The 144179-nt window shown below is 43.9% G+C and overlaps 2 protein-coding genes across 2 annotated transcripts; one reads left to right on the forward strand and one right to left on the reverse strand.

The window, feature by feature from the left end:
- The first annotated feature begins 5485 nt into the window (after positions 1-5485).
- On the forward strand, positions 5486-91921 carry Lonp2 (lon peptidase 2, peroxisomal). Its single transcript, XM_051169091.1, has 15 exons — positions 5486-5833; positions 14257-14491; positions 17272-17403; positions 19495-19617; positions 20944-21107; positions 22383-22477; positions 26417-26675; positions 36525-36666; positions 44936-45086; positions 46892-47018; positions 51576-51709; positions 84501-84643; positions 89184-89391; positions 89785-89975; positions 91513-91921. The coding sequence occupies exons 1-15, from the start codon at positions 5601-5603 to the stop codon at positions 91732-91734; spliced, it is 2559 nt and encodes an 852-aa protein (XP_051025048.1). The 5' UTR covers positions 5486-5600; the 3' UTR covers positions 91735-91921.
- Positions 91922-96119: 4198 nt separating this feature from the next.
- On the reverse strand, positions 96120-120274 carry Siah1 (siah E3 ubiquitin protein ligase 1). Its single transcript, XM_051169092.1, has 2 exons — positions 120201-120274; positions 96120-97839 (listed from the first exon to the last, which is right to left on the reverse strand). Exon 2 carries the CDS (start codon positions 97835-97837, stop codon positions 96989-96991), a length of 849 nt encoding a protein of 282 aa, XP_051025049.1. The 5' UTR covers positions 97838-97839; positions 120201-120274; the 3' UTR covers positions 96120-96988.
- Positions 120275-144179: the final 23905 nt, after the last annotated feature.

Raw genomic sequence — 144179 nt, forward strand, 5'->3', positions numbered from 1 at the left:
TGATTTTTACAGATGTGTACTACCAGTAGACAAATACGTGAATGGAATAGATGGTTTATGCATGGATGCAGGACGAGAGATGGACGAGATCAGATATGCATGCATAAGCTGTGGAAAGTGTATCATAAAGATGCATTATGAGTCATTTAATTGTAAAAGCCTACATATGTCATTGCCACAGTGTCATTATTCTCGCCACTGGGAATATGCCTGGCCTCAATTCTCAGGCCTTATTACTTAGAGTAATTTTCTTTAGCCACCCTCACCGCTTTGCTCCCAGGCTTCCATCTCTGGATCTTCTTTTGACACACCACAGGCCCACTCATAAAGCCATCTTCTCAGGCAGCCATGGTAGAAAAGCCTTCCATCCCAGAACTTGGTAGCACGATGCAGGAGGCTTGCCTAGGTTATAGGAACCTGGGATTTTCACCTAGGATTGGAGACAGCAATTTACATTTCCAGCCCTGGGATCCAGATACGGCTTGTGTCCTTCAGGCTGGGTTATGCTACAAATGAATAGACTACAAACTCACGAATTGTTTTTGAGAGAGTATTTTCTAATTTTCTTTATCCCACCTTACTTCCTTCAACAAGTCACAAAAACTCTGGTAGACTTCGCTTGGGGAGGACGAACTTTCCTGCTGGGGCATTAGGCTGTGTGTGCTCGCTGCATGAGGGTAGAATGTGGGCCCTTCGGGAATGGTGAGGGAAAGGGGTTTGGGGTATGAGAGAGAGTACTGCTCACTCTGTGCTTAAGATCCTAAGAGGGGGCCAGTTTTCCGGATACATGCCATGGCCTAGGTCATAAACACATTGAGGCAAAACCTGATATGACTCAATCCTCTGAAACTTTCAGGCTTCCTGCTGAGAGGTTTGTTCACACAGGGGTGGCAGGGGTGGCGGTGGAGGCAGAAAATCCCAGATTGCAAGTCATTCGCCCTGGCAAGTTGCTGTATCCCTGGAGCTTTGATAGATGCGTCTGTAACTAACCTAAAAATAAAAAAATAATGATTGGTCATTGTCCTAGGTTGTTTCTTTGTTGCTGATAAAACACTGACCAAAAGCAATTTTGAGGAGCCAGGGTTTATTTGGCTTCTGGCATGGCTGAGGAAAGCCAAGACAGGAGCTCAAGGAAGAAACTCGAAGGCAGGAACCAAAGCAGAGGCCCTGGTGGAACGTCGCTCACCGGCTTGCTCCTCCTGCCTTGCTCAGCTACCTTTCTTGTACAGTCCAGACCCAACTGCCCAGGGGTGGCACCACCTACAGTGTGCCAGGCCCTCCTACATGAATAAGCAATCAAGAAAATGCCCCGCAGACATGCCCAAAGCCAATGGGAGGGAGACAATGCTTCAACTGAGGGTGTGTCTTCCCAAGTGTGTCACGTTGACAACCAAGGCTAGCCATCACAGTCAGTGTGTACGGTCTAACTTCAGGGCTGCTTGAAATTTGGCCTTACATTAATGAGTAAGAGAAAAAGTGAACTGCCAAAGACATAGGTGGGTTGTATTTACACGTGTTTGTCAATAACTCTAGTAATTGTTGAATACTTTCTAATGCTGAAACTCCCCAACAACTATTCATACAGTTTTGGCTAGAGACAATACACTTGTGAATGTAGTTTACATTATTAACATTTCCTGCACTTCCTGTTTAAGGCCATAAGAACAAAATAACAGCCAAGCCTTTATGTGTATCCTTTACCAATTTCTGCTCTGTAGATATTCCCATGGTGGCTGATTTCAAGGAAGCCTTAAAATTCTACTAAATGTAAAACTGCGAACAGCAGCACCCCTCCACAGCATTGCTACCCTGTAGTGTGAGCCTCAAAATGCAAATAGTGTTTTACTAAACAGTTAGGAGATGATCGATGCTGAATATTACCTTTTCTCCTGTTTTGGTTTGTTTGTTTGTTTGTTTGTTTGGGGTTGTTGTTTGTTTTGTTTGTTTGTCAACTTGACACAAGCTATAGTTATCTGGGGAAATACCTTAATTAAGATAATGTCTCCATCAAATTGCTATAGGCAAGTCTGTAGGACATTTTCTTGATTAAAGATTGATATAGAGGGCCCAGCCCACTGGGTGCAGTGCCAGCCATGGGCAGAAGGCAAACTGATGCCCAGCGTGACGGCACACACCTTTAATCCCAAGCACTTGGGAGGCAGAGGCAAGCAGACGTCTGTGAGTTCAAAGGCAGCCTGGTTTACATAGCAAGCTCCAGGCCAACCAAAGCTACATCGGGAGACCTTGTTTAAAATAAAAGAAAGTAAGCCTTTAAGCAGAGTTCTTCCATGGCGTCTACTTCAGTTCTTACCTCTTACCTCTTACCATTGAGTTCCTGCCCTGGCTTCCCTCAATGGACTGTGACTCAGGATATGTAATCCAAGCAAACCTAACACTCAAGTGGCTTTGGTCGTGGTATTCATCACAGCAATAGAAACCCTAACTAAGATACCTCCATTTTGTTATAATTTGTTTAACTCTAAGTTTAATAAAATACATTTTAAAATAATATTTGTATTGTAAAACTAAACTGCCAAAATTCCTGTGTCTTGGTGATCAGTTTCCATGAGTCACTGTGAGCAGGCTCCAATGAGCACCCCATTGAATAAGGGTGGTGAATTGGCACAGCTACGATGGCTTAGCCAGGGAAAACACGAGCTGCGTGAGCCCTGCTGGCCTGAGCTTGTAGTCAGATGATGCGGTGTATCTGTAATCCCAGCACTCTTGCTTCGAGAGGAGAGGCAGAGACAGGAGGATCACCCGGAAGCTGCCGCTTAGCTAACTTGCTGTATGCATCGCAGTGCCAGACACGAGAGAGACGCCGTCTCAACTAAGTGGAAGGAAAGAACTGACTCCTAATAGTTACCTTCTGGCCTCTGCATGAGTGTGGTGGCATTCTTGCCAACATCGTGCACACACACACACACACACACAGAGTAATATTTTTTGAGTTTAAAATTCACTTTCATAATGGTGATTTTTTTCCCCCTAAGTGCTCCTAAGTGTTCTATGCACTGCTACTGCTGTACCTGTATGGCAGTTAGCTTTCCTGTGGTATAAATGGAAATAAGTCACTTGCCATGATGGTACATCCCAGTAATTGGGAGGCAGAGGCAGGATTACTGGGAATCCAAGGCCATCACAGCCTACACAGAAAGCCTGAAGCCAGCCAGGATTACAACCTACTTATGTCACTGAACCAATAAAGGCCCCAGAATGGTAAGTTTGAACGTATATCTTCCTTGCATTAATCAGCAAGTAACTGATCATGAGGAAAAACAGATTCTTAGAGACCAAGTAAATGAAGAGTCTCTTTTGCTTTTTAGCTGGTAGCACACACTCACACAAATGCATGCCATAACATATTTGAATGGAAATGTCATGATGAAACCTATGACTATGTGTGCTAATGTAAAAGGCTGAAAGCAGGAACAGTTTAGGGAATTAGATCTTGCCCCTGCTGTCCTCCTGGGCTCACCACACTATTAACTTTGCTTGTTCTTAGGCTCTTTCTTCCCATAAGTCCCAGCTGCTGCTAAAAAACAGAGACTGTCCATCTTGTTGCCTGCTGAATCCCCATCTATCAGTCTTTTTTATTTCTCCTCTGTTCTAGGAACTGGGAAGCAAACACACACACACACACACACACACACACACACACACACACACACACACACACACACACCTCTTCACATTAGTCCTAGCCTATGGCTGGAAAACTTTTCTCCCAGTTCCTTGCAGAGCCAGGCCACCCTCAGCCTTTGGGGTTGGGGTCAACACTACCTCACTGCTCAGAGAAACCGTTACAGGCCTCCCTGTCTCATGGTGGCCCCTCTTCTTACCTCTGCTCCTTCAAGAGACAAGTAGATTAGATCTGGGTTTTCATGTGAGAAATTTGTTTTACTCTAAAAACCACTTTTGTATGACAATTTACACATAGGCTCCTGCACAGCTTTCGGGGTTCAGTTCATCAGAGCCTGGACCTCTCTGCTCCCTGCAAGGCCAGCCTTCATCTGGGAGTGATCCTCTTTCATCCCGTCTGACTCAGTTACCCACAGAGACACTGTCTCAGAAGACCAAGGAAATAATAAAATAATTAATTTACTAAACATAAGGCCAGCGATTAGTTTGCCAGTGAAACACTTACAGGTTTGTTGCTTTTAGGATACGTGTGCATGGTAAAAAGCATTAAACAACTAGTTGTAAAATATGCCCCAAAGTTTTTAAGCTAGCCATAGAGTTTCCTCATTAAAATACCTAGCACATACAAAGCCTTTAGTCCAGTTTCCAGTATCATTTTTAAAGATACTGGGAGACTCAGAGAGCATAAGCCCTCATCCTCCAGATGAGACTCTTAATGAAAAGGTAAGCTCTTGAGGACCTGGGCCGTGCATATTTTATCTTTTTATCACTCACAGACTCTCTCTCAAGATATCTACACTATGCAGGCCCAGAGGAATATGTGTTACAACCAAGATCATCAACTCCCAGTTCACCCCCCCATAGACCTCAGTGACTCAGACCACAGCCAGTATCATTCAAACTGAGACCTTCTACAAAATAATGGAGTGCCCCTTTAAAAGTATCTGTCTAAAATACTAACAAAATAAAGCAGAGATGGAGATCTGGAGAGATGGCTCAGTGGTTAAGAGCACTGTCTGCTCTTCCAGAGCAACCACATGGTGGGTCACAACCATCTATACTGGGATCTGATGCCCTCTTCTGGCACGCAGGTGTACATGCAGATAGAGCACTCAGTCATAAAATAAGTAAAAAAATTTTAAAAAGCAGAGATGGAAGCAATATCACAGACTTAAGAGATCTAGGAGATAGGCAAAGTGAAAATTGAGACGATAGTAAAACCCACAAGGTTGGGGGAAGGTCTGTGGATTAGGTAATGTAATATTAACTTCCTGGTTTTGATAATGAACCCTGATTATATAATATAGTCGGGAAAACCGGGTGAAAGGTGTTTGGAGCTTGTTAAAAATCTAAAATCTACTCAATAAAAGGCTAAAAAAAAAGAAAGCCTAGTGTACACCGTTCAAACACGATCTTTCTCAATTTTCCTTGTGAGTTTAAATGTAGGAACTATAAATGCTGGCTGTGCTCCACGCTTTCTGCATTGACTCTGGCATCGCCGGTTCGCAGAGAAGGGCAGAAAGAAGTGGCAGAGATTGGGCCAGGGGGTCCACGACATTCCCGGGCTACCGGTAACTGAGATGTTCCGGTGTAGGGACCAGCCTGGGGGTGCGACCAGAAATTGAGGGGCCCAGGCCTGGGGGCGGGGTCAGAAGGCTCTACGTTTTGGCCTGGGGGTGGGGTATAGCGCAAGAACGGAAGCCTAGTCTCTCTGGCTTTAAGAGTTGTGGGCGGGCCCGGAAGCGGCAGCACAAGGGCCTGGGGGCGGGGCCGAAGTCATCGGGCCAGAGCCTAGAGCCAGGGGAAGGGAAGGGGGCGGAGCCGGAAGCGGCGGCATTCAGACCTGGGGGCGGGCCGTAGTTCGCTGTCTGTATTGCGCTTGGGTGGCCTCGGAGAAGGACGCGCAGAGCTCTCAGCTGGAGTCCTCCTGACAAGCTCCGGTGCTAACGGTTGTGGCCATGTCGTCCGTGAGCCCCATCCAGATCCCCAGCCGCCTTCCGCTGCTGTTGACCCATGAGGGGGTGTTGCTGCCCGGCTCCACTATGCGCACGAGTGTGGACACGGCCCGCAACTTGCAGCTGGTGCGGAGCCGCCTGCTCAAAGGCACGTCGTTGCAGAGCACCATCCTAGGAGTCATCCCCAACACGCCCGACCCGGCCAGCGACGCGCAGGACCTGCCACCACTGCACAGGTAGGCCGGGCACCCGAAGGCCTCTGTGAATTGTTGTGTCTCAGTCACCTCGGGTGAAAAGTGGGAGTGACGCTTTTAACCAATGACCGTTAGTGAGCCAGATAAGTCGCGGAGCAGGACCTGACACGGGTGGAAACTCTGGGCTGTTTATTACCACCTGCCTGTTGCTGTTGATAATCGGATTTGAATCCGTGTCCAACGCGGCCCTCTCCACCGCGCTGGGCCAGTACTGTTTACTTCGCAGGCCCCTCCCCCATGCCACCTTTCACCCTGTTCCTTTCTTTCCACCAACCATCTGTCATGTTCTCCAGTGGAAACATTGTAATCTAGAGGGTTTCTTCTTCTTCTTCTTCTTCTTCTTCTTCTTCTTCTTCTTCTTCTTCTTTTTCTTCTTCTTCTTCTTCTTCCTTCTTCATCTTCTTCTTCATCATCTTCTTCTCTTTCTTTCTTCTTCCTTTCTTTCTTTTTTCCTGTCCATGTCTAAACTGCGCCGTTAACTTTTGGGTGTTTTGCTTTACATGCTATGCTACCCATTTTCTCTATTCCAGTGAGACAGACAAACAGACACACACACACACACACACACACACACACACACACACACTTCTCGAAGGGTCTTTCTTTGCATTTTCCCTGGAGTCTCTTTCTGCAACCTTTCTAATCTCTTATCTCACCTGAGTAGCCCAGTGTCCTGGCCCTAGTTCTGTGACTTGGGTGGTAGGTTTCACCTGTGTCTGACTTTGAACCTGCAAGCATCTCTTAAGTGTGTTAGGAAGGTCAGTCTGTGTAGACTGCTTGCTTTGCACTGTGCTTGATGGATAGCTTGGGTAGCTGTGCTTCCAAGGACTGTACAGTGATTGTGGATAAAGGGCACTTGAAGTGTGGGTGGGCTAATATGAGCTCTAGCACTGGCGTGCCTGTGTGCCCGGAAAGGCTGGCAGTTCCAGGAAGCTTAAGGCAGTTGGTAACCCTAAATGTGCTCTAAATGTACAGGGCGCACCAAATTTTGAGAAAGCATGAAAGTGTTGATTAATGTCACATAGAGTAAAGGTTGGAATGCTAATATTTGGACCATTGGTGCAGGATATTTGATCCTATTGTGATCCCTGAAATTGTGGACTGTAAAATCCTGTATTTTGTTTGGCACGATTCGAGCCCTAACACACCTTTATTCAAGAGCTTTCTGTACACAGGAGTTAATAAAGTTAACCCTAGGTCAAGAGGCAGAGCAAGAACCCAGCTGACAGGGATTGAAGAGTAGAAGGGACTTTGAGTTGAAGGGTATTTAAGGCAGCGTGCAGAAGTAGAAGGGGTCTTTAGCTCTTGAGCTCTTCAGCTCCTTGGCCTTTGGCTTTTTGGGCTTTTAGCTAGCAAGCCTTTGGCCTTGGGTTTTTGGCCTTTTCCTCCTGGGCTGTCAGCTGAGCTAGTGAGCGTTTTTGGGCCTTTTTCCTTCTGAGACATCAGCTGAGCTAGGAAGGTCAGGTGAGGGCTTTCTCTGCCTCTCTGAGCTAGCAGGTTTTCACCCCAGCATAAAATGTTTGGCATTTTCATTTAAAACAACAGACCATTTCACCTAAAATCACCTGTGGCTACTAAAACCACAGGTATTTCTTGGACAGTACTAATCTATAGCATGTCTCAGCAGATGGTATCTTCACGCTCGTCTCCTAAGTTCTTGCTCTGTGTATTATACTGAAGGTCTTTATCCAGGCTGGAGAGCTTCCTTCCCCTCCTTATTTTCAAGTTAAGGGCTCCTGACTCTAAAGGGCTTTTGATAAAGCTTAAAATGCATTATTTTTACATAAGTGGGACTGACTACATTACTTTGACAATTTGTAGCTTCTCTTCATGTTTTCAAAGGAGACTGATAGCTCTTTAAAAAACAAAACAAACAGCAAAACATGAAACAAACCCACAACAACTCAATAGTAGCATCATGAAAAATTTTGATCCCTATTTAAACTGTTTTTGGCTTTTGCCTAAATAGGATTGGACACTAAAATTTCATTACTTTATTACAACAAATTCTATTTGGCACTAGTTACCTAACATATGACCTCATTCCTTAAACCTCTGCTTATTTCTCCCATGTTATTTTACATTGTGTTCAATCACTTAGTTGAGGCAGAAATTCTCTGAATAGATTTTGTGTGTTTATTTGTTTGTTTGTTTTATTTCTTCTTGGGGGAGTGCACTAGAGACTGGACCTGTGGTTCTCAGGCTTGTTTTGTAAGTACTCTACCGTTAAGCTGTATCCTCAGCCCTTTTTTGTTTATTTGTTTTTGTTTTTTTTTTATTAATTTATTCATATTACATCTAGATTGTTAGCCCTTCCCCTGTTTCTTCCCATTCTTCCCTCCCTCCCATTTCTCCCCTTCTCCCCTCCCCTATGTCTGTGACTGAGGGAGACCTCCTCCCCCTATATATGCTCTCAGAATATCAAGTCTCTTCTTGGTAACTTGCTATCCTTCCTCTGAGTGCCACCAGGTCTCCCCATCCGGGGGACATGGTCAGAAAAGGGGCACCAGAGTTCGTGTGAGAGTCAGATCTCACTCTCCACTCAACGGTGGAGAGTATCATGTCCGTTGGCTAGGTCTTGGTAGGGGTTCGAAGCTTACTGCCTATATTCTCCTTGGCTGGTGCCTTAGTTTGAGGAGGACCCCAGGATCCAGATCTGCCTGTCATAAAGTTCTTCTTGTAGGTTTCCAGGACCCTGTGGGTCCTACTATTTCCTCTTTCTTCCATGCTACTCTTGCCTAAAGTCTCAATCGGATATCCTCTCCTCTGACCCACTTTCTTGGTAAGTAAAGATTTTCATGGTACGTATCCCTTGGACTAGTGTTTTGATATAAGTGAGTATATACCGTTTGCCTCTTTTTGCTTCTGGGTGAACTCACTCATTATGATAATTTCTAGATTAATCCATTTGTCCACAAGTTTTGGGAATTCCTCGTTTTTAATAGCTGAGTAGTATTCCATCGTGTAAATATACCACAGTTTCTTAGTCCATTCTTCTACTGAGGGACACTTAGGCTGTTTCCATGTTCTGGCTATTATATATAGAGCAGCTATGAACATGGTTGAGCATATGTCCCTGTTATGTGGTAGGGCATTTTCTGGGTATATTCCAAGGAGTGGGATGCTCAGCCCTTTTTTTAACTTTTAATTTTGATACTGAGTCTCACTAAGTACTCCGTGCTGGCTTTGAACGCTTCTGTAGCTCAATCAAGTATTGAACTGGTCATCCTCCTGCCTCAGCCCTCCAAGTAATCAGGATTCTATGTCCGTGTTACTAGGTTTAGCTTGATTTATTTCTTATGTGTGCTGGATAATTTTATGGCACCTTGACACAAGTTACAGTCATCTGAGAGGAGGGAACCTCGATTGAGAAAATGCATCTATAAAGTCAGGATGTAGGCAAGCTCGAAATTTTTTCTACCTTTCAATTCTCTTAACTGGCAGATTAAACAAACGTGGTCAAGACCCTTAGATGTTGGGCTGCTAGTGTTATGTCAACTTGACACAAGATGGAGTCATTTGAAAGAAGAAAACATCTTCAGAAGATGCTCCATAAGATGTAGGACATTTCCTTAGTTACTGATAGATGGCGGAGGGCCCAACCCATTGTGGGTGGAGCCATCCCTGGGCTGGTGGCCCTATGTCCTATAAGAAAGCAGGTTGAGCACGCCATGGGGAACAAGCCAGTGAGCAGCATCTCTCTCTGCATCAGCTTCCTGTCCTGTTTGAGTTCTTGTCCTAACTGCTTTTGATGATGAACTGTTATAGGGAACGATAAGTGAAATAAACCTTTTCCTCCCCAAATTGTTTTGGTTGTGGTGTTTCATCACAGCAATAGTCACCCCAAATAAGATAGAAACTGGTACTGAGATAGTGAATTATTGCTGTTGACAGACCTGACCATTTTGGGTTTGGGAGAATTGTGAAGGGCTTTGTAATTTGGGGCTAAAAAGGCCATTCAGTGTTCAAAGCTTGGTGAGCTTTTTCTGTGACAACTTGGAAGATAAGAATTTTGGGAGCAGTGCAAACGATGGAGGCCTGGCTTGTGACGCTTCAGAGAAAAGCAAAGGCTCTGCTGGGCCTTCTGTGTGAAGAAGCTGTGGCATCTGCTCTGCTGGAGCTGAAGAATTGGCTGTAAGACCAGAACCACTAAGGTTAAATCTTTGCTTTGCTTGGACAATGGATGCTGGTCAGCTGGTGCTGAAAAATCAGCTGTGGTTGAGAAGAGACCAGCATCACTGAGGTGATAACATCTGGAAGGGAGGTGAGCAAGGTTTTACTTCTGAACTTAGTAGTGTAAGTGTCATCCAGGTGGTACTGGTTTTAAAGGCATAAAGGGCTCATAGAGAGCAACTGAAGCTTGGCACTGTGTGGCAAGGCTGGAGTCCTTGAAGAGAGCCCAGGAAAGGCTATTGGTAAAAGTGGAGCTAGCTGGACAAGAGACCCCACCATTTTGAAAAAGCCAGAACGATAGGATGACCACCAAGAACAGCAGCAGCCGTGGAGTGGAGCCAGTGGGAACACACAAGACCAGCTCTGTGTACTGCAGAGGGCAGTGCAAAAGAAGTGACCCAGGCTCCTTGGAGGAGCCCAGAAGATCATGACTGAATCCCAGATAACTGGACATTGTGTTATTTACACCTTTGAGGTTTGGTTTTACTTTGTTCAAATTGTGACTGCGCCTTGGTTCTTCTCTCTTGAAGTAAGAAAGCATTTAACTCATATTCGATTTTACAGGAGTCCCATTTGAGAGACTGGATTTTAAAATAAATTTTAGATCTTGAGCTGAATTTTAAAGTGTTTGAATTTGTAAAGACCGTGGGGCTTTTAACATTTGTAAAATGTTTTATATTGTGATTTTGAGGGTTACTAATTGCTTTCACATAAATAACTTCAAATAACAGTAGCTAAGTTCTCCTTGACTGAAACTAATCAATAATTCAATAATGTGGTAATCTTCATGTTAAGTGTTCATCTGGTGCCTTTCTTTTAGCTTAGCTGGCAGTGCTGTTGGTTTGTTTACATTTCTGGGGAATAGAATATAGGGTCTCAGCATGCTAAGCAAAGAACTCTACCACTGAGCCCCACCCTGGTCCTCATTTCAATTAGAAAGTTACTATAACAAGTCTTCACAGAGTTACAGCACTTAAGAACTCACTAGGCTATAGCTATACTAGAAATTGTGTTTTTACCTGAGAAGTCTATATATAGAAAGACTGTACTGTACTCCTCAGATTCTGAAGTCTTTTCTCTGTTATGGCTTTCAGATGCTCTGTGCTTTAATAGTATGAGCGCTGAGCTGTCTAGTGTCCGCCTGCTTCTGTACACAGCTCTGTCCTTCCCAGTCACCTCCTTTTCTGGATGCTAGTAATGCCCGGAGATGAATGGAGGGCTCCGCTCCTGCCTGATTGCCTTACAGTCTCCTGGTGCAGCCCCAGTAACCACGGACTAGCGCCCGTTTGCCGCCTTCTCCGTGCAGCACAGCCCTTCTTCGTGCATAGTATATGGGTGTTACTGGATAGGAGGCCTTTTTTTATTTTTAAAGGAATGTGAACTTGGCTTACATGCCACCTAACAACTGCCTGCATTTCTTAGCTTAACCATATTATTACTGGCTCCTGTGTGACTTGCTGTTTCATTAGTGAAAGGGGACAGTCATTTAACACCATTTGCACAGTGCCATTCATTTTTCAACCACACATTTTACAAAGTTTTGATTTGTGTGTGTTTGGGGGGCATGCACTCCATCTGTGGAGCACCTGTGGAGGACAAACAGCTTGGGAGAGTCATTTCTCACTTTCACCATATAGGTCCCTGGAATTTAACACATGTCTGCAGGCTCGGCAGATGGCACCATTACCCACTGAGTCATCTCACTGGCCCCTACCTAACATTGTTCCCAGTGGGCTGGACTTTCCCCCATCAATCACTAATTAAGAAAATGTACTGCAGACTTACCTATAGCCTGATCTTATGGAGACATTTTCTCCACCAAGGTTTCCACCTTTTAGATCATTCTAGCTTGTTTAAAGTTGTCATAAAACTAGCCAGGTCACTATGCTGATAACTATTCATTTTTGTAGTTCTTGATAGTGCAAATTCATGTCATCCATTGTAGTGAGATAAGAGTGAGAATTATCATAAGACCTAAGTTAAGAACTCCATTGCTAGCAAACATATTTGTAACTGTGGGTAGACACTTTGTTTCTCCAGTTTTGAATCTCAATTACTCAATTGTCACAGGAGATATTGGCACTTTCTTGTGGGTAAAAAGGGAAATATAGCAAAGTAATACTCAGAAGCTTTTTACAACTGCAAAGCACTCTACACCTAATCCTCATGGTGGTGGTGTGCTCTGAATAGGTAGTTTTAAATGTAGATTTCATAGAAAGGGGTTGAGGAGAGGAGTGGAGAGCCCTACATTTCCCAAGTTTGGGCAGAACTGAGCCAGTGTCGTTACAGAAAAAGTCTTGGAGAGTTGTGCATTCTGATATGAATAGAGGGCTTTTAATTAGAACAGAAGCAGCAATGACAGCAGAGGTCATTGTTTGGTAGACAGGGCCAACTTTAGACAGTTCCATCCTGCCCTCACCTGAGCAGACTGCCTTTCTTGACTGTTCCAATTAGATTTTCCTACCAATATAGAGAGGGTTTTTAGAACACCTGGATTGTGCAAAGTAATTCACCAAAGCCCCCATTCAGACCTTATGCGGGGTACCATTCTTTACTATTTTACAAACTCCGAGGTACATTGCCACTGGGAGCTTCAAAGCTTCTTTCACCTTTAACAGAATCAGAGTGCTGAGAAGATGCGTTTATTGCAGAGCTGCCACCTAAAGGGAAAAGCACCGCTCATCCAAAGGATTTGGACCTGAAGTTGTAAATTCAAAGTAGACCTTCCATATCATATAAGGCACATGTCCTAGTAGAAGGGCCAAGGGGTTTAGAAGGACGAGTTTCATAGATAGTGGTGTTCTTTTTGTTTTTGTTTTTGTTTTCTTTCCTTTTCTTTTCTTTTGGTTTTTCGAGACAGGGTTTCTCTGTGTAGCCTTGGCTGTCCTGGACTCGCTTTGTAGACCAAGCTGGCCTTGAACTCACAATGATCCACCTGCCTCTGCCTCCCGAGTGCTGGGATTAAAGGCGTGCACCCAGCTATAGTGTTCTTCTGCTGTGATTAAATACTCTGACAAAAGCAACTTCGGGAGGCCAGGCTTATTTTGGCTCACATTTTAGGTAAGAAAATCAGGGCAGCAGGAGCTTGAAGTAACTAGGCACATCACATCCAAATCCAGAAGCAGACAGCAAAGCATGTTGTGCTCAGCTCGTTCTCTCTAACATATATACAGCAGTGTCTTAGCCGAGGGAAGGGGCCAGTCACAGTGCTCAATTCACTGAATCAAGTTACTCTCTCACAGGCATGCCCAGAGTCCCATCAAGGTGGCATTTAGATTAGCCATCACAGTGACAAACAGTGTAAAGGCAATGTATGTATTGTAGTAGGAAATTAGATTCATTGGCTGTTTGTTTATTTGCTTTTCTATATAAAGCCTACAGATAAGGAGTGCAGTAGTTACTTTTCTATTGCTGTGTTCTAACACTGTGACCAAGGAAACTATTGAAGGGCTTATTTGGGATTGATTACAGTTTGAAAGGGATAAGAGTTCATCACCTCCATGGTGGGAAGCACAGCAGCAAGCACCAGGCATGGGGGTGGTAATACCTGAGTGCTCACAACTCACACCACAAGCAGGAACCAGCAGGAGCACACTGGGATGGCAGGAGGCTTCAAAACTTCCAAGCCTACCCCTTGTAATATGCTTCCTCCAGCAAAGCCATTCCTCCTAAGCCTCCCCGTACAGCGTCATCTCAAATGCCCAAGAATATGGGGGACATTGCATTCAAGCCACAGCCCATTCCCCAGCCCCCATAGTCTCATGGCCATATCACAAGGCAACATTCATTGAGTCTAACTTCAAAGTCCCTATAGTCTTCCACAGTCTCAAAGCACTGTTTTAAAGTCCAAAGTCTAAAATTTCTTCTGAGACTCAGGCAGTCTCTTAGCTGTAATGCCTTGTAAAATCAAAAAGCTAATTACACAATTCCAGCATACAATGGCAGAGGATACACACCATCCTTCCAATAGGGAGGAATAGGAGCATAATGAGGAAACCACTGGACTCAAACCAGCCAGGCAAACACCAAAATTTCTGGCTCCATATCCAGTGTCAAAGGGCTTAGATGCCTCGGTTCTTCCATCTTTGCTGCCTGCTGCACACTTCTGAACTCTCTTGGGCTGGTCCTACTCCCTCTATGTAGCCACCACACCTGGCTATGTCGGCACTTTTTGAAGGGAATGTGTGTTCTGCCATATTAAGCATAATCCTAATGTTTTGTGTGTTTTTCAGGATTGGAACAGCTGCCCTGGCAGTTCAGGTAGTGGGCAGTAATTGGCCCAAGCCACACTACACTCTGCTAATCACTGGCCTGTGCCGGTTCCAGATCGTGCAGGTCTTAAAAGAGAAGCCATATCCCGTGGCTGAAGTGGAACAGCTGGACCGACTTGAGGAATTTCCCAATACCTGCAAAACCAGGGAGGAGCTGGGGGAGCTGTCAGAACAATTCTACAGATACGCAGTGCAAGTGGGTGGCTTCCACTTTCCCTTAAACCTTTTCCCTGTTGCTTCTTTGCTGTCCTGAGATCAGATGACTCTGTTTGGTGGTGAAGCTGTAGGGCTGTAGAGCTGCGTATATTGAAATGATTTTGTGGTATTTTATAGTGTATTCCAGTTTGCTTTTGCCTAGGTTTATACTTAAATCATGCTGGACATATTGGCCAACTCTTTGTAAAGGTGTCCTAAAATATAATCCCAGTGTTTCTCAACCTGTCATTGTTAAACCTAAGTGTTTAGTGTTAAAGTGAAAAATAGTACAGAGTTGCCGCTAAAATACTAATCCAAATAGTAGAAGTGCTATTGTTTCATGTCCAGATCAAACTACACAGGCTAGTGACTGTAAGGGTGAAGCGATAGTGGACCATTTCAAGTGTGGTTGCACTGTTAGCTGGCTAGTATCGGGGAGGGACGCATGCTTTGGCTATGCATGAAGTATTACACTTCTTAATTCTAGGTGTCAGTTTTTTTCATCAAATGTAGATTAAAAAAACAATTTCCTCTTTCTACCTTGTTTTACTTAAAACCATAATAAGAATATAAATGTAGTCTTCTGCTTTTCTAATGGTGTAATCCACTACCCTGAGAGAATCTGTGAGGACGAGCTGGTGTCTAGGATCCTGATCTTGATTTCAGGCACCAATGGTAACCAAAGTGTGGAGCAGATGTGCACAGCCTGTGGCATTTGCATCTGATGGTCATTCTAAGTAATATGTGCTCCTGGTATGGTAAACAGATAGAAGTATGGGAATTTTGGGGTTATAACGTCAGGGCTGAAGGAAGAATGTACTAGAAGAACAAGCCTCCAGTATGTGAACTGGAACAGGCAGACTGAGGGTGTATCTTAATGTTAGAGCTGTCCTGGTATGTCCAAGGCTGGGAGTGGATTCTCTTGAGGAGGACACAGAAGGTAAAGGTCAGATTTCCTAGTAATGTGATGGCCCTTTACACCTGTTGTCTTAGGCCTGTCTTGCCGCAACTCTAGTTACTACATAGAAAGCAGAAGTTCTAGCTACACTGAATAAGGAAAAAAAAACCCACATTTGTTATTTCTTGTGACTTTTGCCTTTTGTTCTTCTTTCTTTTCTGAACTTTAGGCTCTGTATACTTTCCAACTGCTGTGTGCTGTCACTGTTCCTTCCCTGTGCCTGCTCACTCGGGTACCATCACTGCTTATCATCTTGTTTTGAAACTGTCTTACAGACCTGCTTCTCCTACAAACCTGAATCCTACCCTGTGTCGGCTCTCGTGCATGCGCAGCACGCTGTGTTTGCCAAATAGTTTCTAGTCTCAAGGCGGGGGGGATGGATTTAACTTTTGTTTCTGACACTGAATTCCTGGGAGCAAGAGTCTTTGAATTTTTTTTTTTTTTTTTTTAATGCCCTGTTTGTTTGTTTTGTGTATTTTTCCCACCTAACCATCTTTATATAGTTGTACTTTAATTCTGCTGAGTCTTGGAAATTAATGAGTAGTTCCCTAAATTACAGTGTTTTCAGAGCTATTTGATTAGTGCTGGCCTATGAAATCTGGCCTTATTTTAGTTGGTTACATGAAGATTTGGTATATCATTCATAAATTAGTTAGCATGAACAAGTTTTGCATATTAGCCACAAAACAGAACTCACATCACAAAGGCTTGTGTTTTGCTAAGGCTTCCTGACTAAAACTATAGGTGCAATGATCTGCCTTTTGGTGTCACTTAAGAACCAAAGTAGACTGGATTAATCTCAGGGTCTTCTTCCTTAGGCAGAGGCAGAAAAAGGAAATCCAGCAAATATTTCCATGACCTAGTATTTCTGCCCTCTCCCATTTCAAAGATCAGCACCAGACTGCAGCTACCCCTGTATTCAGAGGAGGTGAGAAAGAGCAGGCCTACTGTGTGCTCAAAAGAAAGGGGAATGACTCTCTGTCAGTTGTCCTAATAACTAGGAGGGTTGCTAGAAGCTTATCTTCACCTTAGTCTGTTGTGATATTCTAGCATGGAGTTTTTTGTTTCATGTGTGTGTCCCAACTAAATAAATATCAGAGTGCAGACCAATTAACCCAAAATCACACTAAAAATCAAAATTTCAACTCCTAATTGGCTGTTCTAGTAGCACCAACTGTGCTACCAATTTTCAGATCTAATATTACATTATAGTTATATGAAAGGGTGTTCTTTTGTTAAGAACAAGAGGCATGATGCCTGCAGCTTACATGTGGCATGTCTGGGAAGTACACAGAGAGAAAGCAGAAGTCACAAAATAGGAAGAGCTAGTAGATCCATACAGGAGTGCCAGGGTCACCATGTTCTTCTTGCAACTTTGTTATGGGTTTTAAAGTCTAGAACAAATTTACAAAGCCTTGTAAAAATTTTAGTATTGAATACTTAACTATCCATTTTTCCTTTTTACTTTGATAGACATTTAAAACTGTAATTACTTTTTCTTTGAGAGGTGCATATGTGTGGGGTCAGAGGACAACTTTGAGGAGTCATTTCTCTCCTTCTACCATGTGGGTCTCCTGAGGCTCAAGCTCAGGTCCCCACACCTGGGGGGTGGTGCCTGAACCTGCTGAGCCATCTCTCAAACCCTCTGGTACGCATTCGTCAAAGTCTTCGTTTCTTCTGTTTCCTGTAAACTGCCTACCATGTATGAATCGGTGATCTTTCAAAAGATGACACCCCAAAATTAGACCTGCATGAAAATCCGGTTGTGTTATTTCACAAATGCCACTGCTTGGTTTCATTAGACTATCTTTTTCCCCTTTTAGTTGGTGGAAATGTTGGATATGTCAGTCCCTGCAGTTGCTAAATTGAGACGTCTTCTGGATAGTCTCCCAAGGGAAGCTCTACCAGACATTCTAACTTCAATTATTCGAACAAGCAACAAAGAGAAGCTCCAGGTATGTGCCCTTCTGAAATGCCAGGGGTGGTTTCTTAGGTCTGGGTAGTGTTTCAACTTTCACCTTCTTAAACACATTCTAGAGACTCAAAGGAAGAAGCTAAAATGCTTTAACTTAAAAAAAACACTCGGCCAGGCATTATGCCTGTCATCCAGGCACTTGGGAGGTAAAGGCAGAAAGATCAGAACTTAGGTCATCCCTGGGTACATCTGGAGTTCAGAGACAGCTTTGGCCATGTGAGACCCTCGCTTGGAAAAGAGGAGGAAGACATGGGAGGTGGAAAGAGAGAATATGAGTTGACTTTGAAAGATGACTATTGTTACCAGGTATGGTAGCACATACCTGTAATCTCAGCACTCTGCCCAGCAGTTCAAGGCTAGTCTAGACTGTAAAGCCAGGCTGTGTCTCAAAGGCAGAACAAAGTTTATATTGTTGTTTGCACAATCAGTGTTTTTGGAGGGTGCAATCAGTAGTAGTAGTGGTCAGTTTGTGAAGACAAAGAAAGAATGATTTTTAAAGTAACTTTAATTTTTATTTAAATTTAATTTTTTTAATTTCACATATTTAGGGTGGGAGGGATGTCAGAGATTGCTGTTGGTGGCTTTCTCTATCACGTTATGCCTTCTTAAACAGGGTCTCTCATTGAACTTGGAGCTCCCTGATTGGCTAGACTGGCTAGCAATGAGCTCTGGGGCATCTGCTTGGCTCTTCCTCTACCCTACAAGTTATGGAGGTGAGCCAGCACACCCAGCTTTACATGGTTGCCGGGAACTCAAGCTCAGGCCCTCAACTGATAGGCACTGGTTGGGGGCAGATTCAAAAGGAAGAAGCAGGAGAAAGCAGGCCTGCTTTGGAGTCACCTGACTGCAGCCTTATGAGCGTGTTATCCTGAGGGAGTGCACTGTCATGCATAGCAAAATTTAACATTTGGGGCTAGAGAGATGGCTCAGTGGGTAAAATGCTTGCTTGCTATGCAAGCATGAGGACCCGAGTTCAGAATCTTGGCACCTGTGTCAAAGCCAGGCATGGAGGTAAGTGTGCATCCCTAGCTCCAACACTGCAGGAGAGCGAAGGATTCTGGGGGCTCACTGCTTGTGAGTCCCCAGCAGATCAGTGAGTTCCGGGCTCACTGAAAAATCCTAGCTCAAAAGATAAGTTGCAAAGAAGCAGAGGAAAACATCTGATATTGACAGCTTTGGCTTCCGTGTACGTTTGTGCATGTACACCACACACACACATACACACACACCAGTGTATACCATACATACATACACAGGCACATACACAAATTAATATTTTGAACCTAGAATTTGTTGAGATCATAATATATATAGGCTAATTCTCAGAAACTGTTGGCATCCATTATTGTTGGATCTCTCTCTTTTCAGTACGAGGATTGACCCCAGCGTCTCACATGGACTGGGCAAGCACTCTCTACCACTCTGTATGTCCAGCCCCGTTTTTCTACTTTGTGTTATGACACAGCTCATTAAGTTCCTTAGGCTGGCCTTGAACTTAATCTAATCTAGGTAGGCCTTGAACTTGAGATTCCTGTCCCTCGGTCTATCAAGTACTGGGATTACAGGCCTGTGCTACCAGGCACAGCTGTATTTGGCTTTTGATCGTGGGATAAAACATCATTTAAAAATAAAAGTCAATTACTTCTGTCCATGTCTTAAAAATTCTGCCCAGTTTCTTTTTGCTGATAATATAGTTGAGGAATTGTTGAGGTTCTTTTAGTTTGGAGGGTTATACACCGAAAATTGGCGAGATAGCTGCATCCTATGGCTCTCTACGGCCACCTGCCTTCCTGAACCAAGCATGTGAAATGCCTGGAAGGTAAGAGGTTCAGCCTGGGGCTAGAGGTGAGGCCCAAGACAACACAGTGCCTCAGAGCTGCTCCTTAGACAGCTCAGTGGCAACTGCCCAGGCACTGCCACACCGCCCTCATAGGGCCACACAGGGCCAGGGCCATGTGGATTATAGTTGTACCTTTCTTTTAATTTAAGGACTTAAATCATGGTACTGCCTGCTTGTGTTTAGAGTATATGCGTCTGAGAAAGGTGCTGTTAATTGGCTCCTGCTTCCTAGATCCTAGATGCGGTGAGCCTGGAGGACCGGTTCAAGATGACCATACCCCTGCTTGTCAGGCAGATTGAAGGCCTGAAATTACTTCAGAAAACCCGCAAACCTAAGCAAGATGATGACAAGCGGGTAAGTCTTTTTCTTTCCTTTCTTGGCAGCGTCTTGCTTTAGCTTCCAGGCTAGACTTGAATTCAAAGCTGTTTTCTTTCTCTAGCCTCAAGAGTACCAATGTCATCGGCATGTGCCACCACACCCAGCTTATTCTCTTATTACATTTTTCTCTCTCTCTGTAATATGAAATTTAGTTCTTTTGAGAAAAGAAAAACTTGGAAGCCAGGTGTGTGTGTATTTAGCTGCTAGGGAGATGGGAGTGTGACGAGTCTTGGAGTGTAGGAACCGGGAGCCAGCCTGGCCGCATAACAGAAGCCCAACTCCCAAAAACAAGCAAACAAAAAACTTAAGAAGGATTTGAAAATAAAGAAGACAAAGTTCATTGCTTCTGAGAAGATCTTGATGTGTCCAGGGTGGTTCTTTTAATTGCCTGGATTTTCTTTTAGCATATCAGCCTCGCCTCAGTTCTTAACAAACATTTCCAAAATGCTAGTGTATCAGGTCTCGTCTAGTAATAGTTGGAGTTAGTTCATGATACTAAAATGTTGAGAAGTCAAAGAACAGCACTTTTAAAATATAATAGCAACACTGTGGGAAACAAAAAACATTAGAGGTGTGGGAGTGTTTGAATTTGGCACAGAAAAGGGTTTGCAATGGAAAAAAAAAACAAATTTTAGCAAGAAGCCAGAAGTTCACTGAAGCATTGTAACTGGTAGGGGAGGGATGAGTTAACAGCACCTTGCTGAGACGCAGAACCGGACAAGAAGGTAAGTAAGCAAGGTGGCACTCAGCCAGGATGGGTCAGAGACAGATGAAGGTAGTGTGGAAGGAGACATTTGCATGCAGGAGCAGCGATGGCAGCTGCTGAGTGTAAGCAGCTATGCACGGGAGATAGTGCAGGTGCAGTAAAGTACGCAGGATACCTGTGGTTCCTAGTGTGTCTTGTAGTCACTTCCTGCCTGTTGTGTGTACTGACAACCATGTCCACTGTCTGCCCATCTGCTTCTTAACTTCTGTGGTGTGAATGTGTGCACCTGCCTCCCAGTAGTTCTGAACTGTATTTCCCAAAGATGCAGACTGTAGCCGCAAAAGTGTTTATGGAGCACCCATCCTGGCCTTACCTTAGCCTAAGACTTCTTTCCTCCCTGTGCTCTCCCTCATTTTCTCTCTTCCTCTCCCTTTTCCTCTCCCTCAACTGCTCCTTTTTTCTTTCCTTTCTTGTCTTTCTTGTTTTGTTTTATTTTTAATATTTTGGAGACTGGGCTTACTCTGTAGCCTAGGCTACCCTGTAGTTCTTAGCCCCCTGCCTCAGCTGAATGTGTTTGGCATATCCTTTCTTGTTAGGTTATAGCAATACGCCCCATCAGGAGGATTACACACATCCCAGGAACTCTAGAAGATGAGGAGGAGGAGGAAGATAATGATGACATTGTCATGCTGGAGAGAAAAATAAGAGCGTCTAGTATGCCGGAGCAGGCTCACAAAGTCTGTGTGAAGGAAATAAAAAGGTAAACATTCATTAGTGTTTTTATTTTCCTTCTTAATGTTAAAAAGTATTGCTCATGAAAATGTGATGATGCTACCTTGAGCCACCGACAAAAAGCTGCGTCATTGTTTATTCTCCCCTCTTTCTCCTTTATTTTGCTGGGTCAGTTCTTAGGCCACCTATGTATATTACTTCATTGCCAACTTTTGTCTTTCTTGACCTTCCTAATCCTTTTCTTTTTTTAAATTTTTTTTTTTTTTTTTTTTTTTACCTGCATGATTATTTCTAAGGATGTCAGAAGAGAGCATTGGATCTCCTGGGATTGGTGTTACAGATGGTTGTGAGCTATCATGTGGGTGCTAAAAGTCAAACCCTGGTCCTCTGGAAGACAGTCATTGCCCATAACTGCTGGGCTTCCTTCCAGCTCTACCCTCCCTAATGCTTGGCTTGCACCTGTGACTGGTACAATGCTCTCCCTCTCTCTCTTCATTGCTTTGCACAGCCTAAGTCTTGAAACATTCTTTCCCCAGCTTTTGGGGAAGGACTCGGTGTCGGTCAGGCAGGCCCTGGCCTTGAGCTCAGTCCTCCTGCTTTAGCTTCCTACGTGAACAGCCTGCAGGCTGTGTCACCATGCTCAGCTGCGAAATGTTCTTAACTCCTAAGCTGCCGCCGCTTTCACTAACCTTTCCCTCAATGACTGAGAGGTGGTGCATCTTTTGTACTTGCACTCTGCTGTCGTATCTCACTGCTGTAGCAGCCTTTTGATGTCTAAGGAACTGACCAAACTTCTTTGTTTAGTTACAGTGTCATACGCAGGCCAGGGTCTATGTTTATTGTTGTTCTAAGGGTTTAACCCAGGGCCTTGTGGCCAGTAAGCATGTCCTTTACTACTGACGTGTATCCCTGTTCCGTTGTGTCTGTTTCTCATTAGACTATAAATTCCAGAGGGAGGGCTGGAGCTCAGCAGTAGCATTTTTGCCTATCATATACAAGGCCCCAGTTCTGCAATGAATTAATCAGTTAACACTAGGAGATGAAGGATGTCAGTTTTTTCCGTGTACAAAGTAAAGGAAAACTTTAACAACCACATAGGATGTATGGTTGGACTGTACATTTAGGACGACCTCAGAGTTCATGAGAGCACCTGTTTGCTGTAGTGTGTATCTATGTAAACTTGCTGCTAGCTCTGTAAAAGCTTTGTTCAGGCTTGAAAAGTTAAGGAGACATGCTTGGTTTTTCAGTTATTGTGGAATTGCTGTGTTCTTGAACCTGTTGGCTACATATTCTTTCCCCACAGACTCAAAAAAATGCCTCAGTCAATGCCTGAATATGCTCTGACTAGAAATTATTTGGAACTTATGGTGGAGCTTCCTTGGAACAAAAGTACAACTGGTGAGCTCACAATGACACCTGCTTTTCAGTCTCACTGTCACTCAGAAATCTCATGCAGACTTTCATTTTGCACATTACATCAGGACATGGCGATATATGCCTATATTTCTATACTCAGGCGAGTTCTAGGTTCAAGGCCAGCCTGGGCTATACTGGGAAACTCCATCTCAAAAAACAACAACAATTTTTTTTCTTTAATTATTTTGAAACCATTTTTATTGAGATATAATGGCATAGAAAATGTTGCACACATTTTATAATTATGTCTTGATGAAGTTCAGAAGCCCCTCCATGATAATTTTATCACCATCATTTGTACCATAAATATACCATTCACTTCCCAAAATCAACTCCCATTCACTGTGTTCTTCCAATTGGAGAGAGAGAGAGAGAGAGAGAGAGAGTGGGGGGGGGGGACGGAGACATGGTTAAAAACATGTAACAAATGCTCTTAGCAACATTTTTTTATTTTTTTAATTTTATGTGTATGGGTGTTTTGCCTCTATGTATTTCTGTGCATCACATGTGCCCAAGGAGGCCAGCAGAGCTTTGTCACATTCCCTGAGACTAGAGTTACAGACAGTTGTGAAAAGCCTTGTGGGTTCTGGCTTTGAGCCTCAGTCATCTGGAAAAGCAACCAGTGCTCTTAACTTTGGAGTCATCTTTCCAGCTCTCTTCATAACAAATTTTGGGTTGGGTTGGGTTGGGTTGGGCTGGGTTGGTTTTTGAGACAGGACCTCACTATGTAGCTCTAGCTGTCCTGGAATTCATTATGTAGACCAGTATGGTCTCAAACTCACAGAAATTCATCTGCCTCTTCCTCTTAGCAAATTTTAAGAATACAGAACAATATTGTTAGCTAAAGATACTGTGTCATGAAGTAGATCTCCAGAACTCACACTTACCTAACTGAAAATTGTGACCTTTTCCCATCACCCTGCCAATACCCTTCTTCCCCAAATCCTGGCAACCATTGTACTCGGCTTCTGAGAGTTTTAAAGTCCGCATACTAAGTGAAAGCATTCAGCATGTGTGTTCCTGGCTGTTTTCTCTTAGTGTAATGCATGTTATGTGATGAGATAATAGTTACGTGAATAGACCACATTTTCTTCATCGCAGTGGACATTTGAACAGCTTGCGTTTCTTGGGTATTGTGAGTAATAAATCGCACACTGCATTTTACGTCCACATGTAGGTACTCTCCAAGGTCCTGACTTTACTCATGCGGGCATACACCTACAAGTGGGGACTGCTTAATCATATGGTAGCTTTATTTTTTAATGGTTGAGAAACCTCTGCACTGTTTTCAAATCTGGACATGCCATTCACATTTCTGTATCAGTGCATGAGGGCTCCATCTCTCCCATCTCTCACTAGCACCTGTTATAATTTGCTTTATTGTTTGAGACATAGTCTCATGTAGACCAGCTTGCCCTGGGACTCACTATATAGGTGAGGATCCTCCTGCCCTCCACCTTCTAATACTAGAATTACAGGCTTGTGCCACAGTGTGGCTATAATTTTGTGGTTGTTTTAAGTAGCCATCCTGACAGGAACAGAATGAGTTGTTTGCTTTGTTTTAGCAGGGTCAGAATGCATAGCTCAACCTGGCCTCAGATTTGGGACAGTGCTCCTTCCCCAGCGTCCTGCATCCTGGAATCACAGGCACGTGCTCCATGCCCAGTTTTTGATTCTACTTTTGATAATGTACTCTGATGTCATTTTCAACATTATCATTGCCATGCCGGGACCAGTGGCACACGCCTGTAATCCCAGTACCCAGGAGCCAGAGGCAGGTGGATCTCTGTGAGTTTGAGGCCAGCCTGGTCTATAAAGCAAGTTCAGGACAGCCGAGGGTACACAGAGAAACCCTGTCTCAAAAAACCAAAAACCAAACAATTCATTGCCAAGAACAGCTCTAGGGGTTCCCTCCATCTTCATGCGGTACCCAGTTTTCCCCACAGTACTTGTTTGAAGAGACTATCCTTTCCCTGGGGTGCAGTCTTGAAGGCCTCGTTGAAAGTTAGTTGGCCATATATGAATGGATTTATTACTGGGCTCTGTTCTATTCTTATGAATGTTCGTTTTTTATGTCAGAGCCATACTTTTTGATTATTGTGTAACCCGCTGAATCTGCCTAGTGCTGTCCCTGTGCACATAGGTGTGAACCATCCCTGAAGCATGGGCAACACACCAGTGGCCACAACCCCAAGGAAAAAAATCATACTCCCTCTCTCAGTAGCCTGTGCACCTTATCCTGGGCCAGCTCCAGCCTGTTGCCTGCTTCCACAGCTTTGCTCATGTGCTGTGGGGCTGCTGGCCTCTGGGTGCCTTACCCTGGGTCAGTTCTGGCTGCCTCCTAGCTTGGGCATCAGTTTCTACCCCAAAGTTTGCAAAATATTTTAAAGATTTATTTATTAATTATTATGTATATAGTACTTTGTCTGCATTCATACCTACAGGCCAAAAGAGGGCACCAGTCACATTATAGATGGTTTGTGGGCCACCATGTGGTTGCTGGGAATTGAACTCAGGATCTCTGGAAGAGCAGTCAGTGCTCTTAACCTCTGAGCCATCTCGCCAGCCCCCGCAGAATTTTTATCATGAAAAGAAAGTGACTTTTGTCCAGTGCTTTGCTGCATTTATTGAGATGATTGTATGGATTTGTCTTGATGTGTATGTGTTAAACTGTGTAGTCTCAGGAAAACATCCCACATGGTTGTGGCATATGAGTCTTTTAATGTGCTTTTGAGCGCAGCTCAGTATGGGAAATTGGTTAGGTGAATATGGATAATTAAGTAATAAACCGTAAAGTAGCCACAAGGTGTTGCTGAAATGTATATATGCTATTGAAAATTGCCTCGCAGATTAAATGGGGAAGAAAAGAAAAGCACTTTACAGAAGACCACATAAAGTCTCATTCTGAAAAATGTGTGCGTGCACTCACACTCACATCACCTGAAACAACACATCCAAACGTTAGGAGATGAGGTCGTAGGTAACTGCTTTCTTCTTTTATTAGTGTCTAGGTTTGGGGTGGGGCATGTATAATATTACTACTGATATTCTTAACATTTTCTGGGAGGAGCTGACGTCTGTGTGGAGTTTGTTCTCTCCTCTCACGTTGCTGTGGGTTCTGAGTTGTCAGGTTTGTGCAGCAAGCACTTTTATTCCCTGCGCCATCTTGCTTGCCCACCGCCCCCCTTTTTTCCACAGAAAAAAATTCCAGCACAATAAAATATATAGAAACTATATCCCCCAAAGAAATAATATGTATGTAGAAAATCATTGCAAACTACATGATTTAAGCATGAGTTTTAATGCATGAATGTCTCTGGAGACACTAAATCTTACATAGAATAATCAAACAAAATGGAAGTTTCTGTTGTAGCTGTGTTTTATTGCTGTGATAAACACCATCACTAAAAGCAATGTGGGAAGGAAAGGGCTTATTTCATTTTATAGCTGGTAGTCCTGGGAAGTCCAGGCAGGAGCCAGGAGGCAAGATCTGATGCTGAGGCCATGGAGGAGTGTTGATTGCTGGCTCACTCCTCATAGCTTGCTCAGCCTGCTTACTTATAGCACTGAGGACCACCAGCTGAGGGGTGGCACTATCCACAATGGATCAGGCCCTCACACATCAATCATCAGTCAAGAAACTGTAGCACAGACATGCCTATTATTCGATCTTATGAGAGCATTTTCTCAATTGCGGTCTCCTTCTCTTAGATGACTCTAGCCTGTGCAAAGTCGACACACAACAATAACAATAAACAAAACTACAGCCCCCTGGATAGCATAAGACATTTGAAGACTTAGAGGGATCCAAATCTGTTTCTTTTTTTTCTAAATGATATTTAGGTTCTTGCAAAGCTTGAAAAGGGTTCTCTTACTTAAAAATTCGACTGCTGAAATAGTTTCTATTGGATTGTTTGACAGACCGGCTGGACATTCGGGCAGCCCGGATTCTTCTGGACAATGACCATTATGCCATGGAAAAATTGAAGAGAAGGGTTCTGGAATACTTGGCTGTCAGACAGCTGAAGAACAACCTGAAGGGCCCAATTCTCTGTTTTGTTGGTCCTCCTGGAGTAGGCAAAACAAGTGTAGGGAGATCGGTGGCCAAGACTCTGGGTCGAGAGTTCCACAGGATTGCACTTGGGGGAGTGTGTGACCAGTCCGACATTCGAGGACACAGGTAATGGACTGCTTTCAGCCTCATTTGATTCTGCTTTGTGATTTAACTTTGACATTTGTATAGTAGACTAGTGTATCCTTCAGCTTAACAGTCCTGCTTGAGTAGAATTGTAACTTTGCGACTGGATATTATGTTGACGTTCACTTACTTTGAGTTAGTAACATTAGCTAAGTGATGATATAACTTTTTTAGCATTTAAAAGAATAATTGCAGCCAGGCGTGGTGGCCCATGCCTTTAATCCTAGCACTCCAGAGGCAGAGGCAGGCAGACCTCTGTGAGTTTGAGGCCAGCCTAGTCTACAAAGTGAGTCCAGGGTAGCCAGAGCTCTGTTACATGAAGAAACCCTGTCTCAAAAAGCAAGCAACAACAACAATAACAAAAGAAGAATAATTTCAGTGCTATGGGCAATATGAGGAGGTATGTAGTATTTGAGAGAAAATTTGTTCTCTCTGCAGTCTTTTTTTTATGAAAGCCAAGCTGCATTAAGGAAAAAGGCTAGCATAAGCATTATAACTTACCCTCTTGCTTTGGACTCACTTTCTGTTTAAAAAAAAAAAATAGACTATAAGAATGTTATAGTTGCTGGGCATGGAGGCACATGCCTGTAATCCCAGCACTTGGGAGGCCAAGGCAGGTGGGTCACTGTGAGTTCAAGACCAGCCTGGTCTACAAAGCGAGTCCAGGACAGCCAAGGCTACACAGAGAAACCTTGTCTTGGAAAACTAAAAAAAAAAAAAAAAAAAAAAAAGGAAGTTATATTTGATCAATCTACATTATTATGATCAGATTTATTTTTCCTCTCTATTATTTGGTTCTGTGGTTCTCTCTGGTGACCTGGTTGGAAACCTAGGTCTGTTTGGACAGAGACTCCCTGCCAGTTGCAAGCTGTAACAAGACACACTTAGAGTATATGCATGAGAAGTGTGGGGAGGCTGCTATGTACCTCAGTGGTATAGCCTCCCATGCAGAGACAGTAAAACGTGGAAACCCTGAACTGTTGGTGGAAGAATGTGATGCATTTTTAGCACCTTATTATCCCAGTGGCCTTTTTCACAGGTATCACTGACCTTAAGTAATGATAGGAAACTGTTTGAAAAACTGTCCTCCAGGAAGCGGTTCTGTTCTGGGTGTGGTGGCCGTGTCTGTAATCCTGCCATGTGGGCAGTGGAGCAGAAGGGTCAGGACAGTAAGACGAGCAACAGCTATTACCAAGTGCAAGACCAAGCTGGGCTACAGAGGACTGTTTTTAAAAAGAAAAATACAAAGAAAAGGGTATTCTCTTTTATTTGTTTATAAACGAAGAATATGCATAAAAGAAAAAGCATGCAAGGATTCTAAAAAGAATGAGGACACACTTCAGGCCAAAGGGGCTGACTTGGGTCATCCTTTCTGGCCATTTCAAAAGATCTTTTTGTGGCCTAGGCTGTTGTTCTCATGAGTGCCATTAGAGGCTGTGCTTCTCTTTCATAATGAAGTTGGCACCCTCATTTGCAGACCAGACACAAGGAATTTGGGCCTGAAGTCTGATTTTGACCACAAAAGCCATGAAGCTTGCTTTATCCAAGCGACTTGATTTGTACTCTGTATCATTTTGGATTATTTCCATTTTTAATTAATTTTGTTTACATGTGTTGTGTTTTGCCTGTATGTATGAGAATGTCTGAACCAGAATTACAGACGGTGCTGGGAACTGAACCTGGCTCAACCTAGCTCCTTTGGAAGAATAATCGGTGCTCTTAACCACGAGCCATCTCTCCAGCCCCTTGAACAAATTTTATTTTAACTTTTATGGATTATTTATTTTTTTTCTTATTGAAGCACAGTAGTGTGTAGGTGGTGGGTTTAGGTGCTGTTGGGAGTTTATGGTGCATGTACGTGATGGCTTGGGAGCTTGGCCTCTTCTTCCCCCGTTGGTGCTGGGAATGCTGTAATGCTGTCATGTGCAGTGCTCAGCACACAGGCATGCCAGGTCTTATCACTTCCTGCAGACACTGTTGGATTTAAGCACATCTCTGTTCCAGATTCTTACTTACACATAAAATCTGTCATTCTCTTTCAAGTAAGTATTCTCCAAAGCTTAGTGTTGTTACTATTTTAAATCTAAATTCCCAGGAAGACAGGTCTAGGTTTATAAGCATCAATATGACTTTTTCTTATAAACTTTAATCTGATTCAAAGCAATTTATTCTATTTGTGTTATTTATGTAGCAGAATTATTAAAAAAAAAAAAAATAGTTTCTTGCCTAGTAGTGAATATGCGCTACGATGGGTCTTGTTGTGTGTGTGTGTGTGTGTGTGTGTGTGTGTGTGTGTGTGTGTGTGTGTGTTGAAGATCCCTATAAATCAGCATGGCCTTGAAGATCCTTTTGCCTCTACCTCCCAAATGCTGGTGTTACAGACATGCAGAGTCCTGTCATTTCCTACCGACGTTGACATTGTTGAATTTAAGCACATCTCTCTTTTAAATCTTTACTTTCAAGTAAGATTTGTTACACATTTTCAACTGAATTGTGTATTATATGACTGTATTGAAAGGTGAATCTATGGAAAATTTAAATTTATGATCTCCATTGCCTAAGGTATTTGTAGCTGAGTTCATTAGAAATGGATGGTATAGGTAGAAAATATGATTGCTGTACTTTTCCCACAGCTCCACAGTGGGGATAAAAGGAAAAGTGGCTGCTTTGACTCGTCTCTCTCACTTAGTCACCATTTTCCCATGCATGGCACTCTGACCATTTGCTAGTTGTGCCTGTTTATAAAAAAAGGAAGGTTCTGGGAAGTCAGAGATTGGCTTTTAAAAACAAAGACTCTAATTTTAATAGTTGAAAAACAATAAGCTGGGCATGATGGCACACACCTTTAATCCCAGCACTCAGGAGGCAGAGGCAGGCGGATCACTGTGAGTTCGAGGCCAGCCTGGTCTACAAAGTGAGTTCAGAACAGCCAAGGCTACACAGAGAGACCCTGTCCTCCAGGATAAATTCCTCCTCCCTCTCTCTTGTTTCCTTCCCCTTCTCCCTCTTCCTCTGTCTTTGTCTCTTATTCCCTAATCTCTGTCCCTCTGTGGCAAATAAATCTCCTTTGTGCTGAGAACTTGACCTTGAGGTCCTGAGTCACTACATTTCCTTTCAATTGTCAAGAATCTTTTTCAGTTGCTCTCTACCTTATCCTTTTTTAAATTTTTTTTTAAAATGTTGATGTTTATGAGTCCCCTATCTGCATGTACACCTGCATGCCAGAAGAGGGCATTAGAGGGTATAAGTGGTTGTGACCCACCATGTGGTTGCTGGGAATTGAACTCATGACCTCTGGAAGAGCAGACAGTGCTCTTAACCGCTCACTGAGCCATCTCTCCAGTCCATATTCTTTGAGGCAGGATCTCTCCGTCAAACGTGGAGCATTGTGGCCAGTTCAGGTAGTTCTGTTAGCCAGCTTCTTTCAGTGATCTGCGTCTACTCTGAGGCTGGAATTGCAGCATTTATGTGGGAGCTAAGGATCTGAACTCTGGTCCTCTTGTTTGCCCGTCAAGTGCTGTAGCAGCCCAGCCATCTCACAACCCATAAGTCTGTTCCTTATTAGTTGTTTTGATTAAAAAATAACACTTATCCTTACACTATATCTCAAATCACTGTTTATATTGACTCTTTAAAATAATTTTGCTACCTGTATGTACAGATAATGTTGCAAGGTATCAATGGCTCAGTTTTAGAAGATGGGAAGAAAATCTTGTGACTTCTGTGTTGATAATTTTCATCTGTAACTAAAATAGAAAAATTATACCATCTATTTGTTTACAGGACAAAAATAGATGTATCAGTACATTCTTATTTATATTTTTTAACAGAAGTACAATAGATATACTCTGGTGTGCTCATATCTTCCTCACCACCTACCCTTACATACAGCTCTTCTAAAAGATTGATGTTCAGCCCCCTGGTGTTTAATACTGACTGTCAGCTTGACAAGATCTAGAACCATACAGGAGATAAACATATGAGTGTGGGCGCAGCAGAGTTTAGTTAGATCCAACCCAGATATGGGCATCATCATTTGGAAATGAATACAAAGGAGAAAGCAGACTAAGCATGGTAGCACATGACTTTAATCTCAGCACTCAGGAGGCAGAGGCAGGCAGATCACTTCGAGTTCGAGGCCAGCCTGGTCTACAGAATGAATTCCAGGACATCCAGAACTACATACTGAAACCCTGTCTTCATAAATACATAAATACAATAAAAAAGAGAAAGTAAATTGAGCGTTCGTGTCTCTTCCTGACTGCAGATGTACTGTGAACAGTCGCTTCACACTCCAGTTTCCCTGCCTTCCGTTATGGACTGTGTCTCCCTCAAACTGTAAGCTGAAATAAGTCCTTCCTCTCTTAAGTGGCTTCCATCAAGTACCCTGTCATGGCAATGAGAAGAGGAAGTAATGCAGGCCCAAGTTTAGGCTTCCCTGGTTAACATATCCAACCAGCTGTGAGGTTCTCGTCTTCTGTGAATCATATGGTATTTATTGTGCCCGTTTGTTTAGTGACTAGGTCTCTGGTATTTCTAACACATCTGAAAATACCGTAAATACAGATGGAGCAACTTTAATCTATAAATATGGAGTATTCTAAAATACCCAAAATAAACTGCACACCTAACTTCATGTACTAGGTCTCAATCAAAATATAGGTGCCTCTGTGGGATCAGGGGTAGCCTAGTGGGTAAGAGCACTGACTGCTCTTCAGGAGGACTTGAGTTTGGTTCCTGGAACCCACATGTTGGCTCACAACTGCCTGTAACTCCAGCTCTGGGGGCTCTGATGTTCCCTTCTGGTCTCCTAAGGCACTGCACATGTATATGGTACACAGACATACATTCGGGCAAACTACCCATACATATAAAATAATAAAATAATTTTAATGTAGGTACTTTTAAAATATTGTATACATTGCCTGTAAGCTATGTATGCAAGAGCTTTATGTGGAAGAGTATGAAACATGAGTGAAATGTGTGTGTTGTATGGGTCCCAGTCCCAAGACACTTGTTATACAAACATTCCAAAACCAGAAAAGTACTTGCATCCAAAACACTTCTTTTCTCAAGCATTTTGGATGTAACAATCAACCTGTGTATAAAAGCAAGCCTTGACAGAGCTTTAACAGCGGCTCTTACACTTCTTTGCATTGCCTCAGGGTTTTTGTTTATTTAGCACATGGTTTTGAACATGGTTTCTAAGTATTTTGTGAATTTACTTAAGGTTAAAACCTAATTATATTTTGGAATTCAGCCCTTTTCATAAGTCTAAATTGTCTTTCTAGAGATTTGAAAATGACTGCCAGAAGAGTAACAACCAAATTTGTTTAGACAGGATACATGTAAGTCACGTTATTCTTCCGAAGAACATTAAAATCTCTTTTAAGCTCTTATACTTTTTCAGATTTGAAGAATAGCTACCTATAAATGCACAGGGGTAGGTGGATTTCCCAAAATGAATGCTGTTCTTTTTCCTCAGCGTCCCCTTTTCTCGTTGAAACTTTTTCATAAGGAAACAAATGCCCACATGCTACTACCTCCACACCATTGGTAGAGAATGTGAAAAAAATTAATGAAAAATATTTAAAGATTTATTTTCTGAAGTTTGTGTGTGGTTTGTGCACGTGAGTGCGGTGCCCACAGAGGCCAGGAGAGAGCTTCCAATCTGGAGCTGGAGTTAGAGGAGGCTGGGAGCTGCCTAATGTTGGTGCTGGGAACCAAACTCAGGTCCTCTGGAAGAGCAGCAGTGAGCTTCTGTGAGCTGCCTAATGCTGATGCTGGGAACCAAACTCAGGTCCGCTGGAAGAGCAGCAGTGAGCTTCCTTAACCATCAGTCATCTGTCCAGTGTGTTGTGTATATACATTCAAACACATTAGAATGCTTTTAAAGAAGTCTTCAAATTTTAGTTTTAGCTAGTAACATAAAAAAAAAATTAGTTGTTAATGTAATGTTTCCACATAATCCTGAGGTTTTTTTTCCCACCTTATTTATTTTGGTGATAGGGTTGGATGCAGGGTCTTCCATATGCTAGGCAAACCGTCTGCTTTGAAGCTTGTCTCCAACCAGAGTTCCTGTTTTTAAATGAGCATGCTTACTTCAGTTCTCGGCAGTTGTGCTCTGAGGCTGAGCTAGTGTGGGAGTGATGTTCCACACAGGTGTTCACACCGTGCTAACATCCAGACGCTACATGCTAGGGACGTAGCAGAGAGGCGAGTGACATTGTGCCGCTGACACTTATTTCCTACCTCTGTGGGTTCTGTGGAGGATGCTTTAGTATTTTTAATTTATTGAGAGTGTTTATTAATTTATTCAGTATTTTAATTTATTGAGAAATGACTGTATCTTGTGGGGTTTGAGAGAGAATATTTTTATTTTCTATATGTCTGCATTCCCACTGTCCACGTCTATATTCCACAGGCTTCTTCAAAGCATACTCTGCGTCTTCAGTCTTTGAATTGCTTGTTCTTCCACAATGTTTCCTCTGACAAAATCCAGTCCCAAAGAGAAAAACATGTGCAAACAAATTGAGCGTATATAGATACTTAAGTGCTACATTTCTAGGGTAGTTTTAAAACATTAGACCTTTTTTCCCTCTAATAACTAATAGTATTTAATCTTTCTACCAAATAGCCCGGTATCTAGCCAGTTCATATTAGATCAGTGCATTTCTCTGCTCATGGAAAGAAATATACTTTCCAGTAATGTTCAAGGAACTACACAGTTGGCAAGCCTCCCGCCTTGTTTAGACTCTGTCAGTAAAGGTGGCAGATTTGGGTGTTGCGTAATGTGCAGATTCTCTGCTGTGTTGTGAAGTCACATAGACGTTTGCAGTGGCATATCAGTTCTATAGTGTCATTCAAAGACTCGTCACCTTAACAAGGGTGTCTGATCTGATGGTTGTTGGCGTACATTTTAAATTGTTTTATTTGGGTTTCCATGCCTCTACCTCCCTTCTCCCTAATCCGCTTCCAACATCCCAACACCAAGTAGGAGAGAAAGAAGGTTAGTGGGGAAGGGGCCGTGGGTCTCTTTAGCTATTTCCTGCTGGCTAGGGTTCTTGGGTTCCTTGGAAAAGTCCAATCTTTGTTTCAGGATCTCTCCAACTTCTCATCAAACTGCATCAACAGCAACCAGGAGCAGCAGGGAAGAGCACCAGCAGCCTTCTTTCTCAGAGCCCCCATCTCCCGCCCGCTCTGGCGTGTACTCCCTCTCCAGAGTCCTCAGAATTAAACTATCTGCAGCTGGCTAAGAGCACCTCTCAGAGCCCACACGGGGCAGAGTCTGCTGCTGTGGACAATCTGAATCAGCCCCATATTCCACACCTTTGATTAAAACAAAAACATGTTTACAGAACATAACTGAGTATGTATGTATGTATGTATTGGGGTGGGTTTTTTTGTTATTTGTTTGTTTGTTTGTTTGTTTGTTTCTTTGAGACAGGGTTTCTTTGTGTATCCTTGGTTGTCCTGGACTCTCTTTGTAAACCAGGCTGGCCTCGAACTCATAGAGATCCACCTACCTCTGCCTCCCGAGTGCTGGGATTACAGGCATGGGCCACCACACCTGGCATAACTGAGTTTTTAAAGACACCAAAACCAAAATGAGATGAGGTTTGCGTGTCCTCCACAGACACATATGGGAACACATATAGACCCAAGTGAGACTAATCTTTCCCTGAAGAGAGTTTTGGTAAATACACAGGCAAACAAAGTCAGGGAAAGGTATTTATTAATTAACATTTTACACTATAGTGAAATACCTGAGGCAAGCAAGCAGTCAAGAAAAGAAATTTACTTAGCTCACAGTTTTCAAAATTGACAGCCCCAGCAGCACTAGACAGGCTCTTCCAGGCCCTCTTTGACTGCATCACATCATAGCTGGATCAAGAGGTTACACTGATAATCAGGAGTCTGGCGCACGTGGGTAAAGCCAGGTGTGCTCCTGTATTAAAGAATTAACTCAGATTTTATTACAAATATCCTAATTCCTTTATTAGAAATATCATGCCCTCCCAGTAGACCATACTCCTGATATGGCTGCCTGGGGACCAAAGCTTTACCACAGGTGTCCTTAAAGGACACTCATGCCATATCTATCCACAACAGGGAGCATGACACAGTACAGAAAACCCCGCAGGCTTTATAGGGTCTTGATTGTGAGTGAAGCAAGAGAGGCCCGGCTGCTGTGATGATTCTTAATTCTGGACAGAGGGATTGGACCTTTTCTATGGGCTTAGGGAAAAAGTGAGATGTCACACTTTTCTGAACAATGTATTTTGATTTTTTTTTTTTTTAACCTCAATTCCTCTCAAATCCTCACCCCTGTACCCACCCAACTTTATTCCCCCTCTCAAAACAAAGAAAAACAAAACAAAACAAAAAAATCCCACCAAACCACAAAAATGAAAATTAACACAAACAAGGAAAAAAACAATGAGAGTAAGACAAAAAAATGCCCAGATAAAACATAATGAGACAAAAAGTCTCCAAAAATACTGTTGACTTTCTTTTGTACTGGCCCACTACTCCGGGCCATGGAGCCTCCCTCAGGTGTGGGTAGTATACTAAGGGATGCTCCATTAGACAAAACATGCTCTTTTGCCGCTGGGTCTTCTCTGTTTGGGGTGGGAGCCCCTGTCTACTGCCCCCTCTCAGCTGGCTTGAACCTCTTCAAGTCCTGTGCATGCTGCTACAGTCTCTGTGAGTTCATTTGTGCGTCAATCATGTTGTGTCTGGAAGACACTATCTCCTTGGAGTCATTCATTACCTCCGGCTCTTAGAATGATGATAATTGAGACAAGGTCCCATGAATCGCAGGCCAGCCTCACCTGCCATACAGCCAAGGATGGCCTTGAACTTCTGACCCACCTACCTGGCTTAGGTGATGCTAGGAGTCAGCCCCAGGGCCTTGTGTATTGCTACCCAAGTGCTCTTCATCCCCAGACCCCCATTCTGAAGCCTTGAATGTGCTGATTTCCTACAGTAAAAGGACATTATTGTATCCAGCTCCAGTGCCGTTCCCCTTCCCTAGATAAAAGCCATTGCTGTGATTTTCTAGGCCTTCTTGCTCTTTCAAAGGTCACTCTGTGTGTCGTGCCCTACTTTGTGCAGAGTAAAGGCCTGCTTTTGTGGCAGAGTTGAGGCCTGCTCTGTACGTCGGCTTTGTGGCTGTGTGGGCCGTGCTGTAACTGCTGCTGCTCTGCTTACTGTTGATGGTGTTCTTCAGGCAGACAGCCCTTGAAACCCATGTAGAAGCAGATTCTGCTGTCTGCCTGGTGGAGGCACCAAGGCTGGACTAAAGTCAGTAGAGGGCTGCGGAAAGCTTGCCAGCGCTCTCAGTGGTGTGGACATGCTTACCTCTGCTGTGACTACATAACAATTCTGATTCAGATGTGACAACACAGCCCCTAATAACGTCACCCAGTAATACCAGACTGAGTTATGCCATTTAGTGCCTGTGGGGCAGGAATATACCAGGGTAATGGAGTCTTGATATAAGTTTATCTCAGATCTACTTACTATAATTAGTACCAGATTATTGCCTTTAAAAACAAGAGATTTGGATCTCTCTCTCCCCATCTCTCTCCCTCAACCAGAACCATGTGACTTACAGTTCTTTCAATGTCATGGGCAACTCACAGTTAGAATCAAGTAGAAAATTAGATTTGGATCTAACACCCTTTTGACATACCATAATGCTTTTATGTATATCGAGCTTCCTTGGTGTGTGCTGGTGAACTAAGGACTTCCAGTCCCAAAGCCTCGCTTCTCCGTGGTGTTGCCTAGTGACCCTCATTGCTGTGACTTTGCTGATACTCTCCACAGGCGCACCTACGTGGGCAGTATGCCTGGTCGCATCATCAATGGCTTGAAGACAGTTGGAGTTAACAATCCAGTGTTCCTGTTGGATGAGGTTGACAAGCTGGGGAAAAGCCTGCAGGGCGATCCTGCAGCTGCTCTGCTCGAGGTAAGGTCTAGAAAACTCCCTATGAAATCATACTTGAGTACGAATGGGCATAAGCCATATCTAAGTGATGTATATATTGGCGTGTAGGTCGCTGTAAGGAGAACAGTAGAGCTCATACTGAAGCCTGGAGCTGGTTACATCTATATAAGAATCACAAGTTTATCCCTCTTTCTGATGTCTTTATTTTTTCATTTTTATGAAGTAAAACAACACTTTGAGATATGCTCATTGTTCACAGAACAGCAGTAAGTCTGCTGCAGAAAGTCTAAGGTCCTTGTCTCCCTGGGCCCATCCTACTCCTGTACTTTAGCCTCTAAAAGGCTTCGTTACTTTGCTCCATTTTCTAAACAGCTTGACTTAGCCAGGCACAGTGGTACACGCCTGTAATTCTCCCTACCCAGGAGGCTACGGTAAAAAGACTAACCTCAGTGCCAGGCTGGGCTATATAACAAGAACCTGAAGAGAGAGAGTAGAGGCCAGGGAGGGACGAAAGAGAGGGTTCAAACCTGAGAAAGACCCCTCCTGCTGTGCGGCCTCTGCTATGGCAAAGGGAGGGTTTGCCTTTACTCTTTTGATCCCACATCTTCCTTTATAAATGGCTATCTTTTGTTGTTAATTCATTATTAGTCATTAACATTTACAGATGATGTGGATGCTTTTCAGAGCTGAGATGTGCAGCTCCTGTTCTTCGTTTTGCTTTCTCTTTTCTTTTTTCCCCGAGACAGGGTTCCTCTGTGTAGCTTTGGCTGTCCTGGGCTCACAGTGATGCACTTGCCTCTGCCTCTTGAGTGCATTTTGCTTTCTTACACCTGTTTTCAACATGAAATTGCCTGTCTTTTGTTACTTCCACAATTTGTGTTCTGCTCTCAGGACAGTCAGACACTTCAGGTCTTCAAGATTTTACCATTGTGAGTCTCCCAGCGGGAGCACACATGGAGCATCCCCGTGTTGTCCTTCACCCCACGCCATCTAGGGGCAGTGACTAAGGCCCTAAGATAACATAGAAATCCCTCAGGCTGTTGTAAAGTACAAACGACATCTCTCTCACAAGGGTGAGTTTTATGGCCTAGAAGTAATACTCAAGGATTTGGGGGCGGGGCATCTGGAATAAGTAAAGCATAAAGTCTTGGGGACAGGCAGACATGGCCATCAGGCAGCAAAGGACCACCAGGTTGTAAACTACATCTGTTCCCAGCATTCTGAGGACAGGTTAAACAGCTCCTTCCTTTGAAGGATGCCTGCAAGTTTAACCTTCCTGGCTTACCTACGTGCACAAGCACTTTTTACCTTCTACAAAAACTAAGAATTGTCTCTTTATATCAGTGTTGTTCAGCTTATATACTTTTATATAATATATATGTATTATATTTTTAATATTGTGGGTTTCTTCTCAGACATTTTTGCTGATTCTTTAAAAAGCCTTTGAATGTTTCTTGTTATTTTAGAAGATTTTGTTCAGTTTTTTGTTGATAATTTTCCCTCCTTTTTGCTAGAACTCAGAATTTTATGTGTATGAATTTTTGTGGCACATATATGTGTATACCATGTTTGTGTCTGGTATCCACAAGAGGGCGTTGGATGCCTGTGACTGGAGTTAACAGATGGCTGTGAGCTGCTGTGTGGGTTCTGGGAAGGGAGTATGGGTCCTCTGCGAAGGCAGCAAATGCCTGAAGCACTGAGCCATCTTTCCACCCCCAGAGATGTTACGTCTTTAATTGTTAAGTCTGCTCTTTCCTGGAATTCATCCCTTTTGGTTTTTTGTTGGTGGTAGGTTTTGTTTTGTTTTGTTTTTAGATTTTTTTGGGTTGTTGTTGTTGTTGTTGTTGTTTTAAGATGTATTTATTATGTATAGACTGTTCTGCCTGCATGTACACTTGCATGACAGAAGAGGGCATTAGATCTCGTTATAGATGGTTGTGAGCCACCATGTGGTTGCTGGGAATTGAACCCAGGACCTTTGGAAGAGTAGTCAGCACTCCTAACCTCTGAACCATCTCTCCAGTCCCTGTTTTGTTTTGGTTTTTGTTTTTTTCTACTTTCTGTGAGAACTTCTTCAGCTTTATCTTTTTTTTTTTTTTTAGATTATTTTATGTATGAGTCCTCTTCTGCATGCACACCTGCATGCCAGAAGACACCAGATCTCATTATAGATGGTTGTGAACCATGATATGATTGAGGGGAATTGAACTCAGGACCTCTGGAAGAGCAGACAGGGCTTTTAACCTCTGAGCCATCTCTTCATCCCTCAGCTTTATCTTTTGAAAAGAAAATTTTTCATAAGTTAATCATTTCAAAAACATACATATTCTATTTTTAGTGTTCTTTTGTTACAAAGACGTAATTCTATGAAAAGGGTGTTGATAGATTTAAAAAAAAATAATTTCCTTCTCTCTAAACTATTTGTCATGCCTGTGTCTTGTGTTAGAGTCTTTCATTGGATGTCTGCAAAGTTTTAGTTGTATATTCATATATAATAGTAAAGAATAAAAAACTGATTGGAAAGTTGTGAACACGGAAATGGAGTGTGTTAACTGTTTATGTCAGGGTCATCTGCTGGCCTGTGAGGTTGAGGAACCTCAAGTTGGAGTTTTTCTCCCCAAGATCTGTTTTATGCTGGGCGTGGTGGCATCCTCCTTTAATCCCAGCACTTAGGAGGAAGAGGCAGGCAACCTCTATGAGTTCGAGGCCAGCCTGGTCTAGAGAGTGAGTTCTAGGGCAGCCAAGACCACACAGAGAAACTTTTTATTTATGTGTATGTGTGTATGTGCACATGTGTGGGGCCCTTGGAGGCTACAAGGCCATTGGATGCCACGGAGCTGGAGTTACAGGCAATTACGAGCTATTCGACATGGGTGCTGGGAGTCAAACTGCAGGTCCTCTGCATGAGCAGCAAGTTCCTAGCCACTGAGCCGCCTCTCCAGCCCCCAATGCTGTCTTTCTCCCAGGTTGCCTGGGAGACACTTCTGGTCTCGAGCAGGAAGGCCAACACTAAGAAGAAACAGGTCTAGAGTGTCAGTGCACTCAGCATCTACGTGTGTGTATTTTCCTGAGCCCTGGGAGAACAGAACACAGTGTCTCCTGAGCAAAACCAAACCAGCCACACAGCAGCAACAAGACCCCACTGTTTTATTTTCTTAAGAGAGTAAACTTTTAGTGTTTTGCTCCTGTGAGGGAAGGAGGGGCTCCGTAAGGGAAGGGGCTTATTCTCCAAGTGGCTTCAGTAATGCTCTTGCAGGAGAGGTACAGAAGACCCCCATGCTTCCTTTGTCTAACTTCTTCTTCTTCACCAAGACAGGGTTGAATAACAAACTAGGCTAACTTAGAGGAACAAGGTCTTCTGTTGTTAATCCTTACTTTTCAGTGCCAACAACCCTTGTTTCCAATTCATAAGGTATCCTTGAAAACTAGACAAAAGCAAAGTCCCACTGTCCTCTTTAGGCTGATGCTTTCTGTCTCTTTCTAAATTTATTCCGCCGCCCCTCTCTCTCCCTCTTTCTCTCCACCCCCCTCTTTCCCCCTCCCCCCTCTACTTTGGAGACATGGTTTCTCTGTGTAGACCAGGCTGGCCTCAAGCTCACAGAGCTCCTCTTACTTCATCCTGAGGACTGGGATTACAGATGTGTGCCACTACCACCCACCTCTGTCTTTCTTATTTTGTCTCCTTTTCCTTATTATCCACATTGTGCACAACTGCCACCTGGATGTGTACAACTGTGTAACAACTCTCAGTTGTTTTCCTAGCGGTTTGTTCTTTTACATTTCCTACTTAACACTCCCACTACTAGAGTTCGGTGGTGACTGAATTTCCATGGAAATCTTAGAGTATGAATCCCCAACACTCTCTGTCCTCTCCCACCTTCCTAACAGAGGCCATGTCAGGGAATGGTTGGCCAAATATGCACCTCAGATCTTGGCAGTTGCCATCTTCTTGTCTCTACAAGGACCTACCAGCAGCTTCCGTAGTCCCATGTGAAGAAAGAAATAACTGGCTGAAGTTAGAATGGGCAGTTCCCGTAACAAGTAGAGATGGGAGGACAAGAGTAATGTCAGCTGCCATCCTCCAACTAAACCAGAGAGGATTATCTTTACAAAGGGTATCTAGATACATCTTGCTAATTTTTAAATTTTACAACCTTACTGGATGTCAGGAAAATATCAGGTATCCATTAAGCATACCAACATATGTATAATGGGACAGAAGAAAAAGGAACAATTGTTTAAGAAAATAATGAGTAACATCTCTGTAAAAATAAACTTTTTTTTTTTAATTTTAGTTATTTCACATTGTATTCATAAATCCTAGTATCACTTTGTGTGTGTGTGTGTGTGTGTGTATCTGTAACTTGTTGTTATATAATCTTTAAAAATTAAGCATAAAAGTTGTTAAGAAACCATGTTTCTTTTTAAAAATGTTTTATTAATTTTTTAGAGTTTCCTACATCCAATCATTTGATCATATTCACTCTCCGCTCCTCCCTCTAACTCCTCCTCAATCCAGCCCCATCCTCTGTGTCCTCCTAACTTTATGTCCTTTTCTTTTTATAACCTAACAAAACCATATTTCAAAGATGAAAGTAAAATCAAGGCATTCCCAAATAAAGGGAAAGAATTCACTTTACTCAAACTCAGCCTACAGGAACTTCAGGGTTGAACTTCAGGTTGAAAGCCAGCAGCCCAGAGCTACAAACAAAAACACCAATAAAGGGTTCCTGCTGGAGAAGACAGGAGGAGGACTGTCTGTCTTCTCCTGACGGGCTTAAAAGAATCAGCTCTATAGGACAGTGTGCATATGACTGAGTGTGCACATGAAAGTGTAACGGTCCAGGAGAAGTAGGAGGAAGCAAAGCTGTACCAGGTAAAGAAGAGGCTAATCAGAAACACAGGCAGCAGAAAGCACATTTGTACAAAAGACCTGCACAAAACAGCGACTGGCTGCTAGAGTAGCCAGGACTAGCATCAAACAAAATAGATTTTAAAGAGTAATATTCTCTATCAAGGAAACTCTATCAGGAAGTTGTAATAGTCCCCACAACATACACACACACACCACCAACAATAGCAACCACATCCACAGCAACAGAGCCCCAAGATACACAGAACAAAACTGATAGAGACAGGGGGAAGAGACAGCTGAACCACAGTGTCACCACCCTTTCAGCCATGCTGGAAACTAACTAGACCCTGGGGGGAATAGGAAGCCCAGCCGCCCTGCGGCATATGTAGCACTTTCTACACGTTCTTCCTAAGCTCACATGGAACATCCTCCAGGATAGAACACATGCTGCACCACGAGACACGCCACAGTAAAGTTAAAAGGATGCAAGCCTACAGAGTGTTCTAAAGCATCACAGCAACTAGAAATCAACAATGGGAATTGGAGGAAGCCACAAATACATGGGACTTAGTACATTCCTGAGTGGTCTGTGGGCCAAAGAAGATACAGGAGAAATTGAAATTTCTTATCAAAAAAGGAAACAGCAAAGCAAATGTGCTCAAGCAGAGGATATTAGACTCTGTGTTCTCAGCCCTTGCTCTGAATTCATAACTGACTACAATTCCAGTGTCTACTATATTATCCTAGAATGACACTTAAACTATTTCTTAAACTTGGTGTTTACTAGAGTTCATTTTTATAAATATTTAAACTTTGGAAAAGCTAACGTTTTGAGATCCTCCGATTAAAAAGTGTCCTGCCAAAGCTGCAGTAAGCTACATGCAGGTGTTGGTCCAACGCCTTCTACAGGATACTGGGAGATGGCCTGTTCACTGGTCTCTACTGTGTCCCTCCCAGGAGTCCTGGTTCTGGCGGATACTCTGCGGCTCTTGTTTGACCTGTAACCAGTTTATGCCTCCTTGACCATCCATTCCTCTGGCTAGGGACCTGACCTTGAAAACCCCTGATCTAACACACACACACACACACTGAAGGCACAACGTTTATATGTTTCCATAATAGACAAATGAACTCAGATTTTGCTAACAAATTATGAGCAAGGAGGGCACCGTGAGACAGAGGGCAGTCTTATCCTGGGTCAAATGAAGTAGCAGACAAGAAGGGGAAACAGACAATTGACAGGGTATGCAAAGGAATAGCTGTGGACTGCTTTATAGTCAGGAGCAGATGTGTAAGTGGTCACTTTAAAGAAAGCAATGAGAAAGAATCTTCTTGGGCCTTTTCTGATCGTATATGGCACAGTCTTATGGCTTTTAGATTGCCCATAATAAATACACCAGGGCTTTAAAAGCAAAAGCAGCCAACGAGCCTCTTATTACCCAATTTTTTCTTTTTACTGTTTTGTTTCATTTTGTTTTGTGTGTTTGATGCCAAGAATAGAACTCAGGGCCTTACACTTGCTGTATACGTTTCTACCACTGACTGCGTCCCCAGCCCTCTTGTAGGGTGTTTTTGGTCACCATATTAGTCCCAAGTGGTATTCCTGCATCATGCAGCTGCAGTGTTAAACAGTTTCACTGATCGCTGGAATAGAACTTAGGACAAAAATGGAGAGCTCTTCAGAGAACATACCCTGTGAGCCAAACACCAGCAATTCTCCAGGGGGGGGCGCTAGAGAGCTCTAATTCTGCTGTGCCCCATGGTGGTTTCTAAGCTACAGGTTCCCTCACAAAGCTGGTGGTTTCCCAGGCTTCTGTTGATTTGGGAAAGAAAAAGGGAGGTGGAGTTAAAATAAGTTTAAATACCACAGCACTTGAACCTCTTGCAGAGATCCAGTGTTTTCCTGAACTATGCAGCACTCAGGTTGTTCCAGGTTGGAACAGAATATCTGAGGTCGGTTTGGCTTTTTTGCTGGCAGGCTGGCTTCCTGCTTTTATGGAGGAGCAGAGTTTTGGAGTTCCTGGCTCTGCTTCATCCCACTGAAGTTTTAAATGATTTCATTGCTTGCTTTTGACACTTTTATTATGTTTATCTCCTGTTTAGATAACACATATCTTCAATTTTTTTTTTTCAAAAAAATTCTCTGAAGGAGTGCAGCAGCAGAATAGATGAACTTGCCGTCAAGCGTGAGGGCGAGCAGTAAAAAGCAAAGCTTCCTTCCTTGTGTCTCTGCCTCCCAAGCGCTGGGATTAAAGATGTGCACCACCACACCTGGCCCGTGATGAGTACTTAAGTCATGCAATCTCCATTTTGAATATGTATAGAGAGTTCTGGGTGAAAACGTATTGAAGGTTTACAACATGTCTGAGGAGTTGGCCAGCGTATAGCTCTATGTAGCTTGTGAACACGAGGGCCTGTAACTTGAAGTTCATGAGCAAGAACATGAAGATCATCTCTTTAATACAAAGTGTAAAGTTATACGAAACTTAATAAGGGGACCAGGGATATGGCTCAGCTGGTAGAGACACCTGCTGCCACCTAGACCCATGTGATGAAAGGAAAGAACTGATTCCCACACGCTGCCTTCTGACCTCCACAAGCATGTTGTGACGCACATGCACACATGTACACATGTACAAATTTTTTAAATTAATTGGGTAATTAAGACTGATTATTAAAATAGCTATTGCAAGATGGGCACACCTATAATCCCAGCACTTGCACAGACAGAGGCAGGCAGATCTCTGTTAGTTCGAGGCTAACCTGGTCTACAAAAACGAGTCCAGGATAGCCAAAGGCTACACAAAGAAACTCTGTCTTGAAAATGAATAAATACATAAATAAATGCATAAATAAATAAATAGCTATTGCATCAGGTTAACTGTTTTTGAGGTTTATTGGTGTTTTAAGTCAGTATCTCATTCTGCTACATCCGAATACAGTAACAATTTGTATAAGTTTATTTTATTTGCAATTGCCCTTCCAGGTAAAGAATTTATACCAGACATTCAGATAACCTTTGAAGAATAGTCTGCTGGTTATTAATTTACCTAAGAATTTGAAAATAATGTGCATATTTACCTTATATTCCAATTATGTTACCAAAAGTAAAAGTGGTTCTGCAGTGTAGGTCACTTGTGATGCACATGAGCTGGTAATAAAGAGATCTGAGGACAGAGCTCGGCAGTGCAGCAGTTGTGTCTTATGTTGGTAAGCCCCCTGTGCTTCCTGTTATTTTGATAGTAGACCGTGTGACATTCTTTAAAGGATTTAGCATATGAGGCTAGGTTTTTTTTTTTTTTCCTTATTCCTGTGTTTATTAGCTAATTCTGTTGAGCAGAAATGTCAGCCTTGCTGATAAGAGTGAGTGGGCTTTAGTTGGTGGAGCTTTCTTTTGGAACTAAGTTTATTTAAATGTTAATTGTTCTTTCCTAGGTGTTGGATCCTGAGCAAAACCATAACTTCACAGATCACTATCTAAATGTGGCCTTTGACCTTTCCCAAGTTCTTTTCATAGCCACTGCCAACACCATTGCTACTATCCCTCCTGCCTTGCTGGACAGAATGGAGGTCATTCAGGTTCCAGGTACGGCGTTCATAGTATCTACTCCCGCTAAAATCAGTCACTGTTTAATCTTGAGAAACTGCACACAGGGTACACAGGGCATAAACCATCTTTTCTGTAGAGTCAGGGTCAAACAACAGGAGTGTGTCTGTCTCTACCATGACAGGTAAGGGCCATGTATGTTCTGGAAGACATCAAGCCAGAGTCAGTGTCGACTTCACATTCAGCTCCAGTGTTGCCTTCCCAGAACTGCAGATGAAAAGGATTTATTTATACAAAACCAATGTCTAAAACCCAGTTACAGCTTCTCTCTGGAAGGTTTTTGAAGGCTGTGCCTACTCCCCCACCCCCCCACCCCCCGCCCCAGACAAATGCTGCACAGTAATTGACTCTCCTAACTTTCTCCTGGAGCTCTCTGGCCTCACTCTCACCTAAAAAGCTCATAGTGCTTTCAGGCTTCACGCTTCCTCCCACAGATGGTGTCAAATAGTTACACAGTTGTTTGTGTTTTCCAGCCCTGTCTTCTCTTCACTGCAGTGTAAAAAAAAAAAAAAAAAAAAAAATAATAATAATAATAATAGTTTTTAGTGATACTCAGATCCTAACCTTTTTACTTATTTGCTCAAAATTATTTTGCCTTAAAAGAGATCCAACATCAGTGAGTATCCTCGTAGTGAAAATAGGGTAGTTGCAAATATATTCTAATTTTAGATGTGGCAATATATTTTTCATTCTAAACCTTTTACTCATCTGTAAATGTTCATTGAATGTCTCAATTACCAGCAAACCTTGTAGATTCTTTGACTTAGTTTTAAAATGTGGTGAAGTAAAACGCTGCCTTTGTGGGTTTTGTTTGGTTTTGGTTTTGGTTTTTTGAGACAGGGTTTCTCTGTGCAACAGTCCTGGCTGTCCTGAACTCACTTTGTAGACCAGACTGGGCTTAAACTCACAGAGATCCACCTGCCTCTGCCTCCCGAATGCTAGGACTACAGGCATTAGCCACCATGCCTGGCTACCTTTGTATATTTTTAATGCTAAAGTAACCAAATGAGATTCAGTTGCCCAGAACTACAAACAAAGGCAGCCAGCCCATGAACTGCCTGATGTGCAGTGAGATGATGAGGACAGTGGCTGCAGAGGTAGGCCCTGTGGTGCTGCCTCTTTCTCTGACAACTGTGCTTGTCCTGTCCCCTAGTCTATGTGTTGTCTTCAAGCCTCTTCTTCCTATCCAAAAGAGGCTTTATCAACCCATATTTGAAGCCATTGTTTACTAAATAGAAGAGGGACCATTAGTTTAGGTGGTTTTTTTCCTTACAGAATGTAAAGATAAAGTAAATCTGTGCTCATAGGGGCTTCTTAAACAATAAGAACATAACGTCTCTTAAATATGTTATATATTTTTTTATAAAATGTGAAAGTAAAAATCAAAACTGATTTAGTTTAAATTTCATTATTCTGGTTATAGTATTAGTTGAAATAATACTTAAGTTCATTCTAAATCTCAGATCTATTAAATCTGCATTTAGTCCATTAAAAAACTGTAGCGGGAACTAGAGAGATAGTTCCTACAAATGTTGTTCTTACAGATGACCCGTGTTTGGTTCCCAGCACCTACGTAGTAGCTCACAACCATCTGTAATTCCACTTCCAAGGGATCCTACGCCCTCTTCCGATTTCTGTGGATACCAGGCATACACACGGTGCATAAGCATCCATGCAACCAAAACATTCATACATATAAAATAAAGTAAATAAATCTTAAAAACCAAAGACAATGTGGCATTGTAGAAGCCTGGTGGATAATTACAGAACAAAGTCTCTTCCAGGGTATACACAGGAGGAGAAGATAGAGATTGCCCATAGGCACCTGATCCCTAAGCAGCTGGAACAACACGGCCTGACTCCTCAGCAAATTCAGATCCCTCAGCTTACCACTCTGGCCATCATTACCAGGTCAGTCATCTTGAAGATGAGTTCTTTTTTTTTTTTTTTTTTTTTTTTGCGGGTCGGGGGGTGTTGTTTGGTTGGTTTGCTGGTTGGTTTTGGGTTGGGTTGGTTGGTTTCTGGTTTTTGTTTTTTCTTTTCTTTCTTTTTGTTTTTGTTTTTGAATCAGAGTTTCTCTGTGTAGCCCTGGCTATCCTTTAACTCACTCTGTAGACCAGGCTGGCTTCAGACTCACAGAGATCCACCTGCCTCTGTTTCGTTTCCCAAGTTCTGGGATTAAAGGTGTGTGCCACCACTACCCAGCTAAAGATAGAATTTTTTTTTTTCCATGCCAGTAATTTACTGAAGGTCTGTGCACTGAAGAAATAGTTAGCTGGCATCTCAGAACATGAACTCCTCTAGCAGCTAAAAGCAGTGGCCATTGCTGTGGCTAGCTCTGGAAGAGGAGGAATTTCACAGTGAAACCATGTGGAATTGTCTTCATTGAAAATTATCTTTGTTGAGCTAGAACTATTTTGCCACAATAGCAAACTAAGATATTAATGTAGCAGATTAAGAGCCAAGGAGAGATGGCTCAGAGGTTAAGAACACTGCCTGCTCTTCCAAAGGTCCTGAGTTCAATTCCCACCAATTATGTGGTAGCTCACAACCATCTATAATGAGATCTAGTGCCCTCTCCTGGTGTGCATGTGTTATATGCAGGCGGAACACTGTACACATAACAAATAAATCTTTAAAGAAAAAAGAACCAAACTCATGAAAAATAAAGAAGTGCTTTTTTTATGCATATGGTGGCACACACCTTTAATCCTAGCATGAAGGCAGAGGCAGGCAAATCCCTTAGTTCTAGGCCAGTTCTAAGTTAGTCTACAGAACAAGTTCCAATACAGCCAGGACTACACAGAGAAACCCTGTCTCAGGAGAAAAAACAACAACAACAAAACCCTCAAATCAAGCTGCTACTTTCAGACACCCATTTTAGGTTGTTCATCTTTTTCTTTTCTTCTCTGAGAGACTTTTTAAAAAAATAATCTTTGAAGTTTCTGATTTGAGACTGGAGCAATAGAGCATGTGCTTCCCCAAGCCTGCTGCCAAGTGCTTAAGCCTGTGACAAGTACCACATAAATTTTCTGAGTAGAAGCTGCCATGATGGCACACACACGCCTTTACTTCCAGCACTAGGAGACAGGCAGGTGGGTCTAGGCTAAGTTTGCGGCCAGCCTGGTCTACATAGTGAGTTCTAGGACAGCTAGAACTATATAGAGGGAGCCTGTCTGTCCCATGCCCCACCCTATTGACCCTCAAATTGGGTAGAGTATTACTTCATCTCATTTATAGGTCATGTGTTTGAATGAAAAATAGACCCTATTGGGAATTTATATTGGCCATAACCTCACAATTTTCATGGCTCACTATTACAGATTGCTTGCATGATCCAACAACTGGGGTCTGCCAAGAACTCCAGCAGCCCTTTCCTAGTAACTGTTGTTTTCAAGAAACGTGAACTTTCTCTTCATACTTGGCCTCTCTGACTGGTTGATGGTCTGTGCCAACTTTTTCCTAGGTCTATTTAGTTATATGCAGAAAGAAGGGCTAAACTTGACCCAAGAGTTTCTTTTTCTTAATTTGTTTTGACATAAAGTGTGTGGATAATGCCAGAAGAAATAAATCGAGTGATTAGCCAAAGTCTTCCAGCAGTGACATCACTATGGACTTATAACAATCTCCTTGAGCCTTTATGCTAGTGTCTACATCTGAAAAGGGGGCATGCTTGAGAAGACACCTGGCTTGCCTACTTCTGAGGGTGATGCTGGAGAGTTCATTATTTGTAGTTCCCAATTACTGCCTCTTATACATGTGTTAGATCAAAACATGAGCTCATAAAAGCTGTAGACACTAGGGACTTTCTTGAACTCTCTTACTGCTTTTAATGCTTAACACAAAATACAACAGCAGACAGTGCACTGGACACTATTCCGTTTAGGCTCTAGGCACTTAGAGTTGCCAGACATAGGAGACAGAGTATCATGGCCAGACCCTTTCCTCCTTGCTATGACCTAGAGTCATGGTCCTTGGTGTTCTAGTCCCCTCCTCTCTCCACACCCTGATTGTTGTATGTTTTCATAGTCACTGTCCTATGAATTTATACTCCTGCCTTACAGAGGCATCTGGGGCCTCTGGAAGTTATCCTTCTGAAGTTAAAAAGAAATGGTCTCAGGTCTACACACTATAAATTAACCTCATCTTCAAACCAAGTGTTCCCTTTCTGTAACACTTCTCACGGGCTGAGGTCACAGATCAGTGACAGGATGTTTACATCCCATGCATGAAGCCGGGTACAGCCTCTAGTGTTGCCTCCCCTCCGCACAGTCCCTTCTGGTGGCTTGCTTTTCAGATTTCGCCTTTCTAATTAGTTGTCTCTTGAATGAGCATGGAGCCCTGCAGTCCTTTGTCCAGCTCCGTTACTAAGCTGATGCTGAGGAAGACACACTAGTAATATTTTCAAATTAATTTTCTAGTTAGGGTTAAAAGAAATGAGTTTCCTGTGACATTTTCATGTGTGTGTGTCTTTTTGTTCTTGCCTGCTCCTTTTTCCTCCTCCTCTCTCCTTGTGGTCTCCTTCCCCTTTCACATATTTCCTCTTCTGCTTCCATTGCATGCCTCAGTTTCTCTCTTTCCCCTTCTCTTAGTCCTCTTCCCCCTCTGCCCTCTCTCTCTTCTGCTGTCATGTCACACACACACACACACACACACACACACACACACACACACACACACACAAATCTAGATTCTGTCTTTGAGAAAAATCATCTTGTTCATTTTGAGCATGGCTTATGTAACTTAACTTGGGTGATCTCTAGGTGCACCCATTTTCCTGCAAGTGTCATCATTTCATTCTTCTTTGCTGCTCAGTAAAACTCTACTGTCTGTGTACCATCTTTTCCTGGCCTATCTGCTGCTGGACAGCTAGGCTTCGTGTTTCATGTTTTGGCTACTGTTAGTACAACAGTCAACATGGATGTGTGGGAATCTCTGTGGTGTGCTGGCTTACAGACCTGTGGTGCCCACCCCGAAGTAATATAGCTGGGCCATCTGGTAGGTCTAGTTTGGGTTTTATGAGGAACGTCTAGTAGTGGTTCTCTACCTGTGGGTTGTGACCCCTTTGAGAGTCAAATGACACATATCAGCTATCTTGCATATCATAATTTACATTATAATTTATAACACTGGCAAAATTAACGTTCTGAGTAGCAACAGAAATAAATTTTTGATGGGGGGGAGGGGTTACCACAACATGAGGAACTGTCTTAAAGGTTCATAGCATTAGGAAGGTTGAAACCCACTGCTCTACACAGACTTCCCTATGGTTTACCTTCTCATCAGCATCCCTACATCCTCACCAGCATCTGTTGCTTTCTTGATGACAGCTGTTCTAATTGGGTGAGATGAAGTCTCAGTGCAGTTTCAATTTGCATTTCCTGCTGCCTGCGAATGTTGAACACTGTTTTAGGTTTTAGTTTGGGTTTTTTGATTTTTCGAGGCAGGGTTTCCCTGTGTAGCCTTGGCTGTCATGTAACTCGCTCTGTAGGCCAGACTGGCCTCGAACTCAGAGATCCACTTGCCTCTGCCTCCCTAAGTGCTGGGATTGCAGGTGTGCACCACCAGCAGCCTGTTTTAGTTTTTATTAGCCATTTGTGTTTCTTGTTTTGAGAACTGTCTAACTCATTAGCCTATTTCTTGATTAAGTTTTCTGGGTTAGTTGGTTGGAGTTTTTGTTTGTTTGTTTTTATTGTTTTGTTTTGTTTCAGTGTGTGTGTGTGTGTGTGTGTGTGTGTGTGTATGACAGTATACCAATTAGCCCAGGCTGGCTTCCAGCTCATGAGGATGACTCTGATCCTTCCAAGTGCTGGGATTGCAGGTGCCACCAAGCTCTGATCAATTTCTCTGATTCCTTACGCAGTATTTCAAAACAATAAATTTGGCACCAAATTACATTGACAAATTGTGATCAGTAAGCTCCTTAATACAACACCAAGAAATAAGTGGCATTTAATGTACTGCCAGATTTATTTCAGGTGTTTAAATTGCAGAGCCAAAGATTGGATTTTAGATAAAGGGTAAAAGTTTGAGATATTATATCTAAGAAAATAGTTGTGGTTGAAAAGACACCTTAATGTTTAAAAAGTGTTAATTTTAATGAAATGTGTTATGTGTAGAAAAGTTAGTTTTTTTTTTTTAAAGATTTACTTATTTATCTTATACACAGTGTTTTGCCTGCATGTACACTAGAGGAGGGCCTCAGATCTTTTTATAGATGGTTGTGAGCCACCATGTGGTTGCTGGGAATTGAACTCAGGACCTTTGGAAGAGCAAGCTGTGCTCTTAACCTCTGAGCCATCTCTCCAGCCTTAGGTTGTTTTTTTGTTTTGTTTTGTTTTGTTTTGTTTTGTTTTGTTTTAATTAACTTTCAAGTCGACATTGTTTCTTTAGTGGAGTATGGTTGTTTCTGTTTTATTTATTTACAGGTGATGTTCACCCAAAAGTAAAATGTTTTTATCGTAACAGATACACCAGAGAAGCCGGAGTCCGTTCTCTAGACAGAAAGTTTGGGGCTATTTGCCGGGCCGTTGCAGTGAAAGTTGCAGAAGGACAGCATAAGGAGGCCAAGCAGGACCGTTCTGATGCGACTGATGGAGAAGGTTTGTGCTTTGTTCAGGTATTCTTGGTCTGGCAGCTAAAGGTAAATGGCATTATCCATTGCGTGTGGAGCGAGGAGGGTAGCAGATAGTCCTTGACACATTACCAGTAATGTGTCCACTGAGTATGGAATAACATAAGGTTTGGTGGGTTTTGCAAGATTTTTTTATTTGTTTGTTTTGTTTTACAAATAGGAAGGAGTTAACTCTTCTTCAATATATTCTTCAGAATTACTACTTAAATGACAGAGTAATTTTCTCCAGGTTGCTACAGTGGTACACTTTACATAGGGTTTTGTGTTTTCTCTTTGGACTGGTGCAGGCAATTTTTAAATACTTGAATAATTTAAAATAAAGTTGTTAGAAGCCAGATGTGAAGACACGCACCTATAATCATAGTACTTCTGAGGCTGATGCAAGTTCAAGGCCAGCCTGGTCTACATAGTAAGAGCCTGTCTTTGAAAATACCAAAACCTAAGCTTTTCTGACGGTAATACCCTAGAGAGAGTCTTGCTATTGCAGTTATTCAAATGTGTGTGTTTTCTTTGTTTCCCAGTTAAAGTGTGCGATCGTCCCGCCCCTGAACTTTAAGGAGATTACACCATCACAGGATGTTGTTATATACTTTGCCAAAACTTGCTTTGGTAACATTCAGTGGTGTGGAACTCAAAATTACTCCATATGAAACAGATTTGTTAGAGTTCTGCCATTTCCAAAACTCTTTCCAGAATGTAGCTAGGTGAATGTGAGAGAAGAACTGTACTTTGTAGTGGCCTTGGTAGACCAGATGGGGTTTTAGTACATGGAAGGGTAGGTGCTCACATGACCCTCCTGAGTCGAACTTTGCCTCGAACCTCATTGGTTCATTCTTTCCATGTTAGCTGAATTGAAACGATACAGTTATGCTATGTAGAATGTAAATATTGAAGTCTAATTGTTTTGTTTTGGATTTTTTGTTTGGTTGTTTTTTGTTTTTTTGTCTTTCCAGGTAGGATTTCTTTGTGTAGCTCTGGCTGTCCTAGACTCACTCTGTAGGTCAGGCTGGCCTTAAACTAACTAAGATCCTCCTGCCTCTGCATCCCTGAGTGCTGGGATTATAATCATGCACCACCACCCCTGGCTCTTACAAGGGTTCTTATAAGGACATAAAACTTCTATTGTCCTTTATATGGTTTGGGTCTCGCATGTTTCTGTATTGGAAATTTAGCTTCTGGCATAACAGTGTTATGAGGTGGGGACTTTTAAGAAAGTGATGAGAAGCTAGGGAGGTAGCTCGGTGGTGGCACGCTTACATGGATCCATAAGGCCCTGGGTTCTATCCTGAGTAAGTCATGAGGACTGGATTAATGCATTATCTTGAGGAAGTGGATTTGATTCTACAGTAGTAGATTTCTGGTGATGGGTGAGTTTGGGTCCCCTTCATCTCGTCTCTCAGGAGCTCCTGTCATGGGATCTTTCTGCCATGCTGCATGTAGGCCTTCCTTGACATAGTGCTTTGCTCTTTGACTCTCAGCCTCCAAAATCCAGTCAAGCACATTTTTATTCACTATAAATTACCTAGTCTGTGGCATTCTGTCATAGCAGTGCAAACAGGCTACATTGATTCTCGCTCATACTTTCAGGGATATGCCAAGTTGTTGAGCCATTTTAGGAATTTATAGCTCAAATCAATTTATTGTTGATCACCCTTCCCAACTGTAGACATTGAAGTTTTTGGTTTCCCTAACCTGCAACAATTTTATTGTATTTTCTTCTGTTTATATTATATTTTCCAAATTTTTATTAGCATCCCTTTATCAGTTATCTTCATCCTTACCTCCTTAAGAGTTTGTACTTTTTCATTTCCAATCATTTTAGTAGGCATTCAGTGGAATTTGGTAGAAGAATTATAAAGACATATTCCGACTCCACTTTGTAGAAATTGTAGTTGTACAGCCTGTCTTAGGTGAGCAAATGCCTATGAACAGAAAAGGCCATGCAAAGACAGCGTGGCTCTCGCTGGACTCTGAAGAGTCAGAAGCTAGGCTTTTCCTGCACTCTCACATGCTCAGCCTTCGGCCGTCTAAACCTCTGGCTTTTTGTTGTATCTGTGGTATAATAGAAGTGAAATGTATCCATTTGGGAAATTATGTTTAAGATTTAAATGGTGGTTTTAGAATTTTTAATATATTCAGAGGTGTTAAATTGAATTTTCCATAATTATAATGGAGTTTAATGTTCATACATATAACCATTAGCTTATTTCTTTATGTAGCATTCTGCCCGCCAGAAGAGGGCACCAGATCTCATTATAGATTGTTGTGAGCCACCATGTAATTGCTTGGAATTGAACTCATGACCTTTGGAAAATCATACAGTGCTCTTAACCTCTGAGCTATCTCTCCAGCCCCCCATTAGCATATTTATTTGTTCTTATCTTAACAAATATTCAAGAACTCATTCAAGAAGCTGTGAACTGCTTATGATATAAGAGGGTTTTGTTTTTATTTTTTATTTAAGTTTGTTTATTTTTAACTTATTCACTTTACATCCTGATTGTAACCCCCTCTCTTGCCTCCTCCTGGTCCCACCTTCCCTCCCTCCCTCTCCCCCCCACTCCCCTTCCCCTAGTCCTCAGAAAGGGGGATCCTTTCCTTCTGACCAGAAGGGGGAAGCCCTGCCTTCTGACCCCAGCCCATCAAGTCTTATCAAGACTGCCTGCATCCTTTTCCTCTGTGGGCTGGCATGGCCTCCCTACCAGGGGGAAGTGATCTATGAGTGGGCAACAGGGTCCATGTCAGAGGCAGCCCTTCCTCCCATATTACAGGCCTCACATGGAGACAGTGTTCTATTGGCTACATCTGCATGGAGAGGTCTAGGTCCTCGCCATGCATGATCCTTGGTTGGTTCATGAGCCTCTGTAGGTCCCCTGGGCCCATATTTGTTGGCTCTGTTGTCCTTCTTGTAGTGTTCCTGTCCCCTTCAGGACCTTCTGTCCCCTAGACATAAAGTTTTTACTTGGGTTCTTGTTGTTATTTTATTTTATTTTTTTTTAATTACAGGTTATCTTGTACATGATCAAATAGTTAAGGAAATTTGGGTAGTTAAGCTATTATCTAAGGTACCTAAATGCATCCTTCCCGCCCCCCCACCACCACCACCCCCCTCCCCCCAGTTTTCCAAGACAGGGTTTGTCTGTGTAACCTTGGCTGTACTGGACTCGCTTTTTAGACCAGGCTGGCCTTGAACTCAAAGTGATCCGCCTGCCTCTGCCTCCTGAGTGTGAGCTAGGATTAAAGGCGTGCGCCTTCTTAAGTTAAGAAGACATTTGTCTTTCAGATACTTTGGTTCTGGTCCTTGTCAGAGGCAGAGACACAGCCATAGGGGCTTTGATACCGAGAGATAAAGGCTGTCCTCAGACTTAGTAGAATAACCACAAGAAATATAATTATAACATATAAAGTATATAATGTAACTATAACAAATGTTGTTTGTGACCTCAAACAAACCAAAAGGGAATTTTCTACAAAAGAATCTGCATTAGGTTTTCATGCCAAAACTTCAAATGCAATTCAGTAACTAAGCATTTCTGATTAGAAAATAATTTCTTTAAAGTAGGAGCTATTTATTTAAAACAGTTGTTTCAGACATTTCAACTGATTCTGTGGGTGAGTTATTTTTAATGTTAGAAATAATGCTGGGCTCAGAGTCACTGCCAAGAAGAAAAGTAACTTCGGGCCATGAGCTTCAAAACAGGCAGGAGCCGCCAGTGGTTTTAACAAGCTTTCTGGAGCAAACTCAGCAGCTCTGGTCTGTCAACAGTTGTCTTTATGTTTGTGAGATTGTAGCGACAAACCAGCCACATAGCAGTGGAGGGGCTGAGAAGGCAGATGAGGGTATGGTTGATCCGTGTCAGGAGAGGAGTGTTGACGCGTTAGCTGACAGCAAGGCCTTCATAAAAGCACTGGGTACTACGGCATTCCCGTTTCCTTTTCCCTCCTGGGGCACTAGTTGGGTTGAGGAATAAAAACACATGACAAAAGTCTTATTCTGATATTTTCATGTCTTTTACTAACACAAACATTCCATGTGTCCAGCTTTGCATCCTCAGGTAGTTCTCTGTAGTTAGACTGCTTATTCAGGTGCTTATGTGTCATCCGTTCCCAATTACAGAAATGCCTGGCTTTTCCTCAGAAGCTAGCCTTAACAGAGAAACTGTCCACTTTGATCTTCCTGTGATTCTTAAATCTCTTTCTCAAATTTTCCAGTAAATACTTTTACTTGTCTCTTGGATGCTGGGAACAGACATACCATACATCTGTGGTAAAGTGTGGCTTGTCTTGTTTATTTGCAGTACTGGGGAGGTGGACCTAGAGCATTATACACACTAAGCAAGCTCTGTATTTTGAGCTATATCCTCAGAATATAAGTTTTTTCTCTTTTCTTTTTCCACACGCCCTGCCCCCTTCCCTCGCCCTCCCTCCCCGCCACCTCTCTTCTCTCCCTCCCTCCCTCTCTCCTTCCCTCCTGCCTCAGCCTCCTGAGTAGATGGAATTTCAGGCTTGTACTGCCTGGTCTGATTTTTTTAAATTGTTTACATATATTCATCTTAGGGCGTCCCAGCCTTTTGGAATGAGTGGACTAAGTTCTTTCATCAGTTTTAGAAAAATTATGACGGTTGTTTTTTTCACATATTCTTTCTCGTTTTTTCCCATTTCCACTGGGACTCCAAGAAAAAACTATGCCTGTCTCTTACCGTCTCCCTCCCCCATTAATTTAGCTCTCTTAATTCAGTTGTGGTTTTTTTTGTTGTTGTTGTTGCCCTCTTTTTCAGTTTATAACTGTTGTATTTTGTTATTTAAACCTATGGAATTAGTATTTTCAGAAATTGTGCTTTTTACTTTTTAAATGACCATTTAATTATAAGTGTATGTATATGTATACATACATGCATACATATATTTATCCTGATGAAATATCCATTTAATTATCTATATGTGCATTTATGTTTTATGTATATTTCCCCCAGTGGATTCCTCATTGAAATTGTCTTTATATCTATCTATCGGTCTGTCTGTCTGTCTGTCTGTCTATCTATCTATCTATCTATCATATCTTTTGGTTTCTTGAGACAAGGTTTCTCTGTGTAGCCCTGGCTGTTCTGGAGCAAGCTCTATAAACCATGTTGGCCTCCGATCTCAGAAATCCTCCTGCCCCCACCTCCCAAGTGCTGGGATTAAAGGAGTACACCACCACTGCCTGGGCTTCTTTTTATCTCTTTAACCCATCACTCCCCTGTTTTCTTGGATACTGGGCATGGCATCCAGAGTGCCAGACTGAGCAATCAGCCATCTGATCCAGCTGTGAGTCTGTCTGTGTCACCTGCCAGTTGTGGCTGCTACTGCTTTTGGGTGGGTATATTTGTTATTGTCTGCTTCTGTCTTGTTTCACTTTATTTCATGTCTTCTGTTTGTATGGAGCTGCTGGTCAAACCTAGGATCTATCTCACAGGCATCTACCACTGAGTTATGCCCCGCCCCGATGTGTTGTTCTTCTTCTTTTTAAAAACTTTATTCTGTTTTTAGGATTTCTTCCCCCCCCCCCTTCCTTATAATGGCAAATATAAAGGCTATAGCAATCACTGCTCTCTAAAAAGGGGAATATTTTCTGCTCACCAGTCACTAGGGGCCAGCAGTCCTTTTGATACTGTCAAGACTTCGTTTAGGACTATTCTATTTCTGGTTTAACCTTATTCCTAAAATATGTCCTTTACTGCTAGGATATGGTTCTCTAAGAAGGCAGTTCTTACTGCTGATAGGACCCCTTGCTTATGAGTTCTCAGTTGCACTTCTAGTTGGACCTTCGATTTCCAGTTATTTTTTCCTCCTGGGTTTCTGGGATCCCACCCTGAACATGCTTAAGTTAGGAGCGTATCACATTTAGGAAGGATTTAAGTGGCAAGTTTCCCAGCTCCTTTGTCAAGGAAGGCAAAGCTGTTTTGACAACTTAACTTCTCAGAGTCACTTAAACTAAATCCCTAACTGAAAACACATCTTCTAAGCACTCTCCAGTGTGACAATGTGCAGTTCTAGCCCATGTCCCCAAGTCAGGAAAGAAAAAAAAGACATACTCTGGGTCTGGAGGACTGCAGCTCAGTGTCTGTAGTGCACATTTGGCCAGAAGACAGAAGTAGCAGGCTAGGCCACCCAGCACCTAGCATGTAAGTAACCCATTTGATGCAAATCCCACCATAGTGCTCCTGGGCAGACACTGTTCCTAACATCTTTCATCCAGTTAGCACACTCCTCTTTAAACTTGGCAGCATATCTCCCAGTCCACAGGAGGATAAGAGCTGTGCTTTCAAAGAGAAAAGGCTAGTGGTTGGATTTTATTTCCATGAAGACAGGCCTGTCTTCCTACAATAAACCCCCAATCCCTCTGCTGACCACAGAATACTGGGCTGGCGAGACCACAGCCTAGCTCTGTTGAGGACAGACTATACAGTCCAGTGTAAATCCTGTTTTGCCTGAGGTGTATTTTGATTTGTATTAGTCCCTTGGTATTGGTCCCACTGTCCTCCAGAAGGTGTACTTACAGTGAATCTGTCTAATGTAAATACTGTGTCTTAATACCTCAATGTGTCCCTCCTAAGCACCATCACAATTTAAAATGCATCAGAAGAAAAGATTTTAATTCTGCACCTTACAAGTTCTCACTCACTTACTTTAATTCTTGCAGCTAGCCTCAGCCTTGCCTATAGACAGGAGTGGAGTAGGTGAAGGGACGGGAGTCCACCCCTGAGCTCATATTCTTAGGACAGGCTCCAGAGGCCGTCATGGAGTGCTGCTCTGCACTTTGTGTGTGATACCTCACCCACCCACTGTGTGAGCTCCTCTCAGGACCCAGTTCTGCAGGAAGAGTTGGTCCTGTGGTGGCTGCTAGCTGTCTAGAGTTCTTTGTGGTGGCTTCCTGCCATTGACTCTTCAAGTTGAAAACATGTTGTGGGTATTTAAAGTGTAGTCCTTCCTAACCAAAACAGGAAGCTGTTCCTACAGGAAAATCAGGTGCTGCTTCTTCTTCTTTTTTATTTCTTTTTCCAACTTCCTTTCTGACTAGTCTCCAAGTTTGAAGATTTCCATTCTCCTGTCTATTGCCCTAAGTTACATTGTTACATGGTAATGTAAAATAGCATATAGTCAGGCCCCATGGGTCACACTCTAATCCCAGAGTTTAAGAGGCAGGAAGAAAGAGCATTGACAAGAATTTGAGGCTAACCTAGGCACCTTGTCTCAGAAAAATAAGAAAAATAAAAAACTAATATGTCTGATCATCTTAGGTGGTAATAAGGTGTGTGCTTTGTGGTGTTTGTTTGTTTGTTTTGTGGTTTTTGTTTTGTTTGTTTGTTTGTTTTTTGGTTTTTTGAGACAGGGTTTCTCTGTATAATAGCCCTGGCTGACCTGAACTCACTTTGTAGACCAGGCTGGCCTAGAACTCACAGCAATCTGCCTGCCTCTGCCTCCCAAGTGCTGGGATTAAAGGCCTGGGCCGCCATACCCACCTTGTGCAGCTTTTTGCAAAATCCTTTTTGTTGTCTTGTAGCAATCTTCTACTTGTTACAGGATTTGTCTCTTGGATTTCAAATTACTTGTCAGTTACTTTGTAGCAAATTACCCACAAACCCAGCAAATTTAAATTACTTATCATGCGTTTAAGAACTACTTGCCAAGCATTTATTTCATGATTTCTATGGACCAGGAAGCCAGGAACAGGAAAGGTAACTGAGTAGCTGTGATTCAGGACTTGTCCTGAGGTTTTGTAGTGAGGCTGCAGGCAGTCGCAAGCTCACCTTGGGAGTATCTGCTCACTCACAGTTGTTAGCCATGCCCAGTTTCCTCCTGTTGGCTAGTTCTTTTCTTTCCATGGAGCCTCTCCATGGGCTATAGGCATGGCAACTGGCTTACCACCAGAGGCATATATTTATTACATTAGGTCAGAAAGGCAGGAAAAACCAGAGGCAGAATCGGCAACATTTCATAATACCGGTACCGCATTCTTTGGGTTACACATACCACCTTTGATGGGCTGTGAAAGGGAACGGACTCACTAAAGATGTGAATGCTAGGCGATAGGGACAGGCTATTTGGGAGCCATCCAACAGACTCTCTCCCACCAGCTTGTTTATTTTATTCTGAAGGACCAGCCTTCCTCCATCTTAGGCTTAAAAGTCATCTTTCAGTAAAGACAAACTAGGTTCCTCCCTGTTTATGATTAAACTTCTGATTCTCGAGGATTGGGTTCTGCTCCACTGGTAACTTTACTACAAGTGGGTCTGCACTGCCTGTCCCAGGAATGACAGTCATGTCTTGGTTTCGGGAGGTCAATAGGACTAACTTGTTATGATGTTCTGCTCCTGTAACACTGCCTATTTTGCCTGCCAAACCCCTCATTTGGAACCCCCTCTGCCTAAGCGCTATAAAATCCTTGCCTTACCTCCAATGCTGACCCCGCCCTTAGGGGGAGGCAGCTTGTGTGCACAGATTTTAAAAAGCTTGCTTTAATTAATTACTTGCTTTAATTAATGTGATTATGATGATTTGAGCCAGCGATCTTTCTCCTCTCATCTTTGGGATTAACAGTTGCCTCCCTCATGTTTTACTTTTCTTTAGTTTTTGTTTATTTCATGCTGAAAATTGAGCTTAGGGCCTTACACTGCTTAGGTACGCATTCTACCAGGGAACTGTATTCGCAGACCAGGTTTAAATGTTTTTTTAAAAAAAGCATCTACTATATGCTGCTCAGTTTATATCCCCTTTCTCCGCACATCATAAAGCTTGACAAAGGTTAAGCACGGGAGGAATTGGCTATCAGGAGACGACCAGGATCATACCTCACACAGGCTAACCTCAAATCATGCTCTGCCGCAGCTAAGGAAGTTAAGTCTTGAGTGCTAAAGGATTAACAGGGCAAGGTGTACCCCTTGCAGGATTTTATATTACAAGGTAGATGCAGGGCTCACATCTCGGTTTCATCTTTTTAAAGACCAACAGGCAGTGCTTTAGTCAGCTCTGCCACTGTGTTGCTTGCACCTATTGCTGTGACAATGCACCTGATGGAAGCAGGTGAAGAAAGGAAGGGTAGATTTTCCACCATTTAAGGGACAGTCAATCATGATGGTTGGGAGCTTTCAGCTGAGACTCATTGGGTCTCCGATGGATCAAGAAGCAGAGAACAAGGAATGCTGAGGGTTAAAGGGAGTGAGCATTTTGTAACCTATTCTGGCCTTGAGTGTACCATCCTCCTACCTCAGCCTTCCAAATACTAGAATTACAGACATATGCCACCACGCCCAGCAATGTGCTACTTTGGAGTGACTGTCCTCCAAACCAAGCAACCACCATTTTGAGACATTCAGCCATATCCTCTTGTTCCCTGCTGCCTTTTGTGTGCAGCTCTGCCTTGATTGCATGTGGCCTGGAGGACTGGCTAAAGGACGTACACAGGGGAAGACTAGAGGACGAGCACCCCATCAGTGCGGATGCGGAGACACCTCCATCACTGCTAATAAAGGTTTTCCAGTCATGGCTTGTCAGGTTAGGAGCACCCACACCCCTGTAAGGAACCACCACCTAAGCTCTGTAAGAAAGCCAATAGACGCATTGGTTCCCCACAGTGAACACTGGTGAATCACATCTTGCTTTGTCATTGGAACCCTAGGAGAAGGGGTAGATTCTGCCACGTCTCCACTGAGCAGGAGTCGTAGCAGCAAGAGCCCATGCGTATCTTCTCTGTATCCAGTTTCAGTGCCGAAGGGAGCCCAGTTTATTGCTGCTTTGGGAAGGTGTTCATACAGCTAATTTCTGCTGGTGCAGCCCCATTTCCCAGAGATTAATTAGTTTAGAATTCTAAAGAAATCCTGTGTTTGGCTGTTGATAGAGAGTAGACATTTCTGTGACACAGAAACAGAAAGAATAAGTTTGGACCATTGTTAAGTGGCCTTGAGGGGAAGAAAAGTCTGTAAGACTCATAAGTAAATGAATCTTTAGCAAAAATTGGGACGATGCTTTCAGTGTGGATCTTGTTGTTCTTGTTTGAAGACATAAAAACTTCATTCATGGGGCTGGAGAGATGGTTCCATAATTAAGAGTTCTTGCTGTTCTTACAGAGGACCTAAGGTTTGCTTCCCAGAGCCCACATGGTGGCTCACAACCATCTGTAGCTCCAGTCCAGAGGATTTGATGCCTGCTTCTGACCTCTGCAGGCACCAGGCACAAAAGGGGTAGTGTATTGACAATTCTGGGATTTTGGTTTCTTAAAAAACAAAAACAAACAAAAAAAAAACCCAGAAATATTATAAGAATGTGCTTTCACTTTAGTCCCGGGTGTGGTGATGCGGACGGGCTGCTTCAAACTGTCCAAGTGTCTGCAGCAGTGGACTGATTTGCCTTGGGCTCTAGCAGAGGTGTGGTTTTGCAGCTGTAGATAGTTTCTGTGATTGTGTGATGTTTGGAATTCTGGGAAAGTTTCAGAGAGTATATAAATACTGAAACCCCAGAGGCAGGGTTGGTGGTTGATATTTGTTTAGGGGGGGTTGGTTGTTGTTTGTTCGTAATTTTTTGTTTTGTTGTTGTTGTTGTTTGGTTTTTCAAGACATGGTTTCTCTGTGTAGCCCTGGCTGTCCTGGACTCATTTTGTAAACTAGGCTGGCTTTCAACTCACAGAGATCTGCCTGTCTCTGCCTCCTGAGTGCTGGGATTAAAGGCGTGCGCCACCACCGTCTGGCCATTGCAGTTTGGTAATAGCCATGATCAAAGAAGAAACAAAAGGAAAGAAATCAGATCAGTGGTGGGGGTAAAACAGGGTTGGGGTGGATAAAGAGTAGGGAAAAAAACCTACAAAGTAGCAAAGACCAGCTACATGGTAGTCAGACAGCAAAACACTTATTATACACATAAAATTAATAAATCTATTTTTTAAACTCCCCACTATTTTTAATGAAGTGAAAGTAATTGGAAGGCTTCTGATTACATTTAAAAGTCCTCAGGCTCACTTCGGCAGCACATGCACATATAAAAGTCCTCAAATATGTTACCTTCCATGCCTTTCTTTGTTTCTGGTTGGATTTAGAATAAAGAGACTACTTTGTGTATCTGCCTCTATACAGCAAAACCACAAAGCACATGCTTTGGCTGCTTATTTTGGATTGCTACAAGACTCAGAAGTGGGCTGGAGAGCTGGCTCAGAGGTTAAGAGCACTAGTCTGTTCTTCCAAAGGTCCTGAGTTCAATTCCCAGCAACCACATAGTGGCCCACAACTATCTACAACGAGATCTGGTGCCCTCTTCTGGTGTGCAGGTATGCATGCAGGCAGAATACTGTATATACAATAAATCTTTTTTTTTAAAAAAAGACTCAGAAGTGAGATTTAGTTTCTAGAATCATGCCTGGGTCTGAAGGCAAGGTTGTGACAGGTCACAATTTCTGTATTATGGGGGCTAAATAAAGCTGACCTCCATTTTCCTGATCTTCAGACTGTACAGCTTTGAACTCTGCCGTTGCCAGCAGGTTTGGTCATTGAAAAGTTGTGACAGTCAACAGCCATTGCGTTATGAGACGAATTTATTATCAGAACATTGTATCCAATACTGAAGTTTCTTACTCAAGACTGAAGTTATGCAGATAGGGCGTGAAGTGTGAATTATGTTTCACATTTTCAGTGTTGAAAGTCTTCCTCCATCTTGTCAATTCTTTTCTGGCCTTTGATTATATCGATAGCTCAGAACAAATGAAAAATCTGAAGAAAAAGAAAAAAGAAAAAAACATCTGCCACTGTCAAGAAACTGAGGTTACTATTGGGGATTATGGATTTCAGAGACACTTTCATTTTTCAAGACACTTGTCTTTCTGATAAAGCTTGGGGGCTTTTATAGCCTTCTGTAAACCAAAATTATAAATTTTAGGGGCAGAGACTGCAAGTTTTTATAGTAAATCCTTTGTGCTTAGTAACAGCATGTTGTGTTTAAACATCTAAAATCAAGACAGTATTCTAATACTGGAGTGAAATATGTTATTCACATCTGCTGATACCATGAAAGTGCACTGATTTTTTTTTTCTGAGCCTGATATTTACGCTGACTTACCATTTGTTCTCGTATGAGTACTGGCCTGGCTCAGGAGAATGGAGTTTGCCTCTGTATGCAGATGCAGGGAGAACCAGACCCTCTAAACTGCAAGAATACTTGGGGTTATACTGGGACTTTTAAAATATTGTTGCATGGTCTTTGCAGCTAAACTAATCCAAATAATTGAGACTGTTTTCTGAATCTCCAGCATAGAAAATGAGTTTTGTTAGGTAACTCTTGCAAACTCTTTGAGAAACTGGAGTGCAGATTCCTCTGGTACCAAACAGGATCATGTATGGCTCGGAGTATGTTGGTTCGTTCAGTTACCAAAAACCCTCTAGCACTGCTGAAATCTGACTGCATGCTATGCTCTAAGTCATATCTGCAGATTGAGTGGAACTTGTAGCCAGTGTATGGCCTGCTGGTTGAAGTAGGTACATAAAGAGATAGCTGTTGGTGTCACATGTAGTGCAGGGTTTCATAAAGGCACTTCCTGTAGTGAAAATTTTGGAATTTTGGTTTCTTTAAAAACACAGAAATATTATAAGAATGTTTTGGGTTTAATCCCAGGTGTGGGGATCTGGGGCAGCTTCACAGCAGTTGGCTATCATTTGCCTCGGCTCTGACAGGGGTGTGATTTTGCCAGCTGCAGATAGTTTCCACGATTGTGTGACATATGGAATTCTGGAGACTTTCCAGAAGGCATATAAATGCTAGGTGGGATTGGTGGTTCGTGGCGGTTGGTGGTGGTGGTTGCTATTGGTTGTGGTTTGTTAAGCAGTCATGTAGAAGGAAGAAACAAGAAGGAGAAATCAGATACCTTGAAGCTGTAGATGAAGCTTGCCCCCAAGGAGCTCAGTGCCCCTAAGCAGCAGGAAGTGGTCTAAAGGTAATGCCACCTCCTTTCTGACCCCTGACTTTATTCAGGGATCTCTTTCCTTTCTTCTCTATCCTTTTTCCTCTCATATCTAGTGTTAGGGGTGAAGGAAAGAAGAAAGGGGATGAAGAAGGGTGGAAGAAAGAAGAACCCACAATGTAGCAAAGCCCAGGTACAAGCTCCTGTTGAGTGTGTCGTGTATTTTGAATACACTCCCCGCCTGGGTCATCCCTTCCCCACTCCTTTCCCCTTCCCTCTATCTGAGTGGCTTGTTTCACTAACATGATCATGCCATGTTGACCCATTTTTCAATAAACCATGCAATTTCATTCTTCTAAAACTCCATTTGTGTGCTACATCTTTGTCCATTTTCTGTTGACAGCACCTAGGCTGACTCCCTAACTTGGCCATTGTGAGCAGGGCCATAGAAATGGGTGTGTGAGTGCCTCTCTGCCTCGGATGTTCTGGTAAATAGCCAGGGAGAGCAGAGCTGCGTTATTCAGCAATCCTACTTTTCATTTTTGAGTAACTGCCATATTAATTTCCATACTCTGTTGCCTAACTTACATTCCCATCAGCAGTAACTGGATGTCAGCTTCTAAAGTTTATGTCAGCAGGCCTTCATTTTTCTATAGATACTGTGGCTTTAAAAACTTTATCATATGAATGATAAAGGTGGGTTAACTATATTTTTTTATTTTAATAATTGTTACTCAGATTGAAATATGACTCACAGTCATTACTTCTAGCTGTACTGCAGTGATTATTATGTGGACTGCTTGCTGGCAAGCTGAAATAAAACATACTTTGTAATATGTAGGTTCTATTATACCCCCAAAATAATGAAGAAAATATTGACAGAAAGAAAATAAACTATTACTAGCATGGTGGTTCCTTTGAGTATTTAATCCATTGATTCCTTCATTTATTACTAGTTTAAAGATATTTTTATATATTAAATTCTGTATTTTAAAGAGATTTTGAATTTTGTTTATTGCATTGTGTTTATGTATGCATGCATATATGCATGCCACTGAGCGCCAGTGGAAATCAGAGGACATTTTGAGGAATTGTTGTCTTCTTCTTCCAGGTGGGGCTGGGGACCAAACTCAGGCCATTAAGCTTGGAGCCCCTGCCTGGCTTCATGTTGTTTATTGTTACCATTTCTGTATGGTTGTAGAACTCGGGCCTTGTTGCTAAGCTCTCCCCCAAGCTATCCCCCAGGCCCTGTAGCTGCCTTGTTTCTTTGTTTCTTTCTTTTTTTAATTTTTATTTTATTAATTATTCACTTTACATCTCAGTCATAGCTCCCTCCCTCCTCACCTTCCAGTCCTACCCACCCTCCCCTACCCCTCAGAAGGGAGCCCCACCCACCCACTTACCCTAGCATGTCAAGTCACATCAGGACTGAGCTCATCCTCTTCCTCTGTGGACTGGTGAAACAGCCTTGCCAGGGGAAAATGATGGAAATGCAGACAAAGGGTCCATGTCAGAGTCAGCCCGCATTCCCCTTACTGGGAGACCCATATGAAGACCGCACTACCCACCTGCTACATCTGTGTAGGGCCCTAAGACCAGTCCATTCATGGCCCTTGGTTAGAGCTTCAGTCTCCACAGGCCCCCTGGGCCCTGGTCACTTAGCTTTATTGGTCTTCTTGTGCAGCTCCTGTCCCCTCTAAGGCCTTCTGTCTTTACCCCAACTCTTCCATAAGACTCCCTGTGCTCCCCGAAATGCTTAGCTAGGAGTCTCTGCATCTGTTTCCATCATCTGCTAGGTAGAGCCACTCAGAGGACAGCTATGTTAGGCTCCCATCCGCAAGCATTACAGAGAATGGTTAATAGTGTCAGGGGTTGGCTCTCTCCCATGGGGTGGGTCTTGGATTGAGCCAGGCATTGGCTGGACATTTCCTCAATCTCTGCTTTATTTTTGTCCCTGCACAAAAATAGGAACACAGAAAGAAAGAAAGGAAGAAAGAGAGAAAGAAGAAAATTTAAAAAATTGAAGCCTAGTGTGGTGGAGGACGCCTGTATCCCAGCACTCAGGAGGCAGATCTCAGAGCTCCAGGACAGCCAGGGCTACAGAGAGAAACTGTGCCTCCAAAAAAAATTAAAAAAAAAAAAAAAAAAAAAAAGGAAGAAAGAAAGAAAGCATGCAGGCTCAGATGCTTAGTCTGCCATGGTTAGTAACCTGACTCTCATTTCCTTTGGCATACTTCCTTTATTTGGGAAGAGGGTTTTCTGGAAGAGATTAACCTGAAACTGATAGCAAAAATTATACAGTTGGATATGTTCAGATTTTTCTGATTTTTAAAAATATTGTTTTGCCCTTTCTGAGTTCCCCTGAGAAGACTCTCATATCTTCCATAGTCAATGGTCTGGGTTTAAGACACATAATTCTTCTGTCTTATAAAATAACAAAGGTATTTATATCTTACTTTTTAAAAATTCTGTGTGTGTCGAGGAGAGGCAGGAGTTGTTGATGTGTGTGTCTGTGGAAGCCAGAGGTCAACATCAGGTCTCTTCTCTTGCTGTCTACTTTACTTATTTATTTAGTTATTTATTTTAGTTTTTAGAAACAGGGTTTCTCTGTGTAGCCTTGGCTGTCCTGGACTTGCTTTGTAGACTAGGCTGGCCTCGAACTCATAGCGATTCACCTGCCTCGTGCAGGGGATTAAAGGCATACATGACCACATCCAGCTCCACTTTACTTTTTGAGACAGGACCTCTCACCAAACCTGGAGTTCACCAGTTGGCTAGATTCTGTCTGCTTCCTGATGCTGGAATTACACTTCACCACATAGAGCTTTACCTGAGTATTGAGGATATAAACTCAGGTATTCCTGGTTGTACAAGGCCTGTACTAGCTGGGCCATCTCCCTCCCCCCCTTTTTTTTAATATTTTGGGGACTTTTTGCTTATAAGGTAGCTATAATAATTTTAAAGGACACGTAAGTGTTGGCAGGAATGTGGAGAAATTAGGACAACTATGCATCTCTGTCAGATAGTGCAGCCGCTCTAGAAGAGAGCTTGGCAGTTCTTCAAAAAGGTAAACACAGACCTGCAGTGTAATCTAGCAGCTCTCTCCCTAGGCACTGGTCACACCGGCAGGGAAGAACACAGATGGTTATATAGTTCTGTTCATGGTAGAATTATTTCCATAAGCTGAAAGGTAACATTTCTGTGGAAGTTACCCCATCTGTGTCTGTACTCAGTTACAGGCTGTAGTTAACAATGTTCAATGCTCTTGTTCTCGCTGTTGTTTTCAGCCTTCACCTGCCCCTCAGTCATTACAATCCTGCTTTCTTTGGAAATAAACACACCTTTCATAATCTCTGAAAGATCTGTCCAAAGACCACAAAGTGTAGCGTTTGAACTTAACTGGGCTTGGTTCAGCAGCATGGAGAATAGAAATGACGAGTACAGCTGTCCATCCTAGGGCTGCCTTTTGGTGCTCACATCACAGCTCTCATCCTAAAGGGAGTGAGGGTTTATTCTAGAGCCACTATGAGTGACCATGGCCCAGGGATACAGGTTATGTTGCCTTAAATTCCAATGTAGAAGCTGTTTCATGGGGTTTTTATAGTTATATAGAACAAAGAAAGTCATAAATCAAGCCAACTTTAAAATACATTTGTGTTACACTACAGAGGCAGATACGTTAAGATGGGGGAAGCTTTTCTATAGGCCCAAGATGTTATCTGATGACCTACTTAGCTCTTGGATTGCTGGAAGCTAATGTTCCAGTAAGAGGTTTTTTGGTTTTGTTTGTTTGTTATCAGAAGGGGTTAGTTCAGATACAGAGTTGGGTAAAGAAGAAAGCTAAATCCAGACCAAGATGAAATAATCAGCCCCTGAGCCTACAGGAGTCCAGTCTCTCTACAGGACTGGAATTCCAGTCTGTCTGTCAGTCTCTGCAGACACAGATTCCTTCCAGGAGTTTGGTTCACAGCCAGACACAGCTTCTTTTCAGGAATTTTCATTCACAGGTGTTAAGCTTTCTATACTCCTGGCCCCCAAGACAGATCACCTTAAGGAACGCCATTTAAGGGGAAGATTTATTTGAAAGGCAATTCTCTGGGTTTTTAGAGACCTGCTGCAATTTCCTGAAGTTTTATACCCTATAGTCTTTCTCTTTACCTCGCCTTTTTATTTTTTTTTATTTTTTTAAAGACAGAGTCTGTTGTAGGCAAAGTTAGCCTCAAACCCAGTATATACTCTTGAACTTCGAGTACTCCTGCCATCACTTCCTGTACTGTGTGCACAGGCATGTGTCACCACACTTTTTGTGATGTGATACTAGGATCAAAGCCCAGATGGCATGCGTGTTAGACAAGCGCCTGCCAACTGCTTCGCACGGCAGCCCCTCCTCACCCCTGTGCCGCCCACTCAGGGTTCTTCTGTAGCTCTGGGACCTGCTTTATAAAAATCGTGTTCATTCTGTGACAGAAAGAAAAGGTGAAGGGGGTACCTGCACGTCTCTGCACAGTAGCCGCATAGGAACAACCTAACCTCTCCCACTGAGAGGTCTGTAGCTGGGGACAGCCTTTTACCGCAGCTCCAGAGTGTGCCCCCCATTCTGCCTTTCATCGGTAACTCCCAGCACCCACACTGGAGCACCCCATGCCGTGTGCTTCCCTGCTGCCTTAATGGAGTTCAGTGCCTTGATTCTTCTCTGACCATCTTGGCTACATCCTGAATTAGCTTCAAAACAGCCTGGATTACCTGTCAGAAGGGCCTGGAAATGTCTCTGAAGATAGTAAGATTTCAACCTCCTTTTGGCTTCAGATCAACTTACGTGGCGGGTGGTATGGCAGGGGAGTTATGGGATGACATTGACCTAGCTTCTACTACTCATTCTATTTGCCTTTTGGAATATGGTGTGTGTGTGTGTGTGTGTTTGTGTGTGTGTGTGTGTGTGTGTGTGTGTGTGTGTGTGTGTGTGTGTGTGTGTGTGTGTGTGTGTGTGTGTGTAATTTCGAAACAGGGTTTCTCTCCATAGCTGTAGTTGTCCTGGAACTCACTCTATAGATCAAGCAGGCTGGCCTCGAACTCAGAGAGATCTGCCTGCCTCTGCCTCCCGAGTGCTGGGATTACAGACGTGAGCCACCATACCTGGCTTTTTTGGAATATATTTTATTTGTTGGCAATTTCATGTGTGTACACATACATGTATCTTGTCATACCCGCCCCCAGCTCTCCATTCTAACCCTTTCTATAGAACACCCTCCAACACACCCCCTTCCTGCTTTCACATCCTTCTCTCTCTCTCTCTCTCTCTCTCTCTCTCTCTCTTTTAACCCACTGAGTCCAATTAGTTTTGCCTGCTGAAATGTTGACTGATCTTTTTGGCTTGGTCTTGTGCAGAGAACCATAGCTGCAGTGTGTTCAAGAGTGCAGTGGCCATGTCATGTCTGCAAGGCAGCATTTCACAGCACTCTCCCCTTCCTCTGCCTCTTATGTTCTTGCCACTTCCCTCCCCTGATGTCCCCTGAGTCTTGAGTAGAAAAGATTGATACAAATGTCCGCTTTAGGACTGGGCACTCAGTAGTCGACCTTGCTCAGCACTTTGACCAGTTAGGGGTTCCTACATTAACTGCCAGCAATTGCAAAAGAAGCTTCTCTGGTCAAGGCTGAGAAAAGCGCAGACCTTTGAATAGAAATATAAGGTGACAATGTGCCCACTTAACAACAGTGGTAGCTTACCTATAACACCTAGTACCTGCCAAGCCATGGATTCCTTCCTATGGAACAGACCTCAAATCCAATCAGAAAGTTGCTGGTTTTCCCTTAACTTCTGTGCCACTATTACACTGGCAAGCAGCTCTCCACTGGTAAGCTTTAGTGAGGCTATCGCTCTGATACAAACCATGATCAAAAGCAATTTGGAGAGGAAAGGATTGATTTCACTTCCACTTCCATATCACAGACCATCACTGAAGGACGTTGGGACAGGAGCTCTAGGCAAGAATCCAGAGGCAGGGACTGAAGCAGAGGCCATGGAAGAACACTGCTTACTAGCTTGCTCATCCTGCTTTCTTATACAACTCAGGACCCCCTACCCAAAAGTGGTACTGTTACAATGACATGAGCCCTCCCACAACAGTCATTAATCAAGAAAATGCCCCACAGACATGCCTCCAGGGCGGTCTGGTGGGAGCATTTTTCAACTGATGTTCCCTCTTCCCTAGTGACTCTAGCCTGTATCCAGTTGGCAAATATTAACCAGTATTGTAGCTTCCAGGGTTGACTACTGGATGCTAAGATTGGTGACTTTTCTCCCCCAGCAGCCTAACAGCATCTACTGGTGCTCTGTAAACCAGCCAACAGAGAAGACCTTTTCAGATTAGTTCCACTTGAGTTTTCTATGTCTTGGGACAAAAATATGTTATGTCATCAGCAATGGAACCTTACCGACTAGTTATGGTGGGCAACCAGGAGCAATGACAGTAGCCTGTGTTGTTTGGGGGCCTCTGAGTCCTCCCAGGCTGACACTGAAGTCTTGGTTTAATAGCCCATATTATCTGGAGTCTTCTGCTTTGTCCATCTATGCAGAGTATCTGTGTTCAAGCTACCTTTTTATTTTAAATTATATATTTAATTTGCTTACAAAGTAGTGGATTTCCATTAAGGTGTCTTATAAATCCTTAGTGTTGACTACCTTACCCCCACTTTCTCCCTTCCCCTGTTCCCATTCCTGCTTAACCCTTTAGCCCCCAGACTTCCATCTGTTGCTTTCATAGTACATGTGTTTGCTATGCCCTAACCCTTAAGGCCTCTTCCCTTCCCTATCTCAGAGCCCACCCACCCCCACCCCCATTCCAGCCACAATTTTTTAAGCTTCCTGACCTCGATAGATACTCCAGATTTAGCACAGAGACATGAAAGTCAAAGCTAGGCTTTGACACATACATACATACATACATACATCCTGACTACTTTTAGTGTTGCTCGTGTGTGTGTGTGTGTGTGTGTGTGTGTGTGTGTCTGTGTGATTAACAGATTTCTTGGATAACCCATCAGGCCTCATTCCTAGAGAACATTGGTTCTCCATACCAGCCATTCATTGCTTACAGCTCGTCATCGGGGTGGGGCCTTGTGAGATCACGCCTATCTGTGTTGACACACTAACTGGTGGTGTTGTGCAGGTCTTGTTTAGGCAACCATACTTTTGAGATTGCTTAGGTCCTCTGGCCTCTACAATCTTTTCTGCTCCCTCTTCTTCGATGTTCCCTGAGCCGTAGGTGTACAGGATATATTATAAATGTGTACAGGATATATTATAAATGTGTGCAGGATGTATTATAAATGTGTACAGGATATATTATAAATGTGTGCAGGATGTATTATAAATGTGTACAGGATATATTATAAATGTGTACAGGATGTATTATAAATGTATCTACAAGGCTTGGCACCCACAGTTCTTTGCTTTTTGACCAATTGTGGATTTTTGGTAATAGTCACCATCTGCTGCAAAAGGAAGCTTCTTTGATGAGGGATGAGCACTCTACTCATTTAGGCATAAAGAACAGCCTGATCTACAGAGTGAGTCTAGGACAGCCAAGGCTACACAGAGAAACCGTATCTTGAAAAAACAAAAACAAAAAACAAACAACAACAACAACAACAAAAAACAGACATTTAGAATATAGCTGGGATCATATTGGTTTAGAAAAGTGGCAGTAGTAGATTCTCTTCTGGGGTCTCTGACCTCACTAGCCACAGGTAGTTGGCTAGATTTACAGTAATAGGCATGGCTTCCCTCCTGTTGAGCAGGCCTTTAGTCTAATTAGTCAGCTGCTGGGTGCCGTCAAGATAGAATGCTACTATTGCATTCTTAGGAATATCATTGCAGGTTGGTAGTTCTGTGGCCCAGTATTTGTCGGATTGTTTGTTTTCTTAATGTTTAGGCTCTTGATATATATTCTAGACACTAGTATTTTCTCAAATACATAGCTGGAAAAGAGTCTTTCCCACTCTGTAAGCTGTCTCCTCAGTTGATTATTAGTTTCATTGCCTGGACAAAAGCCTTTCCATCTTACAGGATCCCATTGGTTAATTATTGGCTTTCTTCCCTGAGTGATTGGAGTCCTATTAAGAAAGTCTTTATTTAAAGCCAGTGTCTTGAGTCCACTTGCTCCTCTTTCCCCTATCAGTTTCAGGATGTCAAGTCATTTGTTGTTGTTGTTGTTTTTGTTGTTGTTGACTTTATATCCCAACTGTAGCCCCTCTCTCATCACCTCCCAGTCCCACACTGCCTCCCTCCCTCCCCTAGTCCTCAGATAGGGGGAGAGGAGGTCCTCCCTTAACATCTGACCTCAGCCTGTCAAGTCTCATCTGTACTGCTTGTATCCTCTTCCTCTGTGGCCTGGCAAGGCCGCCCCACCAGGAGGAAGTGGTCAACATGTGGGGACCAGAGTCCATGTCAGAAGTAGTCCCTACTCCCCATATTATGGGACCCGCATGGAGACTGTGCTGCCTGTCTACTTACTACATCTCAGTCCTCACCATGCACGATCCTTGCTTGGTGCATCAGTCTCTGCAGCGCCCTCCTCCTCTGCCCAGATTTGTTGGCTCCGCTGGTCTCCTTGTGGAGCTCCTGACCCCTCCATGTCTTTCTATTCCCCAACTCTTCCATAACACTCCCTGTGCTCCACCCGAAGCTTGGCTGTGAGTCTCAGTATCTGCTTTGAGGCCCTACTGGGTGGAGTCTTTCAGAGGACCTCTATGGTAGGTTCCCGTCCTCTTCCTTCTCTTCAGCTGCTTTTGTTGTCTTTTCTATTTGCCCTTCTGAATGAGAATTAAGCATTCTCCCTAGGGTCCTCCTTATTTAATTTCTTTAGATCTGTGTATTGTAGTGTGTTTATCCTGTATTATGTGGCTGATATCCACTTATAAGTGAGTACATACCATGTGTGTGTTTCTGAGTCTAGGTTACCTCAGGATGATCTTTTCTAGTTCTATCCATTTTCCTGAAATTTTCAAGATTTCCTTGTTTTTAATAGCTGAGTAGTATTCCATTGTGTACATGTACCAGTTTCTTTATTCACTCTTTGGTTGAGGGACATTTAACTCTAACCAAGCAAGTGGAAGACCTGTATTAAAAAAACTTCAAGTTTCTGAAGAAAGAAATTGAGACAGAGGCAGGCAGATCACTGTGGGTTTGAGGCCAGCCTGGTCTACAAAGCAAGTCCAGGACAGCCAGGGCTACACAGAGGAACCCTGTCTTGGGGGGAAAAAGACTACATATTGGGGATGGAGAGATGGCTCAGAGGTTAAGAGCCCTGACTGTTCTTCCAAAGGTCCTGAGTTCAATTCCAGCAATCACATGGTGGCTCCCAACCATCTATAATGTGATCTGGTCCTCTTCTGCTCTGCAGGTGTATATGCAGGCAGAGCACTGTATACATAACAATAAATAAATCTTTGGAAGAAAGAAAGAAATTGAAGAAGATATCAGAAGATGGAAAGATCTCCATGCTCATGGATTGGCAGGATGCACATAGTAAAAATGGCCATCTTACCAAAAGCAATCTATAAATTCAATGCAATTCCCATCAAAATGCCAACACAATTCTTTACAGACCTTGAAAGAACAATTCTCCACTTCAGACGAAAACAAAACAAAACAAAACAAAAACCCAAATAGCTAAGACAATCCTATACAATAAAATATCTTCTGGCGGTATCCTCATCCCTGATCTCAAGCTCAACTATAGAGCATTGTAGGATCACTGTGAATTTGAGGCCAGCTTGGTCTACAAAGCAAGTCCCAGACAGCCAGGGTTAACACAGAGAGACCTTTTATTAAAAAAAAAAAAAAACCAAAACAGCATTGTACTGGCATAGAAACAGACAGGTGGGTCAATGAAATCAAATCAAAGACCCAGAAATAAACCCACACACCTATGAACACTTGGTTTTTGACAAAGAAGCTAAAACCATTCAATGGAAAAAAGAAAGCATCTTCAACAAATGATGCTGGTCTAACTGGTTGTCTACATGTAGAAAAATACAAATAGACTCTTACTTCTCACCCTGCACAAAACCAAAGTCCAAATGGACTAAAGATCTCCACATAAAGCCAGACACCCTAAATCTGTTAAAAGAAAAAGTGGGAAAGAGCCTCGAGCTCATTGGCACAGGAGATGACTTCCTGAACAGAAAACCAACAGCTTAGGCCTTAAGGTCAACAATTAATAAATGTGACCTCATGAGGCTGAGAAGCTTCTGTAAAGCAAAGACACAGTCAATGGGACAAAATGGCAGCCTACAGACTGGGAAAAGATCTTCACCAACCATACATCCGACAGAGGGCTAATATCCAAAATACATAAAGAAATCAAGAAATTAAACACTACCGAACCAAATAATCCAATTTAAAATGGGGTACAGAAGCTAAACAGAAAATTTTCAACAGAGAAATATTGAATAGCCAAGAAACACTTAAAGAAATGCTCAATGTCCCTCATCATCAGGGAAATGCAATTCAAAATGACTCTTGAGAGTCCATCTTACACCCATCAGAATGGCTAAGATCAAAAACTCAAGTGACAGCACATGCTGGCGAGGATGTGGAGAAGGAGGAGCACTCCTATTGCTGATGGGAGTACAAACTTGTACAACCACTTTGGAAATCAATCTCTGGCTCTTTCTTAGAAAATGAAAATAGGTCTAGCTCAAGATCCAGCTATACCACTCCTGGGCATATTCCCAAAAGATGCTCCACCATACAAAAGGACATTTGCTCAACTATGTTCATAGCAGCTTTATTTGTAATAGCTAGAGTTTCAAGTCTTGTGCTTGAGGCCCTTGACCTATTTAGAATTGATTGTGTGAAGGGTGAGAGATAAGGACTTAGTCTTATCCCTCTACATGTTTATCCAGTTTCCCCAGCATTGTTTATTGAAGATACTATCTTTTCTCCATTGTATTTTTGGCGTCTTTGTCAAAATCAGGTGGCTATAATTATATTTGAGTCCTCTCCTCTACTTCATTAATCTTTGTGTCTGTTTCTGTGGTAGTGCCATGCTTCTTTGCAAATTATTTTATTATTTTGTATGTGTATATGTGGTGCACACATGCCATGAGGCATATGGTCAGAGGACAATCTGTATGAATTGGATCTCCTCTTCCACTCTGTAGGTACTGGGGATCAGGTGCTTTCCTCTGAGCTATCTTACCTTCCCAGCCATGCTGTTTTTATTATTTTGGCTCTGCAATATAATTTAAAATCAAGTGATATTAACTCCAGTAGTATTCTTCTTGCTCAGAATTAGTTTGATTATTTGAGGTCTTTGATGGTTCTTTATCAGATTTATTTATTTATTTACTTATTTATTTATTTGGTTTTTCAAGGCAGGGTTTCTGTGTGTATCCTTGACTGTCCTGTAGACCCATAGAGATCCACTTGCTTCTGCCTCCCAAGTGCTGGGATTAAAAGCGTGTGCCACCACACCTCGCTCCCTATATCAGCTTTAAGATTGCTTTTCCTATTTCTGTGAAGAATGGCATTGTAATTTTGATGGGGATTGTATTGAATCTATACATTGCTTTTGATAGTATGGCCATTTTACAATATTTTTTCCTCCTTTCTCGCTCTCTCTTTCTGTCTGTGTCTCTGTCTCTGTCTCTGTCTCTCTGTCTCTCTGTCTCTCTGTCTCTCTCTCTCTGTCTCTCTCTGTCTCTCTCTCTCTGTGTCTCTGTCTCTGTCTCTCTCTCTGTCTCTCTCTGTCTCTCTCTCTCTGTGTCTCTGTCTCTGTCTCTGTCTCTCTCTCTCTCTCTCTGTCTCTCTCTCTTTCTTTTCCTTTTCCTTTTCCTTTTCCTAAACAGGACTATAATGCCCTAGCTGTCCTGGAACTCACTCTGTAGACGAGATTGACCTCAAATTCATAAAGATCCACCTACCTCTTCATCCCAAGTGCTGGGATTAAAGGCATGTACTGCTACACCCAGTTTTCTTTAATTTCTTTCAACTGTGTTACAAAGTTTTTACTGTAGAGGTCTTTTCCATCCCTGGTTCTGTTTATACCAATGTGTTTTTTAAGATTGTCGTAAATGGGATTGTTTCCCTGATTTCATTTTCATTTTGTTTGCCATTGGTATATAATACAGCTAGTGATTTTTGTGTGTTTATTTTGTATCTCGCACTCTGTTAAAAATGCCTGTAAGTTTTAAGGGATCTTCTGGAGAGTCTTTAGGTCTTTTACATACAGAATTATATCACCTACAAATAAGGCACTGTGGCTTCTTCCTGGCCTGTTGCTATCCGTCTCTTGTATCCTGCTGAAGTTAAGGCTCCCAGTGCTTATATTGCATAAGAATGGAGAAAGTGGACAATAGTGGCACTGCTTTGAGGCTTCTCCAGCTTCATATAATGTTGGCTATAGATCTATCATAAATGTTTCTTATGTTCTGAGTTCCTTCAGAATTTTTTTTGTTTTGTTTTTGTCTTTTTGAGACAGAGTTTCTCTGTGTAGCCCTGGCTGTCCTGTACTCACTTTGTAAACCAGGCTGGCCTCAAAATCACAGAGATCTGTCTGCCTCTGCCTCCCGAATTTTGGGATTATAGGGATGTACCACCACACCTGGCTCATTCTTATAATTATTACAGGCATTCTTTTGAGTTCTTTTGCTGGTATTCCACCTAACTCACTCACTGTTATTGTTGAATTAGTAATTTTTGGAATTGGCTTGGCTTTTCATGTTTCTTCTGTTACTGCCTAGGGATATACACATCTGGAACTATTTCTTTGCTTAGTTTATTTTTTATGATCAATATTCTTTCAGCTGACATATTTGCAGTGTTCATGTAGGGCTTTAATGAGTATGTAGTTCAGAAAATAATTCCTTACTCCAAGAGCTCAGGATACCTGGCATAACCTCCTATTTGTTCCCTACATGGACTATGAACTGTGAGATCAACCCTAACCCACTCTGCCTATGTTGCACAAACCAATTAATAACACTGTCCCATTTGCCCTCAACCACTGTTAGAAGGCGAGGGGCAAAAGACAGTATGGTATATCCTGGGATGTTAATTGGACTAGGAGTGGAGAGAAGTATAAAGACAAGGGTAGGGTAGGGAAAGATACAGGCTACGTCCTATGTTGACTTTTAAAAGAAAAAAATTGAAGTGGATAAAGTAGCGAGGAATAGAAAATGAGGGTACTATGAAAGTACACCGATTTTAGAGATTGTCAAAGTTATAGAATGTTTTAAGTAAAAAGAGGAGGGGTTGAGAATAAGAAAACAGGGGCCTAGAGAGACGGCTCGGTGGTTAAGAGCACTGTCTGCTCTTCCAGAGGTTCTGAGTTCAATGAAACCACATGGTGGCTCACAACCATCTATAAAATGATCTGATGCCCTCTTCTAGCATGCAAGTGTACATGCAGATAGAGCACTGTAAAATGAATAAATAAATAAATATTTAGGGAAAAAAGGATAAGGAAAAAAACTAAACAGAGGAGCATAAAGAACAGTTCTGAAACCTAGCTGAGCAATATACAAACAAAAGCAAATCCATCATGATACGTAATATGCAAGAGTGAATATTAAATAATAAAAAAGAAAGGAATTCTTAGAAGTGACTTGTCAATGCAGCTACATGAAGGTGAAAGATCCATTTTATTTTCCCATGTCCTGTCTCTGATACCTTTTTGTTTGTTTGTTTTGTTCTTCAAGACAGGGTTTCTTTGTGTAGCCTTGGCTGTCCTGGACTATCTTTGTAGACCAGGCTGGCCTCGAACTCACAGAGATCCACCTGCCTCTGCCTCTCAAGTGCTGGGATTAAAGACATGTGCCACCACTGTCTGGCTAGTAGATACTGTTTGTATTAAATAAATTGGCAATATACAGTATGTACAGAGATAAGTCTTGAATACTAACATCGTTTTTTCTTACATATATTTAATTTACATAATTCAAAACAATTATGTGATTATGACATAGGTTGTGGAGAACACTTTCTGTCTAGGGTAGGAAGACTTGAGGTCTAGAAATCTGTCATGAGTGTTATTCTAAAAAAGGGAGGGGGGAATATTGTCACTCAGTACCTGCCTTACTTCCGGAGGCTCTGTACTTTTTGTTTGTTTTGTTTGATTAGAAAAACAAATGCAAAGAGGTAAAGTAACTTTGTTAAGGGTGACTTAGAAGTCAGAGACAGGGCTACACCACTCTGTGTGTGTGTGCGTGTGCGTGTGTGTATGTATGTGTGTATGTGTGTGTTACGCTGTATGAAATTATATCTTCCCCCCATTTCCCTCCTAAATTTGTTTCAAAAGAACTCACAGGGATCCTCCTGCCTCTGCCTCCTGAGTGCTGGGATTAAAGGCATGAGCCACCACGCCCGGCTAACCAAAAGAACTTTTGTATAATACTCTAAGACACTTGGAAAACAATTTTAATGACTGTGCAGGGTTATTTATTAGAAGAGGTTGTGTGGATTTTATTTTCCTTTGTTTGTCAGAATAGATTCTCACTCTGTACAGTTTGAGGGCTGGCCTTAAACTATGATGCAGCTCAGGCTGGTTTAGAGTCCCTGGCAGCCATCCTGCCTCTACCTCTCAGGTGCCAGGAGGGTAGGTGTTGCGATAGTTTGCTTTCTGGTACTACGATAAACACCATGACCAAAAGCAACCTGGGAGGAGAGGGCTTCTTACATCTTACGGGTTAGAGTTCATTGTCCAACCTTGATACACATTGCCTGGGCTTGGCAGCCTCCTGGACCATTGGTGCCCATCCACACAATGTCTTCAGTAATGCAGTTTGTCATACTTGCAGAACGACGAGTACCATCTGTGCGCCACTGCCAAGTCATGCTGCCAGCTTGACTGTAGCTGTGTTAGTCTCTGGGTACAGCTTTCCTCAGCTTACAGTTTCTGCATCTCTGGCATCTGAGGTCTCTGTTACAGTGTGGGTTTCACTCTCATAGCTTCACACACAGCCTGCTCAGGAGCTCCATGCAGGGACTCCAGCACCTCTACAGGTTACTTGGCTTTGGTGTAAGCCTCCATGATCCTATAACTCTTGCATTTGGCATGCCTGTAAGACCAGTGCCATGTAGGTGATGCCAGGTTGCACCACCAGCTTAAGCTATACCCTGGTTTCCTGTACCACAGCTTGAGTGGCCTCTGCTTGGGAATATTTCCCTGAGTACCCCTGGTTCCATAGGGTGGCCTAGAGGCTCCCTTTGTTCAGCCATTCTCCTTCTGGATGAGTTTGCATTGATGCATGCTCTCTGTGGGTGAGGTCCTACCTCAAGACAGTTTTCCAGTTTCCCATGCAAGTGCCAAGTCCCTCTGCTCTCTTTAATAGCACCAATCTCATTGTGCACACTTTATCAGCACTGCCCCTGTCCACAACTTTAACTCTGTTCACAACTTCAAACTTATATTCCTTTCCTCACCAAACTGCATGGCTTTTAAAATACACTTTTGCTCTGTCTTATAAATCTGGTAAAGACCAGTAAGCAGTAATCATGTTGTGGCCTGGATATTATACTGTCTTTGAATCTCCTCCATCGAAAACTTAACCAATACTTATGACTTACTCAAAGTTTCTGGACACAGATAGAGCTCAGTCATAGTCTTTGCCAGAATGTAACCCTGGTAGCCTCTAGTGCAGTTCCCAGTAGCCTCTGAGCATTTCTGAAACGTGAGGTGCCTACCCCACTCTCTCCACATCCCAAGCTTCCATCAGAACAGCCATGAGCTGACAGCACTCTCTGGCCTGTCTGGCCCACTACTCTAAACTCTTCCAGATTCCCTCTACAAGCCAGTTAGAAGAAGCCTACAAACCGCATAGTCATGGTGATCACAACAGCTCCATTTTGCCAGACCACTTTTCTTTTAGGTACTCTACAAGAAGCAATGTAAGCCAGGCAGGGTGGCGCACACCTTTAATCCCAGCACTCGGGAGGCAGAGACAGGTGAGTCTCTGTGAGTTTGAAGCCAGCCTGGTCTACAAAGCAAGTCTAGGACAGCCAGGGATATTATGCAGAGAAACCCTGTCCCAAAAAAAGAAAAACAAAAAGCAATTTAAAGGAGCAGAGGTTTCTTTTGGCTCAAGGTTTGAGAAGACATAGTGGTGGCTTCGTGGCAGCAGGAGCATGTAGTGACTGGTTCCATATACCAGTAGTCAAAAGCAGAGAGAGACCAATGCTGGTGAGCAAAGCATGTGTTTTAATTCTGGAACATTCTTAGTATAGATTAGCTCTGACCTGGTGCCTAAGGGGCTATCCTTTCTGTGGAAAGAGTTCTTACCCCTGCTCCCTCTGTGCACACTTACCCCTGCTTCCAGTGCCACACTTGGAAACGGTCAGCTGTCTCAAGGCTTTGGCTCCATACTGTGTCTTGACCTCCACCCATGTGGCCTTATCCCCTCTGGTGACAGTAAAATGGAATGCAACAACAGCAGTTGCATCTCAGCAGAACTTGCAGGGCACATCAGAGCAGGGCAGCTGGCAGCTGTCTGAGGCACTCTGCACTTTGCAGCCAGTAACCTGAAGCAAGTAGTGCTTTTCTCCCTGCATGCTGACCTTACTAATGAGTGAGAGCTGCTTTCTCTTCTCCTCTAAGATCTAATGCAGTGGAAAACAGTCACTTTCAGAAAGTCTGACATTTCACAAGCCTAAGAGTAGCTAACGGGTGCTTGTTTTTTGTGAAAGAAGTACTGGGAAGGAAGTTAGGAAGATCAAAAGGCTTCGTGGGATGCATTGAGCCAAACTTTGAAAGGTCGTGTGCGCCGCAGGCGTGGTTATGAGGATCTATGTGGGAAGACTTCACACCTCTGGTACGTGTGCACTGCATTGTGGAATCTACCGAAGATTTCCTTTGTAATTCTTAGCACCCCACAGAAATAGGAAATGAGGGTATTAAGGCTTTGCATAGCTCAGCTTGTTCTCTGATCAACCTACCCATGATTCATTTGTGAAGAGAAGGCCACGGAGCCTTTACCCTTAGGTCCAAGTGTCATTCAGTGGTCCCCTCATAGTGACTCCACTATCTGGAGTCAATATAGGTGTGCTGCTGTGACACATCTGGAGACTCACTTTGGGAAGAAGAAGGATCAATGAAAGAAGTCTTAATTTTGTGATTTGTAAGAGTAGAAGAAAGAAAAAGAGAATAGGGGGAAATCATAAAGCTAAAATAAATATGTGAACATAATTTTAGCTAGCTATAATCACTATATGTTTCTTTTTAGTGTGCACTGTAATCACTTTCTAGTTGGGAATATGGAAAAGGTCAGAAAAGATGAAACAGTTTAAGTACACTTTAAGCTAGCACACAAGGCAAGGGCAGAGACAACAAGGCTAGTGTTTTGGTCTGCTTTCTGTTGCTGTGATAAGCACCGCGGCCACAATCAGCCTGAGGGAAGGAAGGGTTTACTTGGCTCACACCTCCACATCATAGCCCATCAGCAAGGGACGTCAGAGCAGGAGCCTAGGGATGGAAATGAAGCAGGTACCTAGGGGAATTCTCTCTACCCAGAGTGGGCTGGGCGCTTGCGCAGCCGTCATTTATCAAGAAAGCAAACCCACAGACATGCCCACAGGCCAGTCAGAGGCTGGCAGTTCCTCAATTGAGGTTTCCTCTTCTCAGGTAACTCCAGTTTGTGACATTGACAAAAACTTATCAGCACAGTAGCTATGAGACAAAACAAAGGCAGTTTCCTACAATTTCTAAGCAGTTTTGTTCCCAGCATGGTGGCGCATACCATTATTCTGAATTCTGAGCCTTCAGGAAGGGCAGATCTCTTTTAGTTTGAGGTCCACCTAGTCTAACCAGAGCCTGTCTAAAACTACTTGTATTAATTTTAAAACTGTGTGTGCGCACGTGCACACAGAGGTCGGAGGAGTGCTGAAGGGAGTCAGCCCTCAAGTCCACCACATGGGGCCTGGGAACCAAGCTTGCTTAGCTGCAGATGCCTTTCCCTCTTAAGCCACTCACCAGCCCAGTGCAGGTTGGAGGTGGGGGGTGTCTTCCATTGTGTTTGCTTGGTTTTTATGTACATGGATGGTTTGCCTTTTTTGTACCCCGTGTGTGCCTGGCACTCGAGGAGGCCAGAAGAGGCATTGGATCCCCTAGAACTAGAGTCACAGAAAGTTGTGAGCTGCCAAGTGGGTGATGGGAACTAAGCCCAGGTCGTCTGCAAGGGCAGCAAGTGCTCCTGAGTCATTTCTCCAGCTCCCCTGATCTCTACAGTTTTAAACCTTAACTCCTTTTAGAACCTGATTGCAGGTCGTGTAATATCTTTCACCTGATGAATTACAAAAACTGATGGGAGTGAGAGGGTAAGCTCTGAGCTCAGCATGGTCCAGCCCCCATAAGCTAAACTCGAGTGAAGATGGGTACTTTTTACTTTACCATCCGAGCAGCACGCTCCAATGGGGAGAAGTAGCTCAGACTGGGCTGCTGTATCTTTCACTGTGGCATGCCCAATTATTTATGGGTAAGTAACAGCCTTAAGGTTGAGCTTCATCCTTACAGAAGACCCATTGCTGGCTAGGTGCCCTGGCACATGCCCGCTATCCCAGCACTCAAGAGTGAGGCAGGAAAAAGAAAAAAAAAAGAGTGAGGCAGAAGGATCGTGAGTTTGAAGCCAACCAAGGCTACATAGCAAGGCCCGGTCTTAAACAAACATACAAACAAAAACCATACATTGCCTGTACGGATTCTGTAATTCCCAGGCTTACATTGTCCATTAGAAAATAGCACAAGACCCCCAGTCAAAAACTGGTAGCACGTGTCTGTAATTGCTGCACTTAGGAGGTTGAGGCAAGAGGTTGAATATTTAAGGCCAGCCTAGTCTGTGTAGTAAAACTTGATCTCCAAAAACATAAAAAGGAACGTGGGACAGCATATCAAACTCCCCTAAGATGAAGTTGAGTTTTTCCAAGGCCCAGGCTCTGCTGATCTAACAGAACTGGACTAATATATCGTGTCTGCATTGTCAGCATCTGACCTCTGCGGCCATTAGTTGAATTGTACCTGGTAGTCATTGTTGTTTTGTTTTTCAGTGCTTAGTTTTGAATCTAAGTCCTCATAAATGCTAAGCAAGCACTCTCCCAGTGAATATATTCCCAGCTGCTTCTACTATTTACCTATTTTTTAAAAATGTGAGCACTATTGAGGGTCTCACTATATAGTGAGAGCCTTTACTATCCTAGAATTGTCTCTATAGACCAGGCCAGCCTTGACTTTACATGTTTGCCTGCCCTGTCCTAAGTGGATTAAAGGTATGCGCCATCATGCCAGGCTGTTTATTTTTGAGGCAGTCTTACTAAATTGCTCAGGTTACTCTTAAATTCATTCTTTAACCCAGGCAAGCTTTGAACTTGTGATCCTCCTGCCTGAGCCTCCCAAGCGTTGGGATACAGTCCATCTTACTAGCCTCAGTGTTATTGCTTTAGAAGATGTTCGTTGTTTGTTTGTAGGCAGGATCCTGAGCTGGCATGGAACTCACTGTGTAGCCCAGGCTGACCTTAAAATTTTCTGCAGCCTCCCAATTGCTGGCAGGTTCAAGCCACTCCTCTCAACCAAACATAATTCTCAGTGAAAGAACTTATATTTTAAAAGAAGACAGTCAAGTTGCCTCTTTTCACAGGGCAGAGACAGTAAACAAGTAAAGACAAAGCGAATATTCCCTGCAGGGCTTTGAAAGGCTGATTGCTCTGCCTGTGTACAGGGAAATGAAGTCTGCCTGTAGGTGCACAGAGGACTCAACCAGCGCACTCACTTTGCTTCCGGTTGCTCCTTACTGCTAAGGAATTTTCAAACCAGCAGCTCTCTTGGAACTTCTCAATAAATGTCTCCCTTAGGTTGCAAAGAACATGTGCTGGAAGATGCAAAGCCTGAGTCCATTGGAGACACTGCAGACTTGGCCCTGCCACCCGAAATGCCCATTCTGATCGACTCCCACGCCCTGAAAGACATCCTGGGGCCGCCACTGTATGAGCTGGAGGTGACAATTCTCATGGCTATGTTTACACTGCTGGCTGCTTGATGTTGGGGTTGTAGAGCTGGGGCTTCTGAAGCTGTGTCATAAACGGGACACTCCCCTATCTACTGTTGCACTTAGGTGCTAATGTGACAGTCTGGCTCTTGAAGGGAAACAGCCCGAGCCATGGCCTCTTCTGGGCAGCCAGGCTGATGTGACACACTCATGGCCTCTATTTCATGATTGGCTCGCGTTCACGGACTTGCCTCTGCCGAAGAATTCAAACAGTTAATCTGTTTCAATGCATTTCAGTCAAGGACATCCTGTTGTCCTGTGCCACTAAGGGCCTGGGAAGGAGGCAGTGAATCAGCCTGCTCCCAACTGTCTGAACACAGGAACTAGCTTTCCTGTCAGACTGCTGTAGTGCCAAACCTGCTGTCCCGTGGATACTCCTAAAGGGCTAAACCATGTACACATCTCACCCTGTCTTTCTCCATCTCTATCTTTCGCATCTCACTATCTTCCTCTGCCCTTTCCTTTCCTACCTAACAGCCAGGGCGAGTTTAAGCAGAGATGATATAGGTTATAAAACAGGGCATTGAAGGCATTATGTCCTCTGAGGTGTCTAGATGTTCAGGCATTCACAGGTAAGGTCCTAGGAAAGGCTTGTGAAGATGTCTAGAAAATGTTAACTGGGCAGAAGGCAGCCTCTCCAATAGAAATGCACAATCATTACCAGTGGTGATGGTTTCCCCAGGGTTTCAACTAGGGAGAAGAGCCCTGTACCCATCCCCACAGAGCTCCCCGTCACCAGAACAGTCCTCGTTTGTTCTTGACAGTAAGTTGGAACTTGAATCACATAACTGAAGACATTATTTGATTGTTTGAATTCTTAAGAAGCCAAGGGTTTGAACTTAAAAGAAATGGAGCTTAATTTTGGTTTTAAAAAGTAGTTAATCAGCTGGGTGGTAGTAGCACACACCTTTTATCCCAGCACTTGGGAGGCAGAGGCAGGCGGATCTCTGTGAGTTCGAGGACAGCCTGATCTACAAAGAGAGTCCAGGACAGCCAGGGTTCTGTTACACAGAGAAACCCTGTCTTGAGGGCGGGGGATAGTGATTCTGCTTTCTTGCTGTTAAAGTGAGTTTATGAGTGAAGATGGGTTCTGATCCCATGTGCCATGGCCTCTTTCTCTAGACTTTACAGAAAAGCTCACTCTAGCAACTCTCTGAGAATTTAGACTATATTAAATCCAAGGGTCGATACATCTTTCTGTTTTATAACCCTTCTCAGTTGATGTTGGGTTTGGATGCATTGTTTTGCCACTCCAGGAGCTCTGGCAGAGAAACAGCAGAAAGAATGAAAAGGAGACTGTAAACATGGCTTAACAGTGCTCTTTAATGCCATTTGATTTTCCTTACAGCATTTTAGCTATTCCATGTGAATGCTTCTACCAACTTGAATGTAAAGGAAGATTCCAGTAGGCAGTCTGCAAACCTCACTTGTTTTGCTTTGGTTTGTTCCAGACAGGGTTTCTTTCTCTGTGTGGCCTTGGCTGCCCTGGACTCGCTTTGCAGACCAGGCTGGCCTCGAACTCACAGAGATCTGCCGGCCTCTGCCTCCCAGGGTGGTGGGATTACAAGCGTGCCTGACCTTGCCCAGCCCCACTCTTGTTTTAAGAGCTTACTCATCCTTTCTCCTGACATTGCCCACCTCTGCCTCTCCAGCACCTCCCTGCAGAGAGAGCACACTGTGGATGCACTTGTGGCTTCCTATGCTTTCGTACCACTGTCCTTCATCTGCCCGTAGTCTGTCAGTCCTAGAGCGTATTCACACTTGTATCCTTGTAATGTTTGTCAGAGCCGGACTCGGATGCCGTGTCTCCTTGTGAGAGGACTGAAGTGAGTGTAAAATCATGGTGGGTCCGTAAGTCTTCCTATAGAGTAACAAGGTCACAGAGAACTCTGCACATCGGCAGACACCGCTATTTTAGTCATGTGAAGTAAAGGCAATATAAAGTTGGCTGCCATTAGATATGCAAATGCTCCTTATGTGTTAATCTTTGAAAATTAAAATGATTATGGCTGGAGAAAACTCAGCAGGCTAAAAGAGATTACCGCTATGCCTGAGATCCAAGGTTCAATCCCCAGAACCTCCACAGTGGAAGGTGAGGACAGATTCCACAAAGTTGTCCTCTGACCTTCACATATGTGCTATGGTGTGCAGGCGCTTGTACACACATGAAAACACAAATGTTTTCAATTTTTTTCTTAAAAAAAATGCAACCGCTAAGAGACCCAGTCTAGTATTCTTTAAGCTTTTCTTTAAGCATGCTAAATGCTTCCTCAGTCTATCTGCATGTTAACCTAGTCTGCAGTATGAGTGGGAAGGTAAGAGAGGTCAGCCTGAGGGCTGGTAGAGCTCAGCGGAACAGCGCTTACACAGGCCTTAGAAGACAGGAAGAACCTGAGATACTTTTATTCTACTTTGACACACAGAAAAGCATTTTTAGAAGGTGTGTGTGTGCGTGCAGATACCAAGTATGCATGTGCAGGTCAGAGCACAGATCTTGGAAGCAGTTCTCTCCTTTCACCATATGAATTCTTCTCTGGATCAAACTCAGGTCATCAGGCTTGACAGTAAGCACCGTTAGCAGCTGAGCCATCTCTTCAGCCCTAGAAAACCCGTCTACACCTCAAGCTGTGTTAGCTGATATAACTGCTGACCCCACAAATCAGTGGTTATAATGGGAAGTTAATAGTAAGTGCTGCTGGGTAACCAGGGTTTTGAAGTTGGTTTTGTTGAACCACTTAAGGAATTCTATCCAACACCTTTGCCTTCCCACCTTGTTTTAGAGGTTTTGACACTAGATTTCAGGCTAACTGGTCTGCAAGCTCTCCATGGCTGCCTCCCATTTCCTGTAGGGATGCTGACACTTAGCTACACACTGCCACTGTCGGCTTTTTACTTGAGCCTGGCATTGAACTCAGGTCATCTGATTTACAGGGTAAGCCCCTTTACCCCCTGCACCATCCTCCCAGCCTTTTAAGACGTTGTGTATGGTGTTTTGCCTGAATATGTGTCTATATACCACTTGCATACATGGTGCCCACGGAAGCCAGAGGAGGGAATGGGATGCTGGAGGCTGGAGTTCCCAGATGGCTGAGCAGCCCTGTGAGTGCTGGTAGCTGACCCTGGGTCCTCTGTAAGCATGATAAGTGATCTTGACAGCTGAGCCCCTTACCTGGGTTCTTGAAGCAACCATAGTTAATAGTTTTGAGTATTCAGCTGTAAGAACATGACTGACAGTTACTAAAATTGTAACAAATGGCTCATTCTGTTAAAACAGGCCTTTGTATTCTGAAGATTACTCGCTAGGGTTTTAGGACATCCAGTCCTGGGAAGAAGCCATATAATAGAGTAAGAAAATTGACTCTATATTAATCTTTTTAAATGGTGAACAGTTTTATCATCTATTTGAGTTTTCCAAGACAGGATCCCTCTGTGTTAGCCTTGGCTGTCCTGGACTTGCTTTGTAGACCAGGCTGGCCTTGAACTCACAGTGATCCACCTGCCTCTGCCTCCCCGAGTGCCGGGATTAAAGGCTTGAGTTGTTCTCAAACCACTGGAGGCCTATATATCGATCTTTCCCATGTTCCTCAATTAAATAAAGAACAAAGCAGGCGCCAGTGCTAGAGGGAAGTGTGAGCTGAGCTGGGGCTGAAGGCTAGCTAAATCCGCCATCTACCTGTGAAGTTAACGGTCAAAGTGAGCTAGCTCTTCATGTGGGCTGACTAGCCAGTGGCTTCACAGATGCCACAGTTTCCACAGCACATGCCTGATAGAAAGAGACTGGGTATGAGCACCCAGCCTCTCCCAGAAGCCAGCCAGTCTCTGCTGTATCAGAGTAGCTGACAGCAGAGAAGTCCCACACTAGATTGTACTTGGTGACATACTAAACTTACTTCCTCTGTGTCTGAGACACAGGGGTATAGTCAAAGTTAGCATTACTGTCTTCCAACTGTTACTTTGCATTTTCGTACCTGGGGTGGGCTAACCTATAGCTTATCGTGTGGACTCATAATCCCAACCAAGCGGCTTGTTCCACTTCAACTGGCAGCCAGCAGCAGCACTGGGCTGTCGGGGTCCTGAGTCTAGGATATCACTAAGTGGCAACAGAAATCCGTACGAGCCACTGCTTCTGAGACAATTGATAGCGAGAGGATAGCTGCTCCCTGAAGCAGATTCGCATACTGAAGACCCAGCTAGGCTCCACTATGCACTGATAAAACTAGCGGTTCTTGAAAACCAAGGCGTATAGAACTGGACCAAGCTCTTGGAAGTCAGTTACTTACCCATGTTCTAGGGTTAAACTGCATCTGGTAAATGCTAAATAACAAGTTAAGTGACTCTGTGGCAGACATCCAAAGAGTGGGACATTACTCCAAATGCTGTCAGCTAGAGGTTGGTGCTGACACCTGCTGTGGAACAGCAGTGTACAGGGTAGGATGAACCAGTTGCTCTAGAGATAATGTTGACATGACTGATGTTTTCATCTTTCAAGGTATCTGAGCGTTTAAGTCAACCTGGAGTGGCCATAGGGCTAGCATGGACTCCCTTGGGTGGCAAAATCATGTTTGTGGAGGCAAGTCGAATGGACGGTGAAGGCCAGCTAACACTGACTGGCCAGCTTGGGGACGTCATGAAGGAGTCTGCCCATCTTGCCATTAGCTGGCTTCGAAGCAATGCCAAGAAATACCACCTGACTAATGGTATGTGGCCTAGCCACAGTTGGGGACGGGGCTGGGGAGGCCAGCCCTGGATCATAATCCAGGAAGCATCCTACACTGTTCGACAAAGGTAACACCATTCAGGAAAGCCCAGGGCTGGGCTTCTGACCTCTGTGGAGACCCTAGTGACCATGTTAGGGCTATTTAGCCTAGTCCTTGAATTAGAAACAAGAGCAAAGTTTTGTCTTAAATCAATGCTTAGAATATAATGAATCTTTCCATCCAGACCTCACTAAGTACACTATCCATTAATATTTTTAAGGATCATTTACACAAAACATTCATTTTTATGTTTGATTTTATTCAGAGGAAAAAATGGGTTTAATTTTTCTATATTAAAATCCTCCCCCCCCCCTTTTTTTTTTCCTTTTCAAGCTTTTGGAAGTTTTGATCTTCTTGACAACACAGACATCCATCTGCACTTCCCAGCTGGAGCTGTCACAAAAGATGGACCATCTGCTGGTGTTACCATAGTAACGTGTCTCGCCTCACTTTTCAGTGGGCGGCTGGTACGCTCAGATGTAGCCATGACTGGGGAGATTACACTGAGAGGGCTGGTTCTTCCAGTAAGTACAGAAAACAGATCATGTGCTTGTCATTTTTACTTAAATTAATAATTTTAAATTTACATGAAGTTTGCTTTCTTTCTAGAAAAAACTTTGGTTTAAAATAGACATTAAAATTTTGTTTTGTACTGGGCCGGGTGTGATGGCACATGCCTTTAATCCCAGCACGCGGGGAGGCAGAGGCAGGCAGGTCACTGTGAGTTCAAGGCCAGCCTGGTCTACAAAGTGAGTCCAGGACAGCCAAGATAACACAGAGAATCCCTGTCTCAAAAAACTAAAAACAAAACAAATTTTATTTTAGTTTTTCAAAATAGGGTTTCTCTGGACGTGCTTTGTAGACCAGGCTGGCCTCAAACTGAGAGATCTGCCTGCCTTTGCCTCCCCACGTGCTGGGATTACAGACATGCACCACCACACCTGGCTGACATTAAAATTTTAATACCTGTAAGTAACATATTTTAAAGCTTCGGTCAAGTAGAAAGAAACATGATCATATCCCATGCTTCTCTGTCATCTAAAATGATTTATTTAAAATAAACAATTATTTTAAAAAATATTAGTGTGGTTGTCAGAATCAGTTCACCTGAATGTCTGCAGTCTAATGAACAGTCACATGCACTACATGTACATAAAATGAGACTGTTGCTTTTAAGTTCATTCCACACTTTTTAAAGTTCCTTTTGAGACATCCCACCACCTTGCAGGAATCTTAGATTACCGTAATTGGCAAGATTTAAAACAAAGCCAGCAGCATAGAAATGGGAACTGAATTAAAGTTGTCTAACTTTATATTCAGAAAGACTGCCTGCATCTGTAAGTTCTTGGGCTCCATGCTGTGGTTAAACACACAGGACTGCAGTATTGGGGCTTTCAGTGTCTGACAGGACAAAATTTTGACAGAGCCATAGCAAAAAAACAAACAGAACAAAGACTTAATCCTTTACTCTGCAGAAGTCTTTTTATGACTAAGATTATAGAAATTCCAGTAGTTAGGACCCTAAAGGAGTTCAATTCCCAGCAACTACATGATGGCTCACAACCATCTACAATAAGATCTGGTGCCCTCTTCTGGACTGCAGGTGTTACACTCAGGCAAAACACTGTATACATAATAAATAAATCTTTTTGAAAAAAAAATATCCATAGTTATCAAATTTTCAGACTTTCTGTTGTTAAAAATATGTTAGTAGCTGGGCAAGGTGGCCCACACCTTTAATCCCACCACTCAGGAGGCAGAGCCAAGCAGATCTCTGTGAGTTCGAGGCCAGCCTGGTCTACAGAGCAAGTCCAGGACAGCCAATGCTGCTACACAGAGAAACCCTGTCTCAAAAAAACCAAAAAATAAATAACCTGGAAAAATATGGGAGTAACAGAAAAAAATTTTAAATAGGTGACCATTAAGCCTTTTAGTGGCTTCCCAGCTTCTATCACAAAATGGGAGGTGGGCTGCATGTCTAAGTCAGTAACGGTTCAGGACGAGGCAGATGCACTTAGCAGTGACCATCAACCTTGAAAGCTGTCTTCTTTTGCCTGGCAGGTGGGTGGAATTAAAGACAAAGTACTAGCAGCACACCGAGCCGGACTGAAGCAGATCATAATTCCGCAGAGGAACGAAAAAGACCTTGAAGAGATCCCAGGCAACGTCAGGCAGGATCTGAGTTTTGTCACAGCAAGCTGCCTGGATGAAGTTCTGAATGCAGCTTTTGATGGTGGCTTTACAGTCAAGACCAGACCTGGTCTTCTTGACAGCAAACTTTAGGCCCTAACATTGGTTGTAATTTTAGTTGTGAGGTGCCAAGAGGTCCTAGCAAGGCTGGCTGTGGACACCATTAAGAGTAAACAAAATAGCCCTAATTTGTGGACATAATCAAAATAGCAACGAGTCTGTTCAAGTAGTTGTTGGTGTTTATTACAGAAATGTTGGTTTAATAAAGTAATTAAAACTAGAGTTCTGGTCTTCATTGGATTTGGTGTCCCTAGAAATGATACAGAACAGAGGTTCTCCGTGGTCCCAGAACAGAGAACTTGCTAGAAACATCAGGCCCGCTACAGACCTAAATCCAACTCAGAGATGTGGACTGTCGATCTAGGAAGCCCTCTCACAGGTACGTCTAATGTGCTTTATAACTGTGGGTGACAGTGGCACGGGCACTCAGAGGCAGAGGCAGGCGATCTCTGTGAGTTCACAGCCAGGGATGCGTGCGCCACCACCCAGCTAGGCAACTGTTCTTGTGTTTGTGTTAAAGGAGACTAGCATGAGGCCCAGACATGACAGTTCAAGTCTTAGGCTGAGGGAAGCATCAATGGGAACATTATTTATATGGGGCAGGGGCATGCATCAGCAGTCACTACAGCAACACAGCAGCTCTGGGTGCCTGCCAGCTCAAAGTACAGGCCCAAGGGGAAGCAGCTGTGTCATCTGCAAACGTCCCTAACTCAGATCCTCACTCCTGCCACTTACTCACGCCAAATCCCAAGGGTGTCCGCTTCCCATGCCTGTCCTCCTGTGACTCAGTCCGAGGTACCAGAGATCGAAGGCAGCCCCTTAGGCTTACTTAACTTTCTAAACCCAGTTTCTAATATGTCCATGTGTGAAATGATAGTTTAGTAGTATTGCTGATTCATTAAGGATGCGACATAACACCCACTTAATTCTAGAGTCAGAATCTTACATTACAAAATGTAAAAAGAGATAATATAAAGGTATTTGGACAGTTCCTGAGTGGGCATGGGGTCTGCAAGTTACCTGAACTCCTGCTTGGGCCTGCAATCTATGGAGGGACTAGCTAGGGCACTCACAACACTGCCTCCAGCCAGGGGATCTCCACAGCCAGCTCTGCCTCATGCTGGCCTGAGGTGGAAACAAAGAATGTCTTTCAAAGCGTGGGCTTCTCTGGGTCCTAGACATCAGCACTGACCTTCTACTTGGGAAATGTCACAGGGCATCTTCTGTGCTGTCATAAAGGGTTGGTTTGTCTTTTAAAGAGAATGCTGTGTGCTTCTATCTTTTGTGTGCACATACAGGTACTTGCAGAGCCAGAAGAGGGAGTCAGATCCCCTAGAGCTGGAGTTAGAGGTGGCTGTGAGCTGCCTGGTGTGGGTACCAGGAACGGAATTTGGAGCTTCAGCAAGAACAAGCACAGTGTGGTGGCACACGCCTGTAATCCCAGCACTCAGGAGGCAGAGGCAGGTGGATCTCTGTGAGTTCGAGGCCAGCCTGGTCTACAAATTGAGTCCAGGTCAGTCAAGGTGAAAGAGAGAGAGAGAGAGAAAGAAAGAAACTAACTTACGCCAACCACTGATACACACACACCAAACTGGCCCAAGACTCAATTCAAAATGACAAATTGAAGCTTAAGAGCTGGGTGTGCACCATGAGGCGCTAGTTTGATCCCAAGCAATACAAACAGGAGTGCTGAAAGCAGAACAAAGTCAAGAAGGATCATGGACACCTACACATAAAACTCCACAGAGACACGGCTGGAGAGATGGCTCAGAGGATAAGAGCACTGGCTGCTCTTCCAGAGGTCCTGTGTTCAATTCCCAGCAACCACATGGTGGCTCACAACCATCTGTAATGAGATCTGGTGCCCTCTTCTGGCCTGCGGGTGTACATCCTGGAAGAATACTGTATAAATAAAAACAAAACAGAAAGGGCCAACAGCATCAACAGAGACTATCCGCGCTAACAAAACATCTGAAGACAAGAGTTAACTGTTGCATGCTAAATCTCAAAGAAACAAATCTCTTCTGTGTCAAGAGCATGAAGACGTAACTAAGATTGCTTAGTGGACGTTAACGTGTCAGCCTTACCTGCTAAAAACACATAAAATATGCCTTCACTTGCTAAAATTAGCAAAGCCAGGAAGTAAACAAAATCCTTCACGCTTCTAAGTCCCACTGAAGCCTTCCCTGGAAGCAAAAATAAAAGTATCAAGACTTGGGCTGTAGAGATGGCTCAGTGGTTAAGAGCATGGCCTGCTCTTCCAGGGGTCCTGAGTTCAATTCCCAGCACCCACACGGTGGCTCACAACCGTCTATAATGTGATCTGATGCCCTCTTCTGCAGGTAAGTGAGTTCAATTCCCAGCACCCACACGGTGGCTCACAACCGTCTATAATGTGATCTGATGCCCTCTTCTGCAGGTAAGGCACTCATATACAATAAATAAAAAGTATCAAGACTTTTAAATTAATGCCCAAAACATACTGATATGATGCTAATTCGTACATAGGAAAAAAAATCTTGATATATCACACAACAAAATACTAGCTAGTGGTCAAGTTATCACAATGATTTTGCTAGGGATTCAGCTCAGTGAAAAGCTTGCTTGTGGAGCATGCATGAGGCCCAAGATCAAGCCCAATACAAATAATAAAAGCCCAAGTTTTTTGTTTGTATTTTTGAGACAAAATTTTGCTGTGTAGAGTAGGGCACCCTCCAACTCTTGAGTCTGCTGCCTTGACTTCCATGCTCTGAGATTACAGGTGTGAAGCATGACCAGACTTGCCCAAGACTATCAAAATGGTGAACATCTAGGGTGATCATGTTATGTGGTGAGGATTACATAAACAACATTTTCAAAATAAATGAGTACGAGAACATGTGTACACATTTAACTGTAAAATAAAATGTCAGTCAGCTCTGTATTCACCGTGAAGACTACAGATCTACCCTGGATGTGCCATGTTGAGATTTTAAAGTCTAGGCAAAATACACTGAAACTGCAAATGATATTCCCCCAAAGAAATACTAAGTTGCTTTTCAGCCTAGCATTGTGGCATCTATCATGTCATCATAGCACTTGGAGGACTGAGGTTAAGATTGGGATTCAGGGCTGCCCAGGGTTAGTAAGACATTCTCAACACACACACACACTTTGCTTTTTCTTTTTTAATTATTTATTTATTATTTATTCAATATTCTGCCTGCATGCCAGAAGAGGATACCAGATATCATATATAGATGGTTGTGAGCCACCATGTGGTTGCTGGGAATTGAACTCAGGACCTCTGGAAGAACAGCTAGTGCTCTTAACCTCTGAGCCATCTCTCCAGCTCCACACTTACTTTTCTTTTTTTTTTTTTTTTTGAGACAGGGTTTCTCTGTGCACACTTGCTTTTCTAAACATTCATGAAAGTAAAATTCTGGTTCTAATCTGTAACTATTCCTTTTATCCTAAATATAACTCATAAGCACATGAAACCCGATTCAATATAAGGCTTACCTGTATTGAAAACAGCTAACCAAAACCAAGCTCCGTGATCCAGAAGTAGAATTCGGATAAGGGAGAAAACTAAATTCTCAGTGACTTTCAAAGTTTGGGGCACTCACAAGAAAAATATAAAATTATCAATGGCCAGATTTCTGCTGTGTGCCTGAGTGTAACTAGGAATATGATACTGAAGGCAAAATCTAGAAGCCCACATTGGTTGGATGCTTATGTCCTATGAAACACTATTTCAGGTTAAAGTACTTGCTCGTCATTTAACCCTTCACATACTCACCATGACACATTAGAAAACTGGGCCCAAGACCAGACAGCTGGTTAAGTTGGGTAGAGGTAAACTAGTACCTAGAAACTTGGAAATCACACTGCACAGTCAAGACCACCCCAGGAGCTATGAAAGGATAACTCACTTTTTGTAAAGGAAAAGTGATCAGCAATAATTAGCCATATCCCTAATGTCCTTATGGGAATCAAAATGGGAGGGGGAGGTGCCTAGTCTTTTCTGTGCTTCAACATAAAACTAGCATACTTCAAAATAGTGGCATGCAATCTTCTGCACTAAAATACAAACTGAAAACGGGAAAATACCTTTGGACTTTATCAAACTTAGGACGAGGGGCTGGGGATGTAGCTCAGCAGTAGAGAGCTTGCAACTGCTAAGGCCTGTGTTCAGTCCTTAGCTCCAAGAAAAACAAACAAACCTAGAACTAAAGTAAACACATTAAGATTGTTTTTAATTTGCCAGATAATCTTTTAATGAGAATTATAAAAAACCAAAAACATTTTTTGCAAACTGCTTTTTTTTTTAAAAACAAATGATTTACTTTAATTACAAATACTGTGTTTGATGATGCACTCTTTTGCAAAACCAATAAATACAAGAACCAATTTAAACATGTGATTTGCCCAAGAGAGGAAAAACCTGATTCTTTTGAATATTTATATAAATCAGAGTTTACTCCCTAACCTAAGCTTTCCAAGAGTAAGCCTGCCGGTGTGGCTCACACAGGAGAGTGACCGAGTGAGAGACAAGACCATCCGACACTTGTTTCAGCTGTTCTGCTGTTACCTTTCCTTTCTGGAATTCCTATTTTCACAAAAGGGCTGAATTAAAAATATTTCTAATAAATTGATTGAAGGAAAAGAAAGTATGTACTGAACACAAACTTCTGACATAAGCGAGTATGAATATCAAAAAGACACTAACTTAAAAGGTACAAAAGTGAGAAAAACCTGAATTACAGAAAAGAAAGTCAAATTTATTTAATGAAAAAGTAGAATAAAAATTAGCAAATACACACACACACACCAAAAAAAAACAAAACAAAACCACAGCAGCACTATGTATTGACTCACAGGGGGAAAGCAGTGGTCCATGACCACATAGATGGCTTGTCAGTTAAAGGAAAACCAACCATACATGTGCACGCGTGCGCGCACAAACACACACCCCCAAAAAATTGTTGTCAACAATACAATCAATCTACAACAAACACAAAGTTCAGAAATATTTTACAAGGTTTCCTTTCTTAATACAAAAGATGCCCATCTTGGGTATATATATATTTTTTTTTCAGTGGTTTACTGTTGAATTATTTTTAAATATATTAGTGTTACTACATGCAACTGTTTCCTGTATTAACAGCCTTTCTTTTTATTTACCTTCATGTGTCTAGCTTCTACCTACCAGGAGAGTTTTGGGTTGGCAAGCAGATGGGTGCCTTATTCTCTGTGAAGTCAAATGTAAATTTTAAACACTGGCCAGAAATATTTGATTGCCGTTTCAACACATGGAAATAGTTACATTGATGCCTAAATTGCCATTTTCTGCAAAAAGCTGTGCAATGCTGGTGTCAAACACTAGGCAGTCACTATTCATAATGGCTGTTGCAATTCCCTCATGAATAGATCGAGGAGTCGCTTCCCAAGTCAATCGCCGCCTATGACCATTTAGCTCAAGTCGATAAGCAAAATTTTCAGCTTGCTTGCGTGTTCCTATCAGCTGCACAATTGCGAAGAACTGCTGGTGACCGTCGTATTTTTCTTGTTTCTCCAAGACTAACATAAAATGAAAGCCAAAACAAGACTGCATCATAACCCAGTCAACAGCACCAGGAAGGTTAATGTCTGTAGCAAGGAAAACAATGTCTTCTCCTTGCAGGGTTGTAATGGACTTGTGCTGATGCATCAGGTGGGGCATGACAGCATCCAAGGAGCCTTGCCACTTACAGGAAGCACCAGGGCAGGGGCAGGAGTAAGGCCTGAACTCGCAGAGCTCCTCGTGTTCTGCCTTCTCTGTGTGCGGCAGAGTTATTTCACATCCAGAAGAGGCATATTTACAAGGGAAAAGTACGGAATTGGCCACTTTCTCCATAGCCAAGTTGCGAATGGATCCCAATGGGCCCCGGCAGGTAGGGCAACATGTAAGTTTGGGGCGACAGTTGCTACAAACAAGATGGCCACTCTGACACTGAAGAATGGGTGGCAACACATAGTCAAAGCAGACAGGACACTCAAAAAGACTCGCCAAGTCATTGTTGGATGCAGTTGTGCCAGTCAGGGCAGGTACCCTCTGGGATGGTGGACACTTTGAGGTGCCAGTGGGTAAAGCTGTAGCAGTCTGACGGCTCATTTCTGTAATGAAAAAGAAGAAAACAGAAGGACACAGGAAAAAAACAGTTACAACTATAATGCATTTATAATGTATCCATGTCATAAATACTTGTAAAACATTCCATAATATTTATCATGCACAAAAGAATTACGTTGAATAAATGTGGTTCTAAACCTACATATAAATAAAATAAAAACTACGCGCTAAAGTGTTTGTTTGTTTGTTTGTTTGTTTGCTGTTGCATGAGTAGCCGTATGTCCAACATGTCCTATAGCATGTTTAAAATAGCTGAAAATCTTTAGGTGGACTGCACAGGATAAAATCACCAGGCATGACGGCCATGTGTTTATAATCCCTTCAGAGGCAGAAGCAGGTCTGCTCTAAATACATAGAGGATTCCAGGTCTGCCACGACTATATAGTGAGCCCCAGTTTCAAAAAAGATCCCAAACAATAAGAACTACAAACTCTACACTAAGAATGTAAACCCGCCCAGGCAGTGGTGACACACACTTTAATCCCAGCACTTGGAAGGCAGAAGCAAGTGGATTTCTGAGTTTGAGGCCAGCCTGCCAGGGCTACACAGAGAAATCCTGTTTTGAAAAACCAAAAACAAAGAGCATAAAATATAGGGCTGGAGGTTGGAGAGCAGGCCCAGTGGCTGAGAACACTGACTGCTCTTCCTGAGGACAAGTTTCAAATCCTAGTACCCAAATGGTGGCTCAAGAGAGGCCTCCAGGGCACTGCATATATGTGGTGAACAGACACACATACATGCAGGCAAAACACCCATACACATAAAATAAAAACAAATCATTTTTAAAAAGAAGAACTATGTACATACAATATAAAATCTATTTGGGCTGGACTTTTTTTCCACTGAGTCTCCACCTCCTTCTAGTTCTTCACAAGTCTGAGCTCACTCACAGCTTCAGGACCTACAGCTCAAGGCCTATGTATTCATACACCAAAGGCCATCAGAGCAGGCCCCTCTTCCCAGCAGTGAACAGCATCTCCTGTAGGTATGCTCTGGGCAGGAGGCTCGGAGGTCACAGGGAAAGCAGTCGCTGTCACCACACTATCCACCTGCAACTACCTACTAAGTCTTTCTTCAAATCAGCTAGCTAGGTATCACTTTTGTCTCCTATCAATCAGCGCCACCTTGAGGTTAAAAGAACAGGAAGCCATGGAAAGCTCTAGTATTTTTTAAAATGTTCTTATTCTACTTCCATTCTGCAACGCAAATCTCATATAAAGTAAAGAGGAAGGGAAACAAGAGTAAAAGTGCCACCCAAAAACAAATGCTGGATAAGGATGAGCAAAGAACTCCCAAGCCCTCCAGCTCCCTGTGCGGCTGCAGCACCCACCAGAGCAGTACAGAGGACTCCGGAGTCGTCTGGAGAAAGGACCAGCGACTGAGAGCCATGCACAATAAGCTCCTTTCCCCAGGACTCTGCTTCTGTGGAATACAGCAGGTCGCAATTTGTCTCAGATGTTGACAAAAGATCAATGTCCTAACAGTACACTCCCCAAGTCTACACTACGTCCTTAATATAGCATTTCCTCCCAGTTATAATCATTGTGTTGCAAAAACCTTAAAATTTCAAAAACAATGGTTACAAACGTAGCTGGGCGGTGGAGGCTTAATTTTTTTTTCTTTTTGTAACTAAAGCAATACTCATAGTTCAAAGGCTGAAAAGGTATTAACACATGTTTGGCTTGCCTGTGGCTCTTGAGTTTCTCTCAAACACAGTGTAACACACCCACCTCCATCACATCACTCAGCCTCATGGTAGGACATGAATCAACTCTCATAATCTGAAGCCTGTGCTGCAGGTAGCAATGAAAAGGGCGCTCTCGAAGCTAGTTTCCACCCACGCAGGTTCTTTATGTAGATGATTTGGCAATTTTAGGTCACTTGTGAAACAATGGGCTTGGCATTACCAGGGTGGTCAGTTTCCCACCTACTCCGCCATGTTTAAGTGTAGCTCACTTAAAGGAACACAGTAATTGGAAAGTGATTCCTTGAAAGCACAGCTCAGGTCACATCATCAAAGTGCTCAGTTTATATTTAAACATAATATAACCAAGTTCACAAGAAGAGCACAAGCCAGTGCCTAGATCTAGCAAAATACTTCTGGCACTTATCAGAAGTAATTCAGGATCATGTTACGCTTTATTAGCTTCCAAATATTGTAGAAAGCATACTGATTTCTACTCGGCACGATAAACAATGTGGTCGGAAGTATTGCAGCACAGGAAACTGCTACACAATTGCTGAGTAAGAAAGGTAGAATTCCGCTCGGTCTTGAGCCACACACACTCTCAACCACATAGCAGGCGGGCGGTAGAAACAGGGACAGGTCTGAGAAGGCCTGACACACCTGAAGCTTCATTTAAATTAGAGTTACCACAGCTCCACTGAAAGCTCACTGCCGTCCTCACAGAGCCACGCACAGCGGTGTGGCCTAAACCAGAATCCACGGATTTGCGCAGTCCAGTTTCTGTTTTGGAAACAGATGCTTTTGTGTCGGAACCTTTCCTCTTCCTGGTCCTGGTCCTAACCGTTGGCAAGCATGTGAGCAGGACTCCCTTCCAGGAGTGCAGAAAGAGTGCAGGAGGCTTCCAGGTCATGAGAAGCGACTGCTCCGGTTCCTGCAGCCCCCCAGGCCAACCTGCAGCCGAGTGCTCCCCTAAGCAGAGAAGGCTGCTCACTTCCATTCAGTCTTAAAGAAGCTCAAAGGTGGCCTGTTCCCAGGAGGGACCACACCTCCCATGAACTCTAAGCTGGGTGGTCGTAAACTAGTGAGCTCTTATAGCTTAACCAACTCAAGAAGGACTGCAGCTCCGGCTTCCTGCTGCTTAGGCACAACACCTGGCGGACTCCCGGGCAGAGCCTTAGCAAGGGGGCGGGCTTTCCCTCAAGCCCCGCCCCACAGACCACCTGCGCAGCTCTGGCTGGCCCCACCCACAACATGAAGCCTGTGCACCTGGCAGCAGTTAAGTCTGGTGTAACGTGTTTCCGGAGGGATCTCTGTGCTCTCTCACAAGGCTCCAGGGTAGGAAACACACAGGGAAGAGGAGACGTGCACAGCCAAGCAACCAACTCTAACGTCAATGCGTCTTGTGAATTCTCAAGTTTGCATGGAGTGAAAAACATTCTCCCCAACCCACTCGATTCTTCCAGGCTTCAAGGACCTTTTTCCTCTGCCACTTGTGTGCCAACCTATTTCAAATGCCCCCTTACAGTGCAGTGAGAATCGTAAACACATAAAACTGTACTTCTACTTTCAAATTGATATTATCCTTTCACCCCGCTCTGGGAAAGTTTTGACTGGCCTCATTAAACTAGAGTGGCTTGCCTTGTTTTTAAACAAGCATTACCCTTGTCCCATAAAGCCCTGTGCACCTCAGACCTGGATGGTGTCAGCTGGAGCGTCTGAGGTTTAAATGAAGTTATATGGTGCGTAAGATAGCCTTCAAATACAACCAAAACCTGCAAGTGAGCAGCATCCAATACAATGGGTTTTACTACTTTCAGCAACTTCCAACTCCAACCAATTGCCCACCTTCACTGTGTACAGTTACTCTCACCTTACTTCAGGTACTAAATGTCTTGCCCTACTTGGGCCCCAGTCACATGGGAAGAAACACCTTTCCTCTGTGATTTCGAAGATCTTTTTCTCCTTACCAGGTTTGCCATTCAGCTTGGGTACACCCAGGACAGAAATTCTTGTCACAGTGGCACTATCCACCTCAGCTCAGTTAGCTTTCTCATGCCTCCCCCTAGGAACTACAGTCCCACTAAGCTATCTCTCTGCAGCCTCCACTCTGGGGTCCCTCCTAGAGCTTCCTCTCCCTTCTGAGCTGCTTGCTCTATCTCTTCCTTAAGCCTGCTAATAGGCTCCTCTCTCTGGAGGAACTCAAAAAAACAAAGCAAACAAACAAACAAAAAAAAAAAACCTATGCTACAAACTCTTTATTTCAGGATGGTTTTAAAAATCTGTAACAAAACTTGGCTTTAAATTTTAACAAAAGGCTTATGGGCAAAAATCTATGTAGGTAATCATAATATGCTACAAATTACTATATATGTGCTTCCCCTCTTGCTTAGAATATACTGTAGATGTAACTTGAATTCAACTCTTGTTTGTTTGCTAGAGGCAGAGTTTCTCTGTTAGCTCTGATTATCCTGGAACTCAGTGATCCTGATACCCTTGCCTCTGCTTCTAGGATTAAAGATGTGTGCCACCACTGCAAAATATAAATAAGTCACATGAAAAAAAAATGTTTAAATAAATAAGTCACATGGCTGGCAGCCATCTTTACTAAGGTTAAAGGGTACATGCCATGGGACTTAACCACCATCTTATGGTGGCCAAATACTATAAACAACTAAGGCAACACACAATTTTTAGTAGTACTACTAAGCCCTCTGTTATCCTTTTAGACTAAAACAACAACAGACCTACAAACTATTTTGGATTGGTTTTGATGCACGACTTTGAGTTCAAGTTCCAAGTGGCAAAAATAGCTAATAAAAATATATCGATCCAATTATGAGGTTTGAGGGGGGTTGTTTTTATTTTTGTTGGTTTTGTTTTTCAAGACAGGGTTTCTCTGTGCATCCTTGGTTATCCTGGACTCACTTTGTAGACCAGGCTGGCCTTGAACTCAGTGATCCATCTGCCTCTGTCTCTCGAATGCTGGGATTAAAGGTATGTGCCACCATGTCCAGCGAAGTTATGGTTTTTTTTTTTTTTTTTCTTTTAAGATCTGTTTATTATTGTGTGTACAGTGCTCTGCCTGCATGTATACATGCAGGCCAGAAGAGGGCATCAGATCATATTATAGATGGTTGTGAGCCACCATGTGGTTGCTGGGAATTGAACTCAGGACCTCTGAAAGAGCAGTCAGTGCTCTTAACCTCTGAGCCATCTCTCTAGCCCCATGTTATGTTTTATATTAGGGATTTGAGTTAAAACATTTAAACATGTGGCCAGATAGTTCACTTCTGCAAGCATGGGGACCTAGTCCAACCCCTCACACACCTAAAAAGCCAAGTGTGGGGAAGTTCTTGTTATTCCAGCACTAGGAAATGGAGGCAAGAGGCTTCCTAGAGCCTCTGGGCAGCCAGTCTTGTTAAACTGGTGTGTTCCAGGTCAATGAGACCCATTCTCAAAGGAGGTAAATTTGATGTCCTTGTGTCGAAAAAAGGACCTGACAGCTGCTATGGAAAAGGAATGCAGGGGGTGACTTTCAAGGCAACTCAAATTTGTGAGGCATCTGTTGCTTTCAAGAGGCTTCCACTTCAGAAAACACCTAATCAGAACCTCATAGGTACTATGTAAAAGAAATATGCCTAGGAGGCAAAGGCAGGCGGATCTCTGAGTTAGAAGCCAGCCTGGTCTACAAAGCAAGTCCAGGACAGCCAGGGCACACAGAGAAACCCTTGAAGAGAGATGGGGGGGGGGGGGTGTAAATAAAATGCAAAGTAAGAGTGAGTCTAGAAGTAATGCATCTCAGCACCTGAGAGGTGCTCATTAAAGGAAGAGTCCACCTAAAGCACTGGTTCTCAATTCACTGTGCTTAATAACCATCGAGGGATCTTGTTTAAAACATAGCTTCTAACTTGGCAGAGCTAAAGCTATGTTTTCTGGATTTCATTTCGTTTTGAATGTTGTACTTCTGGGGATCTAGGCCAAGTACAACCAGCCTGCCTGACTGGTCTAAAGGCATGATTGTGCCTCTCTCTCTTACTGAAATTGATCCCCCAAAATAAGAATTCCTCTGAGTTGCCTGAGGCACTGGGGGACAACAAGAGTAGGCTCTTGTCTCCAACACGAAGGTTTACAACATGTCAAATGAACTTGAAGGGAAGACAGGGAATAGAGACAAGGACAGGGCAATACCTTGGCCAAACTGCTTAATCAGGTGCACCTCTCCACTTTAAACTCTAGTGGGGGACAGGCAGGGCTTAGCTCTGCCCCTCTCCCAAAGTGGATGCATTGAACAAATCCTCCTTCCTCCTTTTCACTTTGGTTCTTTTCATTTGTTTATTGAGGGTAGGTGACTACACCTCGCCTAGTGGGATATATGCTATGACCCTACTCCAGTAACAGGGCTCTGAAATGTTCCAGGGCGTGCTTCTAAGTATAGCCAGGCCTGCTGTTCATACGGAGGCCATAACAAAGTATAAAAACTCAAAAGGAAAACATCAAGTTAACAGAAGGCAGAAGCCAGAGTAAAAAGACATAAAAACTCCAAGGCGGGTGCGGTAGCACACACCTTTAATACCAGCGCTCAGGAAGCACAAGCAGGTGGATTGCTGTGAGTTTAAGGCCAGTCTGGTCTACAAAGTGAGTCCAGGACAGCCAAAGCTACACAGAGAGACCCTGTCTCAAAAAAAAAAAAAAAACAAAACAAAAAAAAACAAAAAAACAAAACAAAACAAAAAACAAAAAAAAAAAAAAAAAGAAGAAAGAAAGAAAGATAAGAAAAAAAAAAACTACTATTGAAGTAGCCAAACTTATCCAATGATTAACAAGAAATGGGAGTCTTAGCCTACCACAGGGTAGTCAGCAGCATTCTGAAAAGAGAAGAATGGAGGGCCAAAATCCTTGAACTATTTGGATGCTAATGATGGCTGATAGCTGGCGGGTTACAGGTTACCTAGAGGACAGAGCTGGTGGCCAAGAATATAGCTTTGTCACTGGAAAACTTGACCTTTCAGAAACGGAACTTTTTGGCTAAAAGTAGGGCTGACTACTAAAGACCAATGATTTAGTCAACCATGTTTAAATAATGAAACCCCAAACCGGATGTATTGGCGCACACCTGTAATCCCAGCACTTGGGAGGCAGAGGCAGCCACATCACTGTGAGCTCAAGGCCAGCCTGGTCTATAAAGCCAAGTCCAGGACAGCCAGGGCTACATAGAAAAACCCTGTTTCGAAAAACCAAAAAGCCTCCCTAAAAATCCCACAAGGACAGAGCTTAGTTTCCAGAAAGAGGGGTATGTGGAAGTGTCTGGAGGGTCTACACAAAACAAAGGCACAGAAGTTCCAGGCCCCTTCCCTTCTAGCTTGCCTTACTCATTTCTTCTCCTTGGCTGCTCACCGTATGTTATTTATAATATCACATAAAAATCAGCAAAATATGTCCCAGAGCTCTGTGAACCACTGTAACTATCAAATCAGATAAATAAAGTCCTGTAAACCCTACTTTATATCCAGCCAGAGTGCAAATTACAATCTGAGAGGAACATCCAAACCTCCAAGCCCAGAGCTTAACTTGAAGGGTCAAGCTTCAGGGAGGAAGTGTAGAACCCAATTACAGGACACCCAACTGGTCCTGGCTGGAGAGCTTGATATGTATGAAACCCATACCTATCTGATTAAGGTTTGGTTTGGTTTGGTTTGGTTTTTTCGAAACAGGGTTTCTCTGTGTAACAGAGCCCTGGCTGTCCTGGACTATCTCTGTAGACCAGGCTGGCCTCAAACTCACAGAGATCTGCCTGCCTCTGCCTCCCGAGTGCTTGGGATTGCAGGCCTGCATCACCACCTCCTGGCCGAGGTTAAGGTTCTTAAGCATGAAGCAGAAAAGTGGTTGTTTTCCCCTACTCCCTTCAGCAAGGCAGTAATAGTAATCACATGGTAAGTAAATAGTAAAAGCACAGCACCAATCCAGGTCACAGAGGGCACTTACACAAAAGCAGGCTTGGAGACACAACTTGGGTAGTCACCCAGAAGGATGAGGAGGGTGTGGTCTCAGAGCAGCACTTAAAGAGGAGCCCACAGAGAACCAAGTGCCTGGAGGCTGAAAGGATCTGAGACTTTTCACTTTTCTGTCTTTAAATAGAAGATACCAGAACACAGTAAGCATTAAAGAGTCCAGTAAGCAGGGAAGAGGGTGCCCAAGAAACAGAGCAAGTAACATTCAGAATAAGGTGAAATGAGATGTTTACCTCAAACAAGAACCAGACTGTCAGAAGAGAACAGCACCCACCTCCTCACCTTTTTACCCAGACCTGGTGAGTCTGGCCAATAATGCCAGCTACATGGGAGGCTGAGCAAAATGACAAGTAAAAGTGAGTTCAAGGCCAGCCGGGCAACTTAGTGAGATCCTATCCAAAAACTAAAATGACAGGCTGCAGCTCAGTGCTTGTGACGTGTGTGTCCCATGCCCTGCCCACTCCCATGCACTGCAGCACCTGAGAAAATAAAGGAATGTCCTCCATATCAACAGAACAAAAGAGTATGAATACAGTCAGCATTGAAAGGGCTAAGAAAATATCAGTTTTCCATTTTCATTGTAAAGGAAGCACCTTCACCAGGCTCTTGGGAGAGAGGGACAGGTGACATGGTAATGTGTGCCTTTAATCCCAGCAGACAGAGGCACATGAGTCTCTGAGTTCTCAGCCCAGCCAAAGCTACATGAGACCCTGTCTCAAAAAAACCAAAAGCCAAGAAACAAACTTGCTAAATGTTACATCATCACTGTGAATCCCATAAACCTCTTCCTACTGTCTTTCTTCCACCAAAGGAAAACTGATCTGTCCTTATTGGCTTAATATGTTCTCTTGTCTGTGCACCAAACCCATGAATAACTACATGACTGCCAGCAGTACCAAGTACATGGACCTCTGCAAGTCCAGGCTTCACTGTGGGAATGGTACAGCCATAGCTTCACCACTGCAGTCACTTCTACCAGGCAGTACACACAATTGGTCTACAGTAATGTCAAAAAGTGAAGTATGAACATCCCCAAACAAAACATTTGCCCATCCCATCACAGTATTTTTCCTTCCTTATTCATGAACAAGTACAAGACCCACAGCTGACTTGGGGAGAGGTGTGTGTGTGTGTGTGTGTGTGTGTGTGTGTGTGTGTGTGTGTGTGTGTGTGTGTGTGTGTGTGTGTGTGTGTGTGTGTGTGTGTGTGTGTGTGTGAGACAAAGTTTAATTTAAAATTAGGCACAGATAAGAAACTACCAATAAAGCCAGGTGTGGTAATAAATAAAATAAAATAAAACTTTTTGTGTTCATTTTGGGTTTGTTGTTTGTTGTTTTTAGGTTTTTCACACAACAGCCCTGTTTTAGCCTGGCTTTGTAGACCAAGCTGGCCTTGAACTCACAGAGATCCATCCACCTCCCTCTGCCTCCTGAGTGCTGGGATTAAAGGTGTGCCTACCAGGCCCGGCTTCATTCTGTTTTCGAGATAAGCTTTCATGTCATCTACACCAGTCTCTAACTCACTGGCATGAATTTGAACTCTTGATCCTCCTACCATAATGGTCAGTTATATGAAGTACTATGGGTCAAACTCAGAGCTTTATTCCTGCTAGACAAAAACACTGCCAACTAAACTATGCCCTGCTGGGTACTCTGACCTCCAGAACAATCTGCCTGCATGCTGACAGTTCATTCCACTACTGCCTTAAGACAGACTTAGTACACTGAATGTAGTGAAACCCAGCATTTCAGTATGTTTTGTTTCCAAGTTGTGAACTATCACCAACATGTGACAAAGTTTACAGTTGGACCTTATAAACTTTTTTCGCTTTATTCACTGTGATAGCATTGTATTCTGTTACTAACCCTTCTCAGCATCCTTTTCTCTAAAGGCCTGAACTTCAGAGTTGCTCACAGACACCTTTTCTCACATTGCTAGCTTGGATGACTCTTGTGTGTCACCAGGGACACCCTTCACCAGAGGCTAGCCAGGTAAGTGGATGGAACCCGGGAAGATCATATTGAGTGAGGTAACCCAGACCCAGGAAGACAAACATCCCAAGTTCTTTCTCACCTAAGGCTCCTAGCTTCAAGTCTTCAGATGTGAGTATAAAACCTGGAGTAGCCTCAGAATCCAGGAAAGTAGAGGGGACTATGGAGAGGGAGGAAGAGCAACAGAGAGAGGAACAGCAGATTCCAAGTAATTGGTGGGAGAAGTGGAAAAAATGAAAAGGCTTTAATTATGAAGGAGGGATACACACTATAGAAGGAGGAAAGAATATATATATATATAAATAAATAATCTGTGTCTATGTATGTATGTATATATTTTTTTTAATGAAAATTTTCCTTCTGCGCTGACAATGTTCCCCACAGAGCCATAGTGTATCTAACAAAAAATCCAACACTATGCCAGAAAAAGCGTATTTTGAGTTGTTAGGGTTGTCCAAGAGACTCCCGAAACATTACATGCTGCTGCCCTTGGTTGCCTCCCAGAGGTGGAAGGTAAGTCCGTATTGCTGAAGACACCATGCACTTTGGGTGCAGGACCCAGAGACCCTGAACTGGATCTAACCTGTAGGCCTCCTCTCTGAGGACTAGCTTGATACCAAAGGTACCATGCCAAGCTCCCAAAGGATGAAAGCATTCGATACTCCTACCAAGCCATGACACCTATGAGCCACAAAACCACAAGAGTGCAGTGGCCTGACTATGCTGGCAGTAACCAACAGCTCTCTAATTAGACTTCAGGCCCACTCAACAAGATGGAAGCCATGCCTAGAAACGCAGCCAATTACCTAGGGCTAGTAAAGTCATGGATCTTGGAGGAAACCCTACAACTGGCACTTTACTAAGCCAACATAATTTCTAATTACATTTTAAATACTTATTCTTATACACACCTAAGTGTTCTCACCCCTCATTAAAGGAAATTCTCTTTATAACAGACCATTACAGAAAACTAAAACTAACCAAATGCAGAGAGAAGAGGGTGTGTCGTGCCCGTCCCAACTGACACATCTATGACAAAAGTCCTGCAACTGAGGGTCAGTATTAAGAGATTAAGGTTAGAGAGATCACTGTGTAAGAGGGAAGAAGGGTAGAAATAGTAAGAGACAGAGATGCTGGGAGTGGTCCACACACCTTTAATCCCAGCATTTGAGAAGCAGAAGTGCGTGGATTTCTGTGAGTTCAGGTCTACAAAGTAAGATCCAAGATAGCCAAGCTGTTACACAGAGAAGCCCTGTCCCCAAAAAACAAAGAGAAAGAGGAGCAGGAATTGTCAGTTTGCTGTGCAACTGTGTCTCCTAGAAATGTCAGAAGCTATACCTATGAAGTCTCATTAATATGGCTGCCTAAACAAGACATGAACAAGGACACCACTAATGCATATGCTAGCATGAAGTGGGAAAAGTCACAGGGAGCCTCAATCCTAAAGAAAGAACTATAGGTAAATGGGGAAATGCTGAGGAGAAAAAACGGTTGTCCTCAGGGAAGAACTCTCCACCCAATTGGTTATCCAATACCAAGTGGTCAACTGAGATCACAGAATATATACATCATTAGCATTATACAAACTGAGCATGTTTTATTAATGTACTATGCAATACACATAAGTAAACAACTAAAGAAAAAGAGGCCATATGTTTGAGAGAGCAAGTAGAGCTGTACATGGGAGGGTTGAAGGCGGAGGGGGAAATTTTTTTTTTCTTTTGGTTTTCTGAGACAAGGTTTCTCTGTGTAGCTTTGGCTGTCCTCTGTAGACCAAGCTGTCCAGATCCACCTGCCTCTGCCTCCCAATTGCTGTGATTAAAGGTGTGTACCACCACGCCCAGGTAAATAAATAAATAGTGTATCTCTAGCTCAAATGTTTTTTAAAATCCCAGCTGTCTGTAATATCAACAGGTGTACCTAAAACAACCAGGAATCTTATTGTCCTTCCTTCAAAACACGCGCGCGCGCATGCACACACACACACACACACAAACACGAACCTGACCATTAGGGCCAGGCGATGGTGTTGCACGCCTTTAATCCCAGCACCTGGGAGGCAGAGGCAGGCAGATCTCTGTGAGTTCTAGGCCAGCCTGGTCTATATAGTGAGTCTAGGTCAGCCAGGGCTATTACACAGAGAAAAAACAAAAACAAACAAACAAAAAAATCTGACCATTCCTCCACATCTCTACAGTATCATGTGGCCTAAGACTATTTTCTCACCTGAAACACTGATTACAATATCTTGCTAATCTACTCTTCCTCTTTCCATCTTTGTCTCCCACATTCACCCACAGTGTTAGTGCAATCAAATTTATATCACATTACCTCATTCCTGTGCTCCAGACCATCCCCTGGTTGCTCATACAAGATGAAAACTAAAATCCTTTGCATGGCCTTTAAGGCTCTAAACAATGTGACAGCATGTTTGTGTCAATCACTTCTTTCTCCTCATTCTTCCGTGACAAGGCTAGGGTTCGGTTCAAACAAACAGAAGGATATCCACGTGGCTAACTCCTTCATTCCCTTCAAATCCTCATTCACACATTACCTCCTCAATGAGACCAACCTGCTTTTTCTATTTTGAATTGTAACCTAAGGAGGGGCATGTCTGCAACTCAAGAGGAGGAGGCAATAAGAACCTCATTCACGGGAGCTGGAGAGAGGGCCCAGCAGGTAAGAGCACCGGCTGCTCTTCCAGAGGACCCAGGCTCAATTCCCAGCACCCACATGGCAGCTCACAGCTGTCTGCTATTCCAGGGGATCTACAGCACCCTCACATGGCATACCCCCTCCCTGAGGAGAAAAAAAGGAACCTCATTCAAGGACAGTTCGATCCTGAGTCCCCAGGACCTACACATACAGTTCTAGAACAGAACCGATTTCTGGAGTATGTGTCCTCTTACACCCACACACATCATTATGCCACATGGACATGCGCATACACAACCCACATACACTAAAATGTACTTTTTAAAAATGTTCAGGGTTTTTTTGTTTCTGTTTTTTGTTTTGGCTTTTCGAGATAGGGCTTCCTTGTCTAACAGCTCTGGCTGTCCTCAAACTCGCTCTGTTGTCCAGGCTGGCCTCAAACTCATGGAGAGCCACCCACCTCTGCCTCCTTAGTGCTGGAATTAAAGGCATGCACTACCACCGCACGGCTTAAAAGGGCTTTTTAAAAAAATAAAAATTGAAAGAAAAAGAAAAGCAGCATGTGCCCTGACCACTAACCCCTCTTTTGTGCACTCTTCAAAATCTTTACTAAGTCTTAACCCTCTTTTCTCCTATTTCCCAGTCATCTCTAATGTTTACTACTTAGACTGCATTACTTTCTATATGTTATACAATTTACTTATGTTTACGTTCCAGGCCCACTCACCCTCACCTGGAAGATAATGCCTAGTTCAATGAGGCATCTCAAATACGCTCAGCAAACAGTGTTGCATGGGTAAACAGAAAGCACAGAAGCACTGCACTTTTGAACAGCAACATCCAGTTACAAAGCAATATGGTACTGCTTTTTACTTTTTGATGAAAATAGTTATCCTGAGACTCATCTATCCAAATCAAACTATGCCAGAAGTGTTGAGAGCAAAATAATGACGCAAGACTTTGAAATACTACCTCCTCTACATATGTTCTCAGGAAACTGGACAAGCTCTTAAAATTCAAGGGAATGAAGCAAGAAGGACTGCAGAGCCTAAAATAAACTCAGTGCAGCAAAGGGAGCTCTAAGAATGACAACCTGGGCTGGGAAGGCAGTGACCTATTATAGTCTGCAGCCTGCAAGCAACTTCAACATTTAGTAGCAAGGGATATGGTGACTGTTAACAGTAAAGCACAGAAAACAGAGAGGACTAGCTGTAAGAAATACAACTTAAAGGCAGGGCATGGTGGCCCTCGCCTTTAATCCCAGCAGTGGCAGAGGCAGGCGGATCAAGCCCAGCCTGGCCTACAAAGTGAGCGCAGGACAGCCAAGGCTACACAGAGAAACCCTGTCTCGAAAAAAACACGGGAAAAAAAAAAAAAAAAGAAAGAAAGAAAGAAAAGAAATACAACTTAAGTAACGTGAGGAAAAGGTAAACTCATCAGTCACTATGTTGGTCCAATTATAAGCACCTGGGCGGGCAAACTGAGGCACCGCAGAACTGGGAAGAGAAAGTGCAGCAGGAGTTCCATCCACAGCAAGAAATCAGCAGACAATGATAAACATGAAAATAATCAGCTAGGCCTACCTGTCCCTGAAAAACAAGAACCAGGGAGCCAGGAAGTCAGGCGTGGTGTAGCACACGCGTTTAATCCCAGCACACAGAAGGCAGAGGTAGGCACATAGACTGAGTTTGAGGCCAGCCTGGTCTACAAAGTGAGTCCAGAACAGCCAAGGCCACATAGAGAAATACTGTCTGAAAAAACAAAACAAACAAACAAACAAAAAACCTTGTAAGCTGGGTGGTGGTGGTGCACACCTTTATTCCCAGCACTTGGAAGGCAGAGACAGGCAGATCTCTGAGTTCAAGGCCAGCCTGGTCTACAGAGTGAGTTCCAGGACAGACAAGGGTATACAGAAAAACCTTGTCTCAAAAAACAAAAACAAAAAACAAAAGCAAAACCTTGAAGAGTGCTGGAGAGATGGCTCAGGTTAAGAGTGCTGGCCTTTCTTCCTATGTTAGGCTCCCAGCACCCATATGGCAATTCACAACTGTCTGTAAGTAACTCCAGTTCCAGAGGATACAATCCCCTCTCATGGTCTCCCCAGGGCGCAGACATGCATCTGGTACACGAAGACAAAATACCAAACACTAAAAAGTTAAAAAACAAAACCCGGCCTGATGTGGTAGCCCACCTGTAATACCAACATTTGGGAGGCAGAGGCAGGTGGATCGTGTGCATTCAAGGCCAGCCTGGTCTATAAAGCAAATCTAGGACAGCCAAGGCTACAAAGAGAAACCCTGTCTCAAAAAACCAAAACCAGCTGGCATGGTGGCACATGCCTGTAATCCCAGTACTCTGGAGGCAGAGACAGGAGGATCACAACAAGTTCGAGGCCAGCCTGGTATACAAGGTGAGTCTAGGACAGCCAAGGCTACACAGAGAAACTCTATCTCGAAAAATAGAAACAACAAAACAATCAAACCAACAAACCAAAACCCTTCAGAGGGTTGTGAGTTGGCTTCCGTAAAGCTTAGTGATAGAGTGTTTGCCTGGCATTTGAGAGGCCCGATGGCCCATCCCTAATACAACAAAACTCTTGCAGAAGCTAGGCACAGTGGCTCATACCTGCAGTTTCTGTGCTTGGGAGGCAGAGACAGGAGGGGTGCTGCAAATTAGCTAGGCAGGACTACACAGTGAGCTCCAAACTGGGCTACAGTGAGACCCTGTCTCACAACAAAACAGAAACTCACAAAAACTGTAAAGTCTACACTATATATAAAACCTTTTCAACCAAAGGGAAATTTCAAAAGGATAAAAAAAAAAAAAGTAACATAAATAAATTTGTTTTCAAAGATTTTCATCTTAACTCTTTGCAAAAAAAAGTGGGAAATTTTCCAACTCCTTGGGGAATACTTAATGGAAAGGGCTCTAAGTGTGCATTTCTGTGATCCAGCACATTTTCTTCCAAGGGTCTTTCTTCTGATTGAACACAAATATCTACAACTCCATGTATAGTAAGGAATAAACTGGAAACAGCTCTTCCTTGAGAAAGTGGCTTCAATGTGGGTCCAGATAACAGATACTGTGGTGCATAAGAACTATAGATCACACATGTGAGAATCAGCTGCTAAAACTGGTCAGGCTTCTGGGGACATAGCTGAGGAATAAAGCACTTGCCTAGCATATGAGAGGCTCTAGATTTAATCCCTAGTGCCACAAAATAACAACAGTAATAATAAGTAGAGGGAGGAAAGGTACAGAATAGAATCAGCACAGACGACATGGGGCAAATGTATCTACAATCACAAATAAGAACCAAGTTATAGGATATCAAGGCTTACAAGCACAAATGCCTTTGATATGGCCTGTTCAACAATTACTAACAGGTATCAATCATTTAGTGAAAAAAAATGCCTATTTCAGTCAGATTTAAAATTTTAAACTTAAATTATTTATGGCTGGAGCTGAAGAAATGGCTCAGTGGTTAAGAACATTCTCTGTTCTTACAGAGAATCTGAGTTCAACTCCCAGCACAAAACAGCCTGTAACTTCACCTACATGATACCCAACACCCTCTTCTAGCCTCTGAGGGCACGGCATGCGCGCGCGCGCGCGCGCGCGCGCACACACACACACACACACACAATTTGGAAATAAATAATTTGAAAATAAATAAATGTTATAAAAGAGAAACCCTTCAATAAGTTGGGAACTGTAGAGGTGCTTGCTGCTTAAGAGCACTTACTGCTCCTGCAGAGGACCAAGGTTTGGTTCCCAGCACCCACATGGCAGCTCACAACCGCCTACAGCTCCAGTTCCAGGAGGTCCAGCTACAGAAACGCTCACAGAAAACCAAAAAGGAAAGAGAAGAGGGGAAAGGAAGGAAGGAAATAGTTCTCACTGGCAGTCTCTATATATAAATACAGATTAGTTTTTTTCCCTTCTGCTTCATGTGCCCAAACCTCTGTTCGAAACAAACAAAAAATGTACAAGTGAAAATACAAACAAGCTCGGGGGGGGGGGGGGGGGGGGGGGGGGGGGCTGGAGAGATGGCTACACACACACACACACACACACACACACACACACACACACAGTGTACAAGTACTGGGATGCAAGGTCATATTTGGTGACCTTGTCAGGAACAAACTCAAGAACTAAAACAGATGGGAAGGAGCACACGCAGCACTGATCCACTCATAGAGAGCTCAAACCTAAGTAAATCCCATATGTGGCACTCAAAGGAGAGGTGCATCCTGGGGGGAGTGGTAATTAGATGAGAAAAGAGGGCTTCTTGTTCTGGTAATGGTCTTAACCCGGGAAATTGGTTACAACAGTAATATTGAATATTCAAGGCCTACACATGACCTGAGCACCTTTTTATATGTACTTATGTAAAATGTCAACATTTAAGAACCAGTGTGCACCTTTAATCCCAGCACTGGGGAGGCAGAGGCAGGCGGATCAAAAAAGAACCCAAGTGCATCATTCGATTGCTTTAGTATTGTGTTCTCCTCGGAGCTCCCTGAACAGCAAACAGGAGTCATCAGCAAGCACTTGGGAGCAGCTCCTCTTTCCCCCAGCTCAGATGGCAACCTATTATTCTATGTCTCTGACCTGCCACATACAGTACCTGCATTTACCCAGGGTTTCACCTCGCTTGTACCAGGTCTCTCCACCAGTACTAGGCCCCATCTGGCTTCTATGCCACTGTATGCCTCTGATTTAATAGACAGCTCAACACAAGCACATTATCCCCTCCAGTTCTTCCTCCTGACAAGCGGCAATACAATCCACAGTCACACTAGCCAGAAATCTTAGTCCTTCCTTCCCCTCTCATATCTAACCCATCAGCAAGATCTGTTATTACGTATCCAAAATATACCTCAAATCCATCTATTTCTCTTTATTTTCACTGCCAGCTCTTTAATCTAGGTCATAATTAGCTATCACAAATTATAAGGAATAATCAAGTCTCTCCAAACGGCTAAATTCGTCTTTAAAAATCAGTAGGTTACATCATCCTCGTAAGTAAAGCTTTTTGAGAGTCCCCTCCATACTCTTTTTAAGATTTATTTATTAAGTATACAGTGTTCTGCCTGCAGGTCAGAAGAGAGCATCAGATCTCCTTATAGATGGTTGTGAGCCACCATGCGGTTGTTGGGAATTGAACTCAGGACTTTTGGAAGAGCAGGCAGTGCTCTTAACCTCTGAGCCATCTCTGCAGCCCACCTCAGTACTCTTAAAATGCACATTCCCTGCTGACTCAACAGAATCTGACTCCACCTGCCTGCTTCCTCAATCTATCATTTCATTTCAATGACATTCTACGGTTCCTTGAACACTCCAAATTCCTCCAGTCTCAAGGACCTTTACTAGGCTACTCCCCTGTTCCAAAGGGGAACAGTTCTTCCACTCCCTTTAAATGTTACCACCCCAAGAAGCAGCTGTCCCTCCCACCCTGTCTCTACTTCAATACCTTTGAATCCTTCCATACTACTTTAAAAAAAAAAGCAAAAACAAAAAACTTGTAATTTTACTTCCTCACTAGAATGTAACTGCTAATATTTACGAGTACTGACTGCTCGACAGGTGTGGTGGCGCACGCCTTTAATCCCAGCACTGGGAGGCAGAGGCAGGTGAATCTTTGTGAGTTTGAGGCCAGCCTGGTCTACAAAGTGAGTCTAGGACAGCCAAGGCTACACAGAGAAACCCTGTCTCAAAAAACAAAAAAGAAAGAAAGTAAGGCTGGGTGTGGTGGTGTACATCTTTAATTCCAGCCCTTGGGAGGCAGAAGCAGGTAGAGTTCTGTGAGTTCGGGCCAGCCTGGTCTACAGCCAGGACTATAAGAGAAACCCTGTCTCAAAAAACCAGAAGAGAAAAAAGAAAGAAAGAATACTATATTGCAATTTTAATTATTTAACCTATGTGTACACTGGCTTGTTTATGGAGACAGGGTCTCTCTGTGTAGCCCTGGCTATCCTGGAACTTACTCTGTAGACCAGGCCAGACTTGAACCCAAAGATGCCCCTGCCTCTGCCTCCAGGGTGCTGGAATTAAAGGTGTGCCATCCTCCTGGCTGTACAGTGTTGTTTTGTTTTGTTTTAATGCAGAAGCAGGCAGTATCTTTGCGCTCACGGATCTTAGACAAGTGGCAGATGACAGGGCCAAAAGACACATCCAGGTCTGACTCTTAACGGCCTGTCCTTTTAACCACACAATTACAATGGTATTTCAACAGTAGGGCCTGGGTAGTGGGTAAAGTTACATACTTAACAGCTCATCACATTGTATTGGAGACTAAGGCCCAGAGAAACTAATCTTCCCAAAATAATAAAAACAAACATTGAAGGTTACACACAAGCACAAATTATTACAGAAATGTACTGTGTTCAAGGAACAAAATAATCTAGTTTGAATAGGTAGGGCAAAAATGAAACGCTAGAAATAAGGCTAGAAAATTCTCTTTAGTCAATGTAAAAATACTAGTTATTGCCAGGCAGTGGTGGCGCACACCTGTAATCCCAGCACTCAGGGAGGCAGAGGCAGGTGGATCTCTGTGAGCTTGAGGCCAGCCTGGTCTACAGAGTAAGTTCCAGGACAGCCAAGGCTACACAGAGACACTCTGTCTCAAACACAAACAAACAAACAAACAAAAAAAAAAACCTAGTAACTAAGTACTGATTTTACTGAACACCAACTATATGCCAAGGTAGTGCTGAACAAGGAGGTAAACAAGGCTAACTCTCAAAGAGATTACAGAGACTTGGAAAAGCAAAGAACTATAGAAAAGTAGCTCAGGAGACACTGTAGTGGGGACTGAGCACTGTGGAAACATGGAGATGGCACCCAATTCAATGTGGAGTTCAGGAAGAGCTCAACCAATGATGACTAGGATATTGAGTTTACTAAAGAGTGACCTGGCAGCACACAGTCCATCAAAAGGTAGAGAAACAACAGAGGGGGCCAGCTCAGGAATGGCTCTGCACTATCAGCACATCAGGGAACATGGGATTACATATACATACTGATGGCCTTTCGAGTCAGGTTCATAGTTTAATCAGAAAGCTCATTTACACTTATGACATTAGGCAGCCATAGGAATGGCTCGTCAGGGCTGGAGAGAGGACTCCGCTGTTAGGAGCCCTTGCAGTTCTTCCAGAGCACCCCAGTTCAGGCACCCCTGTCAGGGAGCCTGTCATTTCACCTCCAGGAGATCTGACTGACCTCTTCTGGCCTTTGCCATCAGACCATTACCAGTAACTATAAATATTGTAAAGAAGCAAATTCCTTCCCCAGATTTGTCTGTTTCTGGAAGCAGGGAGCTCTCAAGTTTTCATAAAGATCTCGTTGAAAACAAGGTCTAAATGAAATACACCAAGTATTTAAATATTTTTCAAATTACATATAGAAATTTCTATTTTAGCCATACCTGTAATCCTAGCACCGAGGGAGGCAGAGCCAAGTGGCTCTCTGAGTTCAAGGCCAGCGTAGTCTACAAAGCCAGTCCAGGATAGCCAGGGCTACAGAGAGAAAGTCTGTCTCAGAAAACCGAAAAAAAAAAAAAAGGAGGAGGAGGAGGATAGGAGGAGGAAGAGGAAGAGAGAAAAAAAGAAATTCCTATTTTTATTTAAAGACTGAAACAGATTTAGTTAAGAGAAGTTTCAGTCTTTAAATTTTGAGTGCATCACTTGGGAGGTAGAGGCAGGCGGATGGCTGTGAATTCGAGGCCAGCCTGGTCTACAAAGCCAAGGCTACACAGAGAAACCCTGTCTTGAAAAAATAAATTTTTTTTTGAGTGTATCAATTCCATAAAATAAAAAGCAGTCATCTAAAACTATGCAAAGTCACTAAACTTGTTTTGTTACCTTAATTATGTAAGACTGGTTATCAAAACACCTTACACATTGAAAACAAAATCCTACTCCTCAAATCAGTGGCTTATCTGGGAATTGTAATTCATTAATTTTACCAAACAAAATATTCTTCTGAATTACAAACATTAAGGCTACAACAATTTTTTGGTGTGGTGTTTTGTTTTTGCTTTTGCTTTTTGTTTGTCTGTAACATGGTTTCACTGGACAGTCCTACCTGGCCTAAAACTTTTCTATTCTCCTGTCTCAGCCTCCCAAATGTTGGAATTCCTGGCAAGTAGCTTGAGTTAGGGTTTCTACAGGCAAGCCAGCTTTACGGTGTAGGAATTTCTGAAGGGTTAAGGGAGCAGATATTCTAATGCAAAATTAATTACATTTGTTTCTGAATGTTTTTTCTTTTGTTTTTTTGGTGAGACACTATCCAGACATATTTGCAATTCCCCAAATTTGCTACACTGTATTTCAGTTTTAAATACTGTTACAAAAATGATGCAAAGATGCTAAAAGGGATTTCTTAAACCATAAGCAAAACTTAAAGCCTATTTTAAGTAAAAACCTCTGGACAAAACTGCAACTAACCTATCCAGAATACATAAGTTTGCGTCATTGAAATTTCCAAAACAAAAAAGTATGGTTAATGTATGTAATCCACTTTGAGAAAAATCCAGTCAGAACCGTAAACACAGTCCCCACCACGTGGGCCAGTCTCTCCTCAGTTACTATGCCATTCCATTTGTCACAGCACGATATGCTCTTCAGCAGCTTCTGAAGGAGACGGTGGCACCACAGGTAACTACACTAATTAAAGAGATCCACTGTCCTACTTTTCCAAGTTAGGTAAATGAAGTCCTTGAAAGTGAACTGGTCCATGATCTAAAACTGCTAAAAGGAAACTTCCTTTTAATCTGTTTGACTTTCCAAATTCCATAATGTACAGTACTATCTACCCATTCACGTCCCCTACTCAAGTCCCAAAGTTCCATCATCTCAGAAAGCACGTCATTTTGTCCTCCAAATCCTTTTCATTTTTTTATTAACAGCAAAGCCCAAGTGCTAGCAATCTATATAAACTGATTTCAATTATTTTGGTCGATGTGCTTCCAACGCATTCATGCCAACGTAACTTAAGCGTATCTTATGAGGCAAGAGCCTTCGCGGTCACTTGCTAAGCACTTACTATAGGAGCTCTCTGAACTTCAACTATGTCCCGTCTCATCAGTTCTCAACAGGCGTAAGGCAAATACACTCTCCATTTAGACCCATTTTGCAGATTAGGAAAATGAAGCGCCAAACGATTAGAAATCATGCCCAAGGTCACAAACCGGTGGGGCAGGATTTGAATCAAAGCGGGGGGGGGGGGGCGGGGGGCCGAGTTCGGAGCCCGTGTTCCCAAGCCTTCAACGAGCTAACATTTCACCCTTGACAGTCACCTATCACGAAATGGTACATGTTCGACGCTGGGAACAGCAGTAAAGATCCCCGTCCTACATCCACGTTCAGGGCTCCCATGACTTTGACAAAACAGCTTCATGGCCTCATTTTCCGAGTGCACAGATGCGACTCTTCGCCCAGGGTAAATAAATTCCGTATCTTTCCAAGAACCCACGGTCCCGGGGGGGGGGGGGGGGCGCCCAGGGCGCGCACACTAAAGTTGCAACTGGGAGCGTGGAGGAAGGACCCCGAACTATCCCGCAAAGGAAGCTGGGCGGAGCAAGGCTTATGCTTAAAGGCTGGAGCGGCCCGGGCGGGTGTCCGCGCGCTCGCTCACTCGTGGCGACATAAACAAGGGCGGAGGATGCGTTCTTCCCCGCACAATGAAGGCGCAGGTCCCGGGCAGGCCGGCCTCCCTCCCGGAGCCGCCGAGGCGAGGCGAGGCGAGGCCCGACCGCCGCCCGCGCAGCGCGCCGCTGACCTCCGCCATGTTGGCCGTACACCCGGCCTCACAACAAAGGCTGCGCGAGGGCGCGGGGCCGTAGCCTCGGCGCGCCGGCCCGTCCGCCACCGCCCCACACGGCCGCTCTCGGCTGGGCCCGCCCGGGGAGGCCGAGACAAAGACGCCGCGACTCCACCAGGGACCCGCCGGCCCTCCCCGGGCCGCGGCCGGCTCCTCCCTCCAGGCCGCCCGCTTACCTGTGGGCGGAGAGCGCGCCGCGGACCCCGGCCCCGTCTAACGCGCCCGGTCGCCAGCTGCCGCCGCCGCCACCGCGGGCCGCGCCTCCAACCTCTTCCTTGCGCCGAGACCGACCGGACACCCTGGGCCGCCGCCCTCGAGAGCGCGCCTGCCCGGCAGCCCGGCTCCCCTGCCGCCGCCGCCGCCCCGCGCGTCCTCGAGCCCGCCGCGCGCGCCCGCTAAGCACCACACACTGCGGCGGCCGCCATGAGCGGACGCGCGCGGAGAGCCCCCCGTTGGGCGGGGCTTCCCGGGGCCGCGCAGGCGCAGAGGCGGCTGGAGGCTGCGGCCCGCGCGCGTACCGCGGTACTGGTTCCCGCGGTGGCGGTTGGCGTCGGGACGCTTCGGTTACCGGAGCCGGTCGCCGAGCATCTCCCACCCCCGACCCCCCGTGAGGCGGCTCTGCAGTCTCGGGCCCTTCCTGCGGGATTGCCTGAGTTTGCGCCGCGCCTCTCCCCGGCCCCGCGGCCTGTCGCGGCTCCAGGACCCCCCCACTCCTGGATGGAGAGAGGGCCAGGCTTCCCTGTAGGCTAGTTGGGAGCTGGCCAGTTAGAAGCACGCCTTTCCCTCTACTTCCCCGCTCTTCTAGGAAGCGCCTCGTTAGGGACTGTCCATCCTGCTGCCTTAAATTAAAAAAAAAAGACAGAACCGAGCCCTAAAGAAGCAGAAGCGGGATCTTCACAAGTTTGCTGCCGCCGCCAGTCTGGTCTATGAAGAGTTAGTTGCCTAGGGCTACACGATGAGACCCTGTATCCAAAATAATTAAATGAAAACCTCATCATCAGGGCTAGGGATGTACTCCTGTGGAGTACTTGTCTAGGGTGAGACTCAAAAGGCAGAAGCAGGCAGATCTCTGTGAGTTCGAGGCCAGCCTGCTTTACAAAGTGAGTTCAGGGAAGCCAAGGCTACACAGAGAAACCCTGCCTGGGGGAGGAGGGGAAAGATTCTGTGGTGTGGGGGCTCTGTGTGTGTGTGTGTGTGTAAGTCGGAAGACAACTTTTGGGTGATGGGAGTGGAAAGAGGGTGGTTAGCCTTCATGGCAGGGCCTCTTAGAATTTTCTGATGGATGCTTCAGTCTGACTACGTTAACGGAGTGTCAGGCACTCACAAATCCTGAGTGGATTTTCAGGGAAGAACTGTAGAAATGGAATGCTGTATAAAAACAAAATACTTTACTTTTTTTTCTCCCCCCCCCCCCCCAGTAAGGGTTTCTCTGTGTAGCTTTGGCTGTCCTGGCCTCACTTTGTAGACCAGGCTGGCCTCGAACTCACAGACATACATCCGCCTACCTCTGCCTTCCGACAGGCTGGTTTTGGGGGTGTTTTTGTTTTTGTTTGGTTGTTTTTTTTGTTGTTGTTTTTGGTTTTTTGGGTTTTTTTTTTTTTTTTTTTTTTTTTTTTTTTTTTTTTTGGTACAGGGTTTCTTCTGTGTAGCTTTGGCTGTCCTGACCTCACTTTGTACCTCGAACTCACAGGGATCCACCTGCCTCTGCCTCCCAAGTGCTGGGATTAAACGCGTGCGCCACAAGCACCCGACAACAAAGTACTTTTTATATGGAATTTCAAGAAACCAAGAAAGTCTCCTCCAAGCCGTACCTCCATAACAAACACACACACCCACCCCCGCCGGAACCCAAATTTGTGCTCAAAGGCAGAATGTTCCGCTCCCTTGATATATCAAGTCTTTGCCTGTGTTGATACTCATGTGCTCAATCTAATATTCTTATTGTATCCTTCCTCTGGGACCATTAGCACATCCAAACAGTTGAGAAAGATGTTTAAAAAATAAAAATATTTCTAGCCCAAAGCACCATCTACTACAAATTGTGTTGGTCCCCAAAGCCCAAAAGCCAGTTAAGGAGCTTGCATTGTGCAGGTCCATGAAGATTTTAGGTATTAGTGGTGTTCTTGTTCATTTCAACATATTTATTTACATAGTCTAAAATAAGTCATCGTACACTGCTCAGTCATGAAGCTTACCAAAGAGGAAGTCATTCATTAGGTCTGCTGTCTGTTGAACAAGTGAGAGTCACATTAGTCCTGAGAATACAGAGCATTGGCTGGGCACTTAGGAAGTATTTATTAACTGCTGATTATTATTGTTATTAACTATACAATAGGGTTTTACTCTGTAACCTTAGCCTCGTTTGCCATCAATCCACCCACCGTCAATGCCTAGGTACTAGGACTAAAGGTGTGCAGTGCCATGCCAGCTTGGATGATGCTCTTGTTACCTGCTAAATAATGCAGTGTAGCAACTGTTTGCGTGTATTTTCATTGTAGCAGGCATTTACAAATCGTGGCACAAACATTAATAAACTCCTACAACTGTGAGAAAAAAAACAAAACAAAACTAGGAAACAAGGTGCCTGGTACTAATGAAGTCTCTAAGAGGTGTGGGAGAACACAGGTGTCTACCCCAACGCTGAGGGACAAGAAGAGATTAACCAGATTGGAGGAAGGCTGTAAAAGGTGGGGACAGTGATGAGGCAGAAGAACAACCGCAGAATTCTCCGCGTTGGAAGTTTTTTTTCCTTTGGGGCTGGGCTGAGAAGGGGACAGGCTGAGATGGCCCGGGGGTACTGGAGCCTGTGGGGTCAGAGAGAGCTGTGCTTTCGAGGACCAAGGAACTCAAACTATTTCTCAGCCTGGTGACACCAAAAGAGTTGTGGCAGCTTTGAAGTTTGAAGTGGGTCATGGTTAAGGGATGAACGTTTCACCTGGGCAAGGGGGAGAGGTTTTCTAAGGAGATGCAGTGTATTAGACAAAACTCGTTCTCACCGGGCGTGGTGGCCACGCCTGTAATCCCAGCAATCGGGAGGCAGGTGGATCTGAGTGTTCGAGGCCAGCCTGGTCTACGAAGAGAATTCCAGGACAGTCAGGCTATTACACAGAGAAACCCTGTCTCAGAACACACACACACACACACACACACACACAGAGAGAGAGAGAGAGAGAGAGAGAGAGAGAGAGAGAGAGAGAGAGAGAGAAATGAAAAACAAAATGCTAATAAGAATGGCAAATCTAGCCAGGCGCACGCCTTTAATCCCAGCACTCAGATCCAGGACATCCAGAGCTACACAGAGAAAACCTGTCTTGGGAAAAAACAAAAAACAAAAACAAGAAAACTCCACAAAATAACTACCATTACTGCTCCCATTGGATCTAGAACAAGTAAGGCACATGAAACCTAAAATCGTAGCGGTGCTAGGTGACAGGGTCAGGATCCAAACCCAACCCAGGTAGTGCAAGGGGACATGCTTAGAGTCCCCATACTTGGGAGATTGACACAAGTGGATCATCAAAAGTTCAAAGCCACTCTAGGCCACATTGGAAGACATTGTTTAAAAAAAAAAAAAATTTTTTTTTTTTTTTGCCAGCTTCAGTGTCCTAACCGATATTCTAAGGTTCTAAGGAAGCAAGATGTAGTCTTTTTGTTGTTTTGTTTTGCTTTGCTTTTCGGGACAGGACTTAAATGTGTAGCCTTGGGTATCCTGGTACTCTGTAGACCGGGCAGGCCTTGAACTCAGAGATCCACCTGCCTCTGCCTGGAATTAAAGGCGTGTACCCATCAGAAGGCACATTCTTTAAATGCACAGAGCTCAGAGCACATGTACAAAGCATAGAAATGGGGCCTGAGACCTCAAGGAGATCACAAGTCCTTTGCCCCTGAGGGGAAGCCCCCGCCCGTGGGGCTGCATGGGGGCAGGTGTTCCGGGAAGCCCCCCCCGTGAGGCTGCATGGGGGCAGGTGTTCCGGGAAGCCCCCCCCCGTGGGGCTGCATGGGGGCAGGTGTTCCGGGAAAGCCCCCCCCCGTGAGGCTGCATGGGGGCAGGTGTTCCGGGAAGCCCCCCCCCATAGGGCTGCATGGGGGCAGGTGTTCCGGGAAGCCCCCCTCCATGAGGCTGCATGGGGGCAGGTGTTCCGGGAAGCCCCCCCACCCTCCATGAGGCTGCATGGGGGCAGGTGTTCCGGAGTCCCAGGTGTGAGTCAACGAATGGAAAATGAGCTAAAAAGGGTTCAGGTTGGAATGGACATTTTGAAGTTTGTCGATATCATTACTGCATTACTTAGTATAAAATGGAACGATGGAATATAGTTTCAAGTGATGATGGCTCATGGCTCAGGTAAGAGTTCCGGTGCCAGCCTGGACTACACTGTAAATTTCAGGTCAGCACAGAATGAAATATTGTCTCAAAAGCAACAACAAACAAACAAAACCCACAGCTCTTATCTCAGCAAACTTGCCAGAATAAATAAAAAAGCTGACAGGTCAGACATGGTATCTCGCCCTTGAAGCCCTTTTTTTTTTTTTTTTGGTCCCAGAGTAACCTAGTAAGACTTTATTTCAAAATTCCAAAACTAAGCCTCATGTGGTGGCACCCCTTTAATCTCAGCACTCAGGAGACAGAGGCAGGCAGATTCCTGTAAATTCAAGGTCACCCTGGTCTTCATAGCAAATTCCAGGCCAGCCAGAGGTACATAATAAGATCCTGTCTCAATAAATTATAAAGACTACAACAGTTTCTGAGGCTGTAGCTCAGTGGTAAAGCACTTGCCTAGAGTTAGCGAGGCCCTGGGTTCGATTCCCCAGTAGTGAAGAAGAAGAAAAAAAATATGAGAAACTTGAAATTCTTCTGTAGGAGAAAATCAATAGCATCAGTTCAAGGCTGAACTTTGCATTTTCACAGACACTGGAGAGGGGTCATGTAGCCTTCACCTGGATATTGAAGGATACAGGCTTGGGGAAAAGAAAGGCAGCAGCTCTGGGGTGCGGTGTAGGCCACCCCCCATCGCACCCCCAATCTCTTGGTCTTTCTGAACACAGCAGCAAGAAGAACAAGAGAGCCTGACGTCTTAATTCCCTGCTTGCCCAAGCCTCTGCCCCTCCCACTTACGGGCCTTTTCTCCCAATAGCATTTGTCCATCCAAAAATGACAGTATCTGTCTGCACTGATGCTGACAGCCAGCCAAGAACTTTGTAAATTAGTGGAGTCTTTGAAGTTTTCGGGGTTCCCCAGGACAGAGTGTTCCCAGAGATGCCACAGGAAGGCCAGTCTCAACGGGTCAGCATTGTTACCTCAGCACCCAGATGCTGCACTGCCTGGCGAATCCTCTCAGTGGTTTTCCTCGTGACTTGCTCCTTCTCCCTTTACTTAGTTCAAGCCTGCTCTCGTCTGGAAATCAAAATCCTCTTTCTTTTTCTCATTCCTTTTTGTACAAAGCTATTCTCAGATTAATTTCACCTCAGGATTTTAATGAGATTTAGGAACTCAGTTGACTAAATCCAGGTAATCAGTTATAGGTAGGACATGCTATCACGGTCATAAATCGTAGAGCTTCCATGACATGACAGAAAAGCACTGTTTTACTATCCGCCCTGTTCAGGAGTCAAACCCAGAACCCCTCGCTCACTACAGAAGCACTGTGCCACTAAGCTGCATCTCTAGACCAGAAAGGCATTTTGTAAATGATAATCCTGTAAAATGGGATGGGGGGGGGCTGCAGAAAATATTTCAGAATAAGGTCACCTGAGGACCCTGTCAAGAGGCAGTGACATCTCCAATGGCATAAAGAAGCACCTGACCCGTACTGACCTTTTATAAGAGCTCCAATGACAGAAATGACTCACTTTCCTTTTAAGAATAAAGTGGGCGTCCATAACTGCATCCTCTATTGAGGGGTTTTCTGTGGATTTCTGTTAGCCTGATAGTTAACACAGGTCAGGCACACAGTTGCTGGCCCTGTCTCAACAAGAAGCTTTTCTCTGATGCCTGGTGATTTTAAGAAACGAAGTAGGATCAAGTAGAAAAAACACAATGAGTCTTGCATTACTCTCCCCCCCAACACACACCGCCCCCCCCCCCCATTCTTTTCCCCCTGAGATGTCTTGCTGTTAAACTCACACTGGTTTCTAGTTTGCAATCTCCCCCTTAGCCTCCCCGGTGCAGGGATTATAGGTGTGTGCTGCCACACCTGGCTTCAATTCAAATTTCAAGTACTTTGGAATACTAGTAAACCTGGCTAGGTAGGTGTGCTGACTGCGCTTAATCACCCCCACCCCTGGGCTGTAAAGCAAGTTCAAGGACAAGTTTGAGATATATGCGACTCAATTTCAGAAAGCAAAACATACACAAAGGTGAATTCAAGCTTCCTGTATGGATTAACTCAGATAATCAAAACCTCAGCACAGTAACTTTTTTTTTTCTTTTTTACTTACTTATTTTATTTGCATTGGTGTTTTGACTACATATATGTCTGTGTGAGGGTGTCGGATCCTCTGGAACTGGAGTTATAGACACTTGTGAGCTGCCATATGGTTGCTGGGAATTGAACTCAGCACCTCTGGAAGAGCAGCCAGTGCCCTTAACCACTGAGCCACCTCTCCAGCCCTGCACAGTAACTTTCAAAACGCCTCAGCCAGCATGACTTTCCCCAGCAGTCCAAAGTACCCAGGTTTCAAAGCCCAGATCCTCCCTTTAGTTCATCTCTTGTTTGCTGCTTTACTCAGCAGCTTTCCAGGGTCTCTGTAGACCATCCCATAATTTTAGAAAATCTTTTTCTCAAATCTCTCCTCCATCAGGCCACTAAGTTGACTGACTCACTCTGTGAGGAATGAACACATTACTGATGTTTAAAGAAGCCCACTGGAGGAGGGCTGGCCTCTATTATCAATGCATGGTGTCCTCTACAAGTGCTAAAAAAAAAAAAAAAAAAGTAGCCCCCGTCTATCAGACTGGACATGCCACAAGTGTTCTCCTGACATTTGAGAGGCTGAGGACAGGGGTGGGGGTGGGGTGGGAGAAGTGGGGTGGGGTGGCAGGGGCGGGGTGGGAGGGGGAACAGGGAGGACAGGGTGGGGTGATGTGGGGGGGCAGGGTTGTCAAGCTGGAGGCCAGCCTGGGCTACACAGCAAGACCATGTTTTAACAAATAAGAAAGGCAAAGAAAAAAGTGGGGGGCAGGAGAGGAGGAGGAGAGGAAAACAGAAAGCCCTAAAATGCTACCAAATTGGCCAACCCAGTCAAGACCTTACTGCTGCTTTCCAGTGTCCAGATGTCTCCACACCATGTAACCACCCACAGGAGACTACCTCACAAAGACAATCCTCCACTTAGGTCCCTGCCACCTCACAAAACAACCACCTGCTTAGGTCTCCTGCCTGTGCTGTTTCTAGGCAATTATAGTGTCTTTCACCCTGGAAAACAAAAACGCTGTCCCTCTTCTCCTGTTTTTGTTATTTTAATTTTACGTTTACCCTGTGTGCGTGAGTGTGTACCTGGCAAGCTGTCTGTGTGCGATTCAGAGTCGGGTTCTCGGCATTCACAGTGTGAGTTCCAGGACTGAACTCAAACTCACATTCTCAGGCCCTGATGGCAAACATCTTTACTTTTTGTTTTTTTGTTTTTTTAAGGCAGGGTTTCTCTATGTAACAGCCCTGGAAGTCCTGGACTTGCTTGATAGACCAGGCTGGCCTCGAACTCAGAGACCTGCCTGCCTCTGCCTCCCGAGTGCTGGGATTAAAGGCATGCTTTTAATGTAAATTAATGTAAAGCCATGCCCGGCTTACATCTTTCCTCTTGAGCCACCCCACTGACTGGGTCTCTTCTTTTGAGACAAGATTTCATTCTCAGGGCTGGAGAGATGGCTCAGAGGTTGAGAGCACTGACTGCTCTTCCAGAGGTCCTGAGTTCAATTCCCAGCAACCGCAAGATGGCTATCAACCATCTATAGTGTGAAATGATGCCCTCTTCTGGCCGGTAGGTGGACATGCAGGCAGAGCACTGTGTACATTATAATAGCCCTCCTTCAGTACCATCCTACTTCTTCAGGAAAAGGTGTGGTGCTGGCTACCACACTTTCATCTATTTTTTTTTTTTATCATTTTGTCATTTTAGTGGTCCATGCAGGCAAGTGGTATTGGCAATTACTTTCCAAATGCCTTTGTGTGTGTCCGGGAGGGGAAGGGAGGGAGGTGATCTCTTTGTTTTAAAATGTTTATTCTTTTCATAATTCCATACCTGTATATGATGTGCCTTGATTATATATGCCCCCCGCCACTAACTTTTCTTCTCTCTCCTACCCAGTCCCTTCGCCCTCCCATCAAGCCCTCCTCCCACTTTCATTTTTGTTGGTTGGTTGGTTGCCATCTTTACTGTGATAAAAACAGCATGACAAAAGCAAGTTATAGAAGGATTTACCTGAGGCTTCTGATTCCAGGGGCCTAGAGTCTATGCCCGGGGATTCAAGGCAAGCAGGCACCTGAGAGCTCACATATGTACTTATTTATTGGTTTTTATTTTTTTAAGTTGTTTTCTTAAAATAATTTTTATTTATTTATTTCTATGTACATTTGGCATTTGGTGTACATGAGTGTCTGTGTGAGGGAGTCGGATCCAATGGCACTTGAGTTACAGACAGCTGTGAGCTGCCATGTGGGTGCTGGGAATTGAACCTGGGTCCTCTAGAAGAGCAGTCAGTGCTCTTAACCACTAAGTCATCCGTCCCTCCAACCCCTATTTATTATTTATTTATTTATTTATTTTTGAGGCAAGGTTTCTCTGTGTAGCCTTGGCTGCCCTGGAACTCACTCTGTAGATCAGGCTGGCCTTGAACTCAGAGATCTGCCTGCCTCTGCCTCCTGAGTACTGGAATTAAAGACATGTGGCACCACCGCCACGGCCGGCAAGAGCTCACATCTTGATCTATAAGCAGTAGGCAGAAAGAGTGTACTGGGGAATGCTGAGGGGCTTTTAAAGCATCAAGCTTGTATCCAGTGAGACACCTCTCCCAACAAGGGCACACCTCCTACACTTCCCAAGCTGTTCCACCCACTGAGGACCAAGTAACCAAACGCATGAACCTCTGGGGGCCCATCCTCATTCAGCCTACTTAATTGGGATTAATCACATGTGCACAAATGGGGGCCTGGAGAAAGGGCAATCCAACGGAGGGGAAAATGGTTGGTTACCCACCTAACAGTCAATGCTACTATTGCACCACTGGGCACATCTTGCCTATCGGGTTGGTGCTGTCTGTAGCTCCTGGGGTTCTCGGCTAGACAAATCAGACTACTGGCAACTTTTCTCCCCTAACAGTCTGTCTGGCATTATAACATCTAGCCCTCAGGGAGGACATCTGTGGCTCAACTCCAACTTGCTTTCTCTCTGTCCTGCAATCACAGTGTGTGCTGTCTTCAGTCCTAGGGTTTTTATCTTCTGCTTCAGGTGGGCAACCATGAGCAATGGAAACGGTGGATTGCAGGGGTGGGGTTCTTTCTGGGCCCCCTTGGCCATTGACTCATAAGGAGGTATGCTATACACCACATCGGAAGTTATGTTTAATAACTTATGGCTTTTGGAAGCGGAGAGTAGTACTTCCTTTCTTTCTTTTCTTTTTTTTTTTTTTTTTTTCTTTTTTCTTTTTTTCTTTTCTTTTTGTTTGGTTGGTTGGTTTTCTTTTTCTTTTTCTTTTCTTTTTTTTTTTTTTTTGGTTTTTCGAGACAGAGTTTCTCTGTGTAGCCTTGGCTTTCCTGGACTCACTTTGTAGACCAGGCTGGCCTCGAACTCACAGCGATCCACCTGCCTCTGCCTCCCGAGTGCTGGGATTAAAAGCATGCACCACCACCACCCGGCAGCTCCTGCTTTCTTCTGAATTATTTTAACCACATGCAGCTGACTCCCCATATCCCTGCTCTCTGCATCATCATCATCAACAACAACAAGAACAGCAGCAGCAGCAACAACAACCTGTCTGGTTTCGAGGTAGGGTCTTAGTCTGTAACCTTAGTTAGCCTCAATTTCTGTTGATCCACCTGTTATTGCCTCCTAGGTGCTGGGGCTAAAAGTGCGCACTCCCATACCTAGCTTGGATGATTTTCTTGTTACCTGCATTAGGCATTTAAAATTAGAGATGATATCAAGTCAGTGGTAGAGCACCCAGCACAGCCAGTCCCTCAGCCAACTCTCAGTACCACAAAAATTAAGGGAGTGATCCCAACGGTAGGGCGCTAAGGAAGAAAGTAGGTTGGATTAGTTTGGCCTGGGGTACACAGTCGCAAAATAAGTGAACGGAAATGTGAAAGAGCTAAGGCTGTAGCTCAGTGTAGTGTGCTTGTCTACTATCTTAAAGGTCCTGGGTGCCATCCCTGACATATGACTAAATAAACACACAGGAGAATGTGCACAGATCCTGTGCAAGTAAATCTTCTGTATGAGCTCTGCCCATCCTGGTACCTGCAGGATGTCTTAGGAAAGTCTCCCATGGATACAGCCAAATAATATATTACATTTTTCTTTCTTTTTTGGTGTGTGTGTGTGTGTGTGTGTGTGTGTGTGTGTGTGTGTGTGTGCCTGCACATGCGCATGCAAGTGAGAGGGTCCTTTCTCTGTTTTCCAAGCTGGACTGGAATCCACTAACATAGCTCAGGCTGACCCAGAACTTACAGCAATCCTCCTGCCTCAGTCTCTTCAGTGCTGGTGCTGGGATTACAGGGCTGGCCGTACCCTGCCTGATTTTATATTGTGCTGTTTTTTTGTTTGGTTTTCTTTTTTATTTTTATTTTTTGGTTTTGAAACAAGGTTTCTCTGTCCTGGCTGTCCTGTACTCACTCTGTAAACCAAGCTGGCCTTGAAGGCACAGTCATCAGCCTGCCTCTGCCTCCTGAGTACTGGGATTAAAGGCGTGCACTACCGTGCTTGGCTTATTGTGTTTTTAACCATTAGAAATAATAAGGATAATCAAAATTCCCCCAAGATAAAGTCTGTGTGACTACCAAGTAAGAACATAGGCATAGAAGCCATCTTTAAAATAAAAAAAAAAAAACCACATTTTCATTTCCATTACACATAAATGTGTGCATATGTGCATATCAGAGACCAGAAGTGTCAGATTTTCTATAATGGAAATTGAGCCCTGGTCCTTAGGAAGAACAGCCAGTGTTCTTAACCACCGGGCCATCTCTCCAGCTACCGTCTCATCCCTCATGCATGGGTTCTTTTTGTTGTTGTTGTTGTGTGGTTTTGTTTTTTGAGACAGGGTTTCTCTGTGTAGTTTTGGCTGTCCTGGACTCATTTTGTAGGCCAGGCTGACCTCGAACTCACAATGATCCACCTGCCTCTCTCTGTCTCCCTAGTGCTGGTATTAAAGGCCTGCGCCACCACGCCTGGCCCTCATAGACCAGTTCTTAAACTCATTACCCACAAACAGCAGGCTGAAACAAGAGGACAGGCATGTTTGAGGCTGGTCTGAATTACACATCAAGACCCTAAGACAATAAAGTAAACATGAGGATACAGACAAGTGGTGTCACCTGGTCTGTGTGACTCTGGGTTCAACTCCCAGTATGAAATAGAGGGAAATAATTAATTTAAAAAAAAAAAGACTTAAAATTAAAAAAAAAGAAAAAGAAATAGAGGGAAATGCCTAGCTTGACTTTTCAGTAATGCATTGCATTTCTTTTCTTTCTCCTTTTCTTTTTCTTTTTTGTTTTTTTCGAGACAGGGTTTCTCTGTGTAGCCTTGGCCATCCTGGACTCACTTTGTAGACCAGGTTGGCCTCGAACTCACTGCGATCCGCCTGCCTCTGCCTCCCGAGTGCTGGGATTAAAGGCGTGCGCCACCACGCCCAGCTCTCTCCTTTTCTTAATAAAAATGCAGCCTTCAAAGCTATGTTGAAAATACTGCTCAAACTTACATCATTGTAGTTTCGATGAGCCAAAAATTCTATTTTCTCCCCTATTACCCAGAATAATAATTCTTAAGAGCTAAAGACTTCAAAGCACTTCACGAGCATTTAATTAGTCCTCTCTGGTGCCAAAAGAGAAGGACACAGACATTTACAGGACTTCAGCTGACATCCTTCAATTTGGCAAGACTTCTGCTGGCCTTGAAAAGCTGCGTCTGTCCCACGAAGGTTATTTGTGCCACTTGAGGATCAGTTGTCCTCACCTAACGAAACCTGGTAATCCGAGCGTCTCGAATTGCCATCTCCTTGGACTCTGGCGGTGCAAGGGGAGCTGCTGAAAGCCTGGAAGAGAGAAAGGGCAGTGCTTCCTGGGAGAGCAGGGATACAAAGCGCATCTGTAGGGAACCTGCAAGATAGGGCGCGTGATTGAGGCTGGAGCCGATTGCATCAGCGTCAGATTGACTGGCTGGAACTGGGGCACAGCGCGACCTAAGCAGGCTCTTCTCAGAACTCCGCTCTCCTGAGACCCTGAGCCGCGGGAGCGGGACTCCGCTGTTCTTGTAGCTCACCTCCTGTGCGTGGGAAGCTCCAGGCCGCTCTTTGCCCTCTATTCAGAGTTGCTTCCTGCGGAAGGTCTAACAAAAATAGAGCAGCCATGCCTAGGGGACCCAGTCACAGGGGTGGCTGCCTTCTCACAGCCTCCCCACTCCCATCAATCCCTGCTCCAGTTCTAAACGTTTCCAGCACCTGATCTGTCACACAATGGCAGGACTGACATCAAACTTAACTATTTTGTAGACTAATATTTTGATATGTAGTCCAGGCTGCTCCTGAACTCCCTGTATAGTTCAGGCTAGCCTTGAACTCTTGGTAATCCTCCTGCCTCAGTCTCAAATTCTGGAATTGCAGGCTTGTGTCACTATGCCCACCTTCAGATTTTTTTTTAAGGCATTAGTGTGTATGCATGTGGAGCATGTGTGTGCCTGGTGCAGTTAAAGGTTGGAAGAGGGCGGTCCCCTCCAATGGAGGTGTCCCCTGCAATTACAGATACCTTATAAAAAAAGACCAAACAGGATTGCCAGCGCTGTGGTGTCGCACCTCTTTAATCCCAGCACTTGGGAGGCAGAGGCAGGTGGATTTCTGTGAGTTCGAGGCCAGCCTGGACTACAGATTGAGTTCCAAGACAGCCAGAGCCGTTACACAGAGAAACTCTGTCTCGAAAAACAACACCACCACCCAAGATTTCTACTACAGGGTCCAGGGGTGGCTGAGGTGGGACAGCAGTCTGTGAGAAAAGGGTCCAAAGGCTCTGGGTGTATGGAGCTAGGAGCTGGTTGCTCCAGCATTTCTCTCTGTACTTTAACTCTTAAGCTCTCAGGCTGGTAGCCTTGCTATTTGGGGCTGCAGGTCACAGTGAGAAGAAGGAATGAAAGAGACAAACCCCAGTTCACACACACATAGGGAGCTCCTACGGATCATTCACAAACACACAATCAGACAGACGGACACAATTTTGATGAAGCAGGGGACTTCAACAAACAAGTTCTAAGAGGCTTCACAATTTCCCACATAAACATACAGACACAGCACTCGGGAGGCAGAGGCAGGCGGATCGCTGTGAGTTTGAGGCCAGCCTGGTCTACAAAGTGAGTCCAGGATGGCCAAGGCTACACGGAGAAACCCTGTCTCAAAAAACCAAAACAAAACAAAAAAACATACAGACAGACAGACAGACAGACAAGCATGCCAGGCATGGTGGTGCCCATCAGGAGTAGGAAGGAAGCATCCAATGGTGTTTCTGCTTTGCTTTGTGGATGTGAGATCAAACCAAGGCCTTGCACATGCCAGGCAAGCACTCTATCGTGAAGGGGCCCAACTTTTGTCTTTCTTTCTTTCTTTTTTTTTTCCCCAATCACTGTCAGACTATTCTGTGGAACGCCAGACCATCTACACTGTTCCTCACATCACATGATTTTTAAGTCACTACACTACTTTGTTCAAATTAAAATGCCTGCTATAGAGCCCTCATGGGCTCTGTACAATCTACTAGCCAAGAAGAGGGTTTACTTTTTTTTTTTTTATTCACATGGTTTCTCTGTGTCGTCTTGACTGTCCTGGACTCACTCTGTAGACCAGGCTGGCCTCAAACTCGATGAGATCCGCCTGCCTCTGCTTCCCTGAGTGCTGGGATTACAGGTGTGTGCCACCACGCCCATCTGAGTTTTTACATTTTCAAGTGACTAGGAAAAAATAGTCATGACACATGAAAATTTCCCAAAGGTACAATTTTTTTTTTTTTTTTTTTTTTTTTGGTTTTTCGAGACAGGGTTTCCCTCTGTAGCCTTGGCCATCCTGGACTCACTTTGTAGACCAAGCTGGCCTCGAACTCACAGCAATCCGCCTGCCTCTGCCTCCCGAGTGCTGGGATTAAAGGCGTCCGCCACCACGCCCGGCTCCAAAGGTACAATTTTTATGGTTCATCATTTACATACTGTTCGCTCCAATACCAGAGTTGAATACTGGCTTCCTGGACCACACAGCTTGCCTTAGCTAAATATTCACTCTCTTGCTCTTTATAAAAGAAAGCTTGCCAACCTCTGCTACAGAGTAAACACATTGAGACAAGGCTTTGAAAAATCTTATCGTTTTGTCACAAACGAAGAGTAAACCAGAAAAGAGAAATTTAAAACTAAAGTACAAACGCATATAAAAGAAAGTAAAGCCAAGGTACATCCTCTCGCGAGGCCTTGGGAAACACCGTGGAGCTCTTCCGGCAGCACTCTGGCTAGGTAAACTTCTTGCTGTGGACCTGATAATGAGAGCAGCAATAAAGCCGTTCATGGTCCAACAGGAACAAGGTTGAGAATTTTGCACACGGAGGGCTGTTCTAGCCTCCAGACGCTTGACTGCCATAAGAAGACAAAAGACCATATGGGCGAAGCAGCTTGCCCAAAGTCACACCAGTAGGAAAAGACACCTTTAGGATCGTTACCGGGAGGATCGTTACCGGGTTTTGGAATTTCAAGGTTATTGCAACTTGACCATTAACCCACCATAATTCTACACACTGTGACATCGAGCTGAAAACTCCATTGATAGGTTCTGGGCAGGGAGCCTTGCTGTACTATGAGCCATTTGTGCAAGCTAAGCAGGAAAGATAGGACACCATGTAGGGGTGCAGGAACAGGTCCATTTTCTCCTTCGATTGAAGAATGAACTCTTGGGGAGTCTCACCAGGGAGTTGTGGCACACACCTTTAATTCCAGAACTCAGGAGGCAGAAGTTCCAGGACATGACAGTCTACAAAACAAATGCAGGACAGTAAAGGCTACACAGAGAAACCCTGTCTCAAAAAAAGCAAAAACAAACAAAATTCTTCAGGAGTCCTGGTAGAGCCATCATATGATACTGGGGGGTGGAGGGGGCAGGGTTGGGGGAGTGGGGGGGGAGGTGGGAGGGGGCGGGGAATCCCCTTTTAGGGTTCTCAAGAGGATGAAGATGCTAAGGCAGCGTGGAAGGCAGTCACGTGATTGCAGGCAGCCACACAGCCAAGAAGGCAGCTCCAGAGAGACAAGGGGACTCCCCCATGCACGATCCACCACCGAACGCTGAATCAATCCCAGGCCAAAGCCTCCGCCGAAAGGCTCGCTAGAGAGTTTTTAAAACATCAGGTGGGGTTCCGGGCAGCATCAGAAACAAAAAGAAGAAAGATAATAGTCCTGCCCTTTTGAATCAGAACTCAGGACCACAGGCCAACCCAGCTGAACATCATAGATAAACAGAAGACGGGGTAGATTATTAGCCCGGTGCCGTGGCTGCTGCACGACAGACAGCACACTTACTAAATAAAGCAGGCGTGTGAGGGGGATGCGACCTTATGGTAAAGTGCCCGTGTCTTTTTTTTTTTTTTTTCCTGAGACAGGGTTTCTCTGTGTAGCCCTGCCTGTCCTGGAATTCTCTTTGTAAACCAGGCTGGCCCTGAACTCACAGAGATCCGCCTGCCTCTGCCTCCACGAGTGCTGGGATTAAAGGCGTGGCCACCACGCCCAGCAAACAGTGGGACTTCTAAGGGCAAGGGGTATAGATAAGCTTTGCAGTGGTGGCGCGTGCCTTTCATCCCAGCAGAGGCAGGCTGATCTCTGTGAGTTCGAGGCCAGCCTGATCTATACAGCACAAGCAGGGCTTCACAGAGCAAACCTGTCTCAAAAACCCTAAAGCCAAAAACCAAAAAACAAAACAAAACAGGGCTGGAGAGATGGTTCAGAGGTTAAGAGCACACAAAATCTGTTCTTCCAAAGGTCCTGAGTTCAATTCCCAGCAGTGACATGGTGGCTCACAACCATCTATAATGTAATCTGGTGCCCACATGCTGACAGAATAGTGTACAAATAATAAATAAATAAATCTTTAAAAAACAAAACAAAACAACAAAACAGATAAAAGAAAGCACTGGAGAAAGGCAATGTCTATGGTCAGAGGGGGCAAAGAGGGAGGGTGAGCAGAGGGCTGCAGAGAGCAGGAGGAGGCGTGGTCTAGATCACAGAACTAGATGGACAGCAAGCAGGGGAATTCTAAGAATCCCAGGGTCTGGGAATTCTAAGGACACAGGGAACAGGAGAGGTAGAGTGGAGAGAGAGTGGTGGACACCTCAGAGCCCAAGAGAAACAGGAGGAAGTGGTCAAAGGAGCAGGCAGGCCTTACTTAGCCTTTGCAAGGCTGACCTCTGACCTCACTGGACCAATGGGATGCTTTAAACGGTGTCCAAAAGCCAGCAATCCCAGCACCAAGGAGGCTGAGGATGGAAGATCATAAGTTCTAGGCTGGCCTGGGTTATATAAAGAATTCCAGGCTGCCTTAGGCTAACATGGCAAGACTTGTCTCCAAAACATAAAAATAAAAAATAAATCAAAACCAAACAACCAAAGTCTTCCTTCCATCAACCTGGCTTTTGTGAAATATTTTGTCATAGCGATTCAAAAGTCAAAAAGATAACTTCTTTGTCTGGAAGGCTCTTTCTCCACTCACCCATTCTCTTCTCTTTCTCTGTTTAGAGCCAATCCAAAAAGAATACCTTTTTTTTTTTTTTTCTAATTGCACTTGGGAGGCAGAGGCAGGTGGATCTCTATGAGCTCCAAGTGCTGTGGAACAGGCAGGCACCAATATCTGGGTATTTCTTCTCTTTAAATGCCTGGACATCTTCTCTCAGTACCAAAAACGTATGGGGACTGTGACTTCCCTGAGTTTTGTTTTTGCATGGTGTTTTCAGTAAGAAAAAACAGTCAGGTGTGGAGGGGGACAGGAGATAAGACTTCACTCCTGGGCTCCAAAGGGTGGTTTAGATTGCCCAGTGATGTGTACTGTGTGTCTGCTCTGTTTGTGCGTTGGCCAGGATTAAGACACAGAGAAAGCCCCCCATGTGACCACACAGTGTTGGGCAGCCAAAGCTCAAGGATGCTCACCCATGCATTTAGAGACAACTTCCTGCCTTTTCATTGTGCCTGGACCAACTGCCTTGGAATGTGTATCCATTTCTTGTCACTTTGAATCTTTATTTTATACTTCTTGTTGTTGTTGTTGTTTGATTGTTTCAATGCGGGGGTTTCTCTGCATATAGACCAGGCTGGCCACCAACTCGCATCAATCTGCCTGCCTCTGCCTCCCGAGTGCTGGGATTAAAAGGCGTTATTTTCTAGTTGTTAAAGGGAAGCTATTTTCTAGTTCTTAAGAGGAAGTTGCAGGATAAAGACAGACTAGAAATAGAACTCCAGATGTCATTGTGTTGAGGATATCTATGAGTCAAGTTTTTAAAATGAATTTTGTTGCGGTGGTACTGTGGTGGAATCCATAGCCTCACACTTCTCAGGCGCTCTACTGCCGTGCTATGTCTCTAGCCCAAGAAGCCAGAATTTCATCATTTTCCTTTCTTCTTTCTTTCTTTCACTTCTTTCTTTCTTTCTTTTGTTCTGGCTATGCTGGAACTCACTATGTAGACCAGGCTGGCTTTGAACTGACAAAGATCGACCTGCCTCTGCTTCCCAAGTGCTGGGATTAAAGGCGTGCCCCACCTTGCTGTTCTTTCTCTTTGTTCACTCTAGAATATTTTAAAGGCCTTATCTTATAGATAGTTCCTTGATTCACTTCTTTGTTTCTAGCTGTTTCACAATGACTTAAACAAACAAACAAACAAACAAACAAACAAAAAAAGACAGAGTCTCATATAGCCCAATGCTGACCTAAAACTCTATGAAGCTGAGGGTGATCTTGAACTCTGTTCTTCCTGACTCTATCTCCTAAGGGCTGAGAGTACAGGAATGGAACATCACAGTCCACAGTACTCAGGAGGGAGAGGTAGACAGATCTCTGAGTTGGGAGCCAGCCTGGTCTACAGAGTGAGTTCCAGAACAGCCAGGGCTACACAGAGAAACCAAACCAAACCAAACCAAAACCAAAACAAACAAACAAAAAGATAAAATAATTTTCTTTTTTTTTTTTTTTTTTGGTTTTGTTTTCGAGACAGGGTTTCTCTGTTTAGCCTTTACTGTCCTGGACTTGCTTTGTAGACCAAGTGCTGGGATTAAAGGTGTGTGCCACCACAACCCAGCTGACAAAATGCTTTTCTAAACACAGAGAAATTAGTTTCTCATGCCAGGTTTACATGTTCCCAGCTCTAATCAGTAGCACAACCTCTTCCTCTTTATTTCCACCCGAAAGAATAACAGTCAGCAGAGAAGATGTTTTACATGGATAGATTGGAACTGTTTCATTACACTTGGCATGACATATTTTTGGCCAAAAGAAACAAGATACTTCTAGCAAAGAATCCAACTGCGTAGGGTGGAGTGATGGCACAGAGATTAAGAGCAGCTCTTTCAGAGGACCCAGGTTTGGATCCCAGAACTCACTAGTTGACTCACAACCATCTGTAACTCAATTCCAGGGAACTGTCGCCCTCTTCTGGCTTCTGTAGGTACTGAATGCATATGGCACACACACATGCAAACAAATACACAAACACATAACACAAAATAAAAGTAAATAGAAGAGGAGGAGAAGGAGGAAGAGGAGGAAGAGGAAGCAGCCGCAGCCGCAGGCTGTGGTGGTACACGCCTGTAATCCCAGCACTTGGGAGGCAGAAGCAGGAAGATCAAGACTTAAGTCCAACCTCAACCATACAGAGAGTTTGAGGATAGCCTGGCTACTTGAGACTATCTTAAAAACAAAAGCAAAAGCAAAAACCACAGTGAAGAGCAGCCTTTGCCACCAACCCCTGATATTCGACAATGGAGAAGGGAGCCTTCTAGGCAGTTCTGTCAGGTTCATAGCTGTCCTTTGCTAGCATGGGAAGTGTGGTAAGGCCTGAAAGCCATGCAAGGTGCATTCAAGCCTGAGGCATAAAGTTTCTAAAAGCCCAGAGTAGGTCAAAGCCTTGCTAAGAAAAGTCTTCAGCAGCTGGGCATGGTGGCACATGCCTTTAATCCCAGCACTCGGGCGGCAGAGGCAGGTGGATCGCTGTGAGTTTGAGGCCAGCCTGGTTTACAAAGCAAGTCCAGGACAGCTAAGGCTAATACAGAGAGACCCTGCCTTGAAGAAAAGAAAGAAAGATAAGAAAGATAAGAAAAAAGAAAAGTCTTCAGGACAGTTCTCCAAGGAGTCTTCAAGCAAGAGAGAGGTTCTGACTGACTTGCTTCAGACCCTTCTCAAGGGTATTTGTATGGAGTGCAGCCTTTGAAGACAGAGATGACACTCTGACTGGTGCAAACAGTGGGGCTGCTCACAGCATCAGAAAATGGAAAATGTGAGGACCATCTGGAGCCTCATCCTGCCCTTTTGGGCCCCCCACCGCGTTGGCGTGCATTGCTGTCCACTCTACGTTGCTCCAGTGTATTATGAATTCTCCTCCACAACCCTGGCAGGGTAACCTGGCACTATTGAGGGGAGTTCTGTCCTTCTGGGACAGAACATAATAACTACGGGTACTTAGTTGTATGGTAAAGCAATTTTAAACACTAAAAATAAAATGTTATTCATTATACTGTCAAAAATAAATTCTAATATCATATTCCCTCTCCCCTGTTTTATAAAGAGATTAGTATTGCTGGGGCATTTTATTCTGGAGGGAATCAATAATTGGGCTGAGATAAAGAGAGAAGTTCTTTAACAATTCAATTAGGGAAGGAGGTGTTGGCATCCTCAGCACAGTTAAAAGCAACCAAAGGCATTCATTCTTTCTATTGACCTGCCTACCTATCTATAATGCTACCTATACCAAATGTATATGCACACAAAGACACACACACACACACACACACACACACAGAGAGAGAGAGAGAGAGAGAGAGAGAGAGAGATGGGGTACATGTGTAGCTCTGGGCTAGAGAACTTACCCAGTGATGTAGAAAAGCATGTGAGCTGTGGCCCCTTGCCAAGAAGGTGGGTGATACCCAAATGGAATAAAAACAGAGGTAAGTCTGTGGAAGAGGTGAAACGTAAGGCAGGAGCACATTGCTTTTGACCTGGACACAGGAGGCTGGAGAAGGTGGGGGAACAGAGAGTGGTCCGAGGAACTCGGTATGGGGGCACAGAGAAGTGGGTATAACCGGGAGGGGGGGGCTGGGGAGGGAGGCGCTGGCGTTGGACCCATAACCTGGATTACAATGGGGATGTGGCCGTGGGAGGACTTTGGACTAAATGAGTAACTAGTGTGTCCTGTAGAGTGTGGGCTAAGGTACCAGCTGGAGCAGGCAGGTCACACAAGGTGACGACACACGAAGAACAGGGAAGGGTTGGAGGGTTGAAGTCACAACAGAGGCAAAGGTGAAAAGACGGAGAAAAGAAAGAGGTTGGAGGGCACCCTCCAGGGAAATCCTGTTCCCCTTCGCCCCTGGTTGTGGAGACACATGTGGAGACTCCTGCTTACAGAGGGAGTGGCAGAAGGTGTCTGCTGTCTTACTTCCGAACAGCAGCTCAGCAAGGGTGCAGCCTCCACCCGAAGTCAGACTTCATCCTGCCTTCCCAACAGATCTGAGAGACACAGATCTGAGTCATAAAGTTTAAGACGTTAAGTAAGAGAAGCTTTTGCGTCCGTGGGTCTAATCAGATCTCACTTTAATAGCTAGCTATTAGAATTTGAGCTCCTTTCACACTGGGCACCTTGAATTTTTCTATCCTACAAGAGAAAAATAAAAGCCACCCCCTCACCTCTGCCAACACCTTCCAGCTTTCCCTCTTCTTTAAAAACACTACTTTGGAAAAAAAAAAAAACCACTACTTTGTCTCATTTCTAAAGATATGTATGCCGGGTGGTGGTGGTGCCTGCCTTTAATCCAAGCATTTGGGAGGCAGAAGCAGGTGGATCTCTGTGAGTTCAAGGCCAGCCTGGTCTACAAAGTGAGTTCAGGACAGCCAGAGCTACACAGAGAGACCCTGTTTCAAAAAACTAACCAAACAAACAAACAAGCAAAAGAAAAAGGTATGTATAAGACCTGGGTGGTCTAGAACCCATAGTTTTCCTGAATCCGGCTTTCAAATGCTGGGATTCCAGGTGTCCACTTCTATCACACATAGCTCTCCTCCTCCTCCTCCTCCTCCTCCTCCTTTTGTTGTTGTTTTTCAAGACAGGGTTTCTCTGTGTAGCCTTGGCTGTCCTGGACTCACTTTGTAGACCAGGCTGGCCTTGAACTCACAACGATCCACCTGCCTCTGCCTCCAGAGTGCTGGGATTAAAGGCGTGCGCCACCACGCCCAGCCATTTTTTCTTTTTTCTTTTTCTTTCTTTCTTTTTTTTTTTTAATGTGAACAGGGAGCTACAGACAGCTGTCAGCTGCCATGTGAGTGCTTGGAATGAATCCTAGGTGCTCCGAAGGAGCATCAGGTGCCCTTAACTACTGAGCCATCTCTCTAGCCCCTCCTCCTCCTTCTAATAGAAACACCTGGGCAAACTTCTGAGACCCTTGGCAGGCAATGCCTTTGCAATGGCATACTGTCAGACTTCACAGTCCATTCTCTCAGAGGTGACACTCGTCCCAGAGTCCACACTTGCTGCAAGGAGGCTTGCTTCTCTGCCACCTTTGATAGCCAGTTCACTGGCTCCACTGGCTCTTAAGTCCCTAACAAGCAGAAACTCATCAGAAGTAGGCCAAGGGTCATGGTGCATACGCTTGGGCAATCCTGAGGGGAGGGCAAGGTAGCTGCCCACGTTTTGCTGCACTCAGCATTCCTGCCTCAGATGCTGCACAGGCACAGGTGACGTGGCTTTCTTGGGGTCTTTCAGAGTTCAGGGGTGGGTGACATCCAGGAAGGGGCTTTGTCCGTGAACTCAGAGAGTGAACGAGGAGCCTTCCTTGACTGTGGTTCTGCCCCTGCCTTGGCACCCACACAAAAATCCTGGGACATCTCCCCACACCTCTCGAGTGTTAATTACAGAGGTTTGTCCACACACGTGACCAACCTTCTCAGCCAGCTCTGCTAATGGAAATACCTTGAGGTAGCCAGGGAAAGGATATCATTGCACAATCCTTGCCTCAGCCAATTTTTCCACTAAAAACCAATAGTTACTTAGCAACCAAAGCAATTTGGCCCAGCTCAGAAAATTATCCATCCCTAAATAGTACACTAAGATAGCCTATACCCACCAGCTCTGTCTGGGGGACTCTGAATGTGGGTTCCTTGGGATGCAGCAGTGCTTGTAATCGTTGACAAGTTTACAAAGGCGGCATCAAAAGATGTGTTTTGTTTTGTTTGTTTGTTTTTTGGTTTTTCGAGACAGGGTTTCTCTGTGTAGCCTTGGCCATCCTGGACTCACTTTGTAGACCAGGCTGGCCTCGAACTCACATCGATCCGCCTGCCTCTGCCTCCCGAGTGCTGGGATTAAAGGCGTGAGCCACCACGCCCGGCAATGTATTGTTGATTAATGAAAGTGACTGGTTGTTGAAGGAAGGGGGTGCTGAGATGTTCTGAAAGCCAGTTAGGCATCATTTCTCATGTTCGAGCCCCTGCTGTGCATTGCTGATCACAAAAGTCCTCGATCAGACAAGGGGGCAACTCAGAGGCAGCATTTGACACTTCTCCCTCCACCCAGTGGTGGCCTTGAAGTGACAATGGTCAAGCTGTATCCTCCAGAGGTAGCAGCATTCTAAGCATGTCTCGGGACTTTCCCACAGTGCTGGAACCATTCCTCGCACCCCTCTGAGCCTTGTCAAATGATATGCTCTCGCTTGGCTTTGAACTTAATTGCTAAGCGGGTGCTGGTGTGGTAGTGCACTCTCTGATACCTAAGAGACTGAAGCAGAAGGATTAGGACTGTGAGTTCAAAGCCCACCTGGTCAGCTTAGCCGATCCTGACTCAAAAATAATAAAATGGTAGTATGGGCTGATGGTGTAGTACGGCTGGTAGAGTGCTTGCCTAATGCGCTGGGAGCCCTAGTTCAAGCCTTAGCACCACATAAAAAACGAGCATGGCAGCACAGGGCTGTCATCCCAGCACCGAGGAGGGGGGAAGCAGGAAGATGGGAAGATCAGAAGTTCAAGGTCACTTTCTACTGTACGGACTTGAGGCCAAGTGGGTTATAGGAGCCCCTGTCTTTCGATAGATAGATAGATAGACAGATAGATAGATAGATACATAGATAGATAGATAGATAGATAGACAGATAGATAGACAGATAGATAGATAGATAGATAGATAGACAGATAGATAGATAGATAGATAGATAGCAGAAGTGTAGCTCAGTAGTAGAGCACCTCCTTAGCATTTTTAGGGTCCTGGGCTCAATTGCCGTACAGAAAAAAAAAAAAAAAATTAAACTGTGATTCACCCAGTTTAAGAAACTGGATGGGGAGCCAGGCGTGGTGGCACACACCTTTAATCCCAGCACTTGAGAGGCAGAGGCAGGTGGATTGCTGTGAGCTGGAGGCCAGCCTGGTCTACAAAGTGAGTCCAGGACAGCCAAGGCTACACAGAGAAAGCCTGTCTCGAAAAACCAAAAAACAAACCAAACCCAAACAAAAAAGAAAAACAAACAAACAAACAAAAACCAAACTAGATGCGGGTAGGAGCAAGGACTGCCTCTGACATGAACTCTAGTGCCCCCGATTTTGATGACTTCCCCTAGGTGGGGTGCCACACACAGAGGAAGGGAAAAAGGCTATCCTGATGAGACCTGATAGGCTGTGGTCAGACGGTGGGGGAGGAAGACTCCCTTGTCAGAGGCCTAGGAGAGAATAGGGCAGAAGAGGGAAGGTGGGAACAGGAAGATAG

Source organism: Acomys russatus, chromosome 26 (assembly GCF_903995435.1).
Source record: "Acomys russatus chromosome 26, mAcoRus1.1, whole genome shotgun sequence".
NCBI classification, from domain to species: domain Eukaryota; kingdom Metazoa; phylum Chordata; class Mammalia; order Rodentia; family Muridae; genus Acomys; species Acomys russatus.

Excerpts from the sequence above, each read along its gene's own strand:
- Lonp2 (XM_051169091.1), top strand. The coding sequence starts at position 5,601 with ATGTCGTCCGTGAGCCCCATCCAGATCCCCAGCCGCCTTCCGCTGCTG. Across the intron at positions 22,478-26,416 it reads TTGGAACAAAAGTACAACTG|ACCGGCTGGACATTCGGGCA; the intron begins GTGAGCTCACAA and ends ATTGTTTGACAG. Across the intron at positions 26,676-36,524 it reads TCCGACATTCGAGGACACAG|GCGCACCTACGTGGGCAGTA; the intron begins GTAATGGACTGC and ends TACTCTCCACAG.
- Siah1 (XM_051169092.1), bottom strand. The coding sequence starts at position 97,837 with ATGAGCCGTCAGACTGCTACAGCTTTACCCACTGGCACCTCAAAGTGT.